Here is a 123,823-nt window from a genome sequence, read left to right on the forward strand (position 1 = left end):
GCTGCGCTGCCGTCATGCCAGCGCTTCCTACTCATTCCGCCTCGGTTACTTTTCATCCATCCCAACCTGCCATCAGCATTGTCACTCAGGGCCGGCTATTGTCATCGGCTGTCAGGGACACCTGTGTTTCTGCAATAAGGCCGCAGTTATCATCGGCCTGTCGGATATCTGTCTCTTGGCAGGATCTTAGTGGAAACCTTCACTGTCAAAACCTGTCAAGTTTCAGAGAGTCTTTAATGAGAAATGCCAAGTTAAATCCACATAGCATGTGTCGGTGTATGTGTGAGAGAGAGAGAGAGAGAGAGAGAGAGAGAGAGAGAGAGAGAGAGAGAGAGAGAGAGAGAGAGAGAGAGAGAGAGAGAGAGAGAGAGAGAGAGAGAGAGAGAGAGAGAGAGAGAGAGAGAGAGAGAGAGAGAGAGAGAGAGAGAGAGAGAGAGAGAGAGAGAGAGAGAGAGAGAGAGAGAGAGAGAGAGAGAGAGAGAGAGAGGGGGGGGGGGGAGGGGAAGAGAGAGGGGGAACAGGTGCATGGCTGGAAGCGGTGGTGCCGTGGTGGTGGTAGTAGTGAGAGCGACGGGCAGGAGCCTGGTGCAGTACATCATCTCTGGTGACTGACGTCTCCAGTCCCACTAATCACACACACACACACACACACACACACACACACACACACACACACACACACACACACACACACACACACACACACACACACACACACACACACACACACACACACACACACACACACACACACACACACACACACACACACACACACACACACTAAAAGAGATGTGACTGACATCACCTAAAGACTAGTGGGCTGGAAATATATCCTTAAAACAAATTTCATATTAGAACCGGAGAAAACTTTGATTATTCTCTGTAGAGCCTGAAGTGAAAAATAAATAAATAACAGCGATACAACTGACACACTGGAGAGAAAAAAACGCACTTCTTTCGTCAGCTTATGATACACTCGTATCCCTGGAAATATGATAATCTTCTCGAGCGTGTCTGTATTCGACTCTGTGCTCATTACAACCCAAATCCCCGAGGTCGCTGCCGTTCTTAGGCGTGTCGTCTTGACGGAAAACAGGGTTGGTTCCCCCCGCGGCATTGAACAACTTTTCACCCTCGCAGGGAGCGCCCAAGCCATCCTGACAGGCCTGTCAGAGGCCAGGTGAGAGAGCTCAGGTGAACGACCTCGAGGCAAACTCCTCGCAAGCGAGCTGCGGAGGGAGAAAATGTGGAGCTGGGAGGAGAGCGGGAGGCGCACGGGAGAGGTGAGAGGAATGTTGGTGAGAGAGAGAGAGATAGACAGAGGGATAGGGGGAGGGGGTAATGAAGGTTCTGCAAAGGAGTTTGAATGAGAGGTGGCAAGGTGGAGGCAGAGGAGGGTCGAAATGAAGGTAGAATGAGAGGAGGCGATGAAGGACGCGCCGCGGTGATGTGGAGAGGGGGAGAGGATGCAGGGAGGGATAGAGTGTGAAATCCAATCTGTCATCAATATTGACAGCTCCCATGTACTGTAACCTAGAGACTCTTATGTAGATCATCTTGAAGTGACGGTAGTGTACTGCAAGGCATACAACATGCCATGACATATTGTCTGAAGTTGATGGAAATTAAATGTAACTAATGTAAATAGGCAGGTAACTTTACATGTTTTATCATGAAACACTTCAGGCACGTGGATATGGGTTTTATGTAATACAGCAGAGGCGTATTAAAGTTGGAATCATATGACTCCTTGAAGGCAAATAAATTACATTTATTTCCGTTTAATGGCAACAAATGCTTATACAAGTGATCCCCCCCCCACTATCTTGGCCCCACAAAGCCTTTAGAAATACATATGTAGAAGGGTGGATTATCCCTGCTTGTGGGAGTAGTAGTACACAGACACTGGGTAGTAGGATACTATAGAATTTGACCTATATGTACCCCCGTCTTTGGCCCGGAATGTCGTTCTGGAGGGCTTGTAGCAGGAGTGGATGGGGCCCAGGATTTACTAACCTGGGGACTGGTACTCTGGTCTCCCTCGCCTTCCAAGGCGGTCAGCAGTAGCTCCCCACACACTCTCACTTCCCCCAGTACCTCCGACAGCCCTCCCACACCCAGTGACTGTCAGTTCAATAGTATTATTGGGCTTCCCTTTAAGCAGTACCCTTCCTTTACCACCTGTATAGCCCCTTCAAATGCTATTCTGTGAATGGGGTGTAAGGGTTAAATAATTATGCAGTCACAATATTTACCCAGGGGTTAGATTAGCAAATGGAAGAAACAGACACACACACAGTGCTCCCAATAAGGTCTACTTTGTATTGAAGCCTGGGCAGGTTATCAGTTACAGATAATACTTCAGATTTATTCATACATGGCACCGGGTGCTCTCACTGGGAGCATGTCTATGTTCCCCGGGTCCTATGTTCCCCGGGTTCTATGTTCCCCGCTTTGATTGATTGATAGATTGAAAATGTTAGACCACCAGCCCTGATTCCAAACTCTAACCTTAACCAGTTCGAACGAGGGCCTAAGCTTAACCGTTCGAAACAAGGCGGACATTAATAATTAATAAAATAATAAAAATGTATAAAATGTTCAATCTATTAATCAATCAAAGCGGGGAACATAGAACCCGGGGAACATAGGACCCGGGGAACATAGGGATGATCCCCTCTCACTGATAATGTAGGGGAAACTATTCCCACCATAGGCACTGCATGCTCAATACATTAACAACACCCCGCTTGTACTAGGGGAGACCCAGGCATAAAGTAGAGAAACATTGGGAATTCAAATAACAAGAATAATAAAATACCAAAAGAAAACCAAGCAAATGTGGGCCCACGTTACCAAAATAAAACCTAGACTAAAGCCGGCTTAAATTGTTTGGGGTAGGCCTACCCCTTAGACACTGGTTGTTAGCGTTCACTTGAATGGACGTTGGTGTGGATACACGAGGTACCGTTCGTACTTAGCCAAGATGGCGGACCCACTCTTATCACCTCTCGTCCAGGTGACAAGATGGCGTCGGCGATCCCGCGAGCACAGCCAGCGGGCTGGGCGAACAGCATGGGCAGTGGTTAGCTGGAGGAGCGTGCTGTGATGGCGACCTCTGCTGGTGGGAAGAGGCGTCCTCTGTAACGTCTGGGGGACGTCCACTGCTGGCTGTTGCTTGCTGCTGTCGCGCGAACTGCTAATACTGTTGCTACCCTAAACACAGCTAAACTACGGGTCTGGATGCACCCTCCTGCTATATCGGTTGTACTACTAACGCAACGTGGCTGACTATACCACCGGTCTTCAGCGCTGCGCGCCCGGTAGTCTACTGGAGTCAGACGGAGCCGTTAGCAGCATGCTAATACACTGCACACTTACTACTATAACCCGTTAACTATAGACATTAGTCCCGTTAACTCTAGACGTTAGTCCTTCGTTCTGTATAGCTTACTCACACACTATCGCTGGTACTTCTAGGATAACCTGTCAACTAGCAAGTACTTCTTATCACCCATTGCTCGTTCCAACGGGGCTCTCCTCATAACTTCTGCAACGGGGCTCTTCCAGAGCACACGCCCGCTGTGACTGCGACTGTTCACGGTCAAGTCCACTGCCGAAGAGAGCTTCCTGGTCCTCTCGCCCCCAGGTAACTCCCTCTTCCTCGTTGCTTTCCTCTCTCCTCCGCTCCACCTGCCACCACTGCCACTTCGCCCCCTGCTGGCAACCACAACTGATCCCACTCTAGGACCACTCCAGAAAGGGAAAAGGTGCTTCAATGTTATTGTTAGTGATCCATACTGAAGCCGGAGAAGAGTAGCACCTCACCTCGTTATTAGACTGGGCAAGCTATCCAAAGGAACACTGTTTATCACACGTTATACACACACAGGGAAAGTAACAGTTAGTTAGCACTTCTGAATACTTAGTAGAATATTCAGGCTGCTACACATACATTATTTGTTGTTGGCTTGAGGTCAGCAGAAAGCCTTTTTTCTCGCGCCCACTGCCCACGTATTGAGGTGTAGACGGGGCAAACCCACGGCCTTGCTGAGCCACGGGAAGCTAATGGGAGCTAATAGGTGTCACGGGCCGGTGGGACAAAGGGCAACACTGCTGCATGCTGGGAGAGAACGGATAAGAGGCAGGACCCCAACCAGCCCCGTCATCTGATGTCAGTCACTGGCTTATGTACAATGGCCTCTGGTCACAGCCAGACTCAGAGAGCAGTGTGAGTGTGTGTGAGACTGAGTGCACATGCCTATTATTAACCTCTAACCCCTGTTGAGAACTGGCGGGGAGCTCTTGGCTCTTAATGTCAACCTGTGTTCACTCCATGTCTGTGTGGGAGGCAAACATGGGGCTGTCAATATGACATGTCAGGATCGAGAGAGGGCCTCCAGTGACATCACAGCGGGCATCTATGCTCTGTGGAAAAGGGAACAATGCATGTTTTTGTATGGCTCTTATAATTGGACTGGAGGAGGCTTGACTATAATGCCTTCTAAGCCTGTCATGTTTTTAGTTTAGTTTAGTTTATTAGGATCCCCCAATTAGCTACAGCATTGCAGTAGCTCTTATTCCTGGGGTCCACACAAAAACATACATTGTGACTGTGCAACATAATACATCATAACATGACATTACAAGTAAACAGGACAAAGGACTAGTATACACAAACACACACACACACACACACACACACACACACACATACACACACACATACACACACACAGACATAATAATTACATCATAATATATAACATTACAAGTAATACAGACAAGGATGTGAGCGAGCAGAGATAGTGCTTGATGCACAGGAATTAATCGATGATGTGTGTGTGCGTGTGTGTGTGTGTGTGTGTGTGTGTGTGTGTGTGTGTGTGTGTGTGTGTGTGTGTGTGTCTCTGTGTGTGTGTGTGTGTGTGTGTGTGTGTGTGTGTGTGTGTGTGTGTGTGTGTGTGTGTGTGTGTGTGTGTGTGTGTGTGTGTGTGTGTGTGTGTGTGTGTGTGTGTGTGTGCTGGTCGTGGGAAGGGGGATGCGACTCCTGTTGATAGTGCTATTTTGATAGCACTCTGGTTCCCTCTTCTGGCAAGCAGGTGTATAGCATTCACTGAATCAGTTCATAACTTCATAGTATAGTGGACACACGGTGGAACAGTGGTCTCACAGCAGGGGGGTGGGTGTCTGTGTGGAGCTCTAGCCGTGTTTGCATGGCTTTCCTCCAGTACTCTTGTGACCAAGGTGGTTCTGGCATCATGACTGGAGTCGGTTCCCCATCCATCCTAATCCTGTGGTTAGGATGTGGTTAAGATGGGTCAAATGTATAGACAAATAATTTCTCTACAGGGATTCATACATTCCTCAAATTTATATTTTTATTATTATAATTTTTTTTACTGGTGAATTATTCTTAAACATAGCAGAACCCAAACGAAACCATGGTTGGTAAACAAGAATACCCTGAAGACTCTGGCAGGAGCACTCATTCAAGGGTACTACGACTATGCTTGCACCTCATGGTACCAAAGCACCTCAAAGGCACTAAAAACCAAATTACAAACATCTCAAAACAAACTAGTCAGACTACTGCTTGACCTGACTCCTAGAACCCACCTCACCCCTGCACACTTTGCCAACCTAGGATGGCTTAGAGTAGACAACAGAGTACAGCAACTTGCAATGGGCCTGGTCTACAAGATACACTACACGACCAACGTACCCATGTACATGTCAAAATACTTCCCAAAGGTCAGTGAATACCACGATCACAACACCAGAGGGAGCTCCACAAATCATGTAAAACCCAGATTCGGCTCAAACAAGGGACTAAACACGTTTCGCAATTATGCCACAACAATGTGGAACGCCCTACCCAAAGCTGTAAAGGAATGTAAATCACTACCCACCTTCAAAAGCACTCTCAAAGAACACCTACGGGAGACTGCAATTCAAAACTGGCCCCTACAAATGTCCTAACCCAGTTGTACAATAAAGACCAAGCATGGCTTTGTCAGTATTCCAATGTACAGCCCCACCCAACCCCACCCCACCTACCCAACCTGTCAAATGTATATACTCTTCTTCTGGATTTTTTTAGTATCACAAACAGTACTGTATTTGAAAATCTGGTATGTCATAAATGTATAGATGTAGCAGTACTGTCTATCTGTATGTCATGTGTGTCATGATGAATTGAAAATGGGGGACCCTGATGGAAACAAGACGAAAGTCTTTCTCAGGTCTGCATCCTCTTAACAATTGTATGTATTGAGCTGTACTGTACTGTACCCATTCTGCAATCTGTTAATAAACTTTTCAATCAATCAATCAATCAATCAATCAATCAATCAATCAATCAATCAATCAATCAATCAATCAATCAATCGTCATTAGTCGACTGTGTTACCAGTCAAGCTAGTTCCAAAACACAGTCTTTAATCAACTAAGGTGGTGCAGTGGAGTTAGGTTAGGTTACTTAACCATTATAATCTATCATAGAACATAAATAGCTAAACGTTTCATGATTCCATTCAGTGCACATTAAAGGGTTCACTAAAGACACTAACTCACACAGAGCTGTCAATCAACACCTCCCACTGTGAAACCGTGACGGCATGTACTGTACTGTACCCATTCTGCAATCTGTTAATAAACTTTTCAATCAATCAATCAATCACCACCGACATGTAGGCTGCCTGCTATTGAACCAGAAGACATTGTGCAATGTCTATTACACCAAACAGGTTCTTACTTTGAAAACTGAGTATAAGCTTGGAGCTGCCTAGAAATCATGCCTCAAGACTCAAGATATGAATACATATGTCAAAGACATATGTCATCATTTATCACTGACACAAGTATTTATTTAGTATTTATTTTTTATTTTTTTGTGATCAAATTTTTTTTATTTTCCATTTTTCAAACATGAAACATCACAACTCACAACACAATAATAACAATAATACGTAAAAGATATCCAAAAACAAACTAACCCAACAATGATTAGACAATAAATTAGACAGATTATACGTTTGCATACATATCTAGTTCAAGTAAGCTGTCACAAAGTATAAGGAAAATAAAACATCCCAAGGCCCGGCAGCCGCGAACCCCAACCCCGGAGGACCCAGAGCCCGGCGCCCCTGCGGGCCAAAGCCTCCTTAACTCCCCGACCCGCAGAGACCCCAGCCACGCCCCCCCCCCCAGTCAGAGCCCACGGCCACCAGACCCACAGCCAAAGGGGGCCCAGAAAATATACATCATTAAAATTACAAGAAAAATAAATATATATATAATAATAACAAAAAAAATAAAAATAAAAATAAAAAACACAAGTGGACAATGGCACTCGCTCGCTCTGCCCCCCCCCCCCCCCCCCCAAAACAAGTTTCAATCTATAGATAGTTTTTTAACAAAAGGTCACCAAGTGCAATTCTGACACGGTGCACCAGTCAAGACTATTGATTGATTGATTGAGTGAAAATGTTATTAACAGATTGCAGAATGGGTACAATACAGTACGGCTCAATACACACAATTGTTAAGGGGATGCAGACCAGAGAAAGACTTTCGTCTTGTTTACATCAGGGTCACCCATTTTCAATTAATCATAACATATATGACATACATGACATATGGATAGACAGTACTGCTACATCTATACATTTATGACATACCAGATTTACAAATACTATGATGTCGGTTTATAAGAGAGGCCTATAGGAGAGGCTTATAGGAGAGGACTATGTTGGTCTATAAGAGAGGCCTATAGGAGACGACTATGATGTTGGTCTATAAGAGAGGCATATAAGAGAGGCTTATAGGAGAGGACTATGATGTTGGTCTATAGGAGAGGCATATAAGAGAGGCTTATAGGAGAGGACTATGATGTTGGTCTATAGGAGAGGCATATAAGAGAGGCTTATAGGAGAGGACTATGATGTTGGTCTATAAGAGAGGCATATAAGAGAGGCTTATAGGAGAGGACTATGATGTTGGTCTATAAGAGAGGCATATAAGAGAGGCTTATAGAAGAGGACTATGATGTTGGTCTATAGGAGAGGCATATAAGAGAGGCCTATAGGAGAGGACTATGATGTGGGTTTATAAGAGAGGCCTATAGGAGAGGACTATGATGTTGGTCTATAAGAGAGGCCTATAGGAGAGGACTATGATGTTGGTCTATAAGAGAGGCCTATAGGAGAGGACTATGATGTGGTTTATAAGAGAGGCCAATAGGAGAGGACTATGATGTGGTTTATAAGAGAGGCCTATAGGAGAGGACTATGATGTTGGTCTATAAGAGAGGCCTATAGGAGAGGACTATGATGTGGTTTATAAGAGAGGCCTATAGGAGAGGACTATGATGTGGTTTATAAGAGAGGCCAATAGGAGAGGACTATGATGTTGGTCTATAAGAGAGGCCTATAGGAGAGGACTATGATGTTGGTTTATAAGAGAGGCCTATAGGAGAGGACTATGATGTGGTTTATAAGAGAGGCCTATAGGAGAGGACTATGATGTGGTTTATAAGAGAGGCCTATATGAGAGGACTATGATGTGGTTTATAAGAGAGGCCTATAGGAGAGGACTATGATGTGGTTTATAAGAGAGGCCAATAGGAGAGGATGATGTGGTTTATAAGAGAGGCCTATAGGAGAGGACTATGATGTGGTTTATAAGAGAGGCCTATATGAGAGGACTATGATGTGGTTTATAAGAGAGGCCAATAGGAGAGGACTATGATGTGGTTTATAAGAGAGGCCAATAGGAGAGGACTATGATGTGGTTTATAAGAGAGGCCAATAGGAGAGGACTATGATGTGGTTTATAAGAGAGGCCTATAGGAGAGGACTATGATGTGGTTTATAAGACAGGCCTTCTGATGTGCTGGTGAGCAACACCGATGCCCCCCAAGGAACTGTGCTGTCACCCTTCCTTTTCACCCTCTACACCTCCGACAACTCGAGCGTGGTCCCACCTACAGAACTTCTCAGACGACTCCTCCATTGTAAGTTACATCACTGACGACAATGGTCCTCATTCTCGAACGGACATAGGTGAAAGTTACCAAGGAATTCCTTCGTAACTCGATTTGCGTACTTATTCGGCATTCTCGAACAGCTTCCTAATGTAAATTTGTTGTAGGATTTATGTAGGATTTACGAACATCGGCGTCAGCCTTTTAACAACACATCACGCATATCGCTGTGGCGCCCATTGAGTTAACAATTACATTTGCATTTATAGTCCTGACTCAATGAGGCATTGTGAGCATTACACACACACTGCAAATAAATAAGAACTAAACCGATCACCGAAGATATAGCTACTGTATAGTGGAATATACTGTATTAATATGCCATATACTGTATTCTTATCTATAATATAATTTATTGTTGGTTTGATTTATTCCTATTGCTAGAACTAAATAAATGCGTGGAGAACCGGCTTAGTGAGGCAGCCTCAGTGCATGAGCATACACACACACGCATACACACACACACACACACACACACACACACACACACACACACACACACACACACACACACACACACACACGTACTGTATACGTGCAAAATTAATCATTCCAGCAAAGTAGGCTTCTATTATAGTAGTAAGTCCTACTGTAGAATATGACATATTAGCATGACATCTCATTTATTAATGTCAATACTGAAAGACTGCACGATTGGCTCTTGACAAGCTCCAATCTCCAATCTTCCGTTCTTATCCAAAATATTAGAACGGATTGTTGCAACGCCACTTACTGACCATCTATCAAGTAACAATCTTCATGAATCTTTTCAATCTGGCTTTAGAATCTTCCACTCCACCGGAACGTGCTTGCCAAAGTCACAGACGACTTACTGCTTTCTCTTGATTCTAACCTGTTCTGTGCTCTTATTGCTTGACCTCAGTGCAGCCTTTGACACTGTTGGTCATTCCATTCTTCTGAGTCAGCTTGAGAATCATGTTGGCATTCAGGGTCACGCACTTGCTTGGTTTAAATCTTATTTAACTGATAGAACACTGCGTGGTCTATAATGATTTAATATCTGAGACCCTCACAGTGTGATGCGGTGTCCCACAAGGCTCTGTTCTGGGCCCTTTGCTATTTTCCATCTATATGCTACCCCTCTGCAATAGCATACGCAAATGTTGCATTAACTTACATTTTTACGCTGATGACACCAAATTATACATACCTCTTAAAGGAAAACTCCAACATTTTGGGAAATTAGCTTATTTGCCATCTACCCTGGAGTTAGACAAGAAGATACATACCTTTTTCTTCTCTGTGCATGCAGTAGGAGTAGGAAGACGTTGCGAACTAGGCTAATGAGGAACCTACTTCCAGTGGGAGCATGTCTATGTTCCCCGGGTCCTATGTTCCCCGGGTCCTATGTTCCCCGATTGATTGATTGATTGATTGAAAATGTTAGACCACCAGCCATGATTCCAAACTCTAACCTTAACCAACTTCGAAAGAGGGCCTAAGCTTAACCAGTTCGAAACAAGGCGGACATTAATAATTAATAAAATAATACAAATTTATAAAATTTTCAATCAATTAATCAATCAATCGGGGAACATAGGACCCGGGGAACATAGGACCCGGGGAACATAGGGATGATCCCCTTCCAGTGACTGACGCTAAGCTAGGCTAACAGTGTGCGTTTTCCTACTCCTACTGCATGCACAGAGAAGAAAAAAGGTATCTTCAGCCCTGCTGGTCTCTGACAAGAACAAGTTACAGGTTGAAAAAACCCTCAGCTCGGAACTAGGCAGAATCTGCATATGGCTCGCTGATAACAAACTATCATTACACATGGGCAAAACAGAGTCCATTCTCTTCGGTTCAAATAACAAACTCAGCAAGACCGACGGCTTCTCAGTTACAGTGTTTGACAATATTGTCACAAGGAAAGATGAAATTACCTACCTGGGTTCCATCCTAGAGGCTAATCTCTCCTGTGACAAAATGGCATCCAATGTAATAAAAAAAGTCAATCAACGAACTTGATTCTTGTACCGGATCTCCTCTCTGGTAAACAAGAATACCCTGAAGACTCTGGCAGGAGCACTCATTCAAGGGTACTACGACTATGCTTGCACCTCATGGTACTAAAGCACCTCAAAGGCGCTAAAAACAAAATTACAAACATCTCAAAACAAACTGGTCAGACTACTGCTTGACCTTACTCCTAGAACCCACCTCACCCCTGCCCACTTTGACAACCTAGGATGGCTTAGAGTAGACGACAGAGTACAGCAACTTGCAATTAGGGGTGGGACGATACATCGATCCAGATCGATATATCGATCTATTATCAATAATCAAATAGGATCGATGCAACGTAAAAAGATCGATTCATATTGCAATACTCTTATTTTGAAAATCCCCTCGTGAGCATATCCGCCCGGCCGGAACAACAACATTAGCTCAGCGCAGCTCCGTGGGTAGATGTTAGAAAGCATTGCTTCAGAGTCCGCCTATTTTGCCCGAAATAAGTGCCTGTTGTTTTTTTCCCCACAAGGGGTCAAATGCGTCTAACATGCTTTCCATCCTCGCCATTCCTTTATGCCCACGTCGCGTTAAATACCGAATTTAACGTTGCGTTAGCGTGAGCTAACTAAGCTAAGCAGCTAACCGTGAGAGGAGAGGAGAGAGGAGAGGGGACTTGGGAAGAAGAAGGGGTGGGGGCACTGGGCAGTCTACCTTTCTGTCTAGTTCATTGCTGGGTTAAGTACTTCTATTCTATTCACATTATGCTTACTACATGTATCTATTCTATTCACATTATAGCTCAATACACACAATTGTTAAGGGAATGCAGACCAGAGAAAGACTTTCGTCTTGTTTACATCAGGGTCCCCCATTTTCAATTCATCATAACATGACATACAGATAGACAGTACTGCTACATCTATATATGACATACAGAGATATAGACAGTACTGCTACATCCAGACATTTATGACATACCAGATCTACAAATATACATTACTGTTTAAGAGTACAACGCTTGTCATATAGACCTATAGCGTTGGAAACTCTGATTAAGGAGAGGAGAGGAGAGGAGAGAGGAGAAGGAGGAGGAGGAGGAGGAGGAGGAGGAGGAGGAGGGTAGGAGAGAGGGGGATGAGAGAGAGGAAGAGGAGGGAGGAGGAGGAGGAGGGAGGATTATTATTATTAAATCATAATCAACACAGACCCGCCCCACACAGCTACTAAATATTAAAAAAAAAAAATCACTCACCATTGACGACGTTACTTCTTAGGAGGAAATAGTGTCCCTGTCGCTCCTTGTAAATGAAATCCATCCTTCGCTCTTTTCTGATGAAACGTTCAATGACCTCCTCTGCAGTTGCAAATCCAGCAATGCAACAAACAGCAGTCTTTTGTGATCTAATCGATCCTTCATTTGCGTGAGGATGCTGTCGAAATCCACTAAACATTGTTCTGTTGATGCGTGACACACGTTCCATTTTCGGGACTCCGACTCCGACAGGTGGTCACTCAGACAGTTACCCAAGCGATTCACCCAAATAAAGTTTTCATTCATTCATTAATTTTCTGTCTCGTTATAACACAAACAGCTCACCATGAACCATGACCAGCTTAATTACGTTAGTTAGCATCCAAGCTAGCGTGATAACGTTAGTAGTTATTAGCATCCAAGCTAGAAACTTATAGGCTGCCTGCTTACAGTACCTGCAATAATGTTGTCATCCTCCTGGACAGATAGACTTGTTAAATCATAATATCCACAGGTGTGTTGTGCTGGTCCTCAGTAAATGTCCCGCCGGCGAAAAATAAGTTGCTATTAAAGTGCTAAATGTTAGATACACTAATATAGAGGTTTCGAACGTGGCTGCTATGTTAATACAATTTTCAATCAATCAATCAATCCCGCAAGGGGAGAAACAGCCGTGTAGCTACAGAGCTGCAGAGTAGGAGCCATACTCTGATTGGATGTCAACGCTGTCAATCATTCAATCCCCCATTCAATGGCAAGAGTTTAAATGCACGGACCGTGCTTAGATGATGTTAATAGCCTATTTTGATTGGCTATTATTTATTATTTATTTAATCCTGGGTCAACCTGTGCACGAATATTTACTGCAGTCATTACTGCAGTGCAGGTCTGCTCAGAGCTGTCAATTTTGGCAATTTTTTGAAGAAAAAAAATTCACTGGCATTTTTACAGAGGAAAACATTTCTAATAAAAAAATAATAATAATAATAATTAAAAAAAAAATATATATATATATATATATATATGTAAATTAATAATAATTATGAATTATGAGTGAATTTGTGTTTCACGTGTTGTCATAGAGAAACCTCCACTGATGCTACAGTGGAGGTTTACATGTACATGTATCTATTGCTATGTCCGCCCACCACAAACACGCAAACTGTCTAACGCCTGTCCCCGTCTCCCTGTCTCCCCGTCTCCCTGTGAGTGGATGTCTCGTGGTGATGACCAAGGTGGTGGATGCCCCGTGGTGATGGGCAAGATGATGTGATCCTCTCTAAGTCGCCCCACATACTTCAAATGGATCCGAACGGAATACATACTCATGTGCAAACGGAATATGACTGATATTTTGAGCCTCGACATTTAGCCTTTATCCTATTTTCACCCTAGTGCTCTCTCTCATAGACTCTCTCCAGGTGTTACACTGACATGGCTCGGGCTCTATCCTCTCAAGTCTGGTCAGCATCTGCTTAGCCAATTCCTTTTTTTCCTCAGTATTGAAATGGCTTTGAGATATTTTATGGCACATTCATCAAAACGTTACTTGGGCAGGATGAGGAGTCACTCCCATTCCAGTCTGGTGTCTGTGTGTGTGTGTGTGTGTGTGTGTGTGCGTGCGTGCATGTGCGTGCGTGTGCGTGCGTGCGTGTGTGCATACTTCTTCCAGCTTCCAAGAAATGGCATTTCTGAACAATTTCAACATCTCACCCATTATAAGTGCCATCCTTAATGCAATAGAGGTTTCAGCATGTTTTGCAGTGTGGCTGAGACCATTTTCTCTGTACCCATGAGATGTTAGAAGAAGCATATCGAACCTCTGTCAAAATGTTAATACTATGAATGCATGATAATGAGCTGTGAAGAAAAACCCAGCATGTTTAAATGAGTGTGTGAGACAGACCCGCCCAGCCTGGCCTGGTTTGAACCTACAGTATACAGCTTGGAACCTGTAACACACCACAATGCAGGACAGGGGGAGGTGTCAACACACACTTTCAGTTCAGTCAAGAAGTAACTATTATAAGCACTGATTCAAATGCGATTTTAGAAGTGTTAGCAGGAGAATGGTTGTTGGTTAGTTGGTGGGTCGATTGGTGGGTTGGTTGTTGGGTAGCTCTATTGACAATTGTTGTATGCATCTGGCATCTACAACTCCTTTCAAGTCCTCCAGCTGAGCCTTCTTCTGTGCTTTCCTGGGAAAGCTTGACGAATGCTCTGTGCGGCCACCACTGGTCACCAATAAACACATTACTCAATCAATCAATCAATCAATCAATCAATCAATCAATCAATCAAATTAATTTATATAGCACATTTAGACATGACACTTGTCAACCAAAGTGCTTCACATAGCTAAGAACAAAGAAAAGTATAGAATAAACAGAAAAAACAACCAACGGATAGACAAGGAAACAAAACAACAGGTCAACAAGCAAGGCAAGAGTCAAAGTGAGTCAGGGAAGGCCAGGCGGTATAGGTATTACTATCACTGTTAACCTGTCAGGTCAAGGTGCTGATCTTGTTGGCGACCAGTGGTGGCAGCACCGAGCATTCGTGACTGGAGGATTTGAAAGGAGACTTAGGAGAGAAAAGGTTTATATTGTCTCTCAGCAGACGTTGTCAAGACTCTTTGAGCTTTCTGTTGATCCCACACAATGCAAATTTGCAATACTTAGTTAGGATGAGTTTTGACTTAACCCTCAGAATCCGCAGCGGTTCGTTATAGAGCTTCATCATGTATAATAATGCATACAAAGCTCATCAATAGCTCATCAATAGAGCTAGTTGTTGGGTAGGTCCTGAGCAGTGGAGGAGAGGTTATTAATGGGGAACACAGGGGAGACTTGGCGGTGCCAGGCTCTAGGTAGAAAGCCAGAACAGACCAGTCTGCAGCCAGCACACGTGATGTGAGAACCCTGCTTTCTATACAGAGCAGGTGCTAGGGTCTCTCTCTCTCTCTCTCTCTCTCTCTCTCTCTCTCTCTCTCTCTCTCTCTCTCTCTCTCTCTCTCTCTCTCTAGATAACACATCAGCCTCAACACCACTGGTCCGCAAACCCTGTCGCCATGGTTCCCCCAGATGGTAACTTCCTGTGGTCCTGCCCTGTGATTGGTGGAGAGGCTTCCAAACGGAGAACAGCTGGTGGGGGATGATATATCACCGGGTCGTTACTTGGCGTTTGCACTTTCATTTTCAGGGATGTCTGCCTAATGCTCCCAATCCAGCATCTGGCAGGAAATTGACACAGAGAAGGGGAGAGATAGAGGGGGGGGGGGGGGATAGGGGGGGGGGAGAGAGAGAGAGAGAGAGGGGTAGAGCAACCTGTTCTTTGGAAGAGCCAACAGATCTGGAATGGGCACGGGGACAGACAGTGACAATACAAATTAACAGAATGCAGCAGGTGAAATGAAACGAAGAGTTTAGGCAGACTCTAATCGTCTTTTACTGGAATCTATTGTCTGGTGTGTACAGTACATCTTCCAGATACTGTGAGAAGTGAGTGGTTAACTTATCTCCCTTTCCACTATCTGTAAGGACTGTCACAGCCTGTCCCCAGCTTCAATTGAGATAACTACATTTTCTAAAACTTTACTATTCTGTAGTACTCGGCACGCAATAGCTTCATTAATATTCCATAATGAGTTTTACTTCCATACCTCCAATCATTTAGTAATAATAGGGGTTACAATAAGGGCGGCTACGTGGCGTAGTGGGCAAGGCGCTCACCATGAAATCTGGAGACGCTGGGCTTGCCTGTTCGAGCCCAGCGCTCCACATTTGCTTTCAGTTTAGCTGGTCGTCCGTACTAATACACATTGGCCGTATTAGGGGGTAGGAAACTGATGGGTGGGGATCGGGCGTTGTGGACAGCGACTCCTACAGGTCGGTTGGTGCGCCTGCGCAGTAGAATCAGGAAGTGTCGGGGGCAGCGTGAGCCTCCCACGCGTTACTCCTCGCCACTGAGAGATCGAGCTGCGCAGGTGAAAAGATGCGACTGCTGTTACCTCAAGTACCGGAGGGGACTTGTGCTATGTATGACTTAGTCCACATTGCAGCCGGCTTGTGGGAGGCAAGAAACAGCGTTCGTGACAGGGGAGGGTTGAATTGGATGATACGAAATTGGGATGGGAGAAAATATAGAAAAATGGGAGAAAAAGTGGATAAAAAAAAAATAGGGGTTACAATAAAAATAAATTGGATATCTCAATTTGGAATGATACATATGGTCTATGGTGCCATAGATAGAATACACAGAGAGATGCAGGTCATATCTAATGGAGAAGGATGTCACAGTCACAACATACAGTATGAACTAAAAGACATGCCTGTGTCATTCTAGCCTAAAAAGATACAGCAATATAATCCAAAACAAAATCTGACTAAAGTTAGTTGCCCAACATGAACTTGACATAACATCTATTGTAGTATTGTAGTAGTGCTGTTTTACTATTGTTATTAGTGGATATAATATGTAGTATGTGGCAAATACAGTACAGTACAGTAGTGTACACCAGGAACTATTCAACTTCATTTTCATTCCAAGACGCAAAGTGAGTAATGTCCGTCTTGCCCCGGGACCCGCTCCTTATATTGGTTATCTTGTTTTCTAACCTTATTTGATTTATTATAAATGTTCCTCTCTTTTAGGTAGTAAGATAGTTTTGTTTTAAATGTTATGATATTGTAAGAAAGGGGCAGGACTAGATACGCTTTGTTCCCTTCTCCAACCCATCCTTGTTTTTGTTTTTTTCTACGGATGAAGACGGACTCATTTGTTTATGTTTACATTTTGTCTTTACTGTGATTTGTATGTTTGTTGTGTTCGGGATAAATCAATCAACCAATCAATCAATATATTAGCATGCTTACTCTCATTATGCGGGGACCCAACACAGACACAGGACACAACACATTTTGGGTCCTGAACCATAGTTTAATAAACATTGCTGTACACTACAGTAGTTGCTTGATTAGTCTTAAGTCCTTCCCTCTTCCCTTCCTGTATATATGAGGATGTGGTTAAGATGTCTGAATTGTTAATGTTAGATTAGATTAGATTCAAATTCTTTGTCATCATACAGCACAAGTACAGTACAACAAAAATAAGTTGGCATCTAACCAGAGTGCAAATGTAACAGTAAAAAGAGACATTTGCATATAAAGTACGAAATAAAGGAGTTGGAAACTGCATGGCATAGATACAGCTAAGGAACAACGGCAATATGAAAAATATATTCAGTATTTGCATATTGTGAAGTATCAACCTTTACATAAGTCTACATCTTTAAACTGACTATGAACACAAATCAGCAGACTTTTGAATTATATATAGGTGTACCAGTACTCAAACTGTATTTATACTACTCCTATCCAAGCAGGGCCATAGCCAGGGTTTAGAAATTAGGGAGGTCCATTTATTTTTTTGGCCCAGACCGGCCCACTATAATCGGTCGGACACCACCCACCAGTACACCATCCTTGCGGTCTCCTTAAATATGCGTACTTACTGTACTATTCCCCCAACCCACTACAAAGCTGGGTAGTAAGTGCCATGGACAAGTGCACCAGTGTTCGCTCTTGGCTGAATCTTGTTTTGGGTGGTGATGTAAAAACACCTGCATCATAGCAGGCTCAGGATGGGCAAAGTAGTCTATAGCCTGTTCATCCCTGTCTCTCTCCTCCACAACCTGGCTTGACTAGACATAAGGAGAGAGATGATTACAATTAACTGGTACATTCAGGTCCAGAATTGTTGGAATTCCCTGACAAAGATGTGCAAAAAGCTGTACAATTTAAACAATACCATACTGGTAATGAGCAAATAGTTGTTTATTCAATGAATGCATGGAGCTGTTCTATCTTATTTCATTTGATACTAACTACTCAGTTCATACAGATTTCAAGTATTCAAATATCAATGATGAATATTGCATAAGGTTTACACAGTTAATAGATCACCTTCTTGTTTTATATGTTCAGAGAGGAGTAATAGTTAGTTAGTTATATGTGATTTATATGGCAATTAAATCAATGGTGTGCTTGTTTGTTTGGGGAGTTTGACCTACAGTTAATGTGCCTACCACATGAAGGTGCATGGTCTATGGAGAGCACAAAAACAATTTGTGTAGGTGGAGACTAGAGCTACCACAGATAGTAATAAGTTATTAAGAGTAAGTAATCCATACCATATATATCCTAATAGTTACCTTATTACCATACTTGGCTGAAAATAAACGTTGCTGCCTGTTGTGAACAGTGGTGCAGTCGTGGTCACACGCGGTTACACGCCGTGTTACTAGATGATCACTGAGGCAGAAGTACGCGCGCACAAAGATGCGCTCTATCCATTCGTTGTGCGCTAAGTACCCGGCCAGTGGCCACCCATAACAAAAGCGCATCTTCAACCACGCCCCCGCCCGCAAATACAAACAGATATAAACAGATCATTTGAGTACACCCGGCCACCCATAACAAAAGCGCGTCTTCAACCACGCCCCCGCACGCAAATACAAACCGATATAAACAGATCATTTGACAACAGTATCATGTTCCTACCTGCAACGCAACCTGAACCAACGATGCCACCGCCGCTCCCCAAGAGAAGAAAGTTGCAGCTTCAGAATCAGCTTATCCAAAGCAAACTTAGTTTCGCTATACCTGCACGACCTCCAACGCCCGGGTACAGTACAGTACAGCTCAATACATGCATACAATTGTTAAGGGGATGCAGACCAAGACTTTCGTCTTGTTTACATCAGGGTCCCCCATTTCAATTCATCATAACATACACCAGATAGACAGTCTTGCTCTCTTAATATGCTGGTTAAATCGGCTGTCTTTAACCTGAATTAGCAAACAAGATACAAAGCATTCAGTTGACTAATTGTATATGTTCTAATGTTCTCTGTTCTAATGTTCCTGCTACCTTTTTCAGCTTCGCTATTTCAAAAAAAAATAAAAAAAATCTGTTCTGTGCGCATGCACGTACCGGCGGTCCGGCGCGCGTGCGCGGCGTGTTACCAGTTCCCATATTACGACTGCACCACTGGTTGTGAATGTGTTTTTCCCTGTAGGCTAATACATAAGTAGGCATACATTTTTGCAGTTGAGCACAAATTTGCAGTTGAGTAGGCTATATATGTGCTGTGTTTTTATGTCTTCCATCGAGGACCACCTTGGAAATAAGTGTTTTAATGAATGCTTTTAGGTGATATCCTCAGGAATACAAATTGGTCAAGATCATTTGTTTTTATGATGTGTTTTTAATTTACAAATAAATCTAATCAAATTAAAAAAGCAGTTTTTGCAGTTGAGCTACAGGTGTTGTATATTATACAGCCTTTTCATGCATCTTTATCAAGGGAACCCTTTTATTTTTTTTTATCCACTTTTTCTCCCATTTTCTATATATTTTTCTCCCATCCCAATTTCGTATCATCCAATTCAACCCTCCCCTGTCACGAACGCTGTTTCTTGCCTACAAACAAGCCGGCTGCAATGTGGACTAAGTCATACATAGCACAAGTCCCCTCCGGTACTTGAGGTAACAGCAGTCACATCTTTTCACCTGCGCAACTCGATCTCTCAGTGGCGAGGAGTAACGCGTGGGAGGCTCACGCTGCCCCCGACACTTCCTGATTCTACTGCGCAGGCGCACCAACCCACCTGTAGGAGTCGCTGTCCACAACGCCCGATCCCCACCCATCAGTTTCCCACCCCCTAATACGGCCAATGTGTATTAGTATGAACGACCAGCTAAACTGAAAGCAATGTGGAGCGCTGGGCTCGAACAGGCGAGCCCAGCATCTCCGCATTCGTGGCGAGCGCCTTGCCCACTACGCCACGTAGCCGCCCCTTTATCAAGGGAACCCTTATCCATTGACCTACAATGATGCACAATACATGGTACCAGCCCTCTCTCAGTCATGTACCAGCCCCCTCTCAGTCATGTACCAGCCAGCCCCCTCTCAGACATGTACCAGCCCCCTCTCAGTCATGTATACCAGCCCCCTCTCAGTCATCTACCAGCCCCCTCTCAGTCATGTACCAGCCAGCCCCCTCTCAGTCATGTACCAGCCTCCTCTCAGTCATGTATACCAGCCCCCTCTCAGTCATGTACCACAGCCCCCTCTCAGTCATGTACCACAACCCCCTCTGTCATGTACCACAGCCCCCTCTGTCATGTACCACAGCCCCCTCTCAGTCATGTACCACAGCCCCCTCTCAGTCATGTACCACAGCCCCCTCTCAGTCATGTACCACAGCCCCATCTCAGTCATGTACCACAGCCCCATCTCAGTCATGTACCAGCCCCCTCTCAGTCATGTACCAGCCTCCTCTCAGTCATGTCTACCAGCCCCCTCTCAGTCATGTACCAGCCCCCTCTCAGTCATGTACCAGCCTCCTCTCAGTCATGTCTACCAGCCCCCTCTCAGTCCTGTATACCAGCCCCCTCTCAGTCATGTACCAGCCCCCTCTCAGTCATGTACCACAGCCCCATCTCAGTCATGTACCACAGCCCCATCTCAGTCATGTACCAGCCCCCTCTCAGTCATGTACCAGCCTCCTCTCAGTCATGTCTACCAGCCCCCTCTCAGTCATGTACCAGCCCCCTCTCAGTCATGTACCACAGCCCCATCTCAGTCATGTACCACAGCCCAATCTCAGTCATGTACCAGCCCCGCTCTCAGTCATGTACCAGCCTCCTCTCAGTCATGTACCACAGCCCCATCTCAGTCATGTACCACAGCCTCCTCTCAGTCATGTACCAGCCTCCTCTCAGTCATGTCTACCAGCCTCTGTGACCTCATAGCTGGCTACGGCCATGTATCCAAGCTCCGGAAGGGTCATCAAAGAGAAGTCGCCTATTCTCAGTCCTTGCCCCACAATGGTGGAATGAACTACCGACCCCAGTTAGGACAGCCGAAACCCGTCCAATCTTTCGCCGTCGACTAAAGACGCACTTCTTCAACCATTATCTGAAAAAAAAAAAATAAAATAAAATAAAAAAGACCTAACCCTAACTAACCTTACTGTCATGCACTTGTCCTAATAAACTAACCTACACTGTAACACGCAAGACTTTGATGAACATACTCAGCTGATAGAGTTGTACCCTTCCTGATGACTTGTCATACAGAACTTGTAAGTCGCTTTGGATAAAAGCGTCAGCTAAATGACTAAATGTAAATGTATACTAGTGTAATTTCTTACACTATTGAGACCAACATGAAACTATGTAGAGGAAACAGACTTGGAGGCCTCCTACTATCGAATATAGACACCAAACTCTAGCTATGCTGCGCTGACGGTTAATCATCATTTGTTTTGAGTAAATTAATTGGAAGCCTGATGAAGTTCCTGAGGATTCATGACATGGAGAAGTAGCCTTTACTCCAGCATCTCCCAAACATCTCCCTCTATACCACCCTACCTCCCAAACCTGCAGCTTCAGCTCCAGCCGGTCTGCTCAGCTCAAGAATTCTACTTCAGGGCCAGTTTCTGGAGTCATGAGACCTCCAACAGAAGTCTCTTTTAGAAAAATAAAGAAAACAACCTGGGCCCTGTTCCCCGTACCTGGTTAAACTAAGTCGATCAAAAGTCCCATTAGCCAGCTTAAATTAACCTGATGATTGAAGTCAGGCTATCTCGGTTTCTCGATTGTTATGTGAATTTTGCTAAAGTCATTCGCGTTTCTCGCCTAGACACGCTACTGTTTCCAAATCATAAGTATATAATAGGTGGGGTCATTTTTTGATGCTCTGATCATCAGCAACAGCATTTGTTTTGAATACTACATACGTTGATCGGCTGGATCGATGTGAAATCATTGTAGGATCAAGGTGGAATTAACGTCATATAGTCCTTACCTTTGATCGGGGTTATTCCAAAAAGAATATTCCAATTGTCTGATCGCGATTTCCAGTATTGATGTGCATCGGGTCCCTGACATGAACTGGCACAAAATATGCATGCAGTGTGCTGAACGCTTTTCAAAGTGCTCGGATGAAGCGATTAACTTGGCTTGGTCTAAATTCTCCGCCCGGACCATATATAATGTAACACACAATGTGAAATAAGGTTTCAAAGGGTGGGCGATACTGCCACCTAGCAGGATTCAGCCGGTATTGCACTCTCGGGGTCTGAGAATGAGTTCCAATGGTAACACCAATGTCCGTGAGACTGTAATGAATAAAAAAATCGAATAAAAGAAAAAAACAATGAAAACGATCAAAAACCCGACTATACTTTGGTTTTGGCGCTCAGCGGTTGGCGAGATAACCCGACTATAGCCGTGGTTGGCCGTGAAAGTGTTAAACAAGAACTTTTGTTGTACTGTTCGCTCATAGTTCCATACATAACCTACTGTGTGGAGGTATGGGGAAACACATAAAACAAACACTACACAATAACCTCTGATCCAAGTTTTTTTATCCACTTTCTCTCCATTTTCTATTTTTCTCCCATCCCAATTTCGTATATCCAATTCTTCCCTCGCCTGTCTTGAACGTTGCTAGACTATGCCTCCCACAGGTCGGTTGTAGTGAGGACAGAAGCTTTGCATCACGTGTCCCCTCCGGTACACGAGGAGGCAGCCTGTCGCATCTTTTCGCCGCAGCAGCTCAAACTCTGTGGCGAGGAGTAACGCGTGGGAGGCTCACGCTGCCCCCGTCACTTCCTGCTTCTGTCGCACCAGTGTCACCAAACCGACCTGTAGGAGTCGCTGTCCACAACGTCAAATCCCCACCCACCGGCTTTCCCACCCTCTAACAACCGGCCAGCCGGTAGCAACGCCGAGAGCTGGGCTCGAACCCAGCGTCTCCTGCGTTAGAGGCGAGCACCTTGCCCACTGCGCCAATCAGCCGCCCCTCTGATCCAAGTTTCATTCATTAAAAATATCCCGCGGGATTCACATTTGCAATGCTCCGTTGGATCAATTTAACCAGGCTCTCTCAGCCTTTTTAATCCCAGTTACAATATCACAATAACGTGCGACAGTGATACAATTCAACAATCCACAGAATCAGATTCCTCATAATTCACATCCACAATCCATGCGTAAAGACGCTTCAGTTTATGCTTGAATGAAACACAATCCATGCACTCCGGTTAACCCATCCACAGTGGAGAATATGAAACGGATCAGAGCCAAATGCCCGGTAGGCCTTCCACAATAACCTCTGATCCAAGTTTCATTCATTAAAAATATCCCAGCGGGATTCACATTTGCAATGCTGCCATTTTTTTGCGAGGGAGTGGCCAGCTTATATCCAGCTAACTCAAGTAAACCTGCTCTGGAGAAGGTTCCAATTTTTTGATCTGTTGCCATAGTGATTTAGCCAAACCTGCTTCGTGGAACCGAAAAGCCTGACTTATGTCAAGTTATCCTGAAAATGATCCGGCCACCTACGAGGAACAGGGCCCTGATGTTGATCTAACATGTTTTCGTACCTTGCATACCTTTATTTCCCAGTTAGTCGACTCCCTACTAGCTCCTTTTTCTGGCGAAGACAAATATGAGTTTTACTTTTAAGTTTACATCACTCATGTTTAGTTGATTCACCTAAAAAAAATGCCAATGCAAATAGAAGTTCATTATACTAAATAGGAGGCAATATTTAATATTCACTCCCAGATAGAGAGAGAGGCTCTCATACGGTGCGACTCGTCTCGGAGCGATCTCTCCTCTGTCTCTCCCCCTGCATTTACACACACTCGCAAGTCGAGCCGCTCACACACGCTATCGGACGGACTGACAGACTGACTGACTGACTGACTGACTGACTGCAAAATATCATAGCGCACGCTCCCACGCGTATTCCGATCCGTGCAATAATATTTACGGGGGTATATATTGTCATTTGAAACAAGTTACCAATGCATTGTCCCGTGGGATTATGCCCCTCCGCGGCGAAATTAATTAATTAGTCCCTCTCTATCTCTCTCTCTCCCCCAAAAGTTATCTGCCAGTGCAATGGGTGACTGTCACTCAAAGCGCATTGCGAGTATGGGCGGAGCCCAGCCAAAAACAGCTTGGAATCTTGAAGGGCAGAAACTGCTGCTCTAGTACTTGATTAGAAATACAAAACAATACATTTAAAAAAAAAAAAAAATTACAGATGTGTATACTCACAGGAATTGTGTAAAATTGCCCAAATAGTGAAATAAATAGTAAGATAGTTCCTCTTTAAGTAATAGATCATTCCACTAATACAAATATAGCTAATCTAACCAATTAGTCTAATTTATTCAAAACCAATCTCTTCTATTTATAGTGATATCACCTGACATTAACGCAGACCAAACAGAGAATACTGTGTCCCTTTGTGAGTCTATTCAGTGAATGAAACAAGACTCTGTCAACACCAGAGGGAGCCATTGTAAGATACGACTATCGATATCCACAGTATCCAATGCCAATGTATCTGAACAAAAACATTCCCAGTTCATTGATTGGTGACGTTGAACAAAGAGAACAGGATGATAAAAACACAAACATCCTTTAAGGTGTCAGTGTTAGTGGAACTGTAGAAGCCTGACTTGAAACATCTGTTTGAACCTTAGGGGGTTACGTTTGAACCTTAGGGTGGCATGCCCCCCCCCCCCTTTACATTTTTTTATTATTATTATTATTATTATTATTATTATTATTATTATTATTATTATTATTATTATTATTATTATTATTATTATTATTATTATTATTATTATTATTATTATTATTATTATTATTATTATTATTATTATTAATTATTATTATTATTATTATTATTATTATTATTATTATTATTATTTGTGAACATGAACAACTATCTTCAGAGTGGGGAAGGTAGCCTACTAGGACTGTGAGCAAAAAACTACTTTTTGCTAAATTGATTCAAAACAAAAGCTCATAAGGTGTCATTAACCATTTAAGCAGTGGTGGAATGTAACTATGTATTTGTACTCAAGCACTGTACGTAAGTAAATGTTTTGTACTTTACTTGAGTATTTTCATTTTAGGGGACTTTGTACATTTCCTCCACTACATTTCAAAGGAAATATTGTACTTTTTACTCCACTACATTCATCTGAACCCATCAGTTACTAGTTACTTTGAAGAAAAATATTTTAAAAGACAACAATGTTTGTAATTGGTCCAGTATTGAGGGAGATTGCTTCAAAATGTGCTGCAATGTAATCACAATGTAATGCAATGTAAAGGCTCAGATTGTCATGTGTATGACAATGAACATTATGTAAAGGATCCCTAGAGATAAACCTATATGTTGTGAAGGGCCAGATTAAACCGAATATATATATTTATTTATATATATATATTTAATTGTATTTGTATATTCTCTAATATTCCCTGATATCCCTTGTATATTCCTTGTACAATATGCATTGAATATCCATTCTAGCCTACTGAACATCCCATAATAGTCTCCATTCTACTATTGGTCGAGACCTTGGTGCCAGGCTGCCATACCCCCCAGACCCAGTTCAAACGTACCGCTCAACATGTACGAACAAGTCCTAGTTCCGCGTAGGAATCTGGCTACCGCACCACTAATGGTACTATTTGTTCATAGTGCGTATATATACTGCGCTACTAAAGTAGGACTTCCTTTTTTAGTCCAGTTTCTTACCCTCCAATAGAGTGACAGACGTAAAGCCTCCCCGCGACGCCACGTGTGGGAGTAAGGCCAAGTTCGGCCTACCATCGGTATTGAGACATCGTGTATATTAATATTTGAATAGTCATATTTGGCACTATATCGTCGAGTTGGACGTAGTCTATTAAGCTAATAATAGTCTATTCATATGTAGTGCTTCGTGCGGTGAGAATACTATCGTAGTCAGTACCCCCATCGTTTCGGGTCGAACTGGCTGCTTATCCAGGGTGGCCGACCCCATGTGAGGCTGCACCCGAGGAGCCCCAGAGCCGACGAGCGAGTGGACCTGCATACCGGATTATTCTACCGACGACAGCCCGCCTTCCCAGGCACGGATTATGCTTTGTATACAGTGATTATTCTATGGATAAAGACCAACACTGCAGTGTGTTGGAAACCCCCCCCCCGGAGAGGACGACAGGTGAGGAGACGCTCTACACGACGAGGTCGCTTCACGTCTCTCCATCGTGGACCGGAGGAAGCCGGCCCACAGAGAGTCCAACTGCTTTCATCTGTGGATCGAGGATCGCTGAGGCACCGAGCCGCACAACCGTGGGTTCTCCCAGGATACCCTCGGCCAGACTGATACAGCCAGACTCTACCCCCCCCCCCCCTTCTCCAGTTGTCTTACAAGCGACCGGAATTCCCCCCTAGTGTATCCAGTTCTATAATCATTAAAGTATCATTGCTATTATTCCTTAAATATTCCAGGTTGTATATTTACCGCCTGCGCCACCAGAGATTGGACGTTCTCTATTGATATACCAACGAATACTCATTTGCCATAAAAGTGCATCCTATTTCAAATCATAAATGTAATTAAGTGATTGCTCTACATACCTTTTGCTATGTATTAATTATTATTAAACGCAGACTTTCGACTTGGTACATTTGTGTTGGATCGTTTCATCTACGTGGGAGTGTTTACCATAATTATTTATGCCTAGTACTGGGTGGCCAGAGTCTAAAGTACAAGAGGTAGTGGTAGTAAGTATCATATCTAACAATACAGTCAGGGAATTGTACCCCTCAGTTAGAATTGGTCCTTCGAGCCGGATGGTAATTAGTGTAATATTAATATAGTGTTATTAATATTGAAATGGCCTATGATGAACACTCCACGAAACGATCCTCCTAACCAACGCCCGCAGCGCGAACGACGGCTCCCTCAGTACTTAGAGGCTTACGCTGTCAGTCAACAACCTAGTCTTCTACTAACAGTAAACGCGGTAAAACTAGAAAGTAAAAGTATGTCTAACCCCAACGCCCAGACTACCCCGACCATAGAGGCCCCTACGGGTTCTAATGTAACTGACCAAGCTCACGGTGGGGACCAGTGGGAACCAGACATGACTTCACACCCCGCCAGTACTGAAGAAGTAGTCCCCGATGAGTCCCGGGAGGAATACAACGCTACCGAGAGAGAACTCGGCACGGAAGAAGACGGGGAGAGCACCGTGGAGATAGAGCTCCAAGGCTCCGCAAGGAGTACCCCGAGGGAAGGCTCCCCTATACAACCGCCTTCTCCCAGCGAGGCAGAGAGGACCCTACAGCAGGCCTTCCTCATCAGCCTGAACGCCGCTGCTGAACGCGACCGACTGCAGATCCAGCAGCGGAGCGAAGAAGAGCATATACGTCTAGAAATAAGACGCATTCAGATGGAAGAGAATGTGGCCCGAGACCGAGCAGACAGCCAGCGAGCAGCTGCTGGTGCTCTACGGGACGCAGAGCGCGACAGACAGCAAGCGCAACTAATAGAACAGCTGATCAGACGGACAACACCCTCTCCCTCCGCCAGAGGCTCCAGGAACTCGTCTAGACACACCTCCAGGGCGGCATCCCCTAGCCGAGTAAACAACCCTGAACTTGACCAACAGACGAGGTCTATACCCCCCACAGACCACCTCCCCCCACCGGTCCAAGCGAGACCTAGCAACCGGGAAGGAGCAGCATATCCTGTGGAGAGGCTAAACCAGAGACTACAAGCACTGGATGACCTAACTGAAGACGAAGAGGAAGAGGAGGAGAACCACGCCCGACGACAGCACAGTACTCTACCGGACCAGGAGGTCCGGTACAGCCCAGGCTATACTCCCGCGGAGCTGCGCTACAGACCCCCGACTCTATACACGGGTGAGCACGACGCACGACCCGCACCGAGGAACAGCACCTGGACAAGCGGGCCATGGTACACTGCCGGTACCAGCCCATACCAAGGAGCGGGAGGAGACTCGCCTAGGAGGCCTCTCCCCCAACGCTCGCCGATGTATCCACAGTCAGCGTCATACATTGGCACGCCTATGGTACCCGACTTCACCCAAGAGAACCGGGCCCAGTATACAGAACTCTGCATGTGTCTGGAGACCATGTTGGTGGATGTATTGGATGAACGCCATAAATACGCCATCCTACTGAAGCACTTAAAGGTACCCCGCGCACATAATATAGCGCTCGCCTACGCGACTTCCACCACCCCATACACAGCAGCGCTGGTAGCATTGGACCAGAGGTATGGGCGCATATGGGATTACGTGATCCAGGAGATCCGACACATCGACCGCTTACCCCCAGCAATAGACAATCGAGCACTGGACGACCTGTCCATCAGAGTGCAGTCCCTGGTAGGGATGTTGGGAGCGCAGAGAGAGAAGGGGAGGCATGAACTTTACACCAACTCAAATGTGGAAAGGATCTTGGAGAAGCTGCCGCCCGCTCGACAGGAGCGTTTTAGGCGGCAGAGAGACCACCGAGACCCGAATGGCCCCGAACCGAACCTCCTCGATCTAGCAGACTTCCTGGCGAGAGAAGTCAGCAGCCTACGGCTAGATACATTCGGACGGAGCACCCCTGGCTCCAGAGAAGGAACCAGACGACTAAATGATGGAAGAAGATCGGTGACTGTGATGCACCAATCGGAGTCAGTACCGAGCAGCAGGAGCCACAGTACCCCCTCCAGAACGGAGAAGTGGAAGATAGTGTGCCCCTACTGTGAGAAAGAACACTGGCTAGCGCAATGTGACTCCTTCCCCAAGCTGAACGCGGAGGAAGCAAGTCAATGGATAAAGTCCAACAAGCGCTGTTTTCGCTGTGCGCGCTCACACATGGCAGCCGAATGCCGCTTAAAGAAAAGGTGCACCAAGTGCGATGGAGCCCATCTGGACATACTTCACGACAGTAACAGACGGCGCCCTTCAACCGCACCATCCAGCAGCAAAGCGAGCGTCATGTACATCGATCCCGCCAGCAGCAGTGGAGCCCCGAGTACTCCTAAAAGTAGTGCGTGTGACACTAAGCTACCAGAATAAAGTCCTGGACACTTACGCCGTCCTCGATGACGGGTCAGAGAAGACCCTTCTGCTCGCCTCCGCTGCGGCCCAGCTAGGGCTGCGGGGAAGCGAAACCCAAATGACAATTCGGACAATAAGACGAGATTTGAAGACGATAAAGGGCGAGAATGTCTCATTCTCTATCGCAGCAAGCGGCCAGCCTGAGCGACGGTACCAGATTACAGACGCTTTCACCAGCCAAGAAATAGGACTGTCGCGGTACACATACCCCGTCGCCAAGCTGATGGAGAAATATGCACATCTGCGCAAGTTACCGATCCCGCTCATAGACAATGCTATGCCGACCCTGTTGATAGGCTCCGACCATGCAGACCTCATTGTCCCGATAGACCGGGTTCATACCGGACCCCGAGGCTGTCCTGCAGCAGTCGAGACCCGTTTGGGATGGACTCTCCAAGGCCCGCTCGCCAAATCTCTCAACCGAAGTACAGCCACTAGATGTCTCCACTCCCGAGTCACAGAGGGAGAAACCGCACTCCTGCAACACGTAGAGCGGCTATGGACCTTGGAACAAATGCCCTTTAAGAACGGAAAGAAAGACATTCGCTCTAAAGATGACATTTACGCCATTCACCTCCTCGAGACAGGGACCAAGAGAGTCCCGGTCAACGGCATGTTGAGATACGCCACGCCACTCCTGCGGCGAGAAGGAATGCCTACTTTCCACGCCAAGACAGACGCCACAGAACGGTACCTGCTGAACACGGAGCGGCGCTTAGCCAAGAACCCCGCCCAAGAGAGTGTATACCGCGCCGAGATTGAGAAGCTCATCACAGCGGGACACGTCACAAAGATGGACATTAAAGAGGCTGACCAGACCACTGAATCGTGGTACGTGCCTCACCACAAGGTCCATCACAACGGTAAAGACCGCATAGTATTTAACTGCAGCTACCAGATCGGATCCCAAAATCTGAATAAAGAGTTACTGCCCGGTCCCACACTCGGCCCCTCCCTACTCGGCGTTCTACTCCGCTTCCGCCAGGAAAAGGTGGCCATCAGCGGGGACATTAAAGGAATGTTCCTGCAGGTGAGATTAGTAGAGGAGGACAAGCCCCTGTTACGGTTCCTATGGAGAGAGAAGCCAGGAGATGAGCACCCAGCCATCTACCAATGGGAAGTCCTCCCCTTCGGAACGACGTGCAGCCCCTGCTGCGCTACATTTGCACTACAGAAACATGTAGCAGAGGACCCAGCAGCGGACGAAGAGGTCCGACACAGCGTAAAGAACAGCTTCTACGTAGACAACTGTCTACAAAGCCTTTCAACCCAGGAAGAAGCCGAGGCTCTCCTGATTAAACTCTGCGCCTCATTGATCAAAGGCGGCTTTGATCTCAGGCAGTGGGCCAGCAGCGATCCGCAAGTACTGCGCAGCCTCTCCTCCGAGGACAAGGCAGCCAGCAGCGAGACCTGGATGGCTACAATCCCGGGAGAAGCCCAGGAGATGACCCTGGGATTGGTGTGGCGATTCAAAACAGATTCGCTTCACTACAGACACAAGCCCCTGACTACGGAGCAGGGAAGGCCGGCGGCGGCGCCGACCACCAGACGGAGTGTGTACACAACACTCGCCCGACAATATGACCCGCTAGGATGTATTCTACCGTACACCACCAGGGCAAAAATGATTGTACGAGCATTGTGGGACAAGGACCAGGGCTGGGACGACCCCATTCCCGCACACCTTGCATCCACCTGGAGAGAGTGGGAGATGGAGCTCCACTCACTCCCAGACGTTAATATGCGCCGAAGCTACTTCCCACCCACGGTGAGGCCAGAGACATGTAAAATGGACTTACACGTCTTCAGTGACGCCTCAGAGGTCGCATACGGATCAGTAGCCTACTTGCGGGCCCAAGAAGAGGGGGGAGAGATCTACACAGCATTGGTCCTCGCCCGCTCGAGAATAGCCCCACGCAAGCAACAATCTATCCCACGTCTAGAGCTCTGCGCAGCCCTAGCCGGAGCGCACCTAGCCACGCTCATCCAACGTGAGCTCAACATACCGGTGTCTAGAACAATCCTGTGGTCAGATTCCACAACAGTACTCGCCTGGATCAAATCGGACTCATGCAAGTACAAAGTCTTCGTGGGAGTCAGAGTCACCGAGATTCAAGACTTAACCGAAGAGTTAACCGGAGAAACAGAGTGGCGCTACGTTGATACAAAACAGAACCCAGCTGACGTCATCACCCGGGGAATGCCCCTAGATGACCTCACCCATCGCAATGTCTACAGTGACGGCCCAGCATTCCTAAAGCTCCCGGAAGGAGAGTGGCCCACGCCTATCCCGAGGGAAGCAAGTCAAGAGGCTGAGAATAAGAAACCTATGTTCTGTGGATTGAGCACTGTTATCTCCGCAGACCCCAACATAGATGATTGCACTACCATAGAGAGTGCACAACAAAGGACATTCCTACTGCACTACCTACCGTCTCTACCGACCCGCCAGAAGTGGGTAAAGGAGAGAGACAATTTGACAGAAGGAACAGTCGTCATGATTATTGATCAATCACTGCCCAGAGCTATGTGGCCGGCCGGCCGCGTAAGCAAAGTGATCACCGGTGCCGACGGCAAGGTCCGAGCAGCTGAAGTGCTTGTCCAGGGTCGCACTTACACCCGTCCCGTGGCGAGGCTCATAGAACTGCCCCGACTCCCAGACACAATCGATGATGACCATGACCCTATAACCCTATGACTTTGTGAAGTTGACTGACCCCTACAGCAAACCCTTATGTGTAAATAGACAACGCGATTAATCTGTCTCTGCTTAACTGATTAGGTCTGGGACCAATCAGGGGGTGGCTGTTGTGAAGGGCCAGATTAAACCGAATATATATATTTATTTATATATATATATTTAATTGTATTTGTATATTCTCTAATATTCCCTGATATCCCTTGTATATTCCTTGTACAATATGCATTGAATATCCATTCTAGCCTACTGAACATCCCATAATAGTCTCCATTCTACTATTGGTCGAGACCTTGGTGCCAGGCTGCCATACCCCCCAGACCCAGTTCAAACGTACCGCTCAACATGTACGAACAAGTCCTAGTTCCGCGTAGGAATCTGGCTACCGCACCACTAATGGTACTATTTGTTCATAGTGCGTATATATACTGCGCTACTAAAGTAGGACTTCCTTTTTTAGTCCAGTTTCTTACCCTCCAATAGAGTGACAGACGTAAAGCCTCCCCGCGACGCCACGTGTGGGAGTAAGGCCAAGTTCGGCCTACCATCGGTATTGAGACATCGTGTATATTAATATTTGAATAGTCATATTTGGCACTATATCGTCGAGTTGGACGTAGTCTATTAAGCTAATAATAGTCTATTCATATGTAGTGCTTCGTGCGGTGAGAATACTATCGTAGTCAGTACCCCCATCGTTTCGGGTAGAACTGGCTGCTTATCCAGGGTGGCCGACCCCATGTGAGGCTGCACCCGAGGAGCCCCAGAGCCGACGAGCGAGTGGACCTGCATACCGGATTATTCTACCGACGACAGCCCGCCTTCCCAGGCACGGATTATGCTTTGTATACAGTGATTATTCTATGGATAAAGACCAACACTGCCGTGTGTTGGAAACCCCCCCCCCGGAGAGGACGACAGGTGAGGAGACGCTCTACACGACGAGGTCGCTTCACGTCTCTCCATCGTGGACCGGAGGAAGCCGGCCCACAGAGAGTCCAACTGCTTTCATCTGTGGATCGAGGATCGCTGAGGCACCGAGCCGCACAACCGTGGGTTCTCCCAGGATACCCTCGGCCAGACGGATACAGCCAGACTCTACCCCCCCCCCCCTTCTCCAGTTGTCTTACAAGCGACCGGAATTCCCCCCTAGTGTATCCAGTTCTATAATCATTAAAGTATCATTGCTATTATTCCTTAAATATTCCAGGTTGTATATTTACCGCCTGCGCCACCAGAGATTGGACGTTCTCTATTGATATACCAACGAATACTCATTTGCCATAAAAGTGCATCCTATTTCAAATCATAAATGTAATTAAGTGATTGCTCTACATACCTTTTGCTATGTATTAATTATTATTAAACGCAGACTTTCGACTTGGTACATTTGTGTTGGATCGTTTCATCTACGTGGGAGTGTTTACCATAATTATTTATGCCTAGTACTGGGTGGCCAGAGTCTAAAGTACAAGAGGTAGTGGTAGTAAGTATCATATCTAACAATACAGTCAGGGAATTGTACCCCTCAGTTACACTATATGTTTACACTTCTTCCAGTCTCCGTTTATCCATTCCACTATTTGCGGTCGGGGGCGTGTTTTCTGATGTTTACACAAGAAGTCTCGAAGGGGAAATACATTTATATATATATATTAGTGCTGTCAATCGATTAAAATATTTAATCTGATTAATCGCATGATTGTCCATAGTTAACTCGCGATTAATCGCAAATTAAGCAATTTTTTTCCCTTTCCTAAATCTACCTTAAACGGGTATTTTTCAAGTTTTAATACTCTTATCAACATGAGTCAACAAATGCTTGCTTTATGCAGCCATTTAACACAAAAGGATGACCCTCATGCATTGCAAATTTGCATCAAATTCAAAACTGAGTGATGCACAAAATAACTTACAAGAAAATAATAATTTAAAACAATGAATAAAGTGTGCATGAAATAATAGGGGAAATAAAACGTTAGGAACTTGTTACATTCACCCACACAAGGGCTGAGGACTCACACCCCCCCCCCTCTGTCTCTCTCTCACACACACTCTCCCAGCTCTCTTTATCTCTTGCCCCTTCCTCATCTCTCACCCCCCCCCCCTCTCTCTCTATCTCTCACACACACACACACACACTTTGAGTCAGAAACAAACATAGTATCAATGAGAGTATCAATAATACACCGGAGTGAATTATTATTATTTCTTTTGAATATTAAAAAAAAAGAAAAAATGATTTTTTTTCTAAAACGTTAATCGTTCGTTAAAAAAATGTGTGGCGTTAACAGAATTGTGCATTAACGTGTTAATGACATGTTAACTTTGACAGCCTTAATATATATGTAGCATCCTGAATATTCTGCTATTTATTCAGAAGTTCTGACTTAACCTGTTACTTCCCCTGTGTGCACAAAGACGTGATAAACAGTGTTCCTCTTTGATATCTCGCCCGGACTAATGATGCGAGGTGCTCTTCTTCCTCCGGCTTCGATATGGACCATTAACGTGACATTGAATCACCTTTCTTCCTGCCTTGAGTGTCCCATTGTGGGACCAGTTTGCGGTCGCCAGCAGGGGGCGGTGGTGGCAGGCGGAGCGAAGGAGAAAGGAGCAGCGAGTGAGAAGCTAGTTACCTGGAGGGCGGAACAGGAGGAAGTCCTCTTCGACAGTGAACTCAAACGTGAACGGACATGTGCTCTCGAAGAGCCCCGTTGAAGAGCAACGGGAGATAACAAGTACTTTGCTATAACACGGGTTATCCTAGAAGTACAAGCGATAGAGAAGTGTGTGAATAAGCGAAACGGAAAGAAGAACCAACTTCAGTAAATAACGTGTTATCCTAGAAGTTGAAGCGGTATATTAGCTTGCTGCTAACGGCTATAGTGACTCTGAGTACACCACAAGGCGAGCGTCGCTGAAGACAGGTGGTGCCTATAGCACTGTATAGCTGTATAGGCGACAGCAGGAGGGTCCACCAAGACCCACAGTTTAGCTGTGTTTAAGGTAGCAAACAGTTTAGAGCACGCCAGCTCAGTCAGCAGCCCCGCAGTGGACGTCTCGTCGACGCAGCCGAGGACACCTCTTCTTCCAGCAGAGGTCACCACGACACCGCACGCTCCTCCAGTTCAGCCACTGCCCCTGCTGCCTACCCCCGCCCGCTGGCTGTTCTCGCGGGATCGCCCGACGGCCATCTTGTCACCCGGACGAGGGGTGGTGAGAGTGGACCCGCCATCTCGGTTAAGTACAGCGGTACTTCGTGTGCCAAAACAATATTCATTTGAAGCGAACGCTAGCAACCAGCGTCTAGGGGTACCCCAACCATTATAAGCCGGCTTTAGCTTAGGTCTTTTATTTGGTAACGTGGGCCCACATGTGATTTATTTTTGTATGGTGTGACGTACGTGGGTTGGTCATTATCATTGTTACTGTATTTGGAAGACCATGTGAACATCAGGTTAGTATACTTAGTATGGGTTGTGTTATTTTTGTTTGTGTGATGTGTCATCTTCTAATTCTGTTTTTCTTTCTCCCTTCCCCAGATACCACTCATCCCCCTGATTGAGCTGATTGTACCTGCTTGGTGCACCTGTGGGCTGTCAGTGGAATGAGTGGTTATAGTCTGGAAGATGACACACACACGGGGCGACTCATTTGAATCACTGCCACGTTCCAGAGTGGAGTGAGGAGGTTGCCTTCTCGCCTAGCTGTAGCTTTGGAATGCTATCGTGTGGTTTTCTCTTTGTGTCCCATGACTGGCACAGTTACATTTATATTATTTACTAAGTGTTTGTTTGTTTATATATATGTATGTCTTGTTTGTTCTCCCCTACCTTTTCCCCCTGTGCATTATGGTGGAGGTTTCAATCCCTATCACCATAAATATATAATTTACTATTTGGAAAACATCTTGTGTTGTGGCTTTCTTACCTACCTGGGACCTTGCTTTAAACGCATTTACTGAGAGAGGCTGTTTTTTGTTCACGTGCAGCCGGCTCCAGTTATTATTCTGTGTGGTCCTTAGACCTTTGTACATGACATATGGTAATAATATTGTGATGTTCTTGAATTCCCATTGAACTCCTTAATATGTGCCTGGGTCTTCCCCTACTCAAAGCGGGGCTCTTGAATTAATGTACTGAGCACTAGGTGCCTATTTTGGGAATAGCATCCCCTGTATTGTGAGTGAGAGCACCCGGTGCCTACTGTGATTATACTGCATATGAACCACATGAAGTTATAATCTGTAATTGCTACTAGACCCGGCCTTATATAAAGGAGACGTAGATGGGAGCACGGTGTGTGTGTCTATTACTGAGCCTTGTTCTAACCTTTGTTGACCGGGTAAATATATGACTATCAGCATTACTATTTAACCCTTCCCACCCTATTCGTATCACATGGTTAAAGGTCTCTACAGGTTGTCAAGGAAGGGTACTGCTTTGGGGGAGCGCAATATCTTTAGTCAACTAACAGTCACCAGGTGTGGGAGGGCTAACGGAGGTACTGGGGGAAGTGAGAGTGTGTGGGGAGCTACTGCTGACCGCCCAGGAAGGCGAGGACCAGAGTACCACCCCCCAGGTTAGTAAATCCTGGGCCCCATCCGCTCCTGCTGCCCGCCCTCCAGTTCGACGTTCCGGGCCCAAAGACTGGGGTTCAGATAGATTAGAATCTACTGCATCCCGCTACCAGGTGGCCGTGTACAACCACTCCCATAAAGCAGGGATAATCCACCCTGCTACATATATATATATATATTGACAGCCTTAATATATATATATATAATGATCAGACTGTCATGATATTTCGTACATCACATATTGAATGATTGTTTTTGCCATTATCCTGCCCAAGCTTACGCGTGTTCTGTGCAGGTCAACATAATAACTAATGCTAATAGCATTACCTCCACTCTGTCTGCAGCAGATCTCTCAACTCTTGGAACAGCATATTTCTTTAGGAGAAGGTGCTTTGGTATGTCTTCTCTTGGACTGACAGTGGTCATATGTCTTTAGGAGAAGGTGCTTTGGTATGTCTTCTCTTGGACTGACAGTGGTCATATCTGTCTTTAGGAAAAGGTGCTTTGGTATGTCTTCTCTTGGACTGACAGTGGTCATATGTCTTTAGGAGAAGGTGCTTTGGTATGTCTTCTCTTGATAGTAGTCATCATGGTAAAAAGTATCACTACAGACTCAATGGTCTGCAAGGCGCAGAGTTTGGATGGTGTTTTCATCCATTTGTAACATTGGTTTATATCTTGTAGATAATGTGATGCTTTCTGTACTCTAGTCTTCCTCACTGACTCACTCAAGTTTCCACCGTACTCTTCCTGATTTCAGAGCAAGACTACTGTTTGGGTGAGACTAAAATAAATCTTAAGAGTCTTCAGTGGCAAAAAGAAAAACTCTTGGTGGACATATATTGACCTGCATGTTTGCTCTGTATCATTACATTGCAGCCCCCATTAGTTGTCCTCATTATTAATTTAGACCCCAAATAATGGAAAGTTTTCAACACTATATATAAATATTTTATGTCTATTCATAGAATCTAGTCATAAATCCCTCCAATATCCCACCAGACCTTGAACACCTTAGACACATTCATGATGTGATTTGGTATACACCTAGGCATGCCATACTGTATATTCTCTGAATGGGCCAGCTCTCTAGTTTGTACAGCTTCACAAAGCTGTGATTGTCCTAGGGTTCAAAGTACATTATTTTTATACAGAGACAAAAAAAAATCTCACTACATTGAAATGGCTACTATGGGGACTAACATCATCACCCATGAATAAGGTTCGGCTCATTGGATCCAGAAGAGTCCCATACTTCCAGTCATACCAAGTTCATGCAATTCCAATACTGTTTAGGGACCACAGTATGCAGAAATAGGCAAATACAAACATATTTAAATAGGCGAAAATATCGGGTTTTGCCCCAATACTGCATGGGATTAGGATAGATTGGACATGTCTAAAGAAGACTCTTGGGTATCCATAGAAAACATTTTCTGATGTGAGAGGTCATCTCTAAAACAGAGAAGTATTGTAGCATCAGTGTTTATTTCCATAATGAAAAAAAGAAATGTTTGTAAGATGGCTGACTTAAAACAAATGAACCAACCTGGACTGAAGAATCCTTCCCTTATAAAGACAAAACAGTTACAACAACAAAATAAAGTAAATATCACGATAGAACATAACCGTATAAAAACCAAAACATATAACAAAGGACACGGGAAGACAACCTACTGAAGAGTGGAAAAGGCAAAGGGAACTTTCACAATGGAGACGGAACCAAAATATAAAAGATGGTGGTATATTCTTGACAACACTTGACAGCAGGTGACTTTGCTACCATTCCAGAGAGTCGCTTGGGGCTACAATAAGAGTTCATCCTAAACAAACAAACAGTCAGAGAGGGTAGAACATGCAACTTCATCGCTTGACACAACGGGTTATAAAATATAAATTGTGAATCGTATATAACCAGACTTGATCTCAGTATAGTTCCAAGTGTAGACAAACCCAAGTGTAGATGAACAGCAAAGTCAAGTTTCAAGCCTTGGTAGAATAATCACTGTGCTTTCCATTACAAGGTCAACTAGGGTAGGCAACGACAAATCATTGTTCATCATTCTATTCCCCAAAAAACAATTGAAGGAGATTATTATTATTATACTTTTTACATTTCCCTGTCATCCAGGTCAAGGTGCTACATAGACCGTATTAGAATTACATTCTAAATCAGGTATTTTCAGTCGTTTCTAGCCTTGGCGAGGCCCCAGCTGGCCCCGATTTGGAAAACAGGCTATTATGTCCACTGACCATACAGTAGGTTTACGGTTTGGACCTATATTTGCTGCATAACATCTACCTGCTCAGAGGTACCAGCACTATTATGGCTAAAAAAAGACATTGTGAAATGGTTTACAATGTTTTAAAACAACTTGTGGCGCTCTTGATTTAGTTTGGCTTCGATGCACGGTTTGTCTTTGTGGCAATATAAGTCTCTGACACAATAAACCAAACTTTTCTTTTTTCTTTTTCTATAAACCATTTCAAAACATGCGTTTCACCCATATAGGCATGGATACCAGCGGATGAAACATATGACCCCCTGTCTATTGTACCGTCTAAAACGCTTAAAAGGTTGGTTGAAATCACTTAACATAGTGACATTTGTGGTTTCAACTAGGGCTTGGCAATTAATCAAATCACATTTCCAATTCAACTGACTTGCATCGATTATGAAAACAAGCAAATACTTTTTTTTCTTTTTTTTGTATTATTATTATTACATTTTGTATTCGTTTTTCAGTTGAATTATATTTTTAAAGTTCAAGGAAATCCACTGTTCTTTAATTTAATTTTTTTAAAGTTCAATAAATGTAAATTGTGTTAAATAATCTCAATATTGACCACAATAACGGTGATTGTGATTCTCGCCATAACCGAGCAGCCCTAGTCTTAACTGTTCACGGTATCATACAGAATACATACTGTACTTCTCAGCCGTCTTCACTTGAAGTAAAAGAACAAAACCCATACACCGGTACACGTACTTACTTAAAATAGTATTCAAACGTTCCCCCAACCATAACATCGGTTTATACATTACAAATACACGTTCAAAACTCTGCACATAATGCAAGGTCCGTTTCTCTCCTATCCTCACTTGGGAATTTGCTTGGCACGATTGTCATACAAACAAACAAAAAGCTTCTGGAATGAGAATATTTTAGGGACAGATTAAAACTGAAAAAGACACCAAGTTTGACGAGCTCAAGACATCTAGCCAACGTGCTAATACAGTAGGTAGAATCAGTAAAAAAATTTAAATAAAATAAAAAACACCAAGGTACTCATAATTTAAGGCTAATATTATCATGTAATTTTTTTTTAAATCTTTTTTGGGGAAATTAAAGCAGTGAGGTTGTGGATGATGTTAGCTGAACACTATTGGAACGCTCCATGGACAATGGAGGTGAACACTGGCAGGGCGGATGAAGTTCATTGTGTGTGCTCGTTAAGAAATGCATGGACTGGTCATGAGCGGTAATGTACGTACGTAATGTAATGTATGTTCCATCAACGGCATGACACGATGGATAATGGGTTAGAATAATAAGAAGCGGTCACTACAAGACGTTCCCAGTCCGTCCAGAGGTCTGTATGTGTTTACATACTGACTTTGTCATTAAGCCACGCTGGAAGTGACGTAACATTTAAAGCTCATCAACTGGCAAAGGGAGTTAACCCTTTCACTACCACACTACAGACGGTTAACCTTTCACTACCACACTACAGACGGTTAACCTTTCACTACCACACTACAGACGGTTAACCTTTCACTAACACACTACAGAAGGTTAAGCCTTTCACTACCACACTACAGAAGGTTAAGCCTTTCACTACCACACTTAACCTTCTGTGTGGTAATGAAAGTGTTAACATTCTGTAGTGGTAGTGAAAGGGTTAACCATGTGTAGTGTGGTAGTGAAAGTGTTAACATTATGTAGTGTGGTAGTGAAAGGGTTAAGATTAACTTCCTCTGAACAACGACTCCTCGCCTTCTTCTTTTGAAAGTAAATGTTTTCCAAAAGTAAAAATAACGAAAGAGTGAAAACAGTTCCCCCCCCCCCACAGCACAAGCTCTATGACAATACAACTATAACAAGCAAGAACGGTGTACCTCAGAAAGCCAAGGGGTGACGCAAAGAAGTGACTGTTGATGGATAATTCCCTGATCAAAGAAAATCTGTGATATGTGTGATGATAATCGCCAACCTTCACTGCATAAACCTCACGGTGATATACCAAGTTATGGCATACAGTGACATCACTTGATATGACCAACCCATAACTTAAAAAAAAAAAAAATTTAACAACTGAAATTTGTACAAACTTGCATAGATAATGTGATATAGAGCAGCGTAATAATAATCAGTTCAAAAACGGAACATTCTTTTATACTGTATATCTATAGGCTATTCTAGCATCCCTGCAAGAAGGGGTTTTAGCTGCATGTTGTTGGGAGGTCTCACTGCCAACGGAAATATCACATAAAACACCCACACCACTAACATATGCAAGTTTGCAACATGGGGCCAGCAGGTATTTGTTAAGCATCACAGTGTAGGAGATCTGACCTACAATCAGTTTGTTCCTCCCCAGATCGTAATGGATGAGGATGATGGGTAGAAGTGACCTGGTTGTTGATCGTGAATCAGTTCTCCTATTCTGCAAGGCTTAGGAAATACCGGCCCTGGCTTTTTTTTTTCTTTTTTTAAAAGATAGTTGTTTACAGTAATTTGGGATATACAGTAGGACTATTAACAAAGTGACGTATGGATGACATCATATAATCATGTGGATAAAAAATAAAGGGTTTTACTGACCGCAATGCTTAGAAAACGTCTTTAAATGTGCTTTCCCTGGGACAGCGGTCAGACTTCGACAGACTATTTTAAAGCACAGGGGAAATGCCCTTTTTGGCTAATCTCATTTTAAGGCCATTCGTATTCTATTTGGCTGAGCCACGAATTGGGGAAGTCGTCAGGGAATTACTGGAGTGACATCTATTCAAGAGAATCGCTTAAAATAATTCTCGTGGGAATAGAAAAGCCTAAACCGTTAAGACTTCATTCTTCTTCAATAGCAAGACCTTAAAATTTGGACCAAACTGTTTTTTGTTAGGAAACACTCTGTAGCGCTGCACGCGGACACGACTCTCAAAGACGGTTCTATTAAAGCAAAAAAAGGTTACAAAACATTGACATCATCGAGAGGAGGACGTGCCGTACAGTTGAGCCTCCCCGTCTCCACCACAGTCCTGGACATGACAAAAGAAACCACACCTCACGTGCAAACAGAGTGGGCACCCAACGTGTGTCCGGCGTGACCCGAAATGCTACTGACTGAGTCTGTAGAGCTACAGAGAAGAGAGTGGCGATGGAGGGAGGGTTCTTTTCCTTCGCGCGTTCGTCGCCAAACCATTAAAACAGAGCGATAACAGGTCCTTTTGAAAGGTGTCTCCGGGCACTATAACGTCCGTACAAGAGGATAGATAGTTAAAAGCGACGTTTATATACTTCCTCAGTTCATCGTCGACAAAATGTCACTCTCTGTACCAACGCACACCACAGTAACACACTGACTAAGGCCCCCGACGAAGTGGCCTCGTCTTGCTACACATGCCCAAACCACCGTGGTCCTTCCCCCCCACCCCCAAGTCTGACCTCCTAGGCCTCTCCTTTAAGACCAGCGCCCCAAGTATGCTCCTCTCCCATACCTCTCCCCTAAACGGAGCGATGGATCACCGAAGAGGCCTGGGCCCCCCGGCGCTGGCCCAGGATGGAAAATTAAGCGGTCAAAGCTGGAGGGAGAAAATAACAGAAAGCAGGATAATGGGTAATAAGATGGCCCTGTGTCCTCCAGGCGGCGCTACGCCTCCTCTCCAGGGTGGTGGTGGGTGGCTGAGGGGCTTTAGGTAGGCAGAGGGTCGTCGTCGCCTTTGCTGCATTTGCACTTGCAGCAGAGGACGATGGGAGTGGCCAGGAGGAGGAACGGGGAGGCCACCAGCAGGAGGAGACCGAACCCTGCGAAGATCCCGACAACCTGGGGAGAGGGAGAGAGAGAGAGAGAGGGAAAGAGAGAGAGAGAGAATTCGTGAGTAATTCGTTTTAAAATTGACAGAAAGAATCCCAGACCTTTCTCTATTAACACATTCCCCGCCAATGACGAGTATATTCGTTATTGGCCGCCAATCGTTGAACGCCAACAACGAGTATACTATTTCTTTTATTCAATATTTCTATTCATTACAGGCGCACAGACTCAGGGTTAACATGGGGAATCCTCAAGAGAATGTAAAAGTGCAATACCGGCCGCATCACGCTAGACGGCGGTATCGAGCACCCTTGTATCTTTCTCTGTGGGACGGCCCCAGGTCTCCGGTTTCACTTTTCCTTGTCGGGCGAGGGGAACGGTTCTCCCGGTTCCATCGAAGCGCGTCAAATATCTCCGATCCATATGTTGTGGTGAATTATGCCGTAGACGAAATGGACATTGGATATACCAGATGGCGATCAAACAATTGGAATATTATTTTTGGAATACTCCCGGCCACAGGTAAGGGCGATTTGACGTCGATTTCCTGCAATGCTTTCATACCGATCGGGCTGATAACCGTTTTTAGTGTTCAATGCAAATGCCGTTACTGACAATCAAATAATCAGAAACGACCCCCCCCCCCCCCCCTTTCATTAATTCATGATGGAACATAATAGCTATGATGTAGATTTGATTTCGGGATAATAGCATATACAGGCAAGACATGGCAACGTCGATAGTGGAATCGACGTATAGGGCTTTAACTCAGGATTTCATGAATTACCCTAGACCGCTCTAAAACCATACTTATATTCACCACGGTATAACACGGGAACATATGGATGGAAAAATGTATTCTTTCTCACATTTTGAACGATAGATAGGTGATGTCAAATGGGCCATAGTATTGTATCCATAGCTATAATGTAGAATATAGCTCTACAAACAAGGTGACTCAGTCCTATATTTTAACGTGTGGCAATACGACCACAGGGCCCGACTAATCCCCGGCGCTGAATGAGTTCAGAGATGAGGAACAAATCTAAGTCTTCCTTGGGGAGGAGCCACTGCTGGACTAGCTGTCCAGTATGTGTCAGCATGCCATGGCCTGAGGGACAGTGTTGTGACTTAATGTTCAATGTAGCCCTTTATTTAGAAATATGTGGATGGTTAAGCAGTTAAAAAGAGGAATTCATCACTTAATTTAAAGATGTTCCACAGATGTTACCCCTCCAAGTAATGCAAGTCAGGTGATACACCACAAGGAGGCGCCATACACCAGCACAACTCCACTGCTACAAAATGGAATGGAAAACATGCAATCACACGCAACAGTCAGGGCTTATGATAAAGAAGCGCTTTTCCACAAATTTCTGGGACAGAGGAGAGCTCTCTGCCGAAGGCAGGTCTCTGAAGGGCAAGTGTCTGTTATGTAAAAATACAGCCAGCCCAGTACTAAACTATCCTTTTTTTTTTTTTTTTTTTTACAGTTCACAGATCTGGTGGGAGAGAATAGTGTCATGGTTTGAGCACAGTCTCCCCTTTGCTCCCAGTAACAGGCCCTGACAGAGGCAGCGTGTCAGAGAACATTAAGGACAGAGACGTGACCTCTCTGCTTCCTCGCGGTGTTCCGTCACATAGGGGTGGAGGCGGAGGGCAGGAGAAGCGGAGCTTTTCCCATAAAAGCTGGATTTGCTGCTCAGGCACATCTTATACATTCATGAAGGGGCCAGAGGCAGGCTATTTAGGATCTGGGGGGAACAAACCTAATTCTACAGAGGGGGGAGGGAGAGTGAGAGTGAGAGTGAGAGTGAGAGTGAGAGTGAGAGTGAGAGTGAGAGTGAGAGAGAGAGAGAGAGAGAGAGAGAGAGAGAGAGAGAGAGAGAGAGAGAGAGAGAGAGAGAGAGAGAGAGAGAGAGAGAGAGTGAGAGTGAGAGTGAGAGAGAGAGAGAGAGAGATGGCTCCCACGGGCTGAGCCATTCCCATGTTCCTATGACTCAGTCTGGCCCACTGGGCAGCAGATGCCAGTGTGTGTACGCTAGCATCCACAACACAACAGTCTGTTGGACAACGGAATGTGCTCGTGCCTATGAATGGCTACACTTAAGGAGAGATACTGAGGGTGTCGGTGTGTGAACGAGGGCTGGTTACCGTGGCGTTAGCTTCAGTCACAGAGTTTGAGGCGCTAATGGGGCCCACAGCACAGGCCTACTGTAGCACCGGCTGAGGACGTCTGGGGAAATGACAAATGGTAAATGGCTGCTTTTTTATATAGCACTTTTATCCAAAGCGCTTTACAATTTGTTACTCAAATTTTACCCATTCACTCACACATTCACACACCGACGGCGGAGGCAACCATGCAAGGTGCCAACCTTAGGGGTTAAGTGTCTTGCTCAAGGACATATCTGCCCGCTGCCCGGGAGGAGCGGGAATCAAACCGGGAACCTCCGGATTGTCAGACGACTGCTCTACCTCCCGAGCCACTGTCGCCCCTCGACAAGGTCATATCTTAATTTAATCTTTCCTTTCATCGGTTTGCACAGAACCCCGATTAACCTCAAACCCGGACAACCAAATGGATGTACTTTAAATGAGTATTACATTTAGTAGAATACTAAATTCTGCTGTACAGCCCACTATATCTTTGTACCAACAATGCCTTTGGTGGAACAGGAGATAAAAAAAACATGTCCCCCTGTTTCACTACTGGCAAAGTTTCAGCCCTTTGCTTTTGTAGAGCAAAAACATAAACTGTAGTTGTTGGAAATCCTTTGTTGATACAGCCACTGCATAAGCATGCTGCTGCAGTAGAATTACACTGACGTATAGGACATATTTCAGAATGTGTGAATCCTCATATTTTAATAATGCTTTGGTCCAGCATTTCAAAACTGCCGTGTTCCAAACCATTTTCATTACTTCCATCTGTGGGGATCTGATGACTTTCAAGTCAACCATATTATTCACACATTACACAGCCTGTTACAAAGTATTCACACATTACAACTAGGGATGCTCGATATTGGCTTTTTTACCGATACCGATATTCCGATATTGTCCAACTCTTAATTTCCGATACCGATATCAACCGATATCAACCGATACCGATATATGCAGGGTTTCCCCGTCCAAAAAACGGAATAATTTCAGGTAACTAATAATTTCACTGGATATATATATATAACAAATATTGTTATTGTTTTTTGTTTTTTTAAACCGATACCGATATTTTCCGATATCACATTTTACTGCCGATATCGGCCGATAATATCGGTCGGCCGATAATATCGGACATCCCTAATTACAACCTGTTACAAAGTATTCACACATTACAACCTGTTACAAAGTATTCACACATTACACAGCCTCTGTTACAAAGTAGTCACACATTACACAGCCACTGTTACAAAGTATTCACACTGCTTAGAATACACCAGATATGGATACAGTCTAATACCACAAAGACTACAACATATTAACCCTTTCTCTGCCACGCTTATGTACATCCTTATACCATCCTCTGCCAGCTCTATAACTTTTTAAATTGTATTGTTAATTGACATTACTATGGCCCATTCAACGTCAATTATCCATCGTTTAGGATGTAGCAATGTTCTACTTTTTCATTCACATATTCATACTAAAATACGGTCTAAAGTAAAAATATGTTTTTATCGTTTTCTGCAGCATTCTGCAGAACGTGATTTATAGCCCTAAATGCATTATATTGATGATCAAATACAGTTTGATAGCGATCGGCGCCAGATAAAAAATGTCAAATGTACCTGCTTCTAGAAGTTACTACTCATCATCTGATGTTAACCGGATGGGGGGGGGGGTGTTTATAATTCCGTGGCCAACGTTAGATGATTCATGTAGTGTGGGTGATATGATCATCAGAGCAGTTTGTATCGAACACGGTAATAATAAACGCTGAAACTTACCCCAGTCTCCTCGGGCCGTTGGGCGATGAGCGTGGAGCAAAAATATTGCTATTATGGGATGTTGAAATATGTGATCCATTTCCAGGTTGTATAATAGTATATACGTCCAAATCATGTTGTTTATCGAGTTATTGGCAACGGATCGCTATCCATTGTGTCGAGCTCGAGTCCCGTGAGCGATAGCGAGTGGCCGGACCGAATATGGATGAGGACCAGTTTCCGTTTCCGGTTTGCTGTTTGGGCGATCCGCCGATCGGCCACCAGATGGCGCTCTTGAACCGTTGGAGAGTTGAGAGGAGATCAACAGGGGATCTCAAGACTCCGCGGGTGAAATATGATTGCCATCACAGATTTTTGAAATATTGATCTCAATGACGTGTTACGGCGTCATTGGCAGATTACGCATGGCGGAGAATGACGTGTTAACTCGTCCTTGGCGATTAAAGGGTTAACTCATTGAACGCCAAAAACGAGTATACTTGTTTTTCCCAGCCAACCGTTCGCCGCCAAAAACGTAAATACTCTTTTTATTATTTTTTATTATTATTATTCTAAACAGTCAGCCAGACCTTCTTGTGTGATCCTGGTAACTCTGAGTGAATTGGAATTGAAATGACGATTGAATCCCGATAGGTGGCAGTATCGCCTACCTTTTGAACTGGGCTAGTTTACCTTGGGGGAGGGGGGGGCGGTTGCTCACTCACTGCTGGCCAGAGTCGTAGCCACTAGACACTAGAGTGTCTATGCAATGGCGAGCGAACTATTGGAGATTATTATTATATGAAGAGGACAAAACGATCACACTTATGGATCAGGTGCGTTTTCACCAGACTACATTGGACTCAGCACTTCTGGTAAATCATAAAAATACTATAGTCAAACCGGCCGAGCATGTAATATCTGTTCACCGCTCCGCGGTAGTCACCGACACCAGAGTTGAGAGCACTCCAGACTAGGGCCAACTAAGCAAACTATTGGAGATTATTATGAAGAGGACAAAAGGTGACGATCCATCCATAGCATAAAGTGCGTTTTCACCAGACTATGTTGGATTCTAGTATTTTCAAACAGGCTGTTTGGATGTAACGATAACGTTATCTGTTGGGGCGCTACCAGGGCCAACTAACGTTATTTATTGTTCTAACTTCTGACCCAAAACACTTTGGAGCAAGAGTGGACAGGGTTTGGTGGACTTGCGGACAAAGGTAACGTCTATTTTATTGAACCCCATCATAAAACATGCCTTTGTAATGATCCCAGCGTCAGAAGATGATTCCGCGAAGGGACCCCCCCCCCCCCCCCCCCCCCCCCCCCCCCCCCATGGTTTGAGAATCATTCTACTATGGTCATGTTACCTTTGACCTGGAAATAATATAGGTGGCAGGCGAGCAACCCGCACGAAATGCGCATTATGCGCACAAAACACGTCTAACTAAACAGTTTTTTCCCTGTTGGGAGTATACCTTTCAAATGAGCTATACTATTGTCTCCATAGCTATAATATACAATATAAACATCGTGTCTGTAAACATCGTGAAAATGGTCAAAAAACGCTGGCGCCAGGGAGTACAGATGGAAAAACAGCGTGGCAGTCAAATAGTTAATATTGTCATGCAGAAATATTGTATTTCCATTGTATATATTCCATTTATAGCTGGAATTGTCTGCTGTGGCATGCTGAAAACTAAACTAGTACCACTCCAAACCAATGACAAGATAATGTAAAACCCTCATAATTAATGGCTGACAATAAGACAAACCACCACATCATTCCTTCGGTTGCTGAACACCTTGACATTATGGACATACAAGGTTCCTACAGGACCGTGTCAACGTGTAGCTTACTTCATTCTCTACACACGGTGCGAGCGGCGAGGGAGTCGTCCTTCCCCTATTCTCTACAATGTGTACTTGACCGGACTTCATTCTGCACATGGACTGAGCTGTGAGCGGCATTGTGCTCTCGAGATTAACGCCAGTAACTGTCACAATACCCTCCTGCATGCAGGGCCGCCTCAGGGGGTGTGCGAGCAGTGCGGTCGCACAGGGCCTCGCGGGAAGGGGGGCCTCGCAATTTTTTTTGTTATAATAAATAAATAAAATTATTATTATTTATTTTTTTATTTTTTATTTTGTATTTTTTTGCGAGGCCCCCCTTCCCGCGAGGCCCTTTTTCATCACAGACCTAAAAACTAGTTTTGCTTACATGCTTATATATTTCACATTAGACGTTTGTAGAATAGTGTTCCGGGCTCTGCGGCTCTGCGCTATTATTTAAGAATATGTTTACTGTATAAAAAAAGGGGGGGGGGGGGCTTGCATTTAAATCTCGCACAGGGCCTCGCATTTCTCCCAGGCGGCCCTGCCTGCATGTGTGTGTGTGTGTGTGACAGAGAGAGAAAGAGAGAGAGAGAAGAGAGAGAGAAGGAGAGAGAGAATAATGAGAGAGAAAGAATAATGAGAGAGAGAGAGAAGAGACACACAGAGGGAGCAGGAGCACACATGCACAGCCACATGCTGCAGTGCAGATAAATGGTGGGGGACGGGACCCCTGAGTGTGTGTGTGAGTCAGTGAGAGTGCACGTGGGTGGAAGTTGAGGACTCACCTGTGTTCTGTGCCAGATAACGGATGCCCTGGAGTGGCCCAATTTGTTCCGACAGGGCCCTTTGTCATAGTGGATCAGGAGGAAGTCATCCTGGTGCACAAGCACAAACACACATAAATATACACACATGCACACAAATAAACAACACAGACAACAGCCAGTAGATTGACCATTAGTCATCGGAGAGGCACGGACAGCTGTTCAGAGGAAATTGCTTTTAAATGCCCTGCGTGGCTCCCTTCAATTAGGATTACATAAGACACTGGCAGTAAGCCTTCTCCATGCCCAGATAAAACCCTCATTTTCATTTGTCTTGTAATGGATTTAATAACAACAATGGGAGGAAACATGTTAGGAGAGGGATTCTACTCCTCGCCTTGTGAAGTCCAAGGTTAAATCGTCATTTTCTGATAACGAGAGACATTACCGACACCCGAGATATGCAAAAGAATATAATCACGCATCAAGCCTTATCAGAGAGAACACACCATTATTGAAATGTTAAACCAAAGTGGATGATAAACTGGGTTAAAACTGCAGGCCATATTCACACAGTGGCCATTTTGCACTCGTGTCGTGCTCAGGTTGGGATTCCCAACCTGAGAATGACACAAGCACATGTGAATGCAGCCAATCGCCGTGGAGGAGACTCACATCCAGGGATTCCAGACAGTACCAGCAGAAGGCGTGTTTGCAGTTCTTGCACATCATCTGAGCACATCCCTCGTCCCTCTCGATGTAGACCTTACATTTGGGACATCGCTTGATGGGCGCATCGTCTTCCTCGCTCTTAATATAGAAGGAGCTGGGAAGAGAAAAGAGAGAGAGTAACCAGTCAAGTTTCCGGGTGGGGTCTACACCGCAACATCGACAACAAACACGGCAGTCGCCAAAAATCTATTTGCATGAATCCGGCCAAGGTGCCACAGAGAATGAGACAACGAGCAGAGGAATAATCTATATGGGGGCTGAGAGGGACACTGCTGTACATGGATCTATAATCTATATGGGGGCTGAGAGGGACACTGCTGTACATGGATCTATAATCTATATGGGGGCTGAGAGGGACACTGCTGTACATGGATCTATAATCTATATGGGGGCTGAGAGGGACACTGCATGTACATGGATCTACTGTATATGGGGGCTGAGCAGGAGGTCATTAGGACAGCAGACTCAGTTGGCACTTTTAAAAAACAGCTCAAAACTTGCCTTTTTAAACTAGCTTTTAAATTAATTATTATCTTTATTTGAATGTCTTGTTTTTTTTATTTCTATAATTTTTTACTTACACATTTTATTATAATTTGTATCATTATTTGATATCCTTTTTATATTTTTATTTGTTATGTCTTATTTTACTGTTATTCAATTTTAAGATTGTCATCTTATTGTTTACTTTGCCATTATTATTATTTTATTTGTAATTAATTTATTGTCTTACAGTTTGTCTTATTTAGCTATTTTTACTATCTTATCAAGTTGTTTTATTACCATTTCTATCACTTTAATGTTTTTTTTTATCCTTTTGTTTAGTTTTTTGTGTAAAGCACTTTGAGCTGCAATCTGTATGAATGGTGCTATATAAATAAAGTTATTATTATTATTATTATTATCAACTATATATAAAGTGGAAATAGGCCTATAGTGTATATTTTTAAGTTAAAGTAAGCTGTATTAAAAAGTAAAAGACAATAGACTATTTGGAATGAAATAGCACTAAGAAAGGTATTGTGATTGTGTGTTTTGGTCGTGCTCTATATTCACAGGCCTTCTTCCAAAAAGAAAGCGTGAGACTGTCTTTTTCTTTTTTTCAACGACGACGCAAAACTCTGTGAGCCGTCCGCCCCATTATTCGTCCAGAAACAGCCGCCATTAACGGGCCGTTGGAAAAGGCCCCAGAGTCCTGCTTGTCTCGCTGTGTTTTATTCCCCCATCCTTCCTGACTGCTTGTTTTATTTCCCTGTGCTCTTGATGTCGTTTTTTTTCCTGTATCCATTTCTCCTGTTTCGGAAGAAGAAGGGGGGGGGGGGGGGGGGTGCTGACTCATCAGGCATGGATGCGAGCAAGGTAGCCGTCCTTCCCAGCATCCTCCTCAAGACAGAAAACAAGCCCATTCATTTCCAGGCCAATTCTCCGCGTATCGATCGAAATCGAGCCAGAGTGAATTAAGGTGTGCTCCTCACACACACAGACACACACACACACACATACACACACACACACCTCCCATTCATCTGACACTGACGGCCATCTTGGAAACAGAAAACAAAACGCCTGTCGCGGACGAGATACTGAATACTTTCTTTGTCAGTTTTCCCCAACTACCTTTTTGTTCAACTCCTCACAAGGTCTAGAAAGGAGACGGAGGAGGAGTTAAAGGGGGCTCAGGAGGTAGAGCGGTTGTCTGGTAACCGGAAGGTTCCCGGTTCGATTCCCGCTCCTCCCGACAGTGTGTCCTTGAGCGAAACACTTAACCCCCGAATTGCTCCCGATGAGCAGGTTGAAACCTTGCATGGTAGCCTCCGCCGTCGGTGTGTGATATGAATGAATGCAGTCCATTTGAAAAGGACATTTTCATGACTTGGAAGAACAAGCATGCTCATAATAGAAGAAATAGAAACAAATTGAAAAGAATAGAATAGAATATCACATGCACAGCTATTAAGATTTTCCTTTAGGTGACCCCACTGGTTGCATAACAGTAAGGACACCTACTGTACAATACTCATGTTGAAATGCCCAGGAAATACCTGGATCTATTTAGGGAGAGCCGCTCCCCTGGAATGCAGCCTCTTACGTAAGGTACGAAAACTGGCATTAAAACCCTGAAACCTCGCCAGGGCCCGATGTTAAACGGAACCGCTCCTCGGAGGAATACAAATGCTCTTTTCTGTAACAGCGGCATAGGTCAAGCCCAGTCTTCATCAGGCAGCGTACGTGGACACCATTCAAATTAGGAGGCACTTCGTTTGTCTAGCTTCCCCTCCGTTAAGCAGATAGGGAAAGGAGAGTGCTTGGGAGGCTGACGGTGTGGATTATTGTTTGGAGGAGGAGGTCATAATTACAGTCAAGAGCCACATCCAGACAGAGAGGAAGCAGAGTTCAAACAGCAAAGGGTCATATAGAACCTCTTACTCCTGTTAAGCATCATCCTTGAACCAGTGTAGATACAGGAGAGCTCCTTCCTCCTTCTGTCGCTCTGCTGAAGTTTCCACAGTAAGAGGATATCACAAAGCGATGGGTCAGCTCTGAATATATGAGGGCAGACTTCTCAAGTTACTCTCCCTCCTCTACACCTTCTGAATGGCTCGGGCTCCAGGGCTGGATCCAGTGTCCTTAAAAAAGATTAATAGTCCATTCTCAGACTGCTTCATTGCAGTTTATATTCAGGAGATTGTTTTATGACCGCCTATTACTTTATGCTGTGGTCTTCTTGGCGCAACCCCAGGCGAACCCTGGCTAACCTGAGCTGCCCCCTCAGGGCCGCAGGCCGGCTGTCAATTCATATTAAAAGATGAACCGGCCGTATCCTACTGTTTTCCACGCGGAGGCCAAGCAGGCTTCCTAGAACTGTAGGCAGGCTCTCTCCACGGGCTCGTCCATATTCATACATTATCTTAATGATAGGAGTGCTGAAGTGGGGCCTGTTTGTGTCCTAATTCAAAGCGAAGTTTATCATGGTCAAGTGTGCCGTCTGTTGATCCTAGCTTTTCCTTTTTTTGAGGATATTAATATGGAGGTAGGTTTCCAGGAAACTATGGCAACGTGTCCTTGCGTGCTTCATTAGCGGCCTTAATGAAAAAGGTCACAGGAGCGGGATCATGGTGGAACTCGTCGTGATAACGTGTGCGTGTGTTGCAGCCTTTTTAGTATGTCTGTATGTGTGAGAGAGAGAGAGAGAGAGAGAGAGAGAGAGGAGAATGATAGAGAGACTGCAGAGACTGAGGCGGCGAGTATAAGAAGGAATCACGTGAGCTGGCGCTTTATTAAGTGTAAAGAAGGGTGTGCTGTGCATTTGTCGAGTGTGTGGATGATGAATCTGGCATCGGAGCTCGGCCAACTGTGTGACTGAGCGGGCGAGTGAACGACGAGTACACGCACTGGATCAAACATCCAACCAATAAACGGACGGGGCATCGATCCAACAAACCCACAGATCACAGTGATTATAGGAGTGCTCTCTCTGAGCAACTAACAAATGGTTTTAAAAAGGGGAATTCCACTCGTGTCTCTTGTAAGAAACGTTGCTTTACCAGATTAAAGTGAGTCTGTACAGTACATATCATCAGGACAGAGATAGAGCCATAAACTACTGCACATAATCCAGCTTCCTGCTTTTACAAAAAGTACACTGAGGTGAAAAAGGGCAGGCGTCAGACAGTGCCAGTCAAAGGTTGTCACTCATTGGGAGGGAAACAAATCCCAGACCCTCCCTGTCACCTGTGGTGTCCCCCAAGGATCTGTCCTCGGCCCGTCCTCTTGACCCTCTACCTGCTCCCCCTCGGCCGTGTCATCAGCCAGCATGGAATCTCTTTCCATTGCTACGCTGATGACACACAACTGTACCTTAAAACTGACTCACCCCCATCTGCAGCCCTGCCATCACCATCCCCATCATCTGCAGCCCTGCCATCATCATCCCCATGATCCACCCTCACGTCCTGCCTGGAGGAGATAAAGTTGTGGATGAAATCAAACTTCCTACAGTTAAACAGCTCAAAAACCGAAGCCATCCTAATTGGTACCCCCCACCAGGTCCAATCCTCCCCCATCACCAGCATCTCCTTCTCCGGCCATGACCTTCCCCTCTTATCCACAGTCACCAACCTGGGTGTAAAAATGGACCCCCACCTATGTTTTGAGACCCACATCAAACACATAATACAAAACCTCCTTTTCTCACCTCAGGAACATTTCCAAAATCTGTCCCACACTCACCCTCCCAGATGCTGAAAAACTTGTCCACGCCTTTGTCTCCTCCAGGCTGGATTACTGTAACGCACTTCTCATCGGGATTCCTAGCAAGAGTCTCCAGAGGCTCAGAACAGCGCTGCTAGGATCCTGATTTCTAAATATAGAGTGCACTATAAATCTAATGTATTATTATTATTATTAAATAATAATAATAATAATAATAATTATTATTATTATTATTATTATTATTATTATTATTATTATTATTATTATTATTATTATTATTATTATTATTATTATTATTATTATTATTATTATTATTATTATTATTATTATTATTACCAAACACACCAGAAGGGGAGGGGCTGAGCTTTTACTTCTGGTTACTCCGTTACCTGATGAGAGAGAGTGGGAAGCTGATCGAGAGACGATCGAGGTATCAGGAATCTACCATTGTTGTCATTCTGATTGAGGGTAGAGCTGAATCTATACTGCTATACTGTATAGCTGGCTGTACCAAATTAGATTAGTGTGGAGGAATTCCTTTTGGTTGCCCCAAACAATAGCTTAGTTACGGCCCCCACCCCTCGCTCTACTTAAGCTCATTGTCTCCTTCTCTTCCTCAGTGTCTCCTAGCTGGCCACGATGAGAGCACTCCTCTTAGCTAAAGCTCATTTAACCTACATGTACTAATTGTTTTTACTATTAAACCTACTTTGATCAGAAGATCCGTATACGATATAATTGACGAGTCTGGATCCACCACATTACATTAGATAAAAATCGAGTGTCATTCTACAGCACAAGTACAGTACAATGAAAATAAGTTTGGCATCCAACCAGAGTGCAAATGTAATGGTAAAGTGCAATAGTTATATACAATGTACAGGTGGTTAAACTGGGTATAAAATATAGTACCAAAAATGTTACCAAATTAGCAGCTTCTACTACTATTTCTGAAGAGAGATCCTCTTGGGCCACCTTGAGAGAATGAATCGGTTATGCCTCAATCTGGTAAATAAGTGTAATGTTGCTCTGCGGTTGAAGTTCACTTTGATGCGAGTCTGAGTGGAATAAGAGTGGAATAAAATCCCACAGAACATTAGAGAGTCCATTTCATTCAACACCTTCAAATTTAATCTTAGGAATTGGTTGATAGATAACCAAAGATGTGAACACGATGTGTATACTATGTGGGGATTGAACTGTGTATATTGCTGTGTATATAAGGGTTAAATTATGTATGTTATTGCTAATGTGTTTGTACTTGTGTTTTAATCTTTTTTGTACTAGGTACTAGCCCATTATTTCTGTCAGGGGGACTGCCAATGTAAACTAGCCTTTTGGCTACAATTGGGTACATTTTATAAAATGTTCCTTAAAGGTCCCATGTCTTATAAATGGCATTTTCCAGTGTTTAGCATTGTTTCCTAGCAATGGGGGATTATATCAATGGAGTCTGTTTCTCTAATTCTCATTTTGACTCATCAGTCTAGTCTCGAGTTCACAAGATCCTCCCTCACTCAACTAAGCCATTCTGATTTTACTGTTTTGCTGACGTGAATAAGGCACTGGTTGTAGTCACCGCCCACAATCAACAATTCGCTCAACAACAGAGCGAGTGGAATTACTTCCTCAAACTCGGGTGCCGACAGACAGCAGAGAACGAGCGAGCGAGAGAGAGGGAGAGAGATAGAGAGGGAGAGAGAGAGGGACCGCGTGCATGAGTGTGTGTAAATGTGTGTGTGCGCGGGGATGGAGCTTCTCCCCCGCAGTCGGGAGCACTCCATATCACTGTCAAAATATCGTTGCACACGCTCCCACGCGCACGCCCATATTCCGATCCGTGCAATAATATTCACAGGGGTATATATTGTCATTTGAAACACGTTACCAATGCATTGTCCCGTGGGATTATGCCCCCCCGCGGCAACATTTATTAGTATCCCCCTCAATCTTTCTCTCTCTCTCTCGGTCTGCCAGTCGCAGACTGTGGGTGACTGTCACTCAAAGCGAGTATGGGTGGAGTCAGACCAAAACAGCTTGAAATCTTGAAGTGGAAAAATGCTGCTTTTGAGTACTCGATTAGAAATATAAAACAATGCATTTTTTGGAGAAAACCCTTACAGATGTGTTCCATAGAATCACAGGAATTGTGTAAAATTGTCCATATAGTGAAAGAAGTCTCAATGTGGATGCCGCTGCCAATCAAATGTCCCTCATGCGGATAATAAAAATTAACTTGACTTGACATGAGCTCAGGTCTCTGCAGGTAGTAATGAAGAGAGGAGTGGTGGCAGGTCTATCTGATAAGCCACCTCTTCTCCCGTAGGAAGGAACAAGGTAATAATATCGAGAGGAGTGATGGAGAGAGAGGGATAATATTGATGAAAGGTGAGCACAAGGTTACCCGGCAGCACAGCGCCCGTTCTCCCCCTAGAGGGGCTAAAGAGCAATGAAGGGTTGCACTTGTTGGTGCAATACTTAGCGGTGCCCATAATCTCTGCCGACATGCCCTTAAGCATGGCCACTGAACCCTCAAACTGCTCCAGGGGGCACCGCACTGCACTCTGACCTCTCTGAAAAAATAATGTATATTTTGTGTAGTGCTTGTATGCGTGTATATCTAAAGAGGGACACGTGAAAAGGTACGATTCCAATTACTTTGTTCAACACGACCAATGAAATAACACAGTGATAGTGATATCAAAGGTAAATACAGGGCGACAGTTACAGTACCTGTTTTCTCCAGGCAGGAAGGATGTGATGGGGATGTTGTTCTCCTGGCAGGCCTGGCCGGGGTGCCAGGTGGCCTTACAGGCAGAGCAGAACTCCAGAGCACACACGGCGCACTGGACCAGCTGGGGCAGCGCTGGCGTGTCCACCTCTTTCAGCTGGCACACCGCCTGGCAGGTGGAGGACGGGCACCACGTCCGGCAGGGATCCAGCAACACCTCTGTGGCAACACACAGCCGGGGGGCAAGGGGTCAAACACAATGTCTCCCCGCTCTGTCGCACAACAATTACACTCGGACACACTTTCACTGTAGGCTTTTCACCACAACGTTTCCTAATGGATGTTCGTCAGGTTCAATCTCTTCTCCTCCGAGTGGACCCCGGCACACAATAACTGGCGATAGGTCGTGATATGAATACAATGAGAGAGATTTACTAGGGCTGTAGTCAACTTTGACGACTAGTAGTCAAGGGTTCTGACGACTAGTCGATTTGATTGACAAATTCCTTCAAGAAATTCCTTCTGACAACTCATTCTGTATGAAAAACTAAATCAACTATATTTCATAGTAATATAGTTGAATCTAGATCATTTATTGCCACTTCAACTAAACAACAACGTTTTGGTTGACTAAAGACCAAACCGACCAATTAACTGACTAAGATTAGAGATGCACTAAGATTTACACTAGTTTTAGTGAATAATGATTTACTTAAGTTATTAAGGAAGAACAAAGGCATAGGTAAGCTACACTAAACACCATCTCCTCACACTTTTCTATCAACTGAATGATAACAAGGAAATATTAAGTCAGTTTCTCAGACATATTTGAAAATGTTAATTTGAACAGTTTGAAAACGGAAATTACAGTTTCAGTTTGACACTCACACTTTCCATCACCACACAGTCCAATATGACGACTATTGATTTGATTATCCAACATGTCATTGTCCATACCAAGGCAGACATTGTGCTATGTATATTATTGATATAAACAAGCATGAAACCGCGCAGACCCACGCCGCCACCTGAACAAGCGCCCAACAAAACGTTCCTGCCAGACTGCTCACATGTCCAGACTGCCAGACCGTGACTGAGCGGCTGACCACTGACCACAAATTGCAGCGTATAGTCTGCAGTCCAGGATATCTACACTACACCCCCCCCCTCCCCATATCACCCAGCGCCACTTAATTCTAGAGTGTCTCCTGTGCATGTTAACTAGCATGGCACACCCTCTTATGCCCCACCCCCCTGTCCTGCTGTCTCTCTGGCCAAGGCTCTAGCAGCCACTCCCCTCCTCTGTCCCGTCTGCCAACAGCTCTGAGGGGATGACTCCACATGAACTCTTGGCTCGGACCCGGGAAAGATGGTTGCAGACGATATTTTGCCTGGCTGGTCTGGACCGTTGAGAGGCCTTTATCCAAGCAGCATCTAGAGCGCTGGCATTCCCTCAGGATTTATTTATTGTTTAACTTATTCATGGGATATAATGCAGTCACGATCGTTCTTCAGTGTGGTGTGTGTGTGAGTGAGTCCGTCTCAGTGTGGGTGGCATGTAATAAAGGTGTAGGAACGAGGCTGCCTTCTCCTGCTAACATGGGAACTCCCCTGTGTCACTGATTAGCATGTCTATGTCGATGGCACGCCGCTCACCACGTTCAGCGCCATTATCTTCCCCGCGACAACAGACGGCATTTATTCAGCGCACACAGAGAAAACACCCCAGATACACAGCGCCGCGGTCTCTGAATACATAAATGGCATAACACTGACGCGGAGATAAAGAGGCTTTGAATAAGCCATCTTGCTATGCTAAAAAGGCCGGCCCTCTACCCGTGTCAGGCAGACAGTTCGCCCGTGCAAATCCAATTAGAATCTCTTTAGAACCGAGTCTGGGAGGCTTTTCCCATTCATGTATATTTGATGGGGACTAGTGTTAAACTTTGATGAGGACGACAGGGTTGAGTCAGGATACTATGCCGCAAGTCTGTCGAGCATTTGGTCTGAGTACCTGAGAGCAGCGCGCTCTCTCTCTCTCTCTCTCTCTCTCTATCCCCATGTGGCTCGTTATTTTGGGCTGCATTGATTCCACAACTCTCGCCATGGTCTACGTTTCTTTCTAGAATCGGTAACATTCTGACACACGGTGACAGATTACACTAAATTATTAGGGATGTCCCGATTGGAATTGGAGCAGATCACGGCATATTTCAATTAATAATTTTTTATATATTTTGGTATATTAAGCCTAATCAAATTCAAATCCTATTTTGTAAAAAACTAAAATTAAAACCATTAACCTTAACCTTAATATTAACAGTCCTGCACATTTAGATTCAGTCTCGATTTCGATTAAATCTTCAGTCGAATGCATACTGAAAGTAAATTGGACACTATTCTGGAACCATTTGTAGCAGATGCACAAGTCTGTCCCGGAAACACTCTGAGTGCTATTGTCATAGAGTTAGAGTTTTGAACACACTGAAATAAAGGTTATTTTCTGAACCTTTTTTAATAAAAAAATTATTCTGAATTATTTTGCAAACAGATGCGATGCCTGCAGATCTATCTACTCTACAGTTATTAGCTGAAAACACAACTGGGGCCATAGCCTGAAGTCTTACCTAGAACATGCCCAAAGTCGATAACAATATAAAAAAAATAGTGTTTTACACATCTTTATGCAATGGTATGTTTAGGCATTTTTCCAAATATTTGTCAACACTAACTCAGTCCCCTCTTCCCCTCCCCCACTAATCTATTGTCACATACACCACCCCCACCCCTTCCCTACACATACACAAACAAACGCTCAACCCCCAGAGGAGTGACAACAATAGATCAGCGCAATTTGCGCTCAGGAGAGGGAGGTGCACGTTCATTCTCTTGCATACGGTACACTTTAACCGTTTTTACCGTTTCTCTGTCTCAGAAAACCAACTCAAGTAAGAGTCAGTGGTGATTTGTCCGGTCATTGAGGGGCGAAACCGGAGGTGGAACTGACGCTCGTTGGCTATTTGGTCTTGTAACCCGAGATTGGAAGCACGTAATAGGTCAAGCGGTGTGTCAATCATTTTAGCCATTTTAGCTTTCAACCGATGTTTTGGTTGAGAGACAATAACACAGCGTGACGCTGACAGACAGCTGTAAAATGTGTTGCAACGTGCGGTTAAGGGAAAGTTGTGATGTACAGATGCAGCACTGAAAATTCAGATCCTTCTGCTGCCCTTCTGCTGCTCCTCTGCCACTTTAGAACTAGCACTCGGGTGTTATATTTCGGGGGCTGGTGGCTGGCTCCCAAAGTGAACAAAGGGAGGGTACTTAACTTAAGTGCTCCCCCAGGGAGGGGGTCGGGGGCTACTGCCCTCAGACCCCCAAGATCATTTGTAATAAGTGGGTTCGGGGCAGTCTGCTTGGGGTACTGCCCATATATTAGTGTTGCAATGCATGATAAGTAAACAGTGAAAAAAGCTAAGAAATTGGATGGAGCTGGGGCGTTTGGGACGAATAAAAGTTTAAGATGAAAAAGTCTCGCCAGCCTGATACACTGTGGGAGGCAGTGGAGATGTGAAATCTGGCCCGGTCCAGAACAATAGGAGTCACTAAATCAGTTTGGCCCGAGCAGCAGAGGCTCGATTTTTCAGTGCTGGATCTGTAGGCAATTTGTTTCTTTAAGCAGAACTATTCAATTGCCAAGCATATCTTACCTACATTGATTGGTTTTGTGGTTTGCTGTGCACTGTTCTGTTCACCATTTACATGCTCCCCCTCGGTCAGATCATCCACCGCCATGGCCTCAGCTTCCACTCCTACGCCGACGACACACAACTCTACCTCTCCAACAAACCATCCACCCAGCTCCCCCCATGCTCCCTTGTCAACTGCCTTCATGAAATAAAAACATGGATGTCATCTAACCTTCTCAAACTCAACAACAATACAACTGAGCTCATGGTTGTGGCACTCAAGGCCCTGCTCCGGAAGGTTAGAGATCTCACCCTCGACATAGACGGCTGCTCCATCTGCCCTTCCCCAAAGGTCCGCAACCTGGGCGTTATCCTGGACTCCACCCTTTCCTACCAAGCCCATGTCAGTTCTGTCACCAAATCCGCCTTCTTCCATCTCAGAAATATCTCCAGACTCCGACCATCACTTTCCGACTCAGCTGAGACCCTCATCCATGCCTTAGTCACCTCCCGCCTGGACTACTGCAACGGGGTCCTGTCCGGGGTCCCAAGCAAAACCCTGGACAGGCTCCAGTATGTTAAAAATTCAGCTGCCAGTGTTCTAACCTGCACCAAACCCTGTTAGCACATCACCCCCACCCTCATCCACCTCCACTGGCTCCCCATCAAATCCTGCATCACATACAAAACCCTCCTGCTCACTTACAAATCCCTCCACGCTCTGGCACCTCAGTACCTCACTGACCTCCTCCACCCCTACACTCAGTCACGGTCCCTGCGATCCACGGACACGGTCAGCTCTCCATCCCCCGAACCAGACTGCGGACCTTCGGGGACAGAGCTTTCATTGTGGCAGCTCCCACCCTCTGGAACTCCCTCCCCGCAGAACTCCGCAACGCCCCAACTCTGGACTCATTAAAAAAACTGCTCAAAACCCACCTCTTCAAAACCCATTTCTCACTTTGTATGTTGTGTCTGTCCAGTGTCCACTATGTTTGTTACTTTTGTTATTTTTCCTTTTAATTATAATCCTGAAATGACAATGATAGTGTCAAAAAGGTGAGGCAATCTGCCCGGAAGATGTCCAAAAACAAAGCACTGGCCCAATCCCTGCTTCAGAGCTCATAGCAATAAAAACAACAACTCAGCACCACCTACTAAGAAATCCACGTTAACACTCATCTTAGCAACCGCATCATGATTTCAATCAGAGCTATTGACTGACTTGACTGAATCTGTTACACATGCCAGCCTATGGGGTCCTCCTTGGCATGTAATAAATGTTCCACACAGAGACTTGAGTGATTTCAGGGGCTGTGGCCCTCGGCTCGGTTACGCGTCTCTGGCAGGGGTTTTCATCATCCTTTCCCGGGTCACATGGTAGAGCCACGGGAAGACAGGTGGGACCTCATGTGTCTGTAGCCCGACAGTCATTACCCACACGTCATCCCACCGAGCAGCATCCAGGGGGGGTTGTCATGGCGATGGGGCTGGTGCTGCTGCTTCGACACTCACCTCTCTCAAACTGAAGCTTCTTGTATCGCTGCATCGTCTCTGTAGCCACCATGCACTCAATCTGGGGGGAAAGAGGGAGGGAGGGAGGGAGGAAGAGAGAGAGAGTCAGAGAGAGAGAGAGGGAGGGAGGGAGGAGAGAGAGAGAGAGAGAGAGAGAGAGAGAGAGAGAGAGAGAGAGAGAGAGAGAGAGAGAGAGAGAGAGAGAGAGAGAGAGAGAGAGGGAGGGAGGAGGAGAGGAGAGAGAGAGAGAGAGAGAGAGAGAGAGAGAGAGAGAGAGAGAGAGAGAGAGAGAGAGAGAGAGAGAGAGAGAGAGAGATGAGTATAATTACATTGGAAACAAGAAACCTTTATACAACACGTTTCCAAAACATAATGTCAAAGAAATTCTGATTTGAGCTAAAAGGAGAGCTCACACCTATCAATTACCACCGACAGTATCTCAGCCGTGCCCAGAGAGATGATAGTATCCTGGCCGTGCCCAGAGAGATGATAGTATCCTGGCCGTGCCCAGAAAGATGATAGTATCCTGGCCGTGCCCAGAGAGATGATAGTATCCTGGCCGTGCCCAGAGAGATGATAGTATCCTGGCCGTGCCCAGAGAGATGATAGTATCCTGGCCGTGCCCAGAGAGATGATAGTATCCTGGCCGTGCCCAGAGAGATGATAGTATCCTGGCCGTGCCCAGAGAGATGATAGTATCCTGGCCGTGTCCAGAGAGATGATAGTATCCTGGCCGTGCCCAGAGAGATGATAGTATCCTGGCCATGCCCAGAGAGATGATAGTATCCTGGCCGTGCCCAGAGAGATGATAGTATCCTGGCCGTGCCCAGAGAGATGATAGTATCCTGGCCGTGCCCAGAGAGATGATAGTATCCCAGGTGTGCCCAGAGAGTGAACATTTTATTTGGTGCAAAGTATCACTGGCACATATGTAGAAGCACTGAAGGTTAAGTGTACTCATTTACTGGGTGATGAAAAGAGCATTTCGGCTCCCGCGCGAGGAGCAGTCGATTACAAGTCAAAAGGCGCCGCTGTCGGGCGCCCTCGTGGCGCAACGTATAGTGCCTCGCACACCTACGCGGCCGTCCCGGGTTCGCCTCCCGCTCCCGGCGATATTTGTCGCATGTCTTCCCCACATCTCCTCCCGTTCTCCCTCTCCTCTATCGGTCCTGCGTGACCAGAAAAGCTGTAAAAATGCACACAACAAAAAATGTATATAAAAAAAAAAAGGCGCCGCTGTCGAGAGCTGGACCAGGGGTGACCGATGGACACCCGGCTGGCATGACTCCTTGGGGTCCCATTAAAGTCCAGCGACGCTGATGGATTGCAAACACACGGCCGTGGCATGCCAAGCCGTGCCGACGTGCCTCTGGGCCTCGGCAGACGGAGTGAGTCCCCATCAAGCAATCTGCCCTGCAGGGAGAGAGAGCAACGTTGCCCTCGGATTGACCTCCACTGGGAACGCAGGCATGCAGGGAGAACAGGCAGGCTCATCTGAACCATCTATAAACACACGAGCGGGTGGGGGGTTGTGGTGGTAGTGGTGGCGTACAGTGTAGTCAGGAGGGGATACCGTGTTACCTTGTTATATCATAATATTCTCATGACGTGTTTTGTAGTACAATCATGGCACAGTGCCAGAGCACGTTGGCCCCCGGTCGTCAATCACCTTCTGTTCGATTACGATCGCCTGTTGCTTGTAACCAAGACGTCTGCGGTCGGATATGAATAGGGTCGTTAAAGGGAAATACCAGTGTTGTAAAGTATTTGCGTCGCCTCGTCACATTACATTTAGTCATTTAGTGGACGCTTTTATCCAAAGCGACTTACAAGTTCTGTATAACAGGTCAGCAGGAAGAGTACAACTCTGGCAGCTAAGGGTAAGTAACAACAATAGTTTTTTCCCCCTTCAGATATTGATTGAAGAAATGTGTTTTTAATCGACGGCCGACCATTTTAAGCTGTTAGCTTGACACACACGCCAGCTGATCGCCATGTCAGTCGGTTTGATTGAGTCTTAGAACGGCGGCTTGCAACTCTGATTGGCAACAGTACAGTTATAAAAAAAGATACATCGCTTAAAGTCCATCCAAACTGCCATCAGGAGAGGAGACGTCATCATATTTGTCTAATTCAAAACCATCATGGGAAAAACTTAGTCAGTCACCTTTCGTGAAGTGTTGATATGTTTGGGGCGATAATTACATTTTATTGTATCGCATTGGGATCATTATTGTGTCGAGGTTATGCTATTGGGATATCACCGTGCACAATTCCGTCATCTTAGGACTTCAACTGTGAATAAATACGGCAGATATTTCATTGAATTTAAAATCAATACCTCATTTTCCTGCAAGTGTCCTCTTTTGGGACAGGCAGAGTCGGGACAGCTAATTGCCGTTTCGAGGCCCTCTTTGATCAGGAGTTCCACATACTGCTTCAGGCACTGGAAAGGAAACACACACACAATGTTCAATAACCATTGATTGAAAAGCAGGTAAAGACTGCGGCTGACTCTCTTCGCTCACCTTTGTTAGTCTCATTAACTATTAACTACACTCTATTACATCTTAACAGACAGCAGTGCGGCTAATGAGCCACAAGTGGTACAAGCCAAAAACATAACTTCCCTTACAAACTCAAGGAACCGTGAACCTTCAGAGAGGCATCCCTTTCATCTACATTATAAGATATAGTTCTACGATAGGTTTGCATAACAGAGAGGTAAATATTTGCTCCACTCCTCCCACGGGACGGGTTTAATAGCCTCTGTGTGAAACTCAACTGCTCTTATCTGTGACCGTGCTTTAGTGAACATGAGACAAATTGCAATTTTGAAAATAGTTCTGCTGCTTCCGCCAAGTTCAAATAGGCCACTGCTGCCATACCCCCCCCCCCCCCTCCCCCCAAATATAAAAAAGAATAAACGCTGATATTAATCACCAGATTATTGACTTTTATGCCTCATTATTTTTATGGTCCAGCAAGCAAACCCATTGTTGCTGTTTGTTCTCGCTTTTCTAAAAAACGACAGAGCGGGGAGTGAAAAAGCACAGCGTATAATCAAACAGGGAGATACAACAGTAGAGCCTGGGGGCCAAGCTTTCAGCCATGCTTACGTTTTCACATTGTGGGAGAGTTGTAATGTTGGCCCTTAACTCAATGGGTGCAAGCCATTAGACAGGGCCCGCTGTAGTTAGGCCAGCTTTCCATTACAAACTTTCACTGTGCGTCACGTTGTTTGTAGAGCTAAATTAATATTTTATATTATAGCTATGGATCCAATATCATTGTCAATTGACAGTAGGAACCTTCCGTTCAAGATGCAATTTTTTTTTAAAATTCCATCCATACATTCCCGTTTTATACTGTGGTGAATATGAGTGTTATATCGGAATGATCTGGGATAATTCCTGTGAGGCTATTTATAAGGCGCGACGCTAATAACGTTAAATCCATTGGCGTTTCGTCACTACACACGATACAGTTAAAAATCCAAATGCATATGATCGGTATTATGTTCCATCATGAATGCATGAAAAGAAGGGGGGGCGGGGGGGGAGTTTCTGATGAATTGATTGCCAATAACGGCATTCGTTATTACCACAATATATGCTGATCTGGGCTATGAAATCCTTGCACAATCAAGCTGAAATTGACGTCAAATTGCTCTTACCTTTGGCCGGTTGGATTCCAAAAAGAATTTTCCAATTATTTGATCGCCATCTGGTAGATCATATGTCGATTTGGCCCACGCCATAAACCTCCACAGCATAATGAATCGGGCGTGCCAAAAAGTATTCCATGCGATCGGGTGAAGCCCTTGCTTCAGGCTAACAGAAAAGTCGTTTTCAGTGTGACACCCGGTCTGCAACAGGGGTTACTGCATTCTCGAGACAGTGCCACTACCAGGATCTGGCCGGTACTGCACCTTCGGAGTCCCAATATGCCTTTTCCAGGCAACATACAGCTCCGTGACATTGAATAGGATATTAAAATCGAAAAAAATGAAAAACGAACCAAAAACGTAATATTACATGGTTGGCCCCGAATGAGTTAAGTATGTGTCTTCAAAACGCTTTCCCCTGGGAAGACTCAAATTATCTTTAGTCAGTTCTTAGAGCCATGCAGTCAGGCACACTATAGCTGAAGATAGAGCTCTTGATCCATGCAGTCAGGCACACTATAGCTGAGGATGGAGCTCTTGGTTCTTTAGATCAGTGTTTCTCAACTGGTGGGTCGTGACCCAAAAGTGGGTCGCGGGGCCATTTTGAGTGGGTCAAAAAAATATATTTTTTTTTATAATTTTTTTTTTTTTGCACTAGCTATCTTTGTGAAAGTGGCTTCTCAGCTCTGGTCCAGCTGAAGACAAAGCAGAGGAACAGATTGGACATTGAGCATGACCTCAGAGTTGCTTTGTCTACCATCACCCCAGACTTTGAGACTCTTGTCAGGAGCAAACATCATCCCCAGTTATCCCATTAGTTCCCTGGGATGTTAAGCGAAGAAGTCTGCTAAGAAGACTTGCATTGTGTTTTTAGCCCTAGTTGTACTTTTGTTGTAACCCCAGTTACCCCACTAGTTCCCCCAAACTTACTGTAGGTCTGTTATGTTAAGCTATGAAGCATAATTATTTATTATTATTATTATTTTTTTTTTATTTCATTGGGTTTTTAGCCCTAGTTGCACTTTTGTTGCAACCCCAGTTATCCCATTAGTTCCCCCAAACTTAGGTATGTTATGTTAAGCTAAGAAATCTGCTAAGAAGCATATTATTTATTATTATTTTATTTCATTGGGTTTTTAGCCCTAGTTGCACTTTTGTTGCAACCCCAGTTATCCCATTAGTTCCCCCAAACTTACTGTAGGTCTGTTATGTTAAGCTAAGAAGTCTGCTAAGAAGCATAATTATTTATTATTATTATTTTATTTCATTGGGTTTTTAGCCCTAGTTGCACTTTTGTTGCAACCCCAGTTATCCCATTAGTTCCCCCAAACGTAGGTATGTTATGTTAAGCTAAGACATCTGCTAAGAAGCATATATTATTTATTATTATTTTATTTCATTGGGTTTTTAGCCCTAGTTGCACTTTTGTTGCACTTTTTTGTGTTTATTTCATGTTTTTAACAGTGCATGAAAGATTGTGTATTACTGCAAAAGAAATATTTGAAATAAATCATAGTTGTAACTGAGGGGTACAATTCCCTGACTGTATTGATAAGTATGGTATCATTAAACCACTACCGCTTTATGTACTTTAATTACTGGCCATACAGTACACGATATATGAATATGATGAACACTTCCCACAATGAAATCGGTTCCAGTCAAAGGTATTAATCAAGTATTTAATGGAGCAAAAGGTACATAGGATACTTTACATTATTCTTTGAATGCACTTGTAAGGCAAAGGAGTATGCGTAGGCAAATCAATAACGAATGTCCATTCTCTGGTTACGCAGGAGGTAATTATACAACCTGAATCTTAGGGAATTATATCTATGGTGCACTAGTAATATAGCGGAAGATACTGGAAGGGGTTCCCACTGGTTGTAAGCCAGCAGGGGGGGGTAGAAGATCTGTCGGTAGTAGGACGTCTGGTCAACGATGACTAGGGAGACTTCAGGTACAGAAGCCGGTGCAGTAGCCTCTTGATCCACAGACGAATACAGCTTGGTTCTCTTGTAGACTGTAGCTCCACAGGGAAGAAAGCTAGTCGGCCTCAGGCTCTCTGGGCGCCGACTCGACTTGACTCCTCTCGGGGTAAATCCAACACGTGCAGGCGTCGGCGATTATCCGCTCCATAAATCACAGGACCAAAGCAAATATATTCCAGCCGCAAAGGGCTATGTAGTCGTCGGGTAGATTAATCCAGTGTACATGTCCATACGGCTCTCGTCTAGGTCTCCTCGGGTGAAAGCGCCATGCGGTCGGCCCAGCCTGGATAAGAACTCTAGCTAATACGAGAAAGCGTTGGAGATGCTGGTCACTATAGAATTCTAACCGCACGATACACTATACACAAATAGACTATTAAAGACTTAATAGAAATATGTCGCACTCGACGGTATAGCGCCAAACTCTGACAATTCAGTTACTAATTTGCACGCGGTCTCGATGCTCTATTCTGGGGCCAAACAGGCCATACTTCACCGCACGTTGTATCGTGGGTGAGGCTTCAACTTATCGGTAACATACTAAGGACGAAGGGTACGGAGGTAAGGGGCTAAGGGGCTTCTACATTCACCTGCGCCGTATTTATACGCACGGTGAACAAACTAGTTCCACTCTCATTTCTGTCGCGTATCCCTGGGCAAGGCCGGGCATGTCCAGACACATCTTGACGGTGACTTTGAACCTGGCTCCGGAGGCCGGTCCCTGGCGCCGGTGGACCGCTGTCCAATAGGAGAATGAACTATTATGGTCTGGGCTAAAGGGATATTCCGTGTATATGTACAAGGAATATACAGGGGATATCAAACGATATACAAATACTATGCAATATATATCAATAAATAAATATATATATTCGGTTTAATCTGATCCTTTGTAACAATAGTCGTTCAAACATTTGGGTTGCGACTTAATGACTAAGGAAAATGTTGGGTCCCGAGGCTAGACCAGTTGAGAACCACTGCTTTAGATGTCCTTCCCTCAGCAGAGTCTCTCGTTTTGCTGAGATCTGTGGGGTATCGCGCATCACTCTTTTAAGTCAAAAAAGATGCATCCAGTTGGCTGTAGCAGCATAGCAGCATACAGGAGACTTGGATTGATTTACTACACTATGCATGTTGACTGACGACGGATAAGAGAGGTACTTACAGAGACTAAAAGGCTGATAGTATGGACTCTCCTCCTCTCCACTGCACGATTGAACCCTTGCACTGAAGAAACTGTATAACTTTGTTTTAAAATATCTTGGCCCATGTATTTACAACCAAAAGGTCAATCCAATAACACTTGGGGGTGTGAATGTGATACATCTGAAGAAAGTACTCAACCCCTACCGTCTTTAACCACGAATGAACTCAATGCTCTTAACTTACCATCTTTAGATAATAAAGTTTGAAAACATTGTTCCTCTGAAAACTTAAAACAGAGTTATATGGTTCTTTGTCTGGAGGTACTCAATTATATTCAAGACATCTGGCATAATTGGCCAGTAACACAGACATGAATTAGTAAGTACTAGTCCAAGAAAAATAAAAAACAATTTATTTAATGGATCTCAAGTCTTGACTGATAACTCTGTTGTCCTTGGTCCCATGTGTGTCACTAGTTGTTATCGTATCAGTAATTGATGCGTCTCTGTTCCACAGAGGCATGAAGACAAATGTCCTGTTTATGGTGAATACTGTGTTTATGTAGTGTTTATGATATATGTTGAGGTGTCTCCTCTGTCTCCTCACCAGTGTACAGAAGACACATTGACACTGGCTGATGGGGGTCATCTGCTCCAGAGGGAACTCGCCCAGGCACAGCTTACAGGAGACCAGCGGGTCCAGGGCCAGCTCCCAGGTGGGCCGGTACCTCACCGTGGTCATCTTCACCGCCACAGAGCTAAACAGGAAGAGAGAGATAGGTAGAGGTAGAGAGAAATAAAAGAAGAGAGAGGTAGAGAGTGAGAGAGAGTGAGAGAGAGGGAGAGGTAGAGAGGAGAGAGAGAAAGAGAAATACAGGAAGAGAGAAGAAGAGTGAGAGATGGGGTAGAGGTAGAGAGAGATATGTGGAGAGATAAATATATGAATAGAGAGAGGTAGAGAGAAATAAAAAATTAAAGAGATAGGGGAGAAGGAGAGATGAAGGAAGAAAGGGGAGAGAGAGAGAGAGAGAGAGAGAGAGAGAAAGATAATGAGAAAGAGAAAGAGAGAGAGAGAGAAAAAGAAAGATGGGGAAGCCAACAGTTACAAAAGGCGCGAAAGCATTTGGAGAGTGAATTGCTCTTCTGTTGATGCTCTCACATTGTGGCAACTGGTACCTTCAAGATAAAGAGTAAACAAGCCGGATACGCATCATACACAGAACTCCAGACGATATAGAAGCCAGAATGTGGAAATGCTGCAGGCCGATACAGCCCACATCTCGCTCTGCTGTCCACTGTGTCCGTCGATGTAATATATCAAGCGTCCTGGATGCGTTTTATCTTCACTGACACTATCAACACCACAGGATCAGCACCCAATCAAAAGAAAATGCATTGCGAGTTGTGTCCATAGTGGACACATACACACGCCTATGCAGACAGACATAAACTCCCTGCCTACACAACCCCCGTCAGCTGTATTCATTGGTATTCGGGGCCTGACACGTCTCTGACAGAAAGGAAACACACTATTCCTGAGCCCCTTCTGCGGGGAGTTAGGTGTCTCAGTCAGCACCCATCCATCCCCTGTGAAAATCGCGCTCGGATGAAATGTTACCCTTTTCGTTTCTTTTTTTTTGCCGCACGTCATCCCTTCTCTTTCACAACAGTCAGAGGGGGTTATTTTGGGCTCCTCTCTTCTGTGGCTGAGAGCGGAGCAGAGAGTGCAGAGAGCTGCCGCTCCACTGTTTACAGGAAGTGGCCCTGCACACATAACGTCAACAATGTGAGAACTCTCCCTGGCCTCAGCTGCTAGGCAACGGAGAGGGTAGGGAGTGGTAGAGGAGGACAGGGAAGGGGGGGGGGGGGGGTGCCATTACTGTAAGCGTTCAATGGTCAGTGCGTCATCTAGCTTGTAGAATAGACTATTGAATAGAATAGAGTAGACTATAGACTACTCATACCTCATTGCACCTTACCCTAAGTTGTACCTCATCCCATTTCTGCATTGTACTGTATATTGTATTGTAACTCAGTTACTAATTTTTTCTACTCTGTATTGTATATTGTATATATGTATATTTAACACTTTTGTTTACACTTGTTTACGTACTTTTGACTTTCTATTTTAAACTTTTTCTATTTTATACTTGATCCATTTCTTTTATCTAGCACACTATCAGGAGCAAAACAGGAAAAAGCATTTCATATAAAAAGTATTCTGTATTTTTGTGTGACAACTAATAAAGAAACTAGAAACTATTGAAGGAGGGGAATGGAAGGGAGGGGAGTGGATGGGAATGGGGGGGGGGACTCTGGGTGGGAAGCAGCATGTGATTCGCTCCATGGGCTGTGAGTAAACAGTGGCTGGACACTCTCCATCCACACGTGCTAGCCAGAGAGGGCGAGTGAGTGAGCTAGCGAGAAAGAGAGACCGAGATAAAGAGAGAGATGGAGAGAGAGACAGAGGGAGAGGCGTTGGCATGACCAGCGTTATTAGTCTGGCTACCCTGACAGGCCGGGGACTGGCTGTGTGATCTGTCCTGGGGACAGCGAGGTCGGCCTGGGTTCCATCTATTGGCTGCTGCACACCAAGCAGTGGTGGGGGAAGCTGGATTATATACGTGTTTCTTATGCAAAGAAAAGGCCAAAATGGTAACTTGTCAACAATTTACAAAGAAAACCATCAGACCTTCTGACAGGATGTGGGGTTGGGGGTGGTGTATGTAGAGTATGTGAGAGTTGAAACAGAGAGAGGTAGAGAGAGGTAGAGAGAGAGAGAGAGAGAGAGAGAGAGAGAGAGAGAGAGAGAGAGAGAGAGAGAGAGAGAGAGAGAGAGAGAGAGAGAGAGAGAGAGAGGGCATATACAAACACTCTTATCTGTCTGTCACTCTCTCTCTCGCTCTGTTTACTAAAACTCACCAGGTCACAGATTGCATTATGATTGCAGCAGATAAACTCAGTGTTGACAGAAGGAAAGCGATCTATATCACACAGTCTGACTGATCTAGTTCAACTGTTGACTATTTTTTACCCTTTTCTCTCCTCTCGAGTTTATACTGGCCATGGGGGGGGGGGGGGGGGGGGGGGGAGGAGAGATGACAGAGAAGGTCATTGGGAACAAATTAAATAGTTTCATAACTGAGTAAGAGAGAGGGAGAGAGAGAGAAAATTGGTTTTCATGGCAAAAGGTGGTGCAATGCGAAAGGGAGGGCTCCTCACTGCTGCATTATTAACTAGAGGGTCCATTATCACACACACACACATGTTCTCTCTCTCACACAACACACACTCATCCACCCCACACGCTTACTCAGACACACACACACAATTCCGAAGAATGAGACTGCATGCTCATTTAATAGAGCCTGTTGTTCCAGACTACTGTACCGCTACAGAGGTCAGAGGTCAAAGGGCCACTGGGATCAATATGGCGGGACGGGCCTCCACCACCACAGTGATTCCACCAAACAGGAGACAACTGGATTCATGCTGAAAGTGACCAGCCACAGGAGGAGAGCATCACAGGCTACAGGCGATAATGGGAATAAAATTCAACATCACTATATTCAGAGACATATTTGGATGACGATATAGATATCACGTTATCTGCTTAGGTGTGGATGATCACGTTAAATAATTTGGTTGTTCATCATATACTTTTTATAATAAATAAATAAATACATTTATGAATTAATTAAACACATTTGTATCGTTATTAATTAAATGTAAATTAAATTAAATAAATAAATCTCCTAGGATGTCAATAAACAACATCTCTATTGATGTCATCTCTGTGATTGAATCGTGGGACATGGTTTTTTGGTGGTTCAGTGTTTTGGCCCAGCCCTAGTGGGCGCACACACACGTGCACACATACGTCATCTATTCTATAGCAGGATGTACATTAAGTACGTTATGTATCCCAGAAAGTGAGTGCATTCTGGGAAACGGAGTGGGTGGCGTTTCCTTCTGTACTATAGGTCTCATAATGGATTCCATTAAGGTCCAATATATCTGTTCTGTCTCATCTATTCCATCAAAAGAGAAGGTCAACGTACGCAAGAATGAAGTATGTACACAAGCAGCTAGGCATTGATACATTTGACACATACGCATGCAGGCAGGATCACATAAACACACAATAATACACACGCTCACTCACTCTCACATGGATATACACACACACACAGACAAAAACACAGCGCATGCACGGGCTTGTTAGATGAACCTCTCTCAAGATACCATCTACTCTACTGTGGTATCCGTAATTCTCTCAGAAAAACATTCCAGGCCGGTATTCATGTATTCAAACCCTACTGTCCTTAATCATTAAGATCGCCATAAAAAAAGCAACTCCCACCTGAATAGAGAGAAAGCGAAAGAGAGAGAGCGAGAGACGGAGGCTTGGCCTTCAAGACTGGCAGATAGAAGAAAACGTGTCTCCCCGAAGAGGAGTGACTCCACTCTGTCTGAACAAAATATTTCAGCAGTTTCAAAATAACCAACATCCTCAGTTGGACCATGCTGCTTCCTGTGCTCACCTGTGTGGAGTTTGCGTGTTCTCTCCATTCTGTTCTCGCAGGTTTTCCTCAGAGTTCCTCCAACACCATTAAAGATACATGCACCTCCTCCTGCCACTGCCCTCCACTAAGGCACTGGTATTAGACACACGGCACCTCCTCCTGCCACTGCCCTCCACTAAGGCACTGGTATTAGACACATGGCACCTCCTCCTGCCACTGCCCTCCACTAAGGCACTGGTATTAGACACATGGCACCTCCTCCTGCCACTGCCCACCACTAAGGCACTGGTATTAGACACATGGCACCTCCTCCTGCCACTGCCCTCCACTAAGGCACTGGTATTAGACACATGGCACCTCCTCCTGCCACTGCCCACCACTAAGGCACTGGTATTAGACACATGGCACCTCCTCCTGCCACTGCCCACCACTAAGGCACTGGTATTAGACACATGGCACCTACTCCTGCCACTGCCCTCCACTAAGGCACTGGTATTAGACACATGGCACCTACTCCTGCCACTGCCCTCCACTAAGGCACTGGTATTAGACACATGGCACCTACTCCTGCCACTGCCCTCCACTAAGGCACTGGTATTAGACACATGGCACCAGGGAACAAAATAACTGGGCGCCCATCGCCAAATGCGTGTAGATTTACCGTCTGGCGTCTAAAAATAATAGTCTGCCCGCCAGCTGGCGTGTAATTCATATCGATACTCTTATTTTGAAAATACTGTGCGGGTCTCATTGCCGCCCCAAGCGCAGCTTCAGTCATAATATCTGGGCTCCGGCAGCTAGCAACGTTCAGGTTAATATGATACTCTTATTTTGAAAACCCTCTAGCAACTCCGCGAGTCATATGATATCCGCCCAGTACGTGTTGTTTCTTGAAAACAGAGCAGTGTTGTAAACAGAGCAGCGTTAACACAGCAGTTCGCCTACAGACGCGAAATAAGTCTGTGATGTTTTTTTTCTTCTCACAACGAGTCCAATGCAGCTACATGCTTTGCACCGTCGCCATTCCTTTATGCCCACATCGCCCCGAAATTAACGTTTATGTACCAATCACTACAAAGTTAACGTCAGCTAACAAGCTAATCCTGATGATCAGACGAGGCAGAGCCACAGTAAACAGCACTGAGGAAAGGGAAATGGGGGGGGGGGCACTCTCCCCTTCCCTGTGTGTGTGTGTGTGCGTTTGGAAAGACGACGGAGTCACTAGTCAGGACTCAGGACAGGAGTATATTATAGTAAACTGAGGATTACTGAGGATGGATAGATAATGTTGATATTCAAATATAAAAATTTTTGAGAGGAGTGGAAGTTTGAAGACAGACTACAATATGATGCGGGGGTGGTGAGTTGAAACACAGTGTGTGTGTGTGTGTCCCGACCCCACTTCTATGTTTCAATAAATTATTTGCATTTAAAACTATTAACGCTGACTCATTCCTTCAGTCCACTCAAAATTATGCTAATATTCCTTATGTTGTTTATGATATTAATTGAAAATAGCATATGAGAGTATTATATGTAATAATAACACATGGCGATATACTAAAAAGCTATTTATAATTTTTGGCTAGTAAAAAATCTGCCCGGCTGGTACTTTTAAAAATCTACCAGCCAAATGGCTGGTAAGTCAAAAAGTTAAGTTTGTTCCCTGCATGGCACCTGCCACTGCCCTCCACTAAGGCACTGGTATTAGACATGGCACCTCCTCCTGCCACTGCCCACCACTAAGGCACTGGTATTAGACACATAGCACCTACTCCTGCCACTGCCCTCCACTAAGGCACTGGTATTAGTCATGGCACCTCCTCCTGCCACTGCCCACCACTAAGGCACTGGTATTAGACACATGGCACCTACTCCTGCCACTGCCCTCCACTAAGGCACTGGTATTAGTCATGGCACCTCCTCCTGCCACTGCCCACCACTAAGGCACTGGTATTAGACACATAGCACATCCTCCTGCCACTGCCCTCCACTAAGGCACTGGTATTAGACACATGGCACCTACTCCTGCCCTCCACTAAGGCACTGGTATTAGACACATGGCACCTACTCCTGCCCTCGACTAAATCGGTGGCAAAGCAGATGGCAGAATGGTGAAGAACACAAGGTGAATACTGCCTTGTACAATGTGCTTTGGCAATAGACAACATAAACATTCCCATAAAAACTTTAAAATAGGCCTCTTTGTATGTCATGTTGCAATGTTTTGTTAATGCAGTTGCTGACAGGAAATAAAGAGGGGCCAAATGTGTTCCCCCTAGCAACGGAATAGCAACAGAATACTTCTGAAATGGTCTATATTGTACTTAACAATGGTCATGTCAATAAAGCCTGGTTGAATTGAATCGAGAGAGAGAGAGAGAGAGAGAGAGAGAGAGAGAGAGAGAGAGAGAGAGAGAGAGAGAGAGAGAGAGAGAGAGAGAGAGAGAGAGAGAGAGAGAGAGAGAAAAATAGTAAAAGAAAAAAGTAAAATCATCTTTTTTTTTGTGCAAAATCAACTCTGCCTCTCTTTGTTAACTACAATAAGCAATGCTGTTTGTTATTTAAGATGAGGTCGGACTCGGCACTGACAGATTTGTGTTCATTGTGCTGCTTTTATAAAGCCTCAAATGACGGCTTACAATATTTCATGAAAGCAAAGTGTTTCGTTTGTCTAAGATTTAAAAAGGTTTAAACTTTACAGCACTGACACAATATTGCACTCATAACAGTCCTCCTTAAAAAAGACAAAGACCCCACCGAGTGCGGTAGTTATAGACCCTTAAGCCTCCTCGGAACCGATATCAAACTGTACTCTAAGGTATTAGCCATCAGACTTCAAAAACATATGACGTCTTTAGTTCATCCGGATCAGACTGGCTTCATAAGAGGCCGCTTGATCACGGATAACATAAGACGATTACTACACGTACTAGATGCCAGCAAGGACGACACCACACCTAAGGCGATGCTGTCCCTGGATGCGATGAAAGCATTTGATAGGTTGGAATGGTCGTATCTATGAGCAGTATTAGAAAGGATGGGGTTAGGAAAAGGATTCATTGATATGATTAAAGTATTATACAAAGACCCATCGGCCATGATTACAACAGGTATAATCACCTCCGAAATCTTTCCGGTATCACGCTCTTCTAGACAGGGTTGCCCTCTTAGTCCCGGACTATTCGATTTATCATTAGAGCCTTTAGCACAATATATAAGACAATCCCAATCCATAGAACCAATCGTAATCAAGGGCACACAACATAAAATTAGTTTATATGCGGACGACGTAATACTGTTCATGCAAAACCCCAACACCGCAATGCCTCATCTTCTCAAGTTGATTGATGACTTTGGCGATCTATCGGGATTTAAGATAAATTGGCCAAAGTCGGCTTTTCTTCCACTTAACGCCCCTGCAAAAAAAATATACTCCTTCCAGAAGAAATACCAATGGTTAAACACTTTAGATGTTTGGGAGTTGAAGTATTCCCTACCATAAGCCAAACGGTGAAGCACAATTACATAAAAATCCAAAATAAAATCAAATACGACTTTGACAGGTGGTCAAAACTTAAAAACTCAGTACAGGCACGGGTATCAATAGTTAAGATGGATGTCCTACCTAGAATCAACTTCATCAGCTCAAGCTACCGTTACCCCCTCCAGATGGTTACTGGAAAAAATTACACTCTTCCGCATACAGATTTATTTGGAATAACAAACCACCACGTATAAAAAGATCCACCGCACAGAGAAACAAAGCCGACGGAGGTATGGCATTTCCAGATTTTTTCCACTATTTTAAGGCGTACACTTTAAGACCACTGACAACCTGGTTTGATCCCCAAGCATCAGTATCCTGGAGAAATTTAGAAGTAAATATAGTAGCACCACATAGACTGCAGGACATAGTATACACCAAATTATCAATTAAGCAATGCGAACTGAAATTTGGCCCCATTATTACTCATGCGATCCGGATATGGCGTGAAACACAAAAAAAATATTCGAACCCACATAAATGGCATAATCATACTCCCTTATTCAATAACAATGCACTCCTGATTGGAAAACGACCTATAAGATTCCCTAGATGGGAAAAGCAGGGCATACACACATTAGGAGATGTTTTCAACAAACAGGGTTTTTGTAGTTATGAGGAAATACACAACAAATTTAATCTCACCAGTTCCACATATTATTTTTACGCACAGTTATTGTTATGTTTGAAGGCTCATGGTGTCCCATTAAGGATACCAATTGTACACCACAGATACCACAAATTCTTCTATGAAAGAGAGACATCGAGAGGTTTTGTATCAGATTTGTATCATCAATTACTAACGTCCTCGTATGAAATCCTCCACCTAGACTCAGTCTGGAGGAGGGATATACCAGACCTGGAAATAAATTTTGATTGGCAAGAAGCCTGGGCAAATGTTCGACTTGCGTCACGTAACCCGGACCATCAACAAATCAATCTTAACTATATTCATAGGACATACCTGACTCCTATAAGACAGAACAGAATGGGTCTTAAACAAGACTCCAGGTGCACCTTATGTACAAATGGGGATGAGGGTACATTTATGCACATGTATTGGGACTGCCCACCAGTTAAGATATTCTGGAAAGAAGTGACCCAGCAATTATCAAATCTCTTAACTCTGAATATACCTGTACACCCCTCTGTATTACTGTTGAATGATGTTTTTGAGTTTGCAGTCCCTATACAGCTAAAGAGATTGGTTTTATCTGGTATCACAGCAGCTAAAAAGCTGATGGCATCACGATGGTTTCAACCGGAAAAAATGTGCCGAAAGGTCTGGGCCCTCATTCATCAAGTTTTCTTGGAAAATTTTCTATTTCCACACGTAAGCACAGAATTTAGAATGTGTGCACGCACAAAAAAAACGTGATTTATCACATGTGCGTACACAGGTCCTACGCACACCTGTCATGATAAATATCACCTTGCTTCTACGCTGAGGCTCGTGCACTCTCACGTATTTGCATACCAAAACCGCCCCGATTAACCATATACGGTAATGGAACACCCCCATGAAATGTGGAAAAATGGACTAAACCGAGGGAAGCGTGTTATGAGACAGGCTGACAGACGTGTACACGTACGGTGATGTCGGATATGATATCTATTAACCATTGCTGCCTGGGCAGCGCAAACACTAATAAAGACCGTGCTGGAATATGACTGCCTTTTTCCGTTTTGTTTGATTAATACCCAGGGATTAAAGTTCTCCTCAATTTTATTCCAAATCGCGACGGATTTTCCGTAAATTTTCTACCTGCTGCATATGATTTCTAGAGGCATACAATCTATTTTGATGTCAGTATTGGGTAGCCTATATAAACAATAATACGAGAGCATATACAGGAACAATGAATCTCACTGCCATGTATGATGTAGCCTGCCTATGTGATCAATACATGAACTTGAATTCCATCATGTTTGTGTGCGGGAGCTCACAAGGCTGTTGTCACAATGGGTGGTAGTACAGTAATAACAGTCTACACAATATCACGATGGACCATGCCATGTAGCCTATGTTCTATTATGACATGATCTGTGATGAAAAATGTTCTAGAATGTTTGATTATGACATCATACTCGGACAGCATGCCTATGATCAATAAAAACGCGAACTTGAATCCCATCATCATATTTACATAGTCTGTCCACTATCTTTATTACTTTGTTATTCCCCCCCCCCCCCCCCCCCATCTATGTAAAGCGACCTTGCATGGGTCTCTTGAAAGGCGCTATGTAAAATGAAGCTATTATTATTATTATTGTTGTTGTTATTATTATTATCATGTCTGTGTGCTGAGCTCAGTGAAGTTTCAACGGAGCGAGGTAATCTATTCTAATCAACAAATTGAAGTAGAAAGCATTCCGTTGTGGCCAATCTTATTTGGAAACATGACACAAAATAATAGTATGTCGCTTTTTATTTGAAACAATATTTAATGGCGTTTGGAGGTGGGTGTTCTGCTTCTGCCCCCCGTGCCAAACAAGCAAGCCAACCTCTTGTTCCCGCATGAGCCCGTTATAATTACACTACTGTCGCTATTTTACAATGAACTATAATGAATTACGGGTCATACAGAAGTTGAACACGCCAGTGTTGGAAGTAATGCACGGAAGCTTATTTCCGAGTTGAAACTAATGCATTAACTGAGGAGCGCATATGCCGTAGTAACGATATTCTACCACTGGGTGTCAGCTAAGCATGCTCAGAGCTGTGCGTAGACATAAGCACAAAGTCAAGCACAAGTTCAAATTGATAGATCCCACACTTTGCTTAGAAATGGTCGTACGCACGGCTTAAGCACATATCTGTGCGTACGTCACGTTGATACATGAGGGCCCTGGATTCTTACATATCTCGATGTGATTTATCTAGAAATATCTACAGCAAGAATTTTGGGTCTCAGTGAAACCAAAATTACAATGTGGTTAGAAGTGGTGGAGAGAATAAAAGCTAGCATATGAATTGTAGTGCCTGGTTAGGAGCGAATGATAATGGATGGATTATCCAAGGGGGGGCCCGGGGGGGGGGGGGGGGCGAGCGAGCGAGAGCATTATGTGTATAGGGTATTAGATAGCAAGTATTAGGTGTATATCTTGTATAATAAATTTATTTAAATGGTGATTGCATTGGATGTGCACTGTTAATTAATGCTTGTATATCTAATTTTATGTTGTTATGTTTATGTTTATTTAAAAAATAATAAAATAAAATATAAGAAAAAAACGTTACAGTACTGACAAAGTTGAACAAAGAGCTGTACAAGTCCCACAACATAAAAAAAAAAAATTATTATTTATAATTATTATAATTTTTTTTATCTCGAAGCTTCGAATTAAAATCGAATCTCGGCCCCGAAGCTCCGAAGCTTCGAATTCCAAAAAAATATATTTAAAGACAAGGGGAACGAAATGAAAGAAGGGAGAAAAAGAGAAAATGAGAGAACAATCCTTGCCCAGATCTCACCTGTCTTGACAGCTTTTATATAATGTCACATCAAATCATTGCATAAGGCTCTATTTATATACAACACCTATGGCTGGTGTGCTAGAATGCTACTAACGAATGACTGTTCTGAGAGTGATCACACACACACACAATCACATACAGGGGGCCGTTCACTCGATGCATACACAAGAGCAAAGCTGTCAGTGTGCTTATCTACAAGAATCCACTGTCATCATTTAATCAGCCAATGAGAGAGAGTGCGAGTGAGAGAAAGAAAGAGCTGCTCAAGGTTGTCTTCTGTATTCAGCTGGAGACGAGGTGCAGACGCTGCTGCTACTTGAAACCATGGTGATCTGACTGCAGCCGCGGGGACAGACCAACCATTATCCGCTACTGCAAAATTATGGGAATAATGACGAGCGTATAATGTGACATTAGCACGGGTCCAACAAAGCCACCTCCTAACTGTCTTTATTGGTGAAATATATGATCTGGATTCTAGTTTAGGCTCCATCAGTGATCCATCTCCCATGTTCATGAAGTTACTCACTTCTTCTTCTTTTTATTTTTATAAATTCCTCCAAACTGACTAGATTTATTACCAATCACATGCTTCCAACAGCCACACCAAACATGTAGTTTAAATCTTCTGAAAATATAGTACATACGGCAAAACGGGGCCTGGAGACTCAGCGTGGTGATTGGATTGAGCTCTGGCCCTGTGGTGGACACTTCCTGCCATCCTCTACCCTCCCCCACACACACCAGTAGCAAGGAAGCTGTGTCATGTCATGTCTTCTACTGTAACAAACAGAGAGGGAAAGGGAGAACGAGAGAGGGAAAGGGAGAACGAGAGAGGGAAAGGGATAGAGAGAGAGAGAGAGAGAGAGAGAGAGAGAGAGAGAGAGAGAGAGAGAGTGATGTGCCAATCTCCTCCTGTCCTCCACTTTCCAGATTACCTCGTTCACGGTAATCGAGTCGCAAGGTCAAAAAACGCTTTATCTTCAATGATAAAAAAACCTTACATCAACCTCACTTGCGTCACCACCTAGAAATCTTCTTCTTCTCCATCTTGGTCCTTACAATTTAGTTCTATATGGGCTAAAACCTTTAACTTGATCCGTGCCATCAGTCGCCGATGGATTTAAAATAATTAAATTGTGCAGGTCGTTGGCAGACTGTCATCCTAGCAGGATTGAGCCAAGTCTGCCAAAAGACGACTGGTTATAATACCCACTTGCGCTTCGCACGCAGCAGTACTCAAAAGTCATGACTGGGCATTGTGCCAATATGAAAATGTCATGACGTTCCATCTTGTCCAAAATGATTTCTATTTACAGTCAGCGTTAGAAAAACAGGTGAGTAATATATGACGATAAGCAACACAGTCAACAACAACACAATAAGAACTCTTCTGGCAGTTACACAAACATTTGCTTAAAGGACCATGCCAGTATTTTTCACATGTGGGTTCCAGGTCATTCTTGCCCGATACAAAAAGCACTGTGGTGTTATTTTTTCATAATCTTTTACAGTTACTGAAACATTTTGTAGTTATTTTCTGCCGATTCAAGTATATTATAATTTTTTAAGATTCTGGAAAATAAATGCATTTTTGTCAGATGTGACTTTCAAGTAATGTTTAAGACACATCATTTTAACATAAAACAGAAGCCTAACTATGGCACCAGATTTTTCAGTAACTGTAAAAGATGAAAAAAAGAACGGCACAGTGATTTTTGTATCGCAAGAAGAATGACTTGGAAGTAGGGATGTCCGATATTGGCATAAAAATGTGATATCGGAAAATATCGGTATCGGTTTTCAAAAAACAAAAAAACATTATTTTTTACATTTATTTAACCTTTATTTACCCAGGCAAGCAAGTAAGAACAAATTATTATTTTACTTATTGTCAAAGTATGCATAATGTTGTGTTAATTACACCACAAGAGATATGTAATGTTAATTTATTACCTGAAATTATTATGTTTTTTGGTGTACATTCAACAACAACCAAAAAGGAGCGAAAATAAGTCATATCCCTTGTTCATGTTTACGCTGCACAACAGGCTGCTGTGACTCTAATGCATCTTTCCTCCACCCTCTGGCAGATGGTCCTCATCAAAACGAAGACATCTCTTATCACATTGGTGTACAGATAGTCTATAGCAGGGCTATTCAACTAAATTGTTCAGGGGGCCACATTGTCAGAAACCCAAGGGGCCAGGGGCCGGACTGCCACGGCGCCTCCCCGTGCTATGAATATATGTACACTTGACACAACACGCAACCACATTTTCACAACTTTTATTTAAAGGGGAACTATTTTACTATTTCTTTCACTATTTGGGCACTTTTACACAATTCCTGTGGGTTTATGGAACACCTCTGTAATTTTTTTTAACATTGTTTTGTATTTCTAATCAAGTACTCAAAAACAGCATTTTTCTACCTCAAGATCTTAAGCGTTTTGAGCCTGGGCTCCAACCACAGTGGGAACTGTGTGGAAACTCAGCTGATTATCATGCAGCGGTGTCTCTCTGACATCACAAATCAGCACATTTTCAGATGACTCAGTTCAGTGAGGGTGAATATTGTGAGAGGAGAATTTGAAGAATGCGCCAATATGAGAATTAGAGACATAGATCATATTAATATAAGTCCACATAGCTAGGAAACAATGCTAAACACTGAAAAAGGCCACTTATAAGATAGTTCCCCTTTAACTACATTGCAAAAGTAGTATACTTTTCAAAAAAAGTGCTTCATTTATGTGCCACATCTGCAACATCTCCTGCAAAAAGTGCTTCATTTATGACTGTGCAACAACTGCAACATCTCCTCTTCAACATTTCAATATAAAAATAAAATAAAAAACAAACAAGTGCATGATGTGCATCTGAACATTCTAACATCAACACTTGAACAAAAAAACACATTTATAGTGCAGCTGAGCTTATGAAAAAGTGCTTCATGTCTGTGCAACAACAGCAAATCACAGCATCTTATTAGCACTTATTGTCGACTCTTAACTCTCAAACATCAGGGGGGTGGGGGGCAGACAGGCCTAGCCTACATACACACATCTAATGAGAGCGATTGCACTTCTTTGACTGGGCAATGGCAGAGAAAGAGGGTTCATAGGAAGTGAGGGCTACCCGCAAACAGTGATGCAAATGCTCATTTGTCAAGGAGGCATGGTTGCTTGTTTTAATGGCATTCATGTGAGAGAAACTGGATTCACAGGTGTATGTTGAGCCAAACATTGTTAGCACAGATATTGCCAGCGTTTTTATGTTGGGGAATGTCTTGACATGAATACACTTTATCCAAAATGTTGTGGTGGATTCATTCTCAAGTGCCTGCTGCAGAGCAGATGATGCTTGCATGTCAATTATTTCAAGTTGCAGGAGACCTTCATCAATGTGAAGTGATGCGAGGAACTCTTGTCCTTTTGTGGAAATAGCAGCTACATTGGCAAATGGGTTGCTCACAAAATGCATCAATTCTCTGGACATGTCAAATTCATCAAATCGACTTGCAAAGTTTTCCCTCAATTTATCAATGAAATCTGTCATTAATTGAGTGACTTTTGGCTCAATTGTGGTGTTAACGTTGACATGAAAAGAAAAAAGTAAAAAAAAAATATATATATATATATTTAAAAAAAAAAAAAAAAAAAAAAAAAAAATTATCATGTAATCTTTGGCGGGCCGGTCAGAATCAACCCGCGGGCCGCCAGTTGAATAGCCCTGGTCTATAGGACAGGGGGTCATGTGGGATGTACTACTGTACACAGTGATGTCCGCACATCTTACATATATCATCAGTGCAAATTATGACATGACATTATTGTCAAAACATGCTCGCATACTGCATTTTACAGAATGAATGAATGAATGAAAACTTATTAACAGATTGCAGAATGGGTACAGTACAGTACAGCTCAATACATACAATTGTTAAGGGGATGCAGACCAGAGAAAGACTTTCGTCTTGTTTACATCAGGGTCCCCCATTTTCAATTCATCGTAGTAGGAATGCACCACCATTGACACTGGGTGTGGGTCTGATACCAGGCTGAAACAGTACAGATACTGGGTGTGGGCCTGATACCAGGCTGAAACAGTACCGATACTGGGTGTGGGCCTGATACCAGGCTTAAACAGTGATGATACTGGGTGTGGGTCTGATACCAGGCTTAAACAGTGATGATACTGGGTGTGGGTCTGATACCAGGCTGAAACAGTACCGATACTGGGTGTGGGCCTGATACCAGGCTGAAACAGTACCGATACTGGGTGTGGGCCTGATACCAGGCTTAAACAGTGATGATACTGGGTGTGGGTCTGATACCAGGCTGAAACAGTACCGATACTGGGTGTGGGCCCGATACCAGGCTTAAACAGTGATGATACTGGGTGTGGGCCCGATACCAGGCTGAAACAGTACAGATACTGGGTGTGGGCCTGATACCAGACTGAACCAGTGATGATACTGGGTGTGGGCCCGATACCAGGCTGAAACAGTACTGATACTGGGTGTGGGCCTGATACCAGACTGAACCAGTGATGATACTGGGTGTGGGCCTGATACCAGACTGAACCAGTGATGATACTGGGTGTGGGCCTGATACCAGGCTGAAACAGTACTGATACTGGGTGTGGCCTGATACCAGACTGAACCAGTGATGATACTGGGTGTGGGCCTGATACCAGGCTGAACCAGAGATGATACTGGGTGTGGGCCTGATACCAGGCTGAAACAGTACCGATACTGGATGTGTGGGTCAATGTAGGCCAAATGTCTCACACACACACACACACACACACTCTGCAGGCCACAATGCTCTCAAGAGGCCCACCTAACCCCGGCATTCAGTCACCCGAACAACTGACTGACCCACATTCAGAACACAAGAGACTCAGGGGTCCTTTATTTCTGGACTACTCAATCACAGGACGTGAAAGGTGACGACAGACTCTTATGTGTAGAGGGAGAGCAGATGGGGACAGTCCCGTCTGTCCTTGACATTGTAATGGGGGGGGGGGGGGGGGGGGGGGGCGAGTAAGTGTGGCAGTAGGCCTACCCGCGGTCTACACAGATGTATTCTGGGAGTCTGGTTGCATGGAGGAGGTGTGTGTATGATTATGTGAGTGCTTGCATGATTGTGTATCTGTGTGTGCATACATAATCTGTGTGTGTGTGTATGCATGTGTGTGACTGCTTGTATGTTTGTGTGCGTGTTTGCCTGTGGTGTGTGTGTCTGAACTTGTATTATGTTTTGCTCTAAAGTACAGGGCAGTGTTTTGGAGCAGCTATGAAGACTTGGACCCTGCCATCACTCTGCTGTTACATAGCTAACTATCATCTGAGAGGGAGAGGGGAGGGAGGGAGGAGGGAGGAGGGAGAGAGAGAGAGAGAGAGAGAGAGAGAGAGAGAGAGAGAGAGAGAGAGAGAGAGAGAGAGAGAGAGAGAGAGAGAGAGAGAGAGAGAGAGAGAGAGAGAGAGAGAGGAGAGAGAGAGAGAGAGAGAGAGAGAGAGAGAGAGAGAGAGAGAGAGAAGAGAGAGAGAGAGAGAGAATAGACCATTGCCACGCCCCCTTTTAGCCAATTGGCATGAACACACTTGACCTCCATGCCCAATTTCAGCGGAGAGGGAGAGACAGAGAGTCAAGACAAGGGGAACGGGTAATGAAAGGAGGGAGAAAAAGAGAGAGGAAACAGAGGCAAGATGAAAATGAACAAAGGAGACCACAATGACCAAAAATAGGAAAGGGGAGAAGAGGAAGGAGGAGGAGGACAAGCTGAGAAGGTGGGGGGTAAGAGGATAACAGACAGAGAAGGAGAACGAATAGTCCAAATGGAACAGGAAATGCAGAGGGCCCCAGTCCAGCAGCACCACTCCAGTGAGCCTCCTAAGTGTGCCATTAGGCAGCGCTTAATGACCGGGGTGTAAATATTCATGAGATTCAGTGGAGGTTTTAAACAGTGTGTGTATGTTCCTTAAAACGCCCTGAAGAGCATAAGCAGGGACACATCCCACATCTCATTGTTCACGAATGACTGGACATAGGGCTGTCTGGCTCGCTCGGTGTGTGTCTTTTCTTTTCTTATGCACGGAACACATATGCAAACGGCACGTGAACACACACACTAGTGTTGTCAAAAATATTGAAAAATCGATACATATCGATTCTGAATATTTAAAACGGTTTCAATACTAATTTCCCGAAATATCGATATTTAATTATTCATAAAACAATTCTTTTTTTGTATAAGGAAGTTGCATTGTTCATTTCAATACCTGTAATAGTACAGTAGTCCACACACACACGTGCATTCAGTTAAGTCGGAATATGACTATAATACAAACAGTTCAGTTTGTCAGGTACATGCAACACAGATTACAGTGTTTACATCTGTCTGCTTGAGAAAATACCATGTTCTGCAATAAAAATTATTGAAGTGAGATGAACAGTTATTTTTAAATGTGTGATCTAAAGATAAACAAAGGGTTTTAAAAGTGTTATATTTATATTATCTTATAGTACCAGAGAGAAGCTGAGGAGAATCAACCAGCAACAAAAGCAAAATGTATTAAAAAAAATAAAAAGAAAATAGTTTTTGTTTTTACATTTTAACCCATTCTCTGCCACGCTTATATTCATCGCTGTTTGATCTCTGCCAGCACTGTAAGTCTATGGAGATGTTCACCTTCTTTGCAGGGCTATAACTTTTTAAATTGTATTGCTAAATTGACATTACTATGGCCCATTCAACATCAATTACCTATCGTTCAGGATGTAGTTTACTTTTTCATTCACACATTAATACAAAAATACCGTCTAGAGTATAAATATGTTTTTATCGTTTTCTGCAGTATTTCCCCGAACGTGAGATATAGGCACAAATGCATATTAAATCATCAAATGCAGTTTGATACCGAACAACACTATTAAAAATTTCAACTGTACATGGTCCTAAGGGTTATGACTGATCATGCGCGGGTGAACAGAGGGGGGGGGGGGGGGGGTCGTTTATAATTCCGTGATAGTCGTTAGATGCTTCATGTAGTATGGGTGATATATTGATCAGAGCAGTTTGTATCGAAAATGATAAACAAAAACGCTGAAACTCACGTCAGTCTCCTCGTACCGTTGGGAAATGAGAGTGGAGCAAACAGATCCCAGTTATGTGGTGGGGATCTAGGCGATCCATTTCCGGTTTGTATATTACTAATACACGCCCAAATCATGTAGATTATTGAGTTATGGCAAAGATCCATATCCACGTGTGTGTATTGAGTCCCGCAACGATAAACGAGTGGCCGGACGGAATAGGGAGACGCACCGGGATCACAAGAGATCCACTTCCGGTTGCAACTCGCCGATCAGCCACCAGGTGGCAGTATTGAAGCGTTGCAGAGTTGTGCTGGCTCACACAGCATCCGACAAGGCTCAGTGAGTGAAATATGAATACCATGGCGAAAATATGAAATTATTATCAGAATCACGTCGTACGCCGTTATTGGCAGAATTCGCATGAACTTGAAACCCGCTGTACGACGTTATTGGCGGGGAAAGGGTTAATATCGAACCTATTTCGCTGTGGTATCGGAAATGGTATCGAATATCAAAGTTCGAAATTCCAGTATCGTGACAAAACACACACACACACACACACACACACACACACACACACACACACACACACACACACACACACACACACACACACACACACACACACACACACACACACACACACACACACACACACACACACACACACACACACACACACACACACACACACACACACACACACACACACACACACACACACACACACACACACACACACACACACACAAATTGAATTGAGACACTGTCCCATTCTAGGAGTGGTGAATTAGTTGAGGGCTTCGACATCCAATGTTGACTTCAGAATGGCGCCTGAGAGTAGACCGACGCCAAACAACAGACTCTGTTGTTTTCCTCCGAGTAGGGCGGAGGATAGCGCCCCCAAGACTAGATAACAAAGTGGAGAGAAAACCGCTTGAAGAGCTGACCACCCACCCGCTGGACAAGACGAGAGGGATTGAACACTGTGACTTTTGCCTACAGTCTCTCCATCGTACCAGGGAAAGATCACAGACGGCCACTGCTCCGTACTAAACTCTACGCTACCACAGGTGATATTCTGCCACGTAGAATATTAGGGAACCTAGAGAGACCAATAACGAGAATCTCCTCTTCTGAAACAGCAGCAGGAGTAGAAATCAACTCACATGTGATCTTGCCAATTGCCAGTGTGAGGGCCGGGGCTCCACTCCACTGGTCAAATTACTTACTCGTGAGTAGTACGTCCGTTGATAAAGAAAAGCAATGTCCACAGTGTAAAGTAAAGATATCCAAATGGTTTAAGATAAGATAAGATATTCCTTTATTAATCCCCTTGGGGAAATTCATGATTTTATTTGCAAAGTCTCTCTTTACAGAAGTGGTCCTAAATCTACTTTCCTAAATATTCCTGTCAATACTACACATACTACAAGGTAAGAAAACTGTATTTTCCCAGTCTCCAAATTCACCGCCGACTCCACACAGGAAAATTCCTTCGTTGTGTGCCAGCCGTAAATCTACTTGCTGGCTTCTGGCTTCAGTTCATTGTTGAGTCCATCCTTTCGGTCCAGTCTGGTCGAAGATGCAACTGCCGTTCTGAGGAAACGCCCGCTTATATAGAGACCCAAAGGTTCTAGAATGTTCGGTTATGACCTCATACGGTGACATCACAAAGGTTCCATAACCTTCTATCATGACGTCATACGGTGGTTCCAGAATGTTTTACATTCTAGCATGTACTACTATGACCTCACCCCACACGTTCCGGACTGTTTTATGTTCCAGGAAGTTCTATTATGACATCACCACAACGTTCTAGAAGGTTCTAGGTTCCAGAATGCCCTATTATGACAAATACGACGGTTCAATGACTTTATCTAAATCCAATCAATATTAAACATTCATATAATACAATAACCGAAATATATATAGCTTTGGCTCTTACAGCCAGGATAGTTAAAACAAGGCCCTAAGCTAGCTAGAGGAGACATGCTATCTCCTTCGAAAAAGCCTCTGGGCACGTCTCAAAAGCCAAGTAAAAATTACAGCCGACGCAGCGATGAGCCTATTGGTATTGAATAGAGGAGCTGGAGCATGGGGTTGACTCTGCAGCCAATTTGTTGTTGCTCGTCGTTCTGTACTGTATACACCTCAACAACAGTGGCGTAACGGCACCGAAAAATAAATCCATCCGTGCCACCGCGTCCCATGAGCACTGCACCTTAAGGCTGAGCCCGAACCCTGTTTTTAGGGTTCGAACGTTCGCTAGGGTTTATCGAACGAACGTTCGAACGTTCGTTTTTTGTAAATTTTTTAATAAAAAAAAATTTGTATTACTTTTTTTTTTTTTTATATATAATTTTTTTTTATTTTTATTATAGATCCTACGGAGGGCGGCATTGCATAATCTATTGGTGAAAAAACATGTTGTTTACAGTGGTGGCTGTTCATGTAAACATGTAATTAAACAAAGCACTCAGAAGAAAATAAACAAGCTACTGAGTACTGCATAACGTTCCTACTTATGATAAACAATAGCCCTTGCACACCGCAGTCACGTAAGGGGCTAGATAAACAAATGCATTCGTTTTGTGGCATTTTAACGTTATATAGTTAGTGTTACACGTTCAATAACAGGTATTCACTCTTGGTCGACGGGAAGGAGAGAGGCGCGCGCCTCGGCTCCTTCCACCGTCTACCTCTGAACGGGGGACGGCAGAGAGACAGAGAGACACCGGCGCGGGGGTCCCGCCGGGCTCCCAACACGCCTGCCGCCTCGGCCAGAGTTGTTTCCAACGCAACCACCTCCCGCCATGAAGCTCGCGCTCCGTGGCCGAAAAAGGCTGGTATTCATTAATGATCCTTCCGCAGGTTCACCTATGGAAAGTTGTTACGACTTTTACTTCCTCGGCGGGGAGCTAACGCTACGTTAATGCTTCTCTCAAGCAGATCAATGGCGGCATTGCCGGAAGTAAATAATAAACGCTTGCCGATTGGTGGTAACAGCAGAGGCGGGTGCAAGCGGTGTGACGTAATTGGCAGAATCGCCTGTCATTCAATCAAAATTGTTCTATTGCATTGGTTGAGACTAGAGCTCTGGTTGAGTATCCAGCAACAGCCCGGCAGAGACCATACTGGTTGAGCCGAGCGACTCGGGGGACGCGCCGCTTCACATCGCCTCACCGTCGTTGCGCCTGCTTTATTTTTTTTCACCGAACGTTCGAACCCATTAATTAAAGTCCGAATGTCAGCTTAACGAACGAACGTTCGAACGTTCGGGCTCAGCCTTACTGCACCACTGCTCATCCTACCACTCACTTTAAACACTTTAACACACTTTATATTTATCTATTATTAAAAAGATTTGCACTACATCCATACCTCATTTGCACCCTATCCTAAGTTTTGTATCACATCTAATTTCTGCATTATACCTCACTGTTACTAATTTTACTCTGTGTTGTATATTGTATATAATGTACAATATATTGACTTTACTTACTTTTACTTACTTTAAAAAAAAATACTTACTTTATTTTTTACTGTATGTAGCACACTCTCAGGGGCTCATTCAGAAATAAGCATTTCATATAAAGTATTCTGTATTTTGTTGTGACATGTAATAAACAAACTTGAAAATGAACTTGAATTTAACACTTTAAGTGCCGAAAACGTGTTTAGGCGTCTTTCCTAGCCATGCTTAAGTTGCCTAGGACGCCGTAACTCGTCTTTGATATCAATATTTCAAAAATATGTGATCGGAATCATATTTCCCCTCTGCAGCCTTCACACACAGTTCTGAGCTCCTCTCAATCCTCTAGCGGTTCAAGAGCGCCATCTGGTGGCAGAAGCGCCAAACAGGAAGTCATGTGGATGAAGTGGTGATCACCCATATTACTTCCGGCCACTCTCTATAGCTCCCACGACTCCATCTTGAAACACTCGATAATAGATTGCTCGCCCTAACTCAATAAACAACGTTATTTGGACGTATATACTATTATACAACCTGGAAATGGACCGGGTATTTCGACATCCCATAATGGAAAACTGTCTACCCCACGCTGATCGCCCAACGGCCCGCGGAGACTGGGGTGAGTTTTAGCGTGTAGTATTACCGTGTTCGACACTAACTGCTATGATGAACATTTGACCCACATTAGATGAATGGTATAACGTTGCCCACGGAATTAAGATAAGATAAGATAAGATATTCCTTTATTGATCCCCTTGGGGAAATTCAGGCATCATAGCAGCATGGGGGGGAGGGGGGGAGGGGTACAGGTAGTAAAACAACACAGTATACAGGTAGTAAAAGACAACACAGGCAGTGTAAACAATTTGATCAATATGGTCAATATAATTTACTATCTGACTAGCTGAGGAATATTCACATTATTCACAGTGTCACATAAGGTGCAGTATGCATGAGGTAGTGTTATAATTTACTATCTACTGAGTATACATTAATCAAAGTACCAGGGTAGTGTAGGTTGTCCCCCTTGGGTTCCTATAAGTCCCAGGTCAATGTCTGGTAGCAGTCGCTGTCGCTGCCCCCTGTTGTGGAGCCTGGAGGCTGCTAGTCGCTGCCCACTGTTGTGGAGCCTGATGGCCGCTGGTATGAAGGACTGTCCGAGGCGGTTAGTTGAGTGTCGGGGGGGAATGAGTCTGTGGCTGAACGAGCTTCTCATCTTGACTAGCTCGTCGTAGAGGGGGTGGTAGGGGTTCTCCATGATGGCATTATTATAAACGTATTATAAATATTATAAATTATAAACGATCCCCCGCCCATCATCAGATGATACGTAGAAACTTCTAGAAGCACGTCCATTTGAAATTTTTCATCTGGCACCGATCGCTACCAAACTGTATTTGATCATCAATATAATGCATTTGGGGCTATAAATCACGTTCTGGAGAAAGCTGCAGAAAGAGATGAAAACATACTTATACTTTAGATCATATTTTAGTATGAATATGTGAATGAAAAAGTTTAACGTTCATACACCCTGAACAATACATATAGGACATTGAATGGGCCCTAATAATGGCAATCTAGCAATAGAATTTAAAAAGTTATAGCCCTGCAAAGAAGGGGAACTTCTCCATAGACAAATAGAGCTGGCAAGGGATGGTATATCATGAATTTAACCTTCGGCAGTTAAAGTGTTAATAAAAGATTGAAGTGGCCAAATTACAATTCTGAGCTGGTCCTACTGTTCCACTTGTCAATGCAACCATGAAGCCAAAATATGTTTTTGTACTGAAAGTCATTCAATGAGAACACTTTGTGACTAGTGCACTAGAGTGTGTGACCGCTCTGACCCCACTGGACATTGGACAATAGTGTGTTCTTCACGGTCACTCTGAGGGAGGGAGAGAGCCACTCGGACAGAGACACACTTTAGAGGCTAATCTGTGGGCCATAGTGGCACATTATTCTCACAAAGAGCAATGGAGCTACGCAACTCACAAGCAATTTCAGAAATGCCCGAACACAGGAAATTCATATAAAAGCCAACTGTCTTAGCAAAAAGGATGCAGACTCGAGCAGCTGTTGTTTTCTACCACATCATGCGGTAACTCGTGGCACGTGGCCCCCATGTCGGTGACTCTGAAACATCATTCCCAACCATGCCGACAGGCATCAGTGATCGTCGTTATCCATGTGTATGGAAGGCATCTTATTCTTATTCACGTCGCAGTTAGTTCATCTTTTGAAATGATCCATTCATATCTCTGTCTTCCTATGTTTCTAGTTCCTCTTGTGTACTTGTTGCAATTAGGTTTTCCAGTCCAACCAGGTGCCCCATGAAACTCATTTGTCTTTTAGCATTGTTCCCATTAGTTCGTCATTCACTCGGACTCCTGATCTTCTCAATACTTCCTCATTTGAGATCTTATCAGTCCATGGAAATCCTAGCCTTTTCCTCCAGAACCATACAGTGTTTCTGTGCTCACGTATCTCTAGCTTCGATGTCATTGTCCATGAGTACAGACCGCACGTACGGCATCGGTATCCTGTATCTCCTCATGATATATATATTACGATTTTTTTATTTATTTTTTTATCCACTTTTTCTCCCATTTTTCCATATTTTTCTCCCATCCCAATTTCGTATCATCCAATTCAACCCTCCCCTGTCACGAACGCTGTTTCTTGCCTCCCACAAGCCGGCTGCAATGTGGACTAAGTCATACATAGCACAAGTCCCCTCCGGTACTTGAGGTAACAGCAGTCGCATCTTTTCACCTGCGCAGCTCGATCTCTCAGTGTCGAGGAGTAACGCGTGGGAGGCTCACGCTGCCCCCTTCCCGATTCTACTGCGCAGGCGCACCAACCGACTTGTAGGAGTCGCTTGTTCACAACGTTCGATCCCCACCCTTCAGTTTTCCCTCCCCGTAATACGGCCAATGTGTATTACTGCGGACGACCAGCCAAACTGAAAAACAATGTGGAGAGCTGGATTCGAACACGCGAATCCTAGCGTCTCCACACTGGTGGCGAGTGCCTTGCCCACTACACCACCTAGCCGCCCACTTATATATTACGATTCTTTAGTACTTTCTCCATCTCGATGACTATTTGTTTCAATCTCGCTATTCTATTCGGGTCAATGACGTGATGCCTACTTTTTCTGTCCAACAGATTTTTTTTTACGTTGAAAAAAAACATAAAAATACATAAAAAAAGATAACATGTATGTCTAATACCTTCCCCATATACATACCCACTCTCTAACTCCTCCAAACATTTTAGTTATTGGTAATTTTTCTGCTATCTGAAGTGTCAAAAGTCCATGTGGGGCGACTGTCCAGCCTTGACTTCTATTTGGACAACCGGTTTAAAATCACTTTAAATCGATTTACATGTATCCCTTGCCCTATTTGGCATAATTTCAAACATGTTTTGAAATGTACAAAATTATGAAGCATTTGCACATGTATTTCCATCATAATCTATGTGTAAACAAATGTTGTTCGAATATGTTCATTTTATGAAATATCATCTGGGGAGACCATCAAGAAAACACAATTGTGGGACTTTTATTTTGAAACCACCTCAAGGACAGATGTTGCATCAGCCAGACACATGTGAGGGACCCAGATAAAGAACTGGCAGGTTAGTAGGTCTCTCTCATATTTGCAAATAAATCATTTTTGTAACTGCTGTAATGTACTTGCCACTTTTGGATATATTGTGGGCCGCCCCAAAACTGTGAATAATAAGTTGTATCTGCAAATCTATATTTTGATGATAAATTTGATAGTGTGACATGTGGTAAGAAGTGGCTAGTTTGGTTTCTGTAGCTAACTGTTAGCCTGTAATATTTGACTGAACTTGAAAACATCATCTGGGTGACCGAGTATCATGTGGGGCGACCACTGCTGAGTGTTTTACATGATAGATGGCCTGTATTTGTAGTTTCTGTATATTTATATTTTATTCATGATTTATATACATAACACTCTTCGTTTTAGCATAACTCTTTGTATACTTAACATATAGTTGTCTAAATTGCAGTCATTTTCCATTCCTATTTGAACGTTTATTTTTGATTATTGTACAATCTTATGAGAGAAATGTAAAAACTGTATAGCATGACATTCCATTTAGGTAATTGTAGATGTATTAGTCATGTTTAAGTAGTGTAACCTATTTTCTAGATGGCACCACAAACAAGCAAACACAAGACTGCTCTACAGACAGCAGGTCAACGCAGACCCTTCAGCAAGAGCAGACTATTTTGCCAGGAAAAAAGAAAGAAAGGTAGCATGCAGTGTATCTTTCCCTGATGTATTTCAAACTGTCGTGTTAGTAGGATTAGGAATGACCTTTTCTGTAATATCTTGAACTTAAGTTTGTATGTAATTTATTAAATCACATTATACACTATTGTTTCAGCTACCAGATAAGGAAAAAGATGGAAAAGGCAATGCTGGGCCTGACACCACCGTCCATGGAGAACACTCCACCAGGTCTGGCTGGTGTAGAAGTAGTGATGCTGGACCTGACACCACTGTCCATGGAGAACACTCCACCAGGTCGCCTATTCCTTAATGTCAAGCAAGCAGTGCAAGAATGCGGAAGCATTCGTCACCGCAGGTACCGTAGTGGCGTGCGGTAATGCGCCTTTCATTTTCCTTCGCCCAACGCCCAGGTGCGTGCACCGGCGGCGGCGTGCTCGCTCAGGTGCGTGCGTGCGCCGGCGTGCTCGCGAGGTGCCCGCGCATGAGATCCCGCCTTGGTTCGACACGAGCGGATGCCAGAAACCGCCCCTTATTCAGTATCCAGAAATAGCTCAATTGGCAAGACTGCATGGCTGTGGATCCTACGGCTCGTTGCTGGCGAGTTCGAATCCCATCAAATATTATTTTTTTAACGTGATTTTTTTTTTAACATGTATTCTTTCGCCGGTTAAGGTTAGGCATGGTTAAGGTTAAGGTTAAGGTTAGGCATTGTTTCGGAGTTGGTTAAGGTTAGAACGGTTAAGTTTAGGCGCTGTTAAGGAGCTGGTTAAGGTTAGAGTTTGTCAAAGAGAATGGCAATATTCTTTCTATCGTTAAGGTTAGGCATGGTTAAGGTTAAGGTTAAGGTTAGGCATTGTTTCGGAGTTGGTTAAAGTTAGAACGGTTAAGTTTAGGCGCTGTTAAGGAGCTGGTTAAGGTTAGAGTTTGTCAAAGAGAATGGCAATAGACAGCCTATTTCCGCGCGACAGCTCCCAAAGCGGGCCTGAAAAGAAAGGCGCTTTACCGTAGTGGCGTGCGGTGACGAATGCTTCCGCATTTTTGCACTGCTTGCTTGTCATTATGCTACACGCCACCAGGTCTGGCTGGTGTAGAAGTAGTCGAAGAGCAGCAGGAGAATCCAGGGCAAGCTGTGGTGGATCCCCTACCTCTGAAATTAGGATTTTAATCCATTTTTAACACTTTGATTGCCTAAGGCTAAATTCATGATATACCATAGGTTGCCAGCTCTATTTGTCTATGGAGAAGTTCCCCTTCTTTGCAGGGCTATAACTTTTTAATTCTATTGCTAAATTGCCATTATTAGGGCCCATTCAATGTCCTATATGTATTGTTCAGGGTGTATGAACGTTAAACTTTTTCATTCACATATTCATACTAAAATATGATCTAAAGTATAAGTATGTTTTCATCTCTTTCTGCAGCTTTCTCCAGAACGTGATTTATAGCCCCAAATGCATTATATTGATGATCAAATACAGTTTGATAGCAATCGGCGCGATATAAAAAAATCCAACTGGACGGACTTCTGGAAGTTACTACACGTCATCTGATGTTGACCGGATGGGCGAGGGGGCGTTTATAATTCCGTGGGCAGCGTTATACCATTCATCTAATGTGGGTCAAATGTTCATTATAGCAGTTAGTGTCGAACACGGAAATATTACACGCTAAAACTCACCCCAGTCTCCGCGGGCCGTTGGGCGATCAGACAGTTTTCCATTATGGGATGTAGAAATATCCGGTCCATTTCCAGCTTGTATAATAATATATACGTCCAAATCATGTTGTTTATCGAGTTATTGGCAACGGATCGCTATGTATTGTGACGAGCTAGAGTGCCGGAACCTATACCGAGTGCCCGGAAGTAATATGGGTGAACAGCACATCGTCCAAGTAACTTCCTGTTTGGCGATTGCGCCGATCGGCCACCAGATGGCGCTCTTGAACCGCTAGAGGGTTCAGTGGGGCTTTTTGGTGGGTCTCAGGCCAGCGGATGGGAAATATGAATCCGATCACAGATTTTTGAAATATTGATATCAAAGACGAGTTACGGCATCTTCGGCAACTTGAGCATGGCGGGGAAGGACGCCTAAACACATCTTCCGGCAGTTAAAGTGTTAATCCAAACTTACTTTGATTCTACTAGGGCTGTCTTAAATACTTCGAAGCTTCGTTCGATGGGCATGGGATTCAAATGGGAAAATAAATTGTTCATATATTTTTTTTAAATTTAAAAAAAGAAAATCCATTTATCTTTTTTGCAAAATCAACTCTGCCTCTATTTGTTAACTACAACAAGCAATGCTGTTTGTTATTTAAGATGAGGTCGGACTCGGCACTGACAGATTTGTGTTCATTGTGCTGCTTTTATAAAGCCTCAAATGACGGCTTACAATATTTCATGAAAGCAAAGTGTTTCGTTTGTCTAAGATTTAAAAAGGTTTAAACTTTACAGCACTGACAAAGTTGAACAAAGTGCTGTACAAGTCCCACAACATAAATAAAATAAAATATATATTTTTTAATATCGAAGCTTCGAATTAAAATCGAATCTCGGCCCTGAAGCTTCGAATGCCAAAAAAAATTCGAAGGTCAGCCCTAGTCATTCTACAGTCAGTTTATCATCCCTTGAAACCATAGGTTATATTATCCAGCTCATGATCAAGAGTGACATATTTCAACAACACTTTGCACTGTGCAAAATCTGCATTATAATCTGATCAAAGTTTGTTTCGTGTTCGATATATCTTTGGGGAATGTCGACATAAATGTTCAAAATATCAGTTTTGCTCATCAAAAATGTGTTTTGTTTTTTGGTGTGCTTCTTATTCTAGGTTCAGGGATTTCTTTTTTTACACAAAAAAATCACTTGTTTTTCACTGCTTGTTTATGCCGTTGATAACATGATTTGTTAAAACATGATTTGCGTAGCGTTGAATATTTCAATTTCTCCCCCATATGTGGGATTGAGTCACTACCTACTCATGCACACATACCTCAATTTGAAATGCCTGCAGTTTGCCATGAGGTAATATAAAAGGAACTGATACAACTGTGTTGTAGTTGTTTAGCGTTGATTATATCCATGCAACTATGTTGTTGTTTATTGACTCTATAGAACTGTTGGTGTTTCATATTTATTCCATACATATAACTCTGTTTACTTTTTATTATTGACTGAAATTGTTAATCCCTGTCCAATGTGACTACCAGGGTCCATAAAAGTGATGCTACTTAACCTCCTTCTCTCTCTCATACATTGACAAAACCAATGATATGACAAGGGCATGAAAATGGACATTAAAATTGTGAAATGTTTGTTCTTGAACAAGTTCCTAAAGCATGTAATGTGCATTGCACTTTAACCTTTTAAATGTTTAATAATGTTTTTAACATTTGTGGTATTTGAATGTTCTTGACAAAGCATGTAACCTACTGTGCGTTTCATGGTTTAACAGATTTGAATGCATTGAAGAATATTTTTGACTTGACCACTTGAAGATTGTAATAAAAACTTTAATGTTTTCTTTCGTCTGAACTGTATTGTGTACATTTTAAATATACTTTTAAAACTACTCTCATCATTTGGGGCGACCATCTGTCATGTGGTAACCAATGATTGGCAATAATTGTACTAAATTCAAAATAGAATATCCATCAGTTTTTGCTCAAATATTAAATCACTGGTATACTATGCTTAAGTGGATATTATCTGTACATCAGTTTCATGGGTTTAAGAGCAAAATGGGTATTGTAACTGCATTACGAGGGAGACACTGCCATTATAGAATAAACTTGTAAAATCATGGTTTACAAAAAATGAAAGGGCACACACAAGCCTGTCTTTCTTAAACTGTTAATTTAATTACTGATACTTGTTCAAATATTAGTAATGTTAAGGAAATATATACATTTTGAGATAAATTACAGTCGCCCCAAATGGCTTTTTTTCTATTAATTCAACTTAAAAAATCTCATCATTTGTTTTCTTTTTGCATAAATGCATGTGTACACGACATTCCAAATGTTCAAACAATGGCCAAATATATCCTTATTTTTTGTATTAAAAAATTGGCCTATTCAAAAGTCTTATCCGTCAATGACCCATTCTTTATCTGAGCGTCTGACCTACTATCTGGCGTTATCCAGCTGCCTCAATAGTTACATTTGTGGTCTGAAACACGCTAGCGTGCTAAACAGCCACCTAAAATACAGACAGTCTTTATTGGCCAATATGGGCTTTAAACAACATAGTATGCATTACTATGTGTCCAAGTGTATTGGTTAATACAAGTGCCAAGTGAACAACCTGAATTTTCCCAAGGGGATCAATAAAGGAATATCTTATCTTATCACTGACGGGCACATTTTTAACAAACAAATAGGCAACATTTCAGAAAATGTCTCCTTTAATTGATTGGTTACATCCTTGATTTGTGTGTCGGAGCTTAACCCCTTTGTACCTGTAGGAAAAATACATAATTGGTCTATCATAGTGTGGTGGAAAGTAGCCGAAGCTGAATAACTTACTCAGTCAAAGGAGACCTGGTTAATACAGTTTATTAACTCAGTCAATATCAATACAAATAGTAAGAGTTGGCTGGATGACTCTCCATCAAGTGTTTAGCTATGACACCCGGGAAGAGAGAACCCCGAGAAACATCTTTATAAAAAACGGGAAAGGGTGGGGGTCACTGGATTCTGGAAAGGTGGGAAAGGAAGGACTGGGGGTAGGGATAGATAAGAAGGAGAGATGAAAGAGAGAGAGGGGAAGGAATGGTAGGAGGGGTGAAGGAAAGATGAGAGATTAAAGATAGAGGGGGGAGGGAGTTTTATCTACCACAAAAGGACTGTCTCTTATTAGTCAATTAGTTGATTCATCCGGCTGTTTTGGTCTTGGGCTATAGAATAGAATAGAATAGAATAGAATAGAATAGAATAGAATAGAATAGAATAGAAATACTTTTATTATCCCGTGGGAAATTTGACACTGCACTATATAAGGTTACATGAGGGAAAAACAACAACGTTGCATTTTCACAGTCAGGTTAGACGACACGTTGTCTCCTGAGCTCTCTCGTTGTCAGAAGTTAGGCATTTTGATTTGATTTGGGATCCCCATTAGCTGGTGCCATAGCAACCAGCTAGTCTTCCTGGGGTCCACACACAAAAAAAAACATACAAAAACAATTATTATTGCAAAAACTAAATTATTAAAAGTCAGTACACACAATGCATAATGAAACTACTGTAACAATTAAGATAGCTAAAATTACATTACAGTGTAAAACAAAAAATTACTTTACAGTGTTAAAAACGATTTAAGATTATTTTAAAAAGTGAATCTACTGTAAATGCAGCAGAGGTTTTGAAGCAGGTTATTCCAAAGAGTTAATGCTCTAAAAATAAAAGATCTCCTTAAAGCGTTGGTTTTGGAGTAGACAAGAAGGAGGTTTGTCAGACGTGGTCAGGCATGGTCAGACGGTAACGGATCTCATCACTGAATTCAACACTGAGCATGCGCGGGCAGGTATTCGTCGCAAGCACAGAGCGTGCGTGTGTGCATGTGTGAGCGGCTCGAGTCACAAGTGTGTGTAAAAGCAGCCCCGCTCCTCTGCAGACAGAGAGACGAGAGAAGAGAGATAGGAGAAAACGGTAAACAAGAATAGTTTGCTACGTTTAAAATTCCCCTGTCTGACTCCAGATCAGCGGAGGCTCACAATTTTCAGTCGGTGGTAGTGTCCCGCTTTTGGTTGTACTGTCCCATCATTTGACCGAATGTTGAAAGGATGTCCCTCTTTTCGAAGCAAAAAAAAACATGGGTCTAGAAGCCCCTCCCTACAGTAAACGTAGCAACCCGCCTCTTGTCCACACACATTGCTCTGCTCGTGACGCTACCTCATATCGCAGATCTGATTGGATAGGTAGTAATTCAGCACTCTGCTCGTGAGAGCTGACTCACTTCCTTTGGTCCGATGAAGCGAACCGAGACCTACGTTTTCAGGCGGACCAGAGTTCGGTGTGAAAGCACCCTTAACGGTCAAGGAACTACACAGTGTCAGACCCCCCTGGTCTGTTTGATGGCCACGTCTGGCCCAGAACAATAAACAACAACAGTGCCATGTGGTCTGAATGGCATATCTAGCAGGAAAGCCATAACAGACCAAAAGTGCAGCATGGTGTTTACTTTCAATAGCATACCTATTTATTACCAAAACAACACAACAATGTTACTTTAATGTACTTCTGCAGATTATGCATACTGGTCTTACAGTGACACACATTGACACTGTGAGTCCACAAAAATGTAGCACGCCAAAAACACGTTACATCACACATCAAAACAGCAGCAAAGCGGAATAAAAAAATAAACCTTTTTGTGACCAGACTTATTTCAGTGTGTTTGATTGCTAAATCCAGTGACTGCATTGATGGTAGGCGTCTGATTGATTGATTGATTGAAAAGTTTATTAACAGATTGCAGAATGGGTACAGTACAGTACAGCTCAATACATACAATTGTTAAGGGGATGCAGACCAGAGAAAGACTTTCGTCTTGTTTACATCAGGGTCCCCCATTTTCAATTCATCATAACATATATGACATACATGACATACAGATAGACAGTACTGCTACATCTATACATTTATGACATATCAGATTTGCAAATACAGTACTGTTTGTGGTACAAAAGTGTCCAGAAAAGGAGTGTATATACATTTGGCTTAGAAACTGTACATTGGAGGAGGTTGGTTGGGTGGGGTGGGGTTGGGTGGGTTGAGTGAGGGCTGTACATTGGAGGTGGGGGGGGGGGGGGGGGGGTTGGGTAGGGGGGACACACACATTTTACACTGTACATTGGAATATTGACAAAGCCTTACTTGGTCATTTACTGTACAACTAGGTTAGGACATTTGTAGGGGCCAGTTTCGAATTGCAGTCTCACGTAGGTGTTTTTTGAGAGTGTTTTTGAAAGTGGGTAGTGATTCACATTCCTTTACAGCTTTAGGCAGGGCGTTCCACATTGATGTGGCATAATTGCGAAACGTGTTTAGTCCCTTGTTTGAGCCGAATCTGGGTTTTACATGATTTGTGGAGCTCCCTCTGGTGTTGTGATCGTGGTATTCACTGACCTTTGGGAAGTATTTTGACATGTACATGGGTACCTTGGTCGCGTAGTGTATCTTGTAGACCAGGCCCATTGCAAGTTGCTGTACTCTGTCGTCTACTCTAGTGTCTGACAATAAACTTGTATTCCCCCTACCTTCCCTGTTCCTCTGTGGCCGAGACGTCTGCCACAGCATGTTTTCTCTCATCCCACACCACAGGGTGACTAAGTGAAAATGAAAAGATGTAATATAGGAGATGGCATATTCTGTGTGTTCCCCCCCCCCTTCTCTCTCTCTGCTGTGGGCCTTCTTGTCTACGCCAACACAGCTGCTGACTAGGGATGGGAATCGAGAACCGGTTCCAGTGGATAATTGTAATCGTATGCCTCCGAGAATCAGAATTGTACTGTATGCCTCCCAAACGTATCAATTCCTTTTATCAAGGTCTTTGTTTTGCTGGAAACTTGCGACAAGAAGGAGTCGCATTTTCAATTACTAATTTTGGCTTCCAACGATTATGAAAATAAGAGAATCGACTTTTAGCTAGGTCAAGCCTTTGAGCCAGGTCATGTTTTTAAGTCAGGTCATGTTTTTAAGCTAGGTCATGTTTTTAAGCCAGGTCATGTTTGTAACCTGTTAAGCTGTAGCCCTATTTTCAGAAAATCCACCTAAAAGTACATGCCCAAGCAAATGGAAGATTGCTCCACTTCTACAAGGTCAATTTGCATGTTCTTGGTATCTAGGAACATCTATGGACCTCGAGGGAATGTATTCCCAGTGTCAGAAATAGTGTGTCTGTTACTATGCTTGAGTAAATCATAATGAAACAAAGGATAATATAAATTATAATTTTTCTTTGCATCGTTGACAGTGAATAACACCATGCTAAAATGGCAGGTGATCAGATTTGAGAAATCTAAGCAAATTAATAAAGGGAAGATGATTAAACAGAAGGATTTGTAGATACAGTTTGAATGAAATTTGAATTATAATGCATTTGAATATATAATATAGAATATCAGGCCTATAAATGACCTTATTATGGCCAAGTCATACATCTATGGATAGGGCCAAATCTCCTCTTTCCAATGGCAGTGTTAAATCTGGATTTAGTCATTTCCTTGCGTTGGTTAGGGTCTTGGCAACATTTGAAAAGGAAACTCAACATTAACACTTTGAGTGCCAGTGCACGATTTATCGCTTGAATGCCAGCTTTTTGAGACTGATTTTCCGATATTTCATGATTTTCGCGGAGCTATTTCTATATTATGGCTATGTGTCTAATATGCCCGTCGCCTATCAATGACTTGCTTGCAGTCAACATGTACGAAACGGATTGTTTTCATCGGTACATTTCCGTTTTATACCATTTTGAAAAACTGACGTTTTTGGACATTTCTAGAAAAAATTTAAGATTCCGTGATAATAGCTCTTTACTGGAATACACACAATACGTTGTCGTTTTCCCGCTGATTTATGAATCGTTTTCAAATTAACGCTAGATTATCGATAGTATATGTGTACTAATGCACGCTAGAGAAGCGGGCTGAAAAATCGATTATCTATGACCTGGTCAGCGCTAACGTCATACACGCACACACAGACACGTTGAGATATGTGCATGTATTTCCATTGAGTCCAATCCAATGGGTGCATTACCATCCGGGAGACGATAGGGGGCGGTATTTTCTCTGTTCGAGCTCATACAGTCCCAATGATAACATGAGGCTAGATTGATGAAAAATGTATGGATATCGCTAATAAAAGCAATAGCGATTAAATAACGATATTTCTCGTCCCTGGCACTCAACGCATGGCATGAAATCACGAGATTTCTCGTGGCTGGCACTCAATGTGTTAATTAATACGGTCTGTATTGATCGATTTATGACGAGAAAAGCAGGGTCCCCCATACAGGTCATGTATTTAGGTCAGGTGATGTATTTAAGCCAAGTCATGTTTTTAAGCCAGGTCATGTTTTAAAGCCAGGTCATGTTTTAAAGCCAGGTCAAGCATTTGAGTCGGGTCATTTTTGTTTTTCAGTTGAATTATATCGAAAGTTCAAGGAAATACGCTGTTAAATCTTTTTGGGTTTTCTTTGTTCTTTAAAGTTCAATAAATGCATGATGTTTCCAAAGTCAATGAGCAATAATCATGACCTCAATATTGACCAAAACAATCGTGATTCCAGCATTTTTGGGTTCTTGAAAAGCGCTTTATAAATTAAATGTATTATTATTATTATTATTATTATGGTTTTTACCATAATCGAGAAGCCCTAGTTGTAATGTTGTTGACTATATCAAGCAAGGGTGGAAACAGCAGCAATATACTGAAACATCTTTCTATGTAACATGGGCTTAAACTCCAGGAATGCCACGTATTTGACACTCACCGCTTCCCAGGCGAGCAGCACGTCCATTACAGAGGGTAAACATACACACACATGATAACATTAGCGCCACACAGGCAGGCTTAGCGGATGTTTTCTTTGACTAAGAAAACCTCAATGAAAACAAATGCTGTACAAATATTCTCATTTCATCCATTTTAGATGATGACAGACAGACTGTTGCTACAGCCAGCTCTCCCTTTTTTTCCGCCCACACAGGAAATGTATCAGCCAGGAATGGATAAAGAATCGGATCGATAACGGCACTGGTATCAATACAAATCTTTTCAATAGATAAGCAGAATCGATAATGGCATTGGTATTGATAAAATATTATCGAATCCCATCCCTACTCCTGACTTATGAAGCAGGTCCAAGTGTTTTGAGTCTCCCGGGTCCCATAGCAGAGGAGTGGCGGGAGGGAGGAAGTTGGCAAACTACCTTAGGAAAGGCACTGACGTCCTGTTGGGTACGATGCACACACACACACACAGGATTGTACTCATTTCAAGTGAGGAGGATAAGAACTCTCCAGGAGGTAGAGGTCTAGACTTTACATAACAAAGGGGTAAGAGAGAAGAACACCACCATGGTGACAGATTCTAAAAAGGGCACTACGAGTGACGCTCGCGTTCACATAATCAAAGCATTCACTCTTCTCACCGATTAAATGATAATACATGTACCCTGTATGCGACCCGTCACTGTCTACTTGTCCCTGGTGTGTAATGGATTTGTTAGCAAATGTTCAGTCCCGTTTAATTCCTTTGTCGATCAGGAACATAATCAAAGGCCCCCCTGGTTCTCCGCCTGCATCACAAGGTGTGTAGTTCCTTCTGATATGGTGGATGAAAGGCGTGTTGGCATTTAGAAAGCATATTGGTAATAGGCCTAGCACTTTCAATCTGCAGTAATAATGCATGCCTCAGCCTTGCCTCGGGCGTGTTGACAGAGATGGGGAGACAGTATGCAGCACAATCTACCTTCACACAGTGCTCCACTTGATCCAGGTATATTGACTGGATCTGCATGGTGTGATTTTCAAGGCACTGCAGTTTTCAGAACATCAAAACACTGATGCTATTAGCCAACGACCCGTCAGAGAGTCTCTGTATCTATGGTGCCTGCCTTCATTGTTGTTCTTAAGTCGACTAATAGGAGCCGATCGCAGCATATTTGATTTGATTGGTATCGGGTATATTAACACATTGAGTGCCACGGCCCTTCCAGGGAAGTGCATCTGGCCTTGCCGTCCATTAACCCCATGTAAACGTGCACCTTGTTTGTAGAGCTAAACTTATATTTTATATTATAGCTATGGGTCTAATAACACCGTTGATTGTCAGTGAGTTGCTTCCAGTCAACGTGCAAAAAACTGATATTTTTTTCATCCGTATATTTCCATTTTATACCGTTTTGAATATGAATATAGTTTGGGTGTTTCCGAGTAATTCCAGGAAAAATACACGAAAAGTCAACTTGTGTTCTTAAAACAATGACAATAAACATAGTTTTATTAGGTTGAAATAATGTGGTTGTGTACTTATTTTTCTGTTAACTTATTATGGATTGAAAACTGAAAACCTTAATGCACAGTAACTGAACTCAATATTTTTAAGTTCTGGTAACTTATTCTTTTTTTTTTACAGTGTAGTCTTGCGATCAATCAAAACTTATTTACACGATATACCTCACATTCACCCTCCATTCACATCCTGGTGTTCCCCTGGTGTTCTCCATTAGGCCTGTAGGTGGAGCTATGACAGCACATGTACAGTACACACACCGATGGTGTGTGATGTGTCCAAAAATGAATGGGCAAATGTGAGTGAAATGGTCGCACTGTATGCAGCTGTTTGTCTGCATTGCATCCCCCCCCCCCCCCCCCCCCCAACTCAGATTTAGGGTTGATACAACCATCATAATAATATGTAACAAACTGATATTTTTTTCATCCGTATATTTCCATTTTATACCGTTTTGAATATGAATATAGTTTGGGTGTTTCCGAGTAATTCCAGGAAAAATACACGAAAATAGCATTTTAGTGGAATCCACTAAACATGTTGTCATTTTTCGCCTGATTATAGAATCTTCCTGAAATCAACGCTAGATTATCATTATTATGTCTCCTCATGCATACATGAAATGGGCCCTGGAGCGAGGTCATGGTCAATGGGTGTTTTCCTCTTGGGGTCATGAATGTGCCCAGTCAATTTCACAGGCATCCGGCCATAAAAGTCACGTGTGTGCTAGGTATATTCTACTCCTGCCATTGCCCTCGACTAAGGCACTGGCATTAGAACTTGAGTTGGTCCCGGGGGTGTCAGACTTGCCCACTGCTCCTAAATAATTAGGATGTGACACACCCCTGGTATGTCAAAATGTACTTTGCAATAAAGAGATTACAAGTCTAATTCCGTTCCGTACTTTTCGAGATATCTCATTCACAGAGAGACGGACAGATACACAAAACATAACCATCCTTTCTCGTAACAATTGATCCCCTTCTCGTGCTAATGGTCGGAAAGGTTTGGCTGGAATCAGGCGGCAGCAGTAGCTCTCCACTGAGCAAGCAACATCATTTTGAAGAACCATTTAACACTGTAACGACCGGCTTGGCGACACCCCCATGCACTCACACACACCTCGCAAACACTGTCAGTCACAGCTCTCTGCTGAATGCAAATGGTATTTGAGCTGTTGCATAACCCAAGCCGACGGGACAAAGCCAACCTCTCTTCGCTAACAGCCGAAAAAGACACATTAGCCCACGAATGGCTCCCGGACAAAATTGATACGAGGTGAAAGATAATGAACTACGGTACAGTGCAGTATAATTACAGTGCTTTTAGTTTGACTGTCTTCCCAGACGAAACCTAACGGTGAGCCTTCAGTTCTGCCTGCTCCTCTGTCGCTAAAACCAGTCTAACGAGATTTACCACGTAATAAGGAACTGGCAATCAGTTAGGCAATAAATGCGGCGGTAAGCATTCTGCGTTTTTCCTGAACAGGCGTCACATTTCGAGCTCAACCCCCCCCCCCCCCCCCCCCATGAGTGGCTACCTAAGCTCCTTAACCTTAACACTTGCCCTGTGATCCAGAACAGCGTGCGACCCGTGCGTATGACACTCTGGAGTGGGCAGAGCTGGATAGAACACACTGTGTGTGTGTGTGTGTGCGTGCGTGCGTGCGAGTGAACCACTACTACACCGACACAGTTCGGGGAGCCTTTGCTTGCCGGAGAATCGGTCACAGTGGCTGCGTTTACATGGACAGTTTATTCCCCTTTTCATTCGGAATTAACGTTAAATCCTATTTAAAGTTATCATGTAAACATCTGAAAATACTTAATTCCGAATGAAAATGGCCATTCCGAAATAAAATCCATTCCGATGTAAGTGGCCGGTTTATTCCGTTTATCATTCCGAATAAAACCTTTTTCTGTCCATGTAAACGCTTTTCACGCATTTTTCGGAATTAGTTCCCCCCAGTCTTTCTGCGCATGATCGCGCATAGGCTACAGTACACATAGATGATCGCGAACAGGGGCACATATTGTTCCATAGCATAGGCCTTCAGTTGATCATGACAAATCCTCTCTTACCTTGACGATTAAAAAGCCTCCATAATTTAGTAAATAAAGCTGTAGCCAGCCAGCTAGTATTGATGCTATACAAAATGCTATCCACATTAGCTACATAGCTAACCAACTAAATACAATGGTATCCTGAGGTAACGTTAAATACAACATTTGCTAGTCGAAATGACTGGACACACACAGGGACAAGTTAAACATCAATCAATTAATTTATTCCAACAGGTAGTTTGAGCTGCATGTGAGCCGCGGTCTTTCTCTCCTCTCCTTTGGAAACTAATGATGATACGTTAGCTAGAAAAAGCACAGAACCGGCCGGCAAAAGTTAAGCTGCTAGCAACAGACACTATAATACTTCCGTCGGGGGATTTCAAAATAAAAGAGCGACGTCTAAAAGCACCGTAAATACGTTTATTTTGTACATTATCTAACGTTAACACGAACCTAAACTAACTTTAGATTAGTTTAGATTCGTGTAACGTTAGATATTGTAAAGAATAAAAGTATTTACGGTGCTTTTAGACGTCGCTCTTTTATTTTGAAACCCCCCGCCCGGAAGTAAAAATTATGCTTATTTGTCTGCTTGTTATCAATGGGTTGCTACATACGGGGTACAATGTTACATAGGCTGTGCGTCGATGTTGCAGAAGCATAAAGGCAGAGTGTCTGCAACACCTTTGCTTTGTCGATGTTGTGGTGCAGTTGCTTTGAAGTTGCTGTAGCATGTAGAGGCCTTTAACGTTAGCAGAATAGACACACCGAGAGTCTGGTTAATGTTGTTTGGTACGCTAGCACAGTAGCTGAGAATACCGGTCGCAGCTGTTTGTTTACTTCCGGTAAACGTAATGACGTTAACATCCTGTTTACGTTTACCCAATCAGAAGCCTTCCCAGCCCCAAACCTTACGATGACTCGAAAACTCCCGATTAGACAGTGACTTTCATGTAAACACCTTGTCGGAATTAAGATTTGACATGTAAACTCGCATGATTTTTTTTTACATCCGAATGATTTGATTCCGAAGTTATAATTCGGAATTAAAAGTCACCATGTAACCGCAGCCAGTGTGAGGCTGTGTGAGTGAGAATAGCGCTCTCTGTTCCCTCACGCCACACTTGTTGTGTGATTACAACATGATGGAAAGTGACAACACGCCAGCTCTCGGAGAGGCCGCGGCGGCCGCGTCTCAACCGAGTGATGAAGTTTGAATCCGTGTAGACTTAGAAGATATAGTGAATATTGTGCTCATAAGAGAAATAATCAAACGAAACCACAGCCGATTTTGCAGTACATTGCCAAAAGCGAACAGGTCCATAAATGCTTTGAGCAGTAAACTAAGCCTAATTTGAATAGAATAGAAATCCTTTATTTGATGAGCACAAGAGGAAGGCACTTAAATTGTGTGTCTGTGTGTCTGTGTGTGAAAGTGTATGTATGTGTGTCCATCTTCCCTCGGGGATGCCAGGCACACTGCGATCAGAGCACCATATCCATACCACGTCCCCATGAAAAGGAAAACCCACATTCTGGCACTCAGCCCTGTGTCTTCTTCCCCTCCGGGAGCAGGCTGACGGAGCGCACAGCTCTTTCTACAAACCCATCTTCCTCCTGAAGTGAACAAATCTGCAGCCGTGAGAGGCTGGGTGAGAGATGTCTTTATTCCCCCAATGGGAAAGGCTCCTCCAGGACAGAGAATGGAAAACGCCATCACCACCTGATTCCATCTATGCTCCTGCTCTGTTCGCCTCACTCTGAGTGTGTGTGTGTGTGTGTGTTGAGATATATGTTCTCATATGTTGAAAATGGGATCATATGTTATGGTTGTTATGTTTTGTGTTAAAGTAGTGAGTAGCCTAGACGTTCATATACATGTGTTGTATTGGAAATGTGGTGCAACTCTATTCTAAGTCTTGTGTTTTGTTCTTGTACTTGCAGTACGTAAAGACATGACGGTATGACGCAGTGGCGGGAAGCCGAGCACGTATATCTAGCTGTCAGCTGTCATCAGTCAGCTGTCAGTGCGCACAGGGGTGAAAATGGTGTGTCACAGCTGGGAGTGTTTGTGGTGTTTGTAATGGAGGAGAAGTTTGGTTCACTTATTGTAAATAAACTATTCACATAAAAGAAACAAAACGGATCAGGCGTTCTTTGTGTGGATAAATACATATGATAAGGTATGAGTCATGATGACAAAGAAACAGAACCCTCTACATTGAACAACACTGATGACGAAGAAACAGAACATTGAATATGGAGAGCAAAGGAACAGGAAACTCTACAGTGTGTTTGTGTGTGTGTGTGTGCGTTTGTGTTCAACAGAACATCTTGCTATCAAACAGCAGTAGCAGGCGGGATCGATAGCAAACCATGTGAGAGCTGAGAGCAGCGAGTACTGACAGGATGTACCAGAATACTGTTGAGATTCTGCACAATCCCAGCATATCCACATAAAGTTTTTACTATTTTTTTTTTTTTTTTTTAACACAGCTGGCATCGCTCTCTGTAAGAAGAAGGTTTGTGACCTTGACAAAACAAAGACAAAACAATGAAAAAGGCATTGAAAATATGTCAAAATCAACCATGTTTCTTCTTAAATTCCTCACATGTTGACTTAGTAGACGGTCTCAACAGGTGACCGACAGTATCGCTGTGTTAGATGCAACTTAGACAGAGACATGGCACATCGTAGTACCATCAGCCTCTAGATCAGGGGTAGGCAACCCTAGGCACGCGTGCCTGCATAGGCACGCGGGGGCATTTTCATAGGCACAGGGGGCAGCATAAAAAAAATATATATATATTATAATATATATTTTTCTTTTTAAATATTATAGTGAAATATTTTGCACTGTTGTCGCATTTATCTTGTTGAAATCCTCCCACAGGTTCTTTTTACTACCACATATTTAATTGAGACCCTTTATTTGTTTATTATTTCAATTTAGGTGGAAATACATTGCTACATCATTCAGTTTGCAGAGCCTTATAACAAAAACATTATTACGGTTACCATTGTGACCAGTGGGATTAATCAACACATTTTATTATTTATTTTTCTATTTCATTGAACATTGCACATGTTAAAAGCCATTTTTTTTACTCAAAATGTGAGTATTACCAAGTCAACTTGTGTTCTTAAAACAATGACAATAAACATAGTTTTATTAGGTTGAAATAATGTGGTTGTGTACTTATTTTTCTGTTAACTTATTATGGATTGAAAAATGAAAACCTTAATGCACAGTAACTGAACTCAATATTTTTAAGTTCTGGTAACTTATTATTATTATTTTTTTACAGTGTAGTCTTGCGATCAATCAAAACTTATTTACACGATATACCTCACATTCACCCTCCATTCACATCCTGGTGTTCTCCTGGTGTTCTCCATTAGGCCTGTAGGTGGAGCTATGACAGCACATATACAGTACACACACCGATGGTGTGTGATGTGTCCAAAAATGAATGGGCAAATGTGAGTGAAATGGTCGCACTGTATGCAGCTGTTTGTCTGCATTGCATTCCCCCCCCCCCCCCAACTCAGATTTAGGGTTGATACAACCATCATAATAATATTGTTAATAATAACAATAACAATAATGATGTAATAATGTAAAAATCATCATAAAAAATACCTGATTATGAGAAAAAATATTTACGATGCATGGAATATTGTTGAGGCACACTAGTTACAACTATATTTCAAACAGGCACTCCATGTCAAAAAGGTTGCTGGCCCCTGCTCTAGATGATACAACCATATCGGGCCTATCTCAGGCCTATCTCAGGGGGGTGCAGTCAATCACTCAGTACGAGGAGATGGGAACATATATGATAGAAGTCATACATGGACATGGTGTTGTATTATTCATGGCACTTAGCCACGGCAACTGACTGCTGAAATGCTGTTTATCCAGTAGCTAGCCATATCACTGAAGAAGGACATAGTTCCGAAACATGTCTGTTTCCAATTCAGGCTGCCATTAAAAACATTGAACCTGAGAGTGCTGGTCCGGCTACCCTGCTTTTGATATATCCAGTAGCTAGGTCTCATGGCCCATGCCTAATCTGTCTGTGTCCTGCGGTTGGGGTGGGGCAGGGGCTGCTGCTTAAATGGAAATGTGTGGCACTGGGTGACCTTTCAGAGCACAACATAACCATCCACTCAGAGCTCATGGCACTCATGAGAACTGCACTGTGATGATTTGCAAAATTGCGATGCGACCACCACTCAGGAGCCATCCGATGCGAAGTTCCTAAATAGTAGCCTAGTGCAGGAGTGTTTTGGTCTAATGAGCCTGCTTACTGGCCGCAGTGGCCGGGGTCAGCAGCAAGGAGGGTAATACATAGGAAGAGGGCACTTGGCTGCGGAAATGTATGAGGTGACGTCCTCACTGGAGACTTGCCGTGCATCATTCATGTCATTAGCGAAGCTGACATGTGCAAAAGCAATCAACTGCTTAAATGGGAACGTCAATATTTTTCAATATTGATTTTTTTTTTTATAATTACACATCGTTAGACTAGCTTATCCGTGTTGTCTGTAAATCATCAAAAAAGGTGATGCAACATGCACCCAAAATATAACAAAGATTCCTGATCTGCTGAATGACATTCCGAGTTTAAAATGTCATTATGTGTCTAAGACGCTAAACATGTCAACTATGTTACTCAATCAAATCAGCCTCCTCTACTTTTACTGATATAAGACATTTTATGTCTCACTCGATTCATTTCATAGAGTCCCAGGTCTGCTTATATTCCCAGAGCTGGTGACGCAAGTAGCTAGAGCAGGGGTGGTCAACAGGGGCGGGGCTAGGGGGTGGCTACTTGGGCTCAAGCCCCGAATGTTTTCTGAAAAGCCCAGAATCTATTTTCAAAAAATTAAAAAAATTAAAGATAATTTTTTTTTTTACTATTAATCATTGTTACATGAAAATATGTTTGCACCAGATTTAGCAGAAGCTCATTTCCATCTGTAGTCTATCCAGCTGCTAACTGTATTTGAGTGAGTTAAGTCTTGGTGTTATGGTAGACTCAGACCTAAGCTTTAAATCACAATCAACAAGTTGACAAAAACATAATTCTTCCACCTTAGAAACATAGCTAAAGTACGGCCATTTATAAATCAAAAGGACGCTGAAAACCAGATCCATGCCTTTATCTCAAGCCGACTCGACTACTGTAATGCACTCCTTACCGGCCTCCCGAAAAAATACGATGATAACTATTTTATTGCAATGCACTATTGCATTATTTTATTCTATTTTACTAACTATTTTATTGCACTGTACTATTTTACTTTGTATCAGTGATAATCAAACCGTAAACAAAGACGCATATTAACACTTTCAGCGCCAGATGGCGCTGTTTACTGTTACTGTTGAAAGGCCAGCGCCTTTTAACATAGGGATACGTGGCTGTGTTTGCAGGCCTAAGGCTATATGATATATTATAGCTATGGATCTAATAATATAGTCGATTGTCATTGAGTTTCTTCCGGTCAAGATGCCAAAAACAGATCATTTTTCCATCCATACATTTCCGTTTTATACCGTCGTGAATATGAGTGTAGTTTCAGGGTGGTCTGGTGTCATTTCCAAAATGACAGACACCAAGCCACATCGTTTCAAATAGAGTGCAATAGCGGCAGCAAGGTGTTAGGCGGCGGTATTGGACTTTTGAGATCTCAGACCCATCCCCCGTGATAACACAGGCTGCCGGCATGTCTTTATCAATGGAAATATTGAATAAAAAAAACAACGATGAAAACCCGACTATACTCTGGTTTTCGGGGGTCCTGGCGCTCAACGTTCGGCGAGTTAACCCTAGATCTTAGATCCTAATATGAAAAACGATGTGATTTAATGTTCTATGTCTTACCTTGACTTTGTCTATTTTACTGATATCTATTTTATGCTTTATGTCTGCACTTTATGCATTGCTCTTGATCTGCCAATGTTGTGCTCATTTTATGCCTGTCTTTTTGTACTGCTGTGAAGCACTTTGAGCTGCAATTCTTGTATGAAAGGTGCTATACAAACAGTGTATTATTATTATTATTATTATTATTATTATTATTATTATTATTATTATTATAAATTATTATATGTCACTCATTCCATAAGGACGTAGAACAAACATTTACAGATTTGTTTTTAAATGGTCCATTTGTGTTCTTGGTATCTGAATCTAGGGACATCTATGGATCTCAGGGAATGTATTCCCACTGTCAGAAATAGTGTGTCTGTTACTAGGCTTGAGTAAATTGTAATAAACCAAAAGGAGAATATCAATTATATATAAAAAAAATAATAATGTATCTTTGACTGTGAATAACACCATGCTAAAATTTACCAGACCTGAAAAATCTAAGCAAATGAATAAAGGGAAGCTGATTAAACAGAAGGTTTTGTAGATACAGTACTGAATTCTGCCATCTTTTTTATAATGTAAATTTCTCCACCATTTTTCATCATATTGCAACACCATTTTTTGCTAGACGTTCACAGAAAGGTAGAGAAACGAACTGTGTTCTGTTTTATGGCAATGACGTTCAGGTTTGTGGGAGATAATCCCAAAAAATAAGAGCAATAAAAAAGTAAATCCAGAAGTCGGATGATTGACAGGGGCTGGCGTGAGCTGGGTAGGGTAGTTTTTAGAAATTCAAAAGACTACACTCACTTTTGGCAACTCCACTTCCTCCTGTCAATATGCGCCGGTTTCCGACTCAATGCCCTGAGATTTCTATAATCTTATATTTCACTAATAACAGTTCAAATCATTGGTAAACAAACGTAATGCTGAAAATATACACTTTTACTGTATATCTCGGGCTTAAGAGGTTAACCCTGTGAGGCCCAAATTAAAAAGACATTAGCAACTTCAGAGGCCAGAGGTGAGACCTATAAACAGATGAAGGGTGCTGTGACTGAAAAAAAATGGTTGAGAAACGCTGGTATATGGTGTGGCTCTTTGTGGTACCACAGTAATTTTTGTGACTGGTTGGCCACCCCTGAGCTAGAGAGTTTCACATCTTGGTTCGTCCCAATCTCTGTCAGCAGCACACACCACACAGCAGATGCTACAGTTTTGTTTGTGCATGTGAAGCAATTAAGGATGCACGATTGTGATATTCTGGACCGATGTTTAAAATAACAATGGGATTTCAATATACCAATGTTTTTCTTTTATTTGTTTGTTTGTTTATTTTGTTTCAGTTGTTATTTATTCCCCCGTTTCCCTCTTACATCATGCCAGAGTTATGTCCAGCTACTGTTGTCTGAGTCAGACCGCAAATAAACAACATAAGTAACATTTAGCCAGCAAAATGTATGTAACACAATAGATAAACATCGGCCACTGCCATCGGTGAATGTCATCTTATGATAGGTCGATGGCAGTCAACAATATTGGCCGATACGATGCATCCCTAGAAGCAATATTTAAATCAGTAGGTTTGAGTGTGTCAACAAACCTAAAAGCTAATATAACCTAAGTAACCTGTCTTTGGGAGGCAAAGGTGTTATCAAGGATGAAATGCAGACATGCTAATTACCCTACTTCATTGGTAGTCTGCTCTTACCATTACTATATGGTAAGTATAGCCTTCCTGGTCAAAATAAATAATGGTGATTTGTTTAAATTTAGGCTAGACAATTGGGATATACTGATAGTAATATTATTATATGTTCATAAAGGCGTTTTGCCTAGTAGAGAATCATTGCAAAAAAAAATAAAAAATTATTAGCCAGGTTCAATTTAGTAAATAAAAGATCGCAGGCCTATTGGCTAACAGATCACAGCACAAAACGGATCGAAAGGGAACCTATAGCCAGCTGTGTACAGTGCACTTGTTAGAGATAAACCGAACAAACATTACCTGGCTTTCTGAGATAACGCCGTCTTGATCGCCTGTCAGACCTCGGGAAGGGTTGAACAGCTACCCGCCCAAGCCGGGGTGATCTCCCGAATTGGATTAACGAGGAGGTGGCCAACTAGTCAGAGAGTAGCAGTGGCATTCTGTCTGTTTACATGATCATATCTCGGATTGAGTGATGATGATGCCCGTGTTGTTCATTATCATCATCCAACGGCAACGTCGGGGTGGGAACATTTGACCCGCTACTGTAGCCTTGCGTCTGGGGACGAGAAAAGCAAACAAACGGCAAATAGGATTACAGGTAGCCTAAATAACAACACACACGGAGAACATGGGCTGCAGCTGAGAGTATGGTATCTTTATGATGACTGACAGTAGCCTATATATACACACACATGAGCGGTGGTGCGGCTGCATAACGTCCAGCCCGCAGCCTGTTACACAAATCCTTCAGAAAGCAATAATCGGGTATCGTGTTGCAGACACCCGTGGGTGGTGTGTTTACCTCTAAACCGATCTCGCTGTTCTCCACAGTGGGGAGTCAGCTGCTTCGCGCTGGAGGGACGCCATTTGTCTGTGAGCGCGTTCTGTGTTCCTGTCTGTGTTGAGTTCTGCGCTGCCGCTTGGCCTCACTGAGGGGCAGAGGCTCCAGATTCCGCACACTGCACGGCAGCGCCTCCTGCTGTCCAAGTGGCGCTATTGACATTTTATTAAGCTATTATATTAGAGCTGGTTTTGGGAAAACCACTCACCTATTATTATATTGCATTATTATTAATACCATAATTACAGCGTATGTATTCACCCTACACACCCTTTGGAGGGCCAATGTAGACTGTCTATATGAATTGAAAATGGGGGACCCTGATGGAAACAAGACAAACGTCTTTCTCAGGTCTGCATCCCCTTAACAATTGTATGTATTGAGCCGTACTGTATTGTACCCATTCTGTAATCTGTTAAATAAAGTTTTCATTCATTCATTCATACATTTAGTGGAGGGCCATCATGCCATGGCTTCAGAACATCCCACTCCACTGACACATGCCTTCTCATTTGAACGACCACATTAAACAAGAGGTGGACGTGGGCAAATACTGCGGCATGGTCATGCTGGACCTACAAAAGGCCTTTGACACTGTCAATCACTCCATTCTGATTGACAAGCTAAAAGCAATTGGTTTTGATAGTTTATCAGTGAGCTGGATGCAATCCTACCTGGAGGGGAGAGAACAGATGGTGGAGGTAAACGGTACTCTATCCCCCCCCCCCTCAGTGAGCTGTGGTGTTCCACAAGGAAGCATACTAGGACCGCTACTGTTCCTAATTTATGCAAATGACATGTCGTCAGCTTGTGACTGCAACTTGTTCTTGTTTGCGGACGACTCAGCCCTGCTGGTCTCTGTCAAGAACAAGTTGCAGGTTGAAAAAACCCTCAGCTCGGAACTAGGCAACATCTGCATATGGCTCGCTGATAACAAACTATCATTACACATGGGCAAAACAGAGTCCATTCTCTTCGGTTCAAATAACAAACTCAGCAAGACCGACGGCTTCTCAGTTACAGTGACAATATTGTCACAAGGAAAGATGAAATTACCTACCTGGGTTCCATCCTAGAGGCAAATCTTTCCTGTGACAAAATGGCATCCAATGTAATAAAAAAAGTCAACCAACGAACTAGATTCTTGTACCAGATCTCCTCTCTGGTAAACAAGAATACCCTGACGACTCTGGCAGGAGCACTCATTCAAGGGTACTACGACTATGCTTGCACCTCATGGTACCAAAGCACCTCAAAGGCGCTAAAAACAAGATTGCAAACATCACAAAACAAACTAGTCAGACTACTACTTGACCTTACCCCTAGAACCCACCTCACCCCTGCACACTTTGACAACCTAGGATGGCTTAGAGTAGACGACAGAGTACAGCAACTTGCAATGGGCCTGGTCTACAAGATACACTATACGACTAAGGTACCCATGTACATGTCAAAATACTTCCCAAAGGTCAGTGAATACCACGACCACAACACCAGAGGAAGCTCAACAAATCATGTTAAACCCAGATTCGGCTCAAACAAGGGACTAAACACGTTTCGCAATTATGCCACATCAATGTCGAACGCCCTACCCAAAGCTGTAAAGGAATGTGAATCCCTACCCACATTCAAAACCGCTCTTAAAGAGCACCTACGGGAGGCTGCAATTCGAAACTGGCCACCGTAAATGTCCAAACCCCCCACCCCCACCTCCTCCTAATAGACAGTCTCCTCCCAACCGCATGTATATATTCTCTCCCCGCCGTATATGTATATTTCTCTCCCACCCACCCACCCACCCCCTCCTAATGTACAGTCCCCTCCCCATCATATGTATATACTCTGTCAGGATCTATGAGTAACAGTACTGTATATTTGAATACCGTATATGTCACAAATGTATCAGTACTAAATACCTATATGTCCCTATGCAATAAATGTCATGTATGTTGAGTATGTCTTAAATGTCAATATGAAATGAAAATGGGGGACCATGATGTAAACAAGACAAACGTCTTTCTCTGGTCTGCATCCCCTTAACAATTGTGTGTATTGAGCCGTACTGTATTGTACCCATTCTGCAATCTGTTAAATAAAGTTTTCATTCATTCATTCATTCATTCATTCATTCATTCATTCATTCATTCATTCATTCATTCATTCATTCATTCTTACTTTGAGCAGTCATGGAATATCTCTAAAATTGGCCTAATCTGAGCAACTGCCTATTTGAACTTTTCAGACTTGTTTCCCAAAGTGTATCTTACCCCAACATCCTTACATTTAAAATTGTTTAGAGAACAGATAGTTGCGCATGCTTGAGAGGAAGAGATGGTCAATACGTAAGGCTGAAGATGAATAAGACATGTCTATCCATTGATTGATTGATTGAACATTTTATTAACAGATTGCAGAATGGGTACAATACAGTACAGCTCAATACACACAATTGTTAAGGGGATGCAGACCAGAGAAAGACTTTCGTTTTGTTTACATCAGGGTCCCCCATTTTCAATTCATCAACATATATGACATACATGACATACAGATAGACAGTGCTACATCTATACATTCATGACATACAGATTTACTGTTATGGTTTGTAACCGACCCCAATCGCACAACACAAGACAGGTATGAGAGTAAGCCAAAACAGGGCAAATCTTTATTATCGAACAAAAAGCGGCACAGTCCCTTTAACACTTTGGCTGCCATGGGTTAAATTCATTATCAACCGTAGGTTGCCGGCTCTATTTGTCTATAGAGAAAGTCCCCTTCTTTGCAGGGCTATAACTTTTTAAATTCTATTGCTACATTGCCATTATTAGGGCCCATTCAAAGTCCTATATGTATTGTTCATTGTGTAGCAACGTTAAACTTTTTCATTCACATATTCATAGTAAAGTATGGTCTAATGTATAAGTATGTTGTCATCTCTTTCTGCAGCTTTCTCCAGAACGTGATCTATAGCCCCAAATACATTATATTGATGATGCAATACAGTTTTATGGCAATCAGCGCGATATAAAAAATTCCAACTAGACGTACTTCTAGAAGTTACTACACGTCATCTGATGTTGACCGGATGGGCTAGGGGGCGTTTATAATTCCGTGGGCAGCGTTATACCAATCATCTAATGTGGGTCAAATGTTGATAATAGCAGTTAGTATCGAAGACGGTAATTTTACACGCTAAAACTCACCCCAGTCTCCGCGCGCCGTTGGGCGATCATCGTAGAGTAGAAATTTTACCATTATGGGATGTCGATTTACCCGGTCCATCTCCAGCTTGTATAATGGTATATACGTCCAAATCATGTTGTTTATCGAGTTATTGGCAATCGATCGCTATGTAGTGTGTCGAGATCGAGCCTCGGGACCTATAGCGAGTGCCCGGAAGTAATACGGCCGACCAGCACAACCTCTACGGCACTTCCTGTTAAGCGATTGCGCCGATCGGCCACCAGATGGCGCTCCTGAACCGCCAGAGAGCTCAGTGGGTCCTCCTGGTGGATCTCAGGCCAGCGGAGGGGAAATATGAATCCGATCCCAGATTTTTGAAATATTGATATTAAAGACGCTGTAAAGCGTCTTCGGCAATGAGCATGGCCGGGAATGACGTGTTTAGGCGTTTTCCGGCAGCCAAAGTGTTAAGGGACAACACAAAAACACTAGAGACAAGGAAATCTGGAAAATGCGGCACTGTGCCTTTAAGAGGCGAACAGGCTAAGGGACTAAGGCTAAGGGCCAGGGCTAAGGACCAGGGCTAAGTGTCAGGGCCAGGACCAGGGGCACTGGAGAGGGGGACAGGGACAGAGGCCCGGAGAGGCGGGCTGGAGACAGGGACAGAGAACAGGGTTAAGGCCTTGGACAGGGCGAGGGCCAGAGCTGCTTACAGGGATGAGGACAGGGTTCCGACGGCGGAGGCCTGGCACGGGAACAGGGGCCCGACGGCGGGGGCCTGGCACGGGGACAGGGGCCCGACAGCGGGGGCCGGGCACGGAGACAGGGGCCCGACAGCGGGGGCCGGGCACGGAGATCCTCCTCCTCCACGGATGCTGCAGACGGGCAGCGCAGAACAAAGGGGGTCCCAGGGGACCGGGATGGGAACACGCCGTCCTCCCGTGGAATACTAGGGAGCGACAACGAGCCTCACCCCAGGAACGAGGATCACGAAGAGACGCCTTCCTCCCGTGGAATCGGGAGCGATGGCGTGCCGCCTTGACGTCTGGAGTGGGAACACTGGAAAACCTCCCGTAGAGAATTAGAGAGCGAAGACGGTGTCCCACTCCAGGCAAACGGCGACAGGTGGTGATGGCTGGCCGTCGTCTCACGCCGGAGACGCGGCAGGTGATGGTGACGTACAGAATGGTAACGTACAGAACTCCATGAACACAGACACAGATACAGAACGACCCGACCAGGACTGGAAGGGAGCCTGCCACCTAAGTACTCTCCCGAGCAGATTGCAAACTCCCAACAGGTGCGTGAGGGTAGAGGAACAGAATGTCCAAGGGTGGGGGCTGGTGAAGAGTAGGAGGCAGGCAAAAGTTCTCACAAGGGTGGGGGCTGGTGAAGAGTAGGAGGCAGGGAAAATTCTCGCAAGGGTGGGGGCTGGTGAGGTGACAGGGAATGTCCAAAGGTGGGGGCTGGTGAGGAGAGGAAAGGGAAAAAAAGGTCCAGGGAACAGGCGAATCCTCACATTTACAAATACAGTACTGTTTGTGATACAAAAAGCATCTAAAAATAGAGTATATACATAAGGTCAAGTAGTAGTCTGACCAGTTTGTTTTGTGATGTTTGTAATCTTGTTTTTAGCGCCTTTGAGGTGCTTTGGTACCATGAGGTGCAAGCATAGTCATAGTACCAGGGGTGTAAAGTACTTGAGTAATTGTACTTCGTTACAATACTTAAGTACTGTTTTGGGGGATTTGTACTTTACTCGAGTATTATTAGGTTTGTATACTTTGTACTTTTACTCCATTACATTTCAGAGAAAAAATACATACTTTTTACTCCTTACATTTAAAATGCAGACCTACAAAGTACAAAGTACAAATCTCACAGGTCCAACCATTTAATTAGTATATTTTAATTGTTTATCTGGCCGAACTAACGTTAACATTATTAATCCTGCGACCGCAGGTAAACAGCCAATCAAATCCCCATCAATGGAAAATGAACCCGCCCATACCCATGCTGATTGGTCCTTGTGCAACACTAGAAAGCAGGGATCTTTGATTAAACACCTGCTATCATAAGAATAGACAGTCAGATCTGCATTATGCTGTGGTTAATATTGTGATATTATTCAGGGTACTCCAGTATTCTGTCTTCTGTCTGTCTTCAGCATTGTCTATCGCAGAACACATTCCATTGTGGGCAGAGTGTATGCTTGGTTTCATTCCAGCCTTGCCTAAACACCAGCTGATAATTTCACTAATTGGCTCACCTCTTCAACTAACTCACCTGGTGCAATGTATAGTTAAAATGAAAACTTGGCCCACGATGGAATGAATTTGAGACCCCTGGTCTATCCCTTTCAAAAAAAATTTACTTTTACTTTTTAGTACTTAAGTACATTTAAAAGTAGGACTTTTTTACTTTTACTCAAGTGTGTTTTTAGCCAGATACTTTGACTTTTACTTGAGTCAGATTTTGAGACGGTACCCATACTTTCACTTAAGTATAATTTCTGGGTACTTTTTACACCCCTGCATAGTACCCTTGAATGAGTGCTCCTGCCAGAGTCTTCAGGGTATTCTTGTTTACCAGAGAGGAGATCCAGTAAAATAATCTAGTTTGTTGGTTGACTTTTTTGATTACATTGGATGCCATTTTGTCACAGGAAAGATTTGCCTCTAGGATGGAACCTACGTATGTAATTTCATCTTTCCTTGTGACAATATTGTCACCCACTGTAACTGAGAAGCCATCGGTCTTGCCGAGTTTGATATTTGATCCGAAGAGAATGGACTCTGTTTTACCCAGGTGTAATGATAGTTTGTTATCAGCGAGCCAGGTGCAGATTCTGCCGAGTTCTGAGCTGAGGGTTTTTTCAACCTGTAACTTGTTCGTGTCAGAGACCAGCAGGGCTGAGTCGTCCGCGAACAAGAACAAGTTGCAGTCACAAGCTGACGACATGTCATTTGCATAAATTAGGAACAGTAGCGGTCCTAGTATGCTTCCTTCTGGAACACCACAGCTCACTGTGAGGGGGGGGGGGGGATAGAGTACCGTTTACCTAAAGCGAATAGAGTAGAGCAGAGTCGAGTCGAGTAGGTACTATGCAATGGAAAAGAGGCAGAGCCCCCCCTTAACTCATTCAGCGCCAGTCACGATGATAGTCGGGTTAACTCGCCATCGCTTGAGCGCCAGACCCGAGTATAGTCAGGTTTTAATCGCTATTTATTTTATTAGCGATATCCATTCATTTCCATCCATCCAGCCTGATGTTATCGTTGGGAATGGGTCCGAGCTGGCAAAAGGGCAAATACCGCCGCCTATGCCTTCCAGTTGGTATTGCACCCCATTGGCAATGGTCTAGTTTCTTTTCTGGGACAATCCAAGCCGTGCAGGCGTGGTTTAAATACTCAAGCGAGGTAGGCAGATACACGATGCATCTGCGAGGCCCCCCCCCCCCCTCAATATGCAATGCTGTTGAACGTGGCACGGACCTCCGCGCCCAGTACTTCAAATGGCGATGAGATAATTGGATTATTTCTTTTGCATTACATCAGATACAAGGTAAGAACACTATGTATAAATTTTATCGTTGATCTGATATGTCTTTCTACCACGATCGTGGCTGTGTGTGTGTGGCTGTGTGCCATTGAGTTTGAGGAGGCTGCGGTGGAGCCCCGTGGTCCAATGCTCTTTTCATGTATGCACGAGGAAGGATAATAATGATAATCTAGCGTTGATTTCAGGAAGATACGATAATCAGGCGAAAAATTACAACGTGTTTAGTGTATTCCACTAAACCGCTATTATCCGTCTTTCTCTGGAATTACTCAGAGGCACCCAAAGTTATACTCATATTCAAAAGGCTATAAACGGAAATGTACC

At 43.6% G+C, this 123,823-nt stretch overlaps 1 protein-coding gene across 1 annotated transcript; it reads right to left on the bottom strand.

Annotated features, from left to right (window-relative positions):
• Nucleotides 1-38,036: 38,036 nt before the first annotated feature.
• rnf144aa (ring finger protein 144aa) lies at nt 38,037-116,782 on the bottom strand. Its single transcript, XM_084310690.1, has 9 exons — nt 116,717-116,782; nt 116,212-116,470; nt 69,426-69,576; nt 64,357-64,461; nt 62,016-62,076; nt 56,814-57,030; nt 49,812-49,962; nt 49,158-49,247; nt 38,037-42,610 (listed from the first exon to the last, which is right to left on the bottom strand). Exons 3-9 carry the CDS (start codon nt 69,558-69,560, stop codon nt 42,479-42,481), a joined length of 891 nt encoding a protein of 296 aa, XP_084166816.1. The 5' UTR covers nt 69,561-69,576; nt 116,212-116,470; nt 116,717-116,782; the 3' UTR covers nt 38,037-42,478.
• Nucleotides 116,783-123,823: the final 7,041 nt, after the last annotated feature.

Source organism: Notolepis coatsorum (assembly GCF_963971535.1).
Source record: "Notolepis coatsorum genome assembly, chromosome: 3".
In the NCBI taxonomy this organism is placed as follows: Eukaryota; Metazoa; Chordata; class Actinopteri; order Aulopiformes; family Paralepididae; genus Notolepis; species Notolepis coatsorum.

What these genes read in the sequence shown, in the direction of transcription:
- rnf144aa (XM_084310690.1), bottom strand. Translation starts at nt 69,560, where the DNA reads ATGACCACGGTGAGGTACCGGCCCACCTGGGAGCTGGCCCTGGACCCG. An exon ending in GACACTTGCAGGAAAATGAG is followed by an intron (nt 62,077 to 64,356) that starts GTATTGATTTTA and finishes CTTTCCCCCCAG; the next exon opens with ATTGAGTGCATGGTGGCTAC. An exon ending in GAAGCTTCAGTTTGAGAGAG is followed by an intron (nt 57,031 to 62,015) that starts GTGAGTGTCGAA and finishes GTGTTGCCACAG; the next exon opens with AGGTGTTGCTGGATCCCTGC.